This window comes from Fundulus heteroclitus, chromosome 4 (assembly GCF_011125445.2).
Source record: "Fundulus heteroclitus isolate FHET01 chromosome 4, MU-UCD_Fhet_4.1, whole genome shotgun sequence".
Taxonomy (NCBI): Eukaryota; Metazoa; Chordata; class Actinopteri; order Cyprinodontiformes; family Fundulidae; genus Fundulus; species Fundulus heteroclitus.
In genome coordinates, this window is record NC_046364.1 from 24262392 (window position 1) to 24394753 (window position 132362).

The 132362-nt window shown below is 40.2% G+C and overlaps 3 protein-coding genes and 5 long non-coding RNA genes across 8 annotated transcripts in view; all 8 read right to left on the reverse strand.

The window, feature by feature from the left end:
* The window catches only part of LOC105917648 (adhesion G-protein coupled receptor G5), a 10186-nt gene extending 5042 nt beyond the window's left edge, over nt 1–5144 (reverse strand). Inside the window, exons 1-4 of the mRNA XM_021310616.2 lie at nt 5037–5144; nt 4876–4921; nt 4635–4726; nt 3300–3415 (exon numbers count right to left, since the gene is read on the reverse strand). Coding sequence (XP_021166291.2) covers nt 3300–3415; nt 4635–4726; nt 4876–4921; nt 5037–5099 — 317 coding nt within the window. The 5' untranslated portion in view covers nt 5100–5144. The remainder of the gene's footprint in view (nt 1–3299; nt 3416–4634; nt 4727–4875; nt 4922–5036) is intronic.
* Nucleotides 5145–13073: 7929 nt separating this feature from the next.
* LOC118562946 (adhesion G-protein coupled receptor G6-like) lies at nt 13074–32465 on the reverse strand. Its single transcript, XM_036136285.1, has 11 exons — nt 32400–32465; nt 30017–30127; nt 29133–29258; nt 28971–29016; nt 28788–28879; nt 24289–24404; nt 16150–16418; nt 15985–16081; nt 15610–15739; nt 14776–14932; nt 13074–14239 (listed from the first exon to the last, which is right to left on the reverse strand). Exons 1-11 carry the CDS (start codon nt 32460–32462, stop codon nt 14145–14147), a joined length of 1302 nt encoding a protein of 433 aa, XP_035992178.1. The 5' UTR covers nt 32463–32465; the 3' UTR covers nt 13074–14144.
* Nucleotides 32466–32498: 33 nt separating this feature from the next.
* Nucleotides 32499–32938, reverse strand: LOC118562952. Its single transcript, XR_004930912.1, has 3 exons — nt 32808–32938; nt 32640–32724; nt 32499–32538 (listed from the first exon to the last, which is right to left on the reverse strand). It is a non-coding gene; the product is annotated as an uncharacterized LOC118562952 (long non-coding RNA).
* A 22500-nt stretch (nt 32939–55438) lies between these two features.
* Nucleotides 55439–56022, reverse strand: LOC118562951. Its single transcript, XR_004930911.1, has 3 exons — nt 55980–56022; nt 55752–55857; nt 55439–55547 (listed from the first exon to the last, which is right to left on the reverse strand). It is a non-coding gene; the product is annotated as an uncharacterized LOC118562951 (long non-coding RNA).
* A 965-nt stretch (nt 56023–56987) lies between these two features.
* On the reverse strand, nt 56988–58080 carry LOC118562949. The gene is made up of 4 exons (XR_004930909.1): nt 58028–58080; nt 57518–57739; nt 57282–57388; nt 56988–57140 (listed from the first exon to the last, which is right to left on the reverse strand). It is a non-coding gene; the product is annotated as an uncharacterized LOC118562949 (long non-coding RNA).
* Nucleotides 58081–65157: 7077 nt separating this feature from the next.
* LOC118562947 lies at nt 65158–66605 on the reverse strand. Its single transcript, XR_004930907.1, has 4 exons — nt 66522–66605; nt 66257–66412; nt 65493–65582; nt 65158–65339 (listed from the first exon to the last, which is right to left on the reverse strand). It is a non-coding gene; the product is annotated as an uncharacterized LOC118562947 (long non-coding RNA).
* A 1920-nt stretch (nt 66606–68525) lies between these two features.
* Nucleotides 68526–80151, reverse strand: LOC118562838 (adhesion G-protein coupled receptor G2-like). The gene is made up of 8 exons (XM_036135717.1): nt 80032–80151; nt 73957–74072; nt 73454–73722; nt 73283–73379; nt 71159–71288; nt 69024–69180; nt 68727–68865; nt 68526–68594 (listed from the first exon to the last, which is right to left on the reverse strand). Exons 1-7 carry the CDS (start codon nt 80149–80151, stop codon nt 68744–68746), a joined length of 1011 nt encoding a protein of 336 aa, XP_035991610.1. The 3' UTR covers nt 68526–68594; nt 68727–68743.
* Nucleotides 80152–83402: 3251 nt separating this feature from the next.
* LOC118562948 lies at nt 83403–88934 on the reverse strand. Its single transcript, XR_004930908.1, has 4 exons — nt 88844–88934; nt 88059–88172; nt 83580–83705; nt 83403–83417 (listed from the first exon to the last, which is right to left on the reverse strand). It is a non-coding gene; the product is annotated as an uncharacterized LOC118562948 (long non-coding RNA).
* Nucleotides 88935–132362: the final 43428 nt, after the last annotated feature.

A 132362-nucleotide genomic window follows, 5' to 3' on the forward strand; every position in this document is an offset into this window, starting at 1 on the left:
ATAAATAAATCAAGATTTTTTTGATTTCAACATTTTAAAATGAGATATTTGAATATTGCTCACTGCTCATATGCCTTCATGTAGTTGTGTAAGTTAGTAAATAGTAAATTACATTACAGAAATCCCCTTGATTATGTCTGATGTTTTTGACTGGAGGACAGCACGGGTAAGGGGGGGTGGGGGGGGGTGCTTTGAGGTATATTGCCCAGGGGCACTACATTGTCTTAATACAGGCCTGAAAGAATGCTCACCGTTGCGAAGCCCACTTGCGACTTTGGTCTTATTTTTTCTAAAGTCACTTGTAAATTTCATGAGTTGTGGGGTTGCAGTTTTTTGAGCTTGTTTCTGAAAGTGTAGTCACTTGTTTGGGCTCTAAACTAAGTAAATATCCCTCCGCCTCATGATGCACTGGGGCTCATCCTAACAGGAGCAGAGAGTAAACTCAGAAGGAGCCAATGGGCTCGTATTTTCTGCAGTTTACATCAGTTGCAATAACTGATGATAACTGCTGAAAGTAGATTAGGTGGTGCAGATCATCATTTTGAGCAGAGATTGGTTCTAAAGATGAGGTTTATTGCAGAACCCAACCTATAAACCGTACTTTAATGCTTATTTGTTGTCTTTTTATGTCTTAAATGCTTAATACCATGCCTCTTTGTTTAAGATGTAAAAAAAACAAATGTCGGCATGAAAACGGGTATTTATTTAGAAGGGGACAGATAGGGCATTGGGACTCGCTTGACAGCCGATCCCGCACCCTGATGTCACAAAGTGGGAGGTAGCAGTACTGTTCTTCACCAAGATGGATGCCTTCATAAAAACATATTCAAATGAAAATTACTCTTATTTAAAAAAACATATTATTTATTGAACAGTATGTAATCATTTTATATTTTTTAATTTTATATTTAAAGTACTTCTTGATTCTGAGATCATACAAGTTGATATATGTTGGAAAGTTCACATATTGTCATGACCCAAGGAAAAAATAAATAAATAAAAAATTCGATGAAAAAGTGGCTTTTTAGCTTAAGGCTCATAAAAAAATGTTGCATGAACGATGACATAATTCGTAGGCAAGCGTTGATCTGTTGACATGGTAACAAGATACTTCCTGGTTGCAAACTCACTTTCTCAAACACAAATAGACGGATTAAACATGGCTAAAAAGTGTGTGGCTTATGGTTGGTCAAATACCAACATGGATAATGTCTCTTTACACACATTTCCGAACCCAAAAAGTCCCGGTGTTGTGCGAAATACAGCTCCCCTGTGAAAATCTGTTCCCCTCTGTGTCGGGGAACAGGCGGGGTTTCACGGTGCTTCTGATCAGTTTCTCGGTAAAACAACTCATATAATCATGTCAAGATTGTAACATTCAGTTTAATCGGCAGCTGTTGTTTACAAAATTGTAAAATAAAAATAAATAAACGCTGTCTTTAGGCAGCTGAAATATCCATTCTCTCCTCTCCTCCTCCCATAACTTTGGGAAATAAAGAGCAACTGTTTCCAAATTCTCAAAAAAATGTATGTGTGATAGCATATAGAATATTAGAAATTTCCGTAATCCAGTAATCTGTCATATTTTACATTACAACGGGATTTACCAGGAAGTCTACACTCTCGTCTTTTCAGGAAGTCTTAATTTTTGTGCCCTGCTATCAGCCAGTTTCCATCCTCTTATTTCAGCAATGGAAAATCATAAATACATGCTGCGTGTTGGAATACTGTGTTTGGTGTCTTACTTTTATTTGTCAGGCTTAAGTGACAAAAGTTGGAAAAAGACAGATTATCTTGGCGTTTAAAATAACACAAAACACAAACTGAATTACGCACAACACTGGAGGTGAGAAAATCCTCGCTGAATGGAATCGCCAAGTAGCCGGTAGCCCCTAAACCTTTATTTCAGACGTACCGTTGCCTCACGAGTCCTGAGCGGAGTGTTTTACCCAATCCAGCCTGAGTCCAGGGATCTTGATGCACTCAATCAGAGCTTCTCTGGGCTCAATCAGAGCCCACCGAGATCTCTGGATGTTCTCACTCATCACGCAGTGGAGCGGAGAAATCTCGCTGTCGTCACAACAGCCTGCTGTGCAGTGACGCGTTATCCACACTACCTCTCAGCATGGCGCTGCTACCCCGCAGAACCCTGAGGCGTGGTGGGGATAGACCTACAGCCCTTTCTGTTCGGAAATACCCCCCCCCACCCCACCCCCCAACAATATGAGCGCCACGGCGCAACAGATAACTGCGCGTCCGCTCTCAGAGCGCTCACGTCTGGATTATTAAGTAAAATTCCGGGAACACATAATGCTGAGACACTGTGGTTTGTGCTGAATGTACATCTTTTTCTTTTATGTGCTGTTTTGGCGGATTACAGCCGTCATAAACGATGCCAGGCAATCGGGCTTCCACGAGTTGTTTCCGTGTTTACATCCGAACTGTCAGCCATGACCGCGATTATGAGCACCGATTCCAGTTATACACCAGCAACCCATGTCGTTTATTCTCCTAAAATGTTTTTGTCAGACTTATCCGAGTCGTAACAGACGCTTGCGCTGTCATTCGTGTTAAAATCATCACTTTGTGAATCGCCTCCTGAACTTGTTGTGTACTCCATTGTATTCTATGTAGCGTAGCCTGAGCTACGCCTACGAACTACGTCATCGTACCGTGTGACCCAATTGTGGATTTTCAGCCTAGCGGTCGCCGAGGGACAATTTTATGTCTTTAAAAAAAGTTTTAACGGCGCAATCACGATCTTAATGCCACATTTTTTGAAAATATGGTCCCTAATGCATGTATTTCTGAGTTGGTGGATCTCAGAATCAAGAAGTACTTTAGAGTACTTTCAGCAGTTTGAATTCTGATTTTGACCGAACTTCTCCTTTAGAGTTGCTTTTGGCCCATAATAACAGGACCATTGACCAACATATTTGATGTGTATTGATGTTTTCACCTGATACAATTTAGTATTTGTTACTGTATTATATAATAATACTTATTTGAATGTTCTATACAAATAAACTTGACTTGAGTTGACTTTAAGTGAGAAATTTAAAACCAGTTTCATTGTCGTACAGTGATAAAAAAAATGAGGTCATATAAAGTGGAGGATAGAAGGAAGAACTGATGAATAAATTAGAAATGGAGATAGCATTTGCATTGTGATTTTAAGAAAATAAGCAGCAGGTTTTAGGAAAGGGCAGCTACCAGAAGACAAACAGACAGATACACAGAAAGAATAAAGGGATGCGAGTGCTGATCGGAATGCCTTCTATCATGGAAGAACACAGTACCTTTTTGTAATGAAAAGCAAAACAGTGAGGACCAGAGCCAAAAGTGAGATACCACACCCAATAAAGGTAATGTAGAACAGGATCTCCTGGTCTTTAGGTGAGAGGTCTGCAGACACCTGTGAAGAAAGTATACTAACATTCTGTGGTCGATCTAAATCATTATTACTTTATGACATATTACCAATTCTTAAATTTCAGAACTCAAATTATTTTTACTTAGCAAGTACAACTATTGACATCAACTTGGCTTGTATGCTTATTTTGGGATCATTTGAAACTTGCCTGTGCAGTATGAGAAGCTTTATACAGCCAAAGTAAGTAGAGCACAAATTCCAACCTTTAGAAGTGCAACACAGTTGCTTCTTTTTATCTTGTTGATTTGAAATCTTTAACTTATGCAATGCATTTGTCAATAATTTCTTCCCAAAAATCCTTTTGACTTGAGGATTTTTGACTTGTTTCTGGATTCAAACATGAAGGCTGAGTGAGCCTACAGAGGACCTCGGTGTAGAACACTTTTGCTCAAATGCAGGAATGAATAAACGTTGAATGTCATGTGTTCTTTCGCATAAGGTGCATATCTCCAAAGTACACTAATGCATCATGTGCATGATATATTAGCTCACCATTTAATTCAGGTCCCAATCAGTAATGCTCAATGAGAGTGATACATCTATAACCTATATATAAAATGGAATTTTTTTCAGATATGTGACTTGCCACGGGAAAAGGAGGAACAAGTTGGCAGAGCAGAAATGGAAAAGACAGAGAAAAATCTCTATCTGAGAAAATAATGTTTTTCATTGTATTGCAAAATGTGCTTGGTGAAGTTACAAAAAATACTAAAAAACACTCAATGCGTTCAATGACAGTTTCTGAGTTTTTTCAGCTTAAATTCTAGTGCGGAGGGGTGCAGGGCTGTCTGGATACATGAAGTGATCCAGTTTAGATTGCTGCGCAGCACATTTTGCAACAAAACGATGGAGCGCTCAAGGAAGACGGCTTCAGTTTCCTCCTCCCTGTCTGCACCTGTTCGTTCTTGTCCCTCTGCCAGAGCCACCGGTTAATTAACTGATCTTGTTCTTTTTATTTTGCTCATAATTTGCACCTGTTTTCTTCATTATTTAAGCCCTCAGTTTGCCTTTGTCTATGGGTTTTTGTTAGACTCCTTTCTCCACTCCAATTTTGTATCTTGCAGAAGAAAAATGAAAAGACTTCGAGTAACTCACGGTGCTTCTGAGCCTGTTTCTGCACGTTGGTCCATAATTACAAAGCATTACAAATAATTTTTTATTCTGCTGAAGAAATCCATCTTAAACAAAAGGCCATTCTTACCAGAAGCACACCAAAGTACGTGAGATGATTAGAGAAACAGGTGATGTGAGTCTTATTATATTCCGTGTTGTCACATTCCTTTACTCTGGTATCTGGTAAATCAAAGACACAGGAAGGCCTGTTATGTTTGTGATGTGTCATATTTAGGCTACAGCAAATCATCATAACACCACAGTAAACTATTGAGAAAGGAAATTGTAAAATTTAATTTTGCTGATTGTGACATATGTCTTATACTCACTATTTCCTGTGGTATTTAGGTAGACACACACAGGTTTCTGGCTTTCCTGTGATACAACAACATTCCTGTTTCAGACTGTCACTTATTTTCATCTATACATTTTGTGGATTATACAGAGGTTTACAGTAGTTGCAATTTAGAGAAAGAGAAAGCGTGCTTACATTAATGCCTGTAGTAATATTCAATGTAATCTTGATTGATTCATTAAGTCCTGATACTTCCATTCCATGGACACTGATGCTGATGAGCCTATGCTCATACAGACTGAAATTAACAAGACCCATTGAATCTTCATAAGTGACCTGCAACATAAAAACACTCAGTTCATAGATTTGAAAGATTTTCCAACACAGGTATTAGCTTATGTTCAAATAATATTTCTAAGCTGTAACAGACCAAACAGGAGTCCTTTACTGTACTCAGTACATTTGTAATCTGAGTATTCTCATTACTATCAGAAAATAGTACTAGTAATATTTAAGTATACATATTTAAATGTAATTAATTTAGCACATCACAATGAGATGTTCAGTGTATGGGAAGATGTGGTTTTGTCCTCTCTGCCATGAATGCCTTTGTTTCATTGGCTCTACCCAAAGTGAACTGCATAAGTTTTGCATGTGTTTGCTGAGAACAAAGCAGCCTATTGAGACCAGCCAGTTCTGTAAAATTATGTTGGACAAATCTGCTCTTTAACAGAAACAAGCAAATATTTTCACCTGCCCATGGTAACCAGTCTTTGCTTATTTAAAGAGTGGTTTAATAAGGGCCTCACAGAGCTTTATGCGCTTCATTAACCATGCAGCTAATAGGTATACACTTCCTCAATATTACTTGCAAGACTAAACCATTACCTTCTTTGGCAAGGACCTTTGTGGCTTCACTTCCTTGTGGTTGGTGCTAGTGACTGTGTTCTGGTTTGTTTAATTGGTTAGTCAGTATGTAAAACCATGAGTTTTTAATATTTAATTTTTATACAATATAATTTTCTGATGCTCTGAATTTTGGGTTTCCATGATCTGTAAGCCATAATTATCAAAATGGCAAGAAATAAAGACTTCAGTTTATTTGTAACAAATGTATATACTATACAGATTTTACTTTTTGAAATTAGTGACTAAACAAACCTTTTTTCAATATTAATATTTTTTATGTACCTGTGTTTGCAAGCTTTTTTTAAAAAAAAAAAAAAAAATCACCAGTTCATATCATATCCAATAGTGTATTTGGTTGAAATTTTATCACAACCTAAAGTTGTTATTCTCAAACAAAAAAAATTAGCTGTTCATTACCCAATCCCTAAATTATTTTAGGAAACTTGTGATACTTTATAAAGTATTATACATACTACTACTTCCCACAACAACTTCCCACTGCTGATGAAACATTACTTTATTCAATTTCAAAATATATTTTCATACTCTTGTGTATGGCAAGTGGTAAATGCTGAATGTAAAACTAATATTTATGAAGTTTTTAATAACTATACCACATACAGTGACTATATCCATAGGACCTGAGGTAGGTGTATCCGGAATCGTAGTCATCCAGAACACAACTGTATTATTCGGTCCAAGCTTCACCTCTTTTGGCAGCTGAATTCTCACTTATTCTCCCCGGCACATCCTTATCCACAGCTCCCTGCATTTATGCAGAACATGGAAATTGTGAGAATGACTTAAAGTACCTCTAACAACTGAAATTAGGCACACAAGCTTACAATTTATGTAAAAAAAAAATTTTTAAATCGACAATGATCAAATGGTTATGAACTAACTACTTAGAGGACCCCTGAGAGGTTGTAATAAATCAGAATGAAATGTCAAAAAAGAAAAAAAAACAGGGATTCATGTTATTTATTTGAATGGAAATAAAACTATTTTATGTACATGAGGAACATTTTGAGTTCAAAGCCTGAATGTTAATGTGCACTGTATGTATACTGTGACATTTGTGTTATTAATAAATTGTGTAAACAACATTTAGCTAAGATAATAGCTATTGGAAAATGAAAATAAATTAGCTATATACAATCATTTTCTTTTTTTTCTTTTATTGTTTTAGCAAGAGCGTGATTGAAGGACAGCATTCTTTCAACATTGTGAAACCTATAATGCATTAACCACTCAACTACAACTCGAACCGCAACACTAATTGACTAAAAGAACTCAAAGACAGTCTACTTGACTAGGACTGTTAACTACTGGGGTACTGTAATAAATGTAAACCATAGAAATGACGGCTTGTTAAGTTTTAAATTTCTATTTTTTAACATTGTTTTTACATAACAATATTGTTCTTTGGAATCCCTTGTCTTCGGCTATTTCCTAACACTAAACATTCTTGTTTATAATACCTCCTTTTGATCCTAGACACTGATCCATAATGTTCTGACCTAAGGCCCTAAGTCTTAATTAAAGGGTTACACATGTCTGTTTGTTGCCATGCTGGTTCTGTGTACCTCTAGTCAAGCAGTATATTTTTGCTATTCATTTAATTAAAGCAACACTGTGTAACTTCTAGCTACTGCGGCACTAGACTTCTAACTTCCAGGTTCAGCGCCCCTGAGGCCACTGCCAACACTGTGGCAAAATAAAACAGTCTCCCTCTGTGTTTTGTAATCTAATAGTAGAGCACGTTGGACCAACAGATTGAGAAGTTATAGTGTTACTTGTAAAGACAATGACACATCCACCCCTCCAGAGTGTCCTCAGAGTCTCCTATTGAAACATGGAGGAGGGCAGGGCGAGGCAGAACCAGGTGCCGCTTTAAACTCTTTTCAACTCACTGTACTGCTTCTACATGCCTGTCTCCACTTAGCTCCCTCTCCAAGAAACACATCTTGCCACATTCCTTGTTTATTTGAACCATGAATTCTTTCTCTATGAACTATTTGTCCTGTCCATATGAGTAGCTACATTTTTAACTAAGTGTGAGGGTGCAGAATTAGGATCAGGAGCTCCTCCCTGGACAAGCGAGTTGGCGACATAAGACTGATTTCAATGTGAACAGTGACACTGGTGCTCCAACAGTTTCCAGTTCATAACATGCTTGAGCCTCAAGCTAGCTTCACACTGGCAGTTACTGTTCATGCCCGTCATACTGCAGTGCCACAAAACTGGTGGGAATTACTGCATTGACTAGAATAGCTTCTATTTGTGATGGTGAGAAAAATGCTCGGATCATGGCGTCTGTGTGAATAAGGGGTCAGTGATTTCTGGGTTGTTCCTGAAAATGTCTACCAATTTCCTTTAATGTAAGGATGAGAGTCTGGTTTGTCTTCCAGATTCAGACAATACTTGCGTACAATGTTTTGACTAATGAAATCTACAGAATCTCCAACTATATTTCCCATATCTCCCCTAAGTTCTTTGAAGTAGCATATTTTTGACTCGTACTTTCTACCGGGTCAGCATGGTGACACAAGTCAAAAAAGCCTACCAGCTGTAGCCAATCACGATCCCCAGAGAGAATTTAGGAGGTGTTGATCTTGACCAGTTAACAGGCATTCTAGAACTTTCAGCATTACCTTGTTAAAATGCCAGTATGTATAGTTCTGATCCTTTAAGATAAAGTGTGAAAGAAATGTACACCTGTGCATCAAACTTGTATGTTGCACAGCACCCTGGAGAACTAGGATCCCAATGACAATAATTTACAAGAACAGTTTAGTTTATACAAACATCTGATCAGTATTGTACATAGTACAGCAAAGCTCTGTTTATCTGCTCATCAAAACCAATTTAAAAGTGTACATCAAGAGGTGTGAAAGTTGGTCAAATCCCTAATGTACGTTATCTTTGATGACTATAAGTGAAAATGCTGCAGATGGCAAAATTTAAGAGACACAATGTGGGAGTACACTTGTCGAAAAGAGCACCATAAAAAATAAAACATTTTACTTGTGAATGTTAAACAATTTTATAAAGTTTGTGTTTTAAAATAAACATCTACGTATCCAATTGAGACAAGGGAGCAAAAATCGCCACAGATCCTCACAGAGCAAGCAGAACTGGTAAAGTTTGGCATGTGTTAAACATTTAACTATAGGACATTAATTTATTATTTGAAAGATAAATAGGCTTTGACACTTGCTCAATATATGACCCAACCCCTGCCCCAAAGATAGATTCACAGAATATTCCTTACCTCAGTGTCACTGACACACATGTCAAGACCGTTGCAGCCAGATGTTGGAGGCTTATGTCGGACAGCAATAGATCTAGTGTTGTTGTTCTTGTAGGTGGTCGTTTCGCTTCCATCATCTCTTTTTTCCGTACGTCTTCGTGAAAAAGGTATATTTACTTACAGCAGAACTGATACAGTAGACCAGAGCATTTTTATTGTGTGATAGAGAATAAAATGCTTACTGTTGCGTTTCATTAGGGACAATAAACAAGGACGTGTCATTATTGCCTGGAGTTAAAACATATACAGTTTTGAAGGCAACATGGAAAAAAAAGTTATAAGAAAGAGAAATAGTGAGAGAGAGAGAGAGAGAGAGAGAGAGAGAGAGAGAGAGAGAGAGAGAGAGAGATACCTGATGAAGTATTATTGTCATCATTCGGATGATCTCCTGGAAGTCCATTAACATGATGGGAATCATTGTGGCTACAATTTTGCTGGTTTTCTATGTTTGCAGTGCAGAGTATTACGCAAAAAGATATCCACCACTTCAACCTTTGAGATGAAGATACCTGGTATTAATAAAAAAGAAACTATACCGGTTTCACAAACACTAACATCCCAGTTACAACATTGACATCAAAATTGTCCAAAACGTTTTTTTACACTTAAAGGTGCATAGCCATGTTTTTTTACTTTTATTTATTTATACATCAGTAGCTCACTCTGGTTGCATACAAAGTTTTTATGAAAGATTATCACGCCTGCAGGCATTTCAGTTGACATTTTAGTGTTTAATGCTTTGTTTCTGCTGTGTTAGTAAATAAAGAGTAGATAAAGGGCTGCAGAAGTCCAAGCCATTTACCATTTTACCATATAAAACAGTAATGCGCATTTGCGCACGCACACACACACACACACGCACACACACAGGCACGTGTGTCATTTATTTATAAAGCACTTTAAAAACAAAAGTGTCATGTACATAAGAACTAAAAGGAAGATAAAAATAAAAAAAAGCTATTTGCAGTAAAATAAAAGGTTGACGGTATAAGCAATAATATCAGCAACAAAAGGCAAACAAGAAACAAATGCTGATCTAATGGTCATGCACTTTGAAATTAAAATCCTGTTTAAAAAGGTGTGTTTTTAAAAGAGAGTTTAAATTACATAAAGTTCCAGTAGACCTCACAGAAAGAGGGATGCTGTTCCAGAGCCTTGGACCAGTTATAAACTGAAAAATAACCCAAAAAAATAGAGTTATAAAAAAAATCTCCTGTAACATGTTTTGATTGTCTTATGGAACAAAGATTAAACTATTGGGTCAGAAGGGGTATGATTAACTGCGATGGACTGGCGACCTGTCCAGGGTGTACCCAGCCTCTTGCCCATTGACAGCTGGAGATAGACACCAGAACCCCTCGCGACCCCACAAGGGACAAGCGTCTAAGAAGATGGATGGATGGATGGAGGGGTATGATTAAAATAATCAAGGTAAAGCATCAAAAGCCAAAAGAATCAAGGTAAAGCATCAAAAGCCAATAACACCGAACCGACTGTCAAGGATAATGGGGTGTACTCATGTTTTGAAGCTGTGCTCCTGTGAGTGATATGTGCAATGAAGTGGATTGATTATTAGAGAAGGACTTCGCTAGATTCATCAGAACCACCTTACATCAAAAGCCAGAAGGATGAAATACATTGCGCATGTTCTAATATAAAGATGATGGCAACCCACACCAAATCTGGCAATTAACTAAATAAATAAATACGCCACTAACATATTTATTCAGGATATTAGTTGTAAAAGAGCTTCACAATAGTTTAGGTATTAGTTTAGATCTGTTAGTAGCGCCCATCTAACCAGCTACACTCTGGGATCTGGATATAAAGATTATAGCAACCTACCTCCTCATGTTGTAGAATTCTTAATGATTTTCATCAAAAAATATGGAGCTAATCTGAGGTGACAGCACAAACAAAAAGTGGTACAGAGTGCAGGTAAAACTAAGCAGCTCTGTAGGAAGGAAAACGTGTACTGTATGTCATTTTCATTTTATGAGAAAAGAGGAAGCAGACAGAGACATTCTGCTGTGGATTCTCTGTTGTTCCTCATTACTGTTCTACAGTTCTCCTGTCCTGTTGCTTTCTTCCTGGCTCATGTGTTTTTCCATTTACTGTAAGTTTTCCAATTCATTATCAGATTTTTGCATTGGTAGAAGTCAATATACATAGTATCTGAAATTTGCTTCTAGCTGAACACAGACCAGCTTTAACTGAGCATTTCCCATGAGGCATTTCTCAAAATGCTTATTCTGATGGTTTTACCTAACAAAGATTAAGTCTACATTTACAGTTAGCACAGAAATCAGCAAACTTAAAATTTTATCATATATTTTTTTCTCCTTCACACTATTACAACAAACGTTTTTTAATTTTTTTTAATAGCTTACATATGTTTTGAATTATGTTTTTTTGGGGGGAAAAATAGTCTTGTACAGAGATTTGCTTTTATTTTATGATCTTGTCTCATCTAAGAGTCACAAAACTATTTTCTTAGTTAAAAGCATTAATGAGTCATTACTGAGGACAGTAAGAAGGGTAGCCCTGATAAGCAAAGACAGGTTTAATGACATTAGACAGATAATGTGTTTTATATAGATAAGGTAGAAAACAAAGGGCAAGGGTCTTTTCCTTGATAATGCAAACTGAACTGTAAAATACACCCTTGTATTATATGTAATCTTGGGTAAATTTACAGCGGCGAACCACCCGTCAGAGAAACCAAAACTATTCCTCATCCTTTATCTATAGAACATTTGACATACAGAACCGTTTTTTCTTCAATACCAGACATTTATGGATCTAATTTTCTGCTACTTGTTTTTCAAAGGTTATTACCTCTAATAGACTAGCACCATCTATATTTGTTTTTTTTTTACTCTGTATGTTAGTAATGAAACTTTATAAAAGTATTTCAATATGTTAATAAGACATACAACTTTAATTCCACAAGCCTTAACGTTTCAGAATTCAACCCCAGCTGTTTCTGATCCTCTTAAGCATTGTAGTTTAGTTAATGGTATTTATTTTGCATAGATAATTGCTTTAAAATAGAAGTTATTCTTAGTAAATGAGTGTGTTTTTTTTTTTACTAATAAATAGCAATTTATTTACTCTCTGATCACAACCCTAAACCTACAAACGGCTGACTTATTTGTTAAAAACAGACCAAAAGTGACAGCTCTCAAGTCAGTAATACTGTCAGGATTAAAAACCATTAATGATAAAATATTACAGGTACAAACAACAAACACCTTGATACCATCACTGAAGGATATACAGTGTTATTTAATACAAAATGTATAATGTGACAGCTTTTCTGTATAGTAGTGAATCTGTAAGTACCTGAATCCAAGCACCAGTGGGACGATTCACAACGGGAGTTTTCCAACACCTTACCAGACACTGTCTCTGTGCTGCTCTTGTGTCTTTCCCTTCCAACAACTGATCTTGGCCTGATGTATTATAAGAACCGTAAAGTTCTAATAGATTTTTCCAAAGGAGTGACTTACCTCTGGTACCTTTGCAGTTATAACTGTTTTGCTGAGCCTTCTCTTTGTCCTTGTACCTGTCCTGGCTCCAGTCTCTCCTATTGAGTCCCCCCTAGGGGGTCAGGGGGTATTTCTTACTTGTAGCTTCTGTAGTTTGATTGGTGCCCTCTTGCAATTAATTGATTAGTTAAATTGTATAAAACATGTAACAAGTATGTCTTGACAATTTGCAAAGAGTCTTTAATGATTGCAAGTAGGCCAAATGAAAAGAGCAGAATGTCTCTCTTGTCATTTTCTTGGCAGAGGACTTGGACAACATGGGCCCTCTGTCTTCCAGAGATCACTTTCTTTTTAAATAGATTTGGAAATAAACACAGAATAGTTATTTTTCCTCAAAATTCTGCACAGCAACCATAACCATAACCTTCAGACAGTTAAAGAGACATAAATGAACTGAGAGAACCAGTAGCAATGGTACATTTATTTCAGCAGTGCGTGAATACAAGAAAGTTGGTTTATGTTTACCACAATTTCACCATGTGCTGGGCAAATGTGTTGTTTATTAATGTTCTCCCATTCAATGATAAATCCAAAATCTGCAGACATAAGATAAACTTCACAGAATTTATTTTACAGGTAAACCTAATATTTTCTCAACAATAAACAACACAAAACAGCCTTAAAAGTCTGCCAGTCTCTTTATTTATTTATTTTTTTTGTAAGTTGTGTATCTAGTCCATAGAATACAATGTTGTTATTTATTTATTCTTTACTAAAGCTGAAATATGCAGCTTATTTGCTTATGTCTTCTTTGTTATTTCAATCTTCATATTTGTCATGATTTATGTCTCACTTTCAAACAAAGCCAAAAAGTAAGAATCTTAAATTTGCACAATGGTAAAGCAGGAGGGAGACGAAAAAGGAATGGAGATATAAATCAACACTAGATTTGTTGCTCTTAAGTTGTTAGACATGTTATATATTTCCTTGCAGTTCTAACTGATCTTATTTACTCATTATTAATGACCAGTGCATCGAGTCCGTCTTTCCCCATGCAAACAGTGGTATGCAGTTTGGAGGGGACCCTGCAGCTGAACGTTAACAAATACTTTCACTGCTCCTTTTACTTTAAATTTCATTGTAAAATGTGGAATACGCTTATTGTCTGTGGAGACCCGCATGTATTTAAACTACAAAATAATGTGCATAGCTTGAAGTTGTTTTGGTCCCTAAACCTATCCAATCAGTTCTCATTGGAATCCCTCAGTTCAGGGCAAGTTTGGCTTCAATCAGCCCCAAATAAGAAAAATTGTATTGTGAATTTTTTTTAAGCATGTTGACAAAAATAACTCCTGATTAGGATTTTTTTTATATTATGGCTACACAGATTTCTATTTGTGCCAAATAATGATGTTTTTTATTCATTCATTTTGATGGTTTTGGATATTTTTGTGTCTTTATACATTGGTCACATTAGGGTATTGTCTAGAATGCTTGCTTCAATTGCACATTGTTTTCATCCACTACAAGATCTAAAATATCCTTATTTTACAAATACCAAACATATTTTGGGTATGATGCTGGTTGTGTTCAAAGTCTAGTGCTGTGGGTTGCAGAGCTTGGCTTGAAAGATGCCACTTTGGTCTTTTTTATAGACAGGACAAAGTAAATGAAGATGAAGAAACCTGCAAAAAGAAAAAGAACATTTAGGTGACAGTTTAGGTTATGTACAGGAGGTAAGAATTGTACAACTGAAACAAAGGCCCCATCTATTTTGATTCCAGCTATGTTTTAGACATAATGTTTTATCTCTGTTTATGAACAAACCTGCATCAAAACTGTCTGCCAGATTACGGTCAAAAATACAATATGTGGTAACTGTACATTTATCTTGTAGTTATTATTATGGCATTGTTTTGTATAGTTTTTTTTTTTTATCAAAGTCTTTTCTCCCACTAAAATCGTTGAGGACAGAATCACAAATGAAGGACAGTAAAATCTTAATTCTGAAAAATATTCATGTTACAGTGGAAAGGTCATAACAAAACCAACACCTGTTGCATTTAAAAACACACAACACTGTTTTACATGAATGTGTTTGAAAAGAAAGTAAGGTCAAGATATCATTGTATACTCCTTGTTTTTTCCCCAAGCAGTATGTTTAGATATTGGAATACCACAAGACAGTAAAGACGATTATGTTGCAGTAAACTGATCAGACCTTGCAGAGAGTTGAGCACGCAGAAAAGGTAAATGCCCGGAGTGGTCAGGTGGCCAAATGAGAAGAAGATCAGGCCCCAGGTGAGGCCCAACAGAACCATCAGTGCCAGTAGGGTGAAAATTTCTCTCTTAGCTTTGTTTTTCTTACTTGCCGCCATCTGGTTTGACAAAAATGAAAGAAAGAATACACTGCAGGTTAATGTTTATCCCAAAAGAATAGAGACCCAAGCAGAGCATAGATATTACGAAGCCTTTGTGATGTAACTTTGAATTCAAACCCAATTACAATGCACGCTAAAAGCTGGCAAGCAGGGTTAATACGATGTTACATGCTGTTCAGGGCCGTAGACAAATAATGCAATTCTATGCACATTACGGAATATCTGGGAAGATAGCAACAATGCAAACAATTAATTAATCATGCAAGGTAAATGTGACCTACGTCAGAACTTATTCGGCAAATGTGTTTCTATGTTCCATTTTTTGCTTTAGCTCTTTTTCAGAAAAGCTATAAACCACCTCAAACAAAACTGAGGAAGTTATTTCAAATTCTGCGTTTCAGTCAACTTTTCTAAACAACAGTTCAAAATGCTAAAAAAAACGTTGATGGAAACATGGCTAATGTTACTGTAGATACTGTAGCTGCTGTCTAATCTCGACTAGGGCAACAAAACAACTCGAGCTGGCTCCATCTATTAGAACTGTGAAGATGTGTTAAGTTATACTATCTCTTACATACAAAATCTTAATGTTAACATATTTAAGAAAAATGTAAAAAAAAAAACACGAGTTTTTAAAAATACAAGAATTATACCCAATTAGAACGTAATCATACCTGTTTGCTAAAGTTGCCACCCATTAGCCATTTAGCTATCCCTCCAAACACAAAAACATTAAAGATGAACACCATGCTGAACAGTCCCAGTGTGGTCCCCATCTTCACTTTGTCATTGGTTATATAGCATCTGCACCGAAAGGAAGCACATCCAGCAAATTATCACTACATGCAAGTGAAATAAAATCCAAAACAAAGAGACAAAGGGACAGAGAAGAATCTAAGGCAAAATTCTGTTATATTTTAGCAAAGAAAAAAACAGTATATTTTATCTATTTGCACACATCTATTTAAATGTTGCAAAATATACAGGCTCAGGGTTACATGTAATTTAGGAAGTAGTCAAGATTGTGTGTCTTTCTGTGTTTTTCTTACACTGCTGTCGAATCAGGTCTAGATGAATCCAGAGGGGTACGACCATACATGTTTTTGTTGCTGATCACCACCACTGATACGATGACTGCTGGAAGACCTGAAAACCAAAAACGGCTTCTGTAACTTCATGCTGTACACATGATTCTGATGAATCCTCTCACTCACCCCATCCCACAACACTGAGTTTGAGCAGGTATCTCCTGACATAGATGTTGAAGACTTTGACCAGGAGAAGATAGAGATGTAAGCCCTCCAAGGCCATCCAGGTGAAAGAGGCCAACAGAGAGTAGTGAAGTAGAACAGCCACATAAAGACAAAGCTCAGTGGAGGACATTGCTGCCACTGCCTGGCTGGGGAGGAAGTGTATGTTGAGAAGGATGAGAGAAAGTGCGAGGCTGATGTGGATCTTCTTGGAATCATCCCCTCTGAGTTTTCTGTGACACACAAAAGATGTGGTCTGTTATAAAAATGTCTTTTAATCATATTCTGTGGCGTAGATAATTGCAGGCCTTACTTTTTGTTCATCTTGTTAGCATTCAAGCTAAATTTAGAAATTGTTTGCGGACTGGTCATTGTTCATTATCTTGGCTCTGATAACTGTAAGTAGCTACATAGATGACAGATAGATCAGGGTTCTCCTCAGATGAAATAATAAGGGCACAGTTCCGCTATACTGATTTTCAAATCTATGGTGTTTTTTTCCTACATTCCCCGAGCATTTTCCACAAATTTATCAACATTCCCGTGCGTCCCTTTTCACAGGCGGCATTGTTTTCCCGCAAAATCTCAAAGTACTGTCATCTTGCGATATTTTAGCATGAGACTTTCTTCTCATTGGTCAGTTGTTCTGTGACGCGTTCAGATTAAGCACTGTTATTGCTGGAAATCTGACCACAGGCAAACCTTTAAAGAGCCATTTTCGCGGGTGATTTTCATTAACAACTTCTTTATTCCTATTCCTGTTCATCGAGGTGAGATGAATCATGACAAAACGCAAGCGCTGCATGGAGCCCGATGATCAGAGGGAGATCTCTGCATTTTTTTGTTGCGTCACTGGCGGTGACCCCCACCCGTGCAGCTGAGGAGGAGCGGCCCGAAAAAAAGTGCCAACGTAGGGGCGCTGCAGTGGAGGTTCGTCTGGAGAGGGGGGTAACTAAGATTTCTCTTTGTAGTTATGATTACTTTGAAGTAGCAAACACCCTGTGATGTTAGATTACATGATATAGAAAGTGGTTTAGGACAGAGCTGGTGGGACTGGTCACCCCATATGGGTATGTTTGAGTAAGAAGAAACAGAGCAGCAATAATAGTAATACTAGTAGTAGTAGTTTATTAGGCTACGCCATATGATGGTAAACATTATCTATTTGCTTGCAAATGTTACCTTTCTACTAGTAAATGTACATATTTTTAGCAATAAACAACATTTCATTTGAACTTGGTGTTGGATATTTTGTTGTGTGTCTTAGGTTGTATATTTAAGAGTGGACTCAAAGCTTAAGTTGCTGGAAATACATAATTTGTACTTTAAACAATGAAAATGCGAGAGTTGTTTGGGGCCAGTGACACACAGATGGACAGTTCTCTCTTCCTCCGCATGTTAGATGTGCTTCCCATACACTCAGTTTGATGTAATGATGTCGACAACTGGCTGTCATCCAATAGTGACTCAAAGCTTGTGAACCAGAGTGCAACGGGGATCTGTGCTGCTCTTTAGACTAAGGCAAACCATTCTACTGTGGCCTCTGAGATGGTGGATGAAACATGTGGGGAAAAAACTGATTGTGCCTTCATCAACAAGGTGGAATTCCTACCACAATGTACAGTCCCATATCTCTGACATCCAAGTGAACGATCTGAATATGCTTTGCACTAGTCTGGACATCAGAGCCCCGACAGCACACGGACAGCTTTTCCTAAAGGAGTATTGCAGTGTTTTGAAAATACTGACAGTGGCATTGGACACGTTGCAAGGGGAAAACAACTGTTATTATGGTCTTTTACCAACCCTTGAGACCCTCATGTCCAGGATGCTGGCACTTCAAAATGGACCATTGAGTATGACAGCAGACCTTCCCAGTGCGACTGTGCAGGTAATTTTTAATACCTGATATGATATTTTAATTTAATAAATGCAGTATTCCTCCCATGATAGTAGTGCGTCTGAAAACTGGGCTTGTGTCTTCTATAATTTTCTCCTAGGCCATCAAGACATGATTTGAACCAATATTAGAGAACAGGGATGCTCTATTGGCTGTCCTGACTTTGCCGAAGTTTAAAGTCCAATGGATTGGTGAGGAGGAGAGGAGGGAAGCGGCATGAGCACTTCTCTTCGCAGAGTGTTGCACTCTACTCCATGATGCAGAGCCAGAAGAGAATACCAGAGAGGAGCAGGAGCAGCAACAGTGAGAAGGACTTTTTCTCCTTTGCTGAGGAGGACACAATGTCCTTTAGCGCAGACTCAGGGGTACTAATAGTTAAACAGTTTCTCCCAACTGAAAGCTGTATTCATGAAATACAACACTGCCACACCATCTAGTGTTCTGGTGGGAAGTCTGCTAAGCCTGGGAAGTCTAGTGCTTACCCCCAGAAGAAAAAGTCACTTAGATGACCGTTTTGAAAGACTACTGCTGGTGAGATATAATCACACATTCTGTGCTAATGTGGTATTGGTTGCGTTACAGATGTTTCACCAGTCCCAACTATTCCTAAAAGCCTGTTGTCCCTCTGCCATTATGCACTTTTAGGAAGACCAGTATATTCAGTTAAAGTCATACTATGCAACATTTTTCAGTTAATTAATGTGTTCCATACCGTTTTGGATGATTAAATGAGTATTTTCAGGTCGAACAAAGGTTTTCTCGGCCGCCCTGGTGGTCTGTAGGGGAAATACCGTACTTGGAGCCCTCAGCCCGCACCCACAGGCTCAGAAGTCTCGTGCATCGCGAGAGTCGGTCTTGCTTTACGGCGAGAACTGCTACACGCCCCCAGTTAAAGGCATGCTCGTTGCTAGCGCAGTGACGATATTTGTGCAGTTATCATGGCAGAACCAGCGAGAAAACAGCAAAAGCCCATGTCGGAGAAGACAAGAAAGAGGAAAAGGGCTCTGGACAGAGAGAGGAGTCGTACACGGGTGAACATCGGGCAAGCTTTTTCCGAATGGCGAGAGCTAAAAGAAAAAGAAGGCTGCAAGGCTGGCGCAGACCTCGCATTTCTGCTGATGCGATTGTAAGTAACATTGGAATGGTTTCTCTCTCTCTCTGTGCATGTTCATACTTTCACTGTTAGTCATTGTTTGTACTGCCGATTTTCAACTTTTCGTTGCGTTTGCCTGTCTGCTAAGCTCAAAACAACCGCGCCTGGCTTGACGGAGAAACCAGGAGAACAGCTGAGCATCTTTACGACAGTGCACTTTTACTTTCGCCCTCTGGGTGGAGCCTCGCTGGAAAATCAACCCCGGTTGCATAGTATACCTTTAACACAGTATTTTAAGTTAAACGCAGAATATTTTTGTTATTGTGTTTTCTGCTGGTTGAGGCATGCTTAATTTGGAGATGTATGCCATTTTGACATTTTTATTAAGTTGTGCAAGGACAAATGTTTTCTTGCCATGAGCTCTGTTTCAAGTTTGTTTATAATAAAGAACACAAAATAGATACTTTACTCCATAGTAGAACTTTATATAGGCCTTCGCATTTAGAAACGTAAAGAGGTGTATCTGCGCAGTCAAGCAACATAAAAGTAACAAGTTACTTTTCTTAAATGATAACAAAGTAAAGTAACTAATTACTTTTATGAGAAGTAAAGGGTAATGGACAAAAGTTACTTTTGAAAAGCAACTTCCCCAATACTGAGTAAGAGTCACGGCTTTGCAAAAGACATTGTAAAAAGCAGTGCTGTTTTCGCTTTACATTTCTTCTTGTTCTTGTCGTTTTCTCATTGTCAGCTCCCATTGCTCAGAAACAGACACTGGTATCCTATTTTTTCTGTAAACCGTGCGCCACCGTGTGACTATTCCTTTTAATCAATATTGTAACTGGGCCTTCTGGGTTTGTCAGTGGCACTGCATAAGGTGGAAGGAGACTGGACTCAGAGCGGACTTCTGGGTTGCTGCATGTCTCAGTAGGACACTTCTGTACAAAACACCAGGCAGCTTACTGTGCTACAGCAGTCCTTATGGGACATTTAACCACCATGTGTAAAATAGGAAAACAGATTTCTTCTACACAGCAATGATGAAGCCGATCTTTATTTATGCTGTTCTAGTAATAAATAGAGCACATTAAATATATCATATCACTGATGTTCCAACAATAACCAACCCTAAATGTCATGACTTATTTTTACATTTGTTAAAGAATGATAACAGTGGGGAAAAGGGACCTCCAGAAACCTTCAGCACTGTGTTCAGGGCTACCAGCAGTGCTGCAACGTCTGCTTATTATCAGCGACTTTGGGCTTGTTCATTTATACTGTTTACAAGGTGGAGGTACAATAATAGAGCTGGATGCTTGCTTCTCCCTCAATAACACCGGAGTGGCTTCTTGACTCACCCTTAATGTTTCTTCTAATGGCTGTGGTCTGAGCACAGAGGGATATAATATTCTTCTCATAAGCTTTCACTGCAGTTTAAAAGTTAAAAATTAAAAGTAATGTATCCTGAACTAAAACAGAAATCTCCTCAAATGTGCAGCGTTGCGCACGTAAGCCATGCATCATATGTGTATGTGTGTAGCACAGATGTGTGACACAGACTGACGCCACATCTACATGCACTGCAAAAACTGAGCTAAAAATAAGTAAAATGTTCTTAAAATTAGTGTATTTTTCCTTGATTTGAGCAGGTAAACAAGATGATCTGCCAATAGAATAAGATTTTTGCACTTGAAATAGGGACCATTCATCTCCATCATCTTATTTCAAGTGCAGTATATCTAATTATCTTATTTTAGGGATCAAAATACTCATTCCATTGGCAGATAATCTTATTCATCTGCTCAAATTTATGACAAACACACTATTTTTGAGAACATTTTACTTATGTTTAGATCCGTTTTTGCAGTGTGAAGACAAGCTAAGCACAGAAAAGTTTGAGTGTAATGATGAAACCGCCTGAAGCTGAACAAGCCGTAATGGGCGTTGTAATGTGGGTGTCAGTAACTGCAGCAAAGGAAGTAAAGATAATCAGATTGCATGTGCGGGGTAATTTTGGAAGAACAACAAGAGGGAGAATTGCAACTGCTATCACTGTATGAAAATAAGCCTACTGACAATGAGGTGGAACTTCTCCTCAGGGCTACACTGGACTACAAAACCAGGAAAGCACAAAACAATGTAGACTTGGAGTCCTGCAAGTCAAAATACAGCCACATGTTGCTTCCATTTTTGGAGCAGTACCCAAAGGATGGTACTAACAAGAATTTCCGTTACAGGTTTCTGTAATAATAAAAGCCCTGGTCACAGCAAAAAATATATAAAAAAAAAAAAACGCAGGATTGGCCAAGAATGAGTGGTGCTGTTGTTTTTCAAACTTTGTGAGGAGATCTTGGGTGGGTCCCAAGCCAGGTGCTGCATTATTGGTGGGATCGAGACCTAAGGCCACCCTCGAACAGTTTATCATTGTCCATGCTGAAGTCTCCAGAATCCAACGCTTTGTTGTGATATAGCTTAGAAAATTTGCCTTGAGAATTGTGAGACTCAATGCGCACTCAAGTTACTTTGGTTTGTGATTGTACAGTGTTTCCTGCTGTAAGAAATAAAGACCTGATGTTTTGCAAAAACGTTATTTTTTTTTCCTTTAGCACAGCCAGTGTTACAAAAAGCACTCGAATAATATAAAAATACAGAATGCAATTTGAACAGTTATGGAGGAGCCAACAACCCCACATATAAAAGAACGTAAAAATAACACTGTTAAAAATAGTATATATATATTTTTAAACTTGGGGCAATCCATTTTAAGAGTCAAGATATAAGATGTTTCTCTTTGCACTCTTTTACCCTCTGCCTCATTGCAGCCATTGACAACATTATTACACTGTGTGGGTGGTTGTAAGTCCTTTTCAAACTGTATGGTTCCCATAAGAATATTCCTCCACAGTAGAGGTGTGCGATACCAGGAATTTTTAATCGATCCGATACCAAGTAAATACAGGGGCAGTATCGCCAATATCGATCCGATACCGATACTTTTAGCATTTAAGCTTGATGTATCATGAAACTGTTGACCTTTCGGGTTTTGTGATTTTTATTTTATTATTACAATTAAATAATAATAATAATAATGTTATGTTCAGTGTTTTTTTTCCCTAATTCACCTCTTATATCTTTCAATCCTTATGTAATTTTGTCTGTGTTTTGTGCACCTGCCTGTTGCTTTAATCCTATAATTTTCCCCGTCGTGGGACAAATAAAGGATTAGCTAAAGTTATCTTAAATAACACTTTTTAATAGGCTATATGTACTGGGTTCTTTCAAGGTCTTAATTACATTTTCTTTGTGGGCTCCAGTAACATATGATAGATAATATCTACTTTGAAAATTAACATAAACTGCTGCTGAAGATGACCACTCTTATCTACCTGGATGTTCTCTGGAGGACTGAAACGCCTCAGTCAGTGACGTCAGTCTGTGGTTCTGGGTATGTCGAGGCAGTGAGAGAAGTTTGCTCTGTCGTTCGACATTTTCTTGCTCATGGTTTTTTACATGCTTAGATACATTTGTTGTGTTTCCACTGAATTTAACCGGCTTTTTACAAAACATACAGCTTGATTTAATTTAAGGTATTAAAATATAGCCAAACGGGGCTTATTTCTCTCTTCAAGTTTTTCCGCTCTGGCGGTCTCTCTGTGTCTTAACAGGAGCCGCGTGCTGCGGTTGTTTGTGTGTGTTGAGTGGAGAGAGCAGAGTGGGCAGGCCAGGCTGAGCCTGCGTGCTGATCGGCTGGCGCCGCTGAGCCATGTACGAGAGGGGAGGGGGAGCAGCAGCCAGCAGAGTGCCGTGACACAGAAAGGAAGACTTTGGTGAATCTGCTGCAGTCAGCGCGCGTGGGAGAGAATAAAACGGATTGACCCTGTTAAAAGAATATCAATACCCGCGTTGGTATCGATAGTATCGATCCTAGAATCGATCCGCCCACCTCTACTCCACAGCCTCCTTTCTGGCTTCACAGTACTTGTGAAGGACAAATACAGAATAAATGACATAGGGCAGGTTGTCCAGGTTTAAGTCCAATGGCTTTCTGAGCGTAGCAAATCTGACCTTGAGCCAACAAAAGTGCTTTCTATAACCATGCAGGCTTTGCACAGATAAAGTCCAAAGTACTGCTCCTGAGGTGTGGAGCCACCATTAGAGAACTCCTTCTTTAGATAGGGTAAAAGCAGGTATACCAGTATTTCTTCTTGGATCACCAAGAATAAATATTGGTATAGCCTCTTCATCCTCCACAATCACTTTTCTTAGAGATAGAATCTTACCACTTTTCAAGGACACATTCGCCTGGGAGTTTGCAAATACAAGTGCATCATGCACACTTCCTGCCCATTTGATAAGCACATCCATAAACCTGTATTGGTAATCACAGACAGCCTGTATATTTAATGATTTTTTTACCCTTCCAATTTATGTAGTCCATAGAGTTATGAGATGGCTGTTTTATGTAAATGTGTGTCACATCTACTGCTCCTAAACACTGTGGCATGCTGTAGGCATGGTGGAAGCCCCCGACTAAATGCTCAACCTCGGGCTTCATGTAGGGCAAGTTGATGTACTTTGGTCCAAGATGTACAGTGATGGCATGGCTTGTTTACCTAATAACAGCATTTACTGTTTGTCGCGACACTCCGAGAGCATTGTGTAGCCGGTTATGTGTATAGGGATGTTTTTACGGAGGCACTGCGGGGTAGGGGTGGGGGGGTTGGGGAGAGACTTAAACTTAAACTTATCCAGTCAGAGCTGATTTCAGTTGTACTCGGTTTCACAGCTGCTTTGTTGTGAAGGGACTCCCGAACCGACAAAGAAGCTTGTAGTATACACCCAAATCCAGCTTCGTATGGACGGGGTCTGAGTGACAGCCGTTAGTCAGCAGCTAGCCTTAGGTTCCTCAAATCTTCTTATTTATCTTTAGTTTAACGACTGCGGAGCTAAGATTTTTGTGTGCGAAATGTTAGGTTGCAAAGATAATGTTTTGGTTAGCTGTGCACACCGCTGCTGAATTTGAAGGGGAAAACAATAAATAATATATGAGCTAGAAATAAAATGCAAATATGGTAGAAAGTTAATGTGGACAGGGAGAAGAATACAGAACCTGTCTGTGATGAAGAGCAAAACGGCGATGATCAGGGCAGTAAGTGAAATACCACAGCCAATGTAGGTGATGTAGGACAGGACCTCCTGGTCTTTAGCTGACAGGTCTGCAGACACCTGTGGAGAATTTACAACATTACATACCAATGTAAGTTTAGTGAGGCCTTATTAGCACCAGTAAGCTAGATTCAAATATTTGTATAAATATCTTTAAAAAGTGGGTTTCTGAGAAGAAAAATAAAACCTTTACAGGAATTCCTGAGTTACTCTCAATATACATTTCAGGTACATAAAAAAAGTTATATATTTTTGATCCTCATTCAAGAAAGTGGAAGTCATACAGATTCATCACAGATGGAGTGAAATAATTCAAGCCTTGACTTCTTGTAATTTGAATAATAATGGTTTACAGATAATGGAAACCTAAAATTCAATCTCTCAGAAGAATAGAATATTACATACAATATTTTAAACAATTATTTCAGGGTTCTTTAAAGTATGTTAAATTTTTGTGCAATCAATGCATGATTGAGATTTTATTTGGAATTAATTGCCACATCATTGCAGCGTGGCATGGAAGCAATTAGCCTGAGGTTCTGCTGAGATGTAATTAAGGGCCCGGGTTGCTCTATCACCAGCCTTCAGGTTATCTGCCAAGCCATCAAGCGAAATCCAATAACAAAAAATAAAAAAAATTGTGTTCACTTCACGAAGAGTGGACTGAGGCAAAAGTAAGGGCATCAAGAGCCAAGTGACTATACACAGAACAATACTACACATGGGCTACAAATGTAGCATTCCTTATGTCAAACCTCACCTGAACCAAAGACAACATCAGTATCTTACCTGGGCTAAAAAGACCATGACCATTTCTCAGTGGTCTAAGTTCTCTTTTCAAATGAAAATAAAGTTTGCATTTCATCTGGGAGTCAAGGTCCCAGAATTTGAAGGGAGAGTGGAAAGAAATCCATGTTGTTTGAAATCCAAAGTGAAGTTTCCACAGTTTTGATGATTTGGGGTGCCAGGTAATCTGCTGGCTCTAGTCCATTTGATTTTCTGAAGTCTCCAGTCAACGCAGACATCTATCAGGAAACTCTAGAGCACGTCATGTTTCCTTCTGTATGAAGATGCTGATTTAATTTTCAAGTAGGACTTGGTTTCGGCCCACACTGCCAAATGTACCACAAGCTGACTCAATGACCATGGTGGCACTGTGCATGACTGGCCAGCAAACTGGTCTGACCAGAACCCCATAAAGAATCTGTGGCGTAATGTCAACAGGAACATGGGAGACACCAGATCCAACAATGTAGATGTGCTGAAGGCTCAAAGCAACTTGGGTTTCTATTCCACCTCAGCAGAACCACAGGCTGAGTAGCTCATTGCAACACCACATCGATGCAGTAATTCATGCAAAAAGTTCAAACATTTTTTAAAATCTCCTTGATTTTAATGATTTATAATAATATTTTCGTTTTCTGGGACTCTGAATGTTAGGTTTTCCTTCTCATATTATCAAAATTACAAGAAGTAATTCCTCAAAAAACAAACTTATTAATCAATCACATAATATGAATGCCATTAAATTGGCCTCTGGTAATAAAATAAAAAATCTTGGTGTTATTTTTGACCCATATTAAACAGGTTTCCAGGGTAATATTGCCAAAATTATAAATATTCTGTCCAGGAATGATGCTGAAAAACTAGTTCATGCATCTGTTACTTCAAGGCTAGACTATTGTAATTATTTACAATCAGGAAGTCCACAAAATGCAGTTTGAAGCGTTCAGCGGATCCAAAATGCTGCTGCAAGAGTTCTGATGATCAACAAGAGGGATTACCACATATGTTCCAATAAGAGCACTTCACTCTCAGACTGCAGGTCTGCTGGTGGTTCCTAGAGTCTCTAAAAGTAGAATGGGAGGCAGATCCTTTAGCCATCAGGCTCCTCTCCTGTGGAACCAACTCCCAGTTTTGGTCTGTGAGGCAGACACCCTGTCTACTTTTAAGACTAAGCTTAAAACTTTCCTTATTGACAAAGCTTATAGTTAGAGTGGCTTAGATTACCCTGAGCTATCTCTGTAGTTATGCTGCAATAGGCTTAGGCTACTGGAGGACATCAGGGTCTATTTTCTCACGCTGCTGAGTTCTTTAAATGTTCTCCAATCAGCAGTACTTGTTGTTATTTAAAATTTTAACTTTATGTTCGCTGTCATTTTCTCTTCATAGTAGGTACACCTGGTCTGGCGTTCTGTTTGCTGTGACATCATCCAGGGAAGCCAGATTATCCGCTATTACCATATAACGTAGAAGTGATTTGTGGATCAGTGTGTGCTTCTGTGCTTTTTGTGCCTCTGCTCTGTTTTCTTTAACCCCCAGTCGGTCGAGGCAGATGACCGTTCTCACTGAGCCTGGTTCTGGTTCTTCTGGAGGTTTTTCCTTCCCGTTAAAGGAGAGTTTTCCTCTCTACTGTCGCTTCATGCATGCTCAGTATGAGGGATTGCTGCAAAGCCATGGACAATGCAGACGAGTATCCCTGTGGCTCTACACTCTTTCATGAAGAGTGTATGGTGCTTGTTAAGACTTGATGCTGGGTTTCCTTAGATAGGAAACATTTTGACCAATCTGTATCATTTGATTGCATTTGACTAAGGAAAGTGCCTTGAGATGACATTTATCATGAGTTGGCGCCATATAAATAAAATTTAAATTAATTAAAGGCTCAAAATATTTTGCTCTGTGTGAAATGAATCTTTTGTGAGTTTCACTTTCTGAGATGAGTTCAAACAAACAGTAAACCTTTTGAAAATGTTTGAGCTGTATCTATTGTGTGCAACATAAAGAATGTACAGTTAAATAGCTATTTATTTAGACATGTTTAAAATTATATTGTATTGTGAAGGTAAAATCATTTAGAATTCTTAAAATCAAAACATTTTTAAGAAGCCAATATAGCTTAATTTTACATATTTCATTGTCTAGTATTTCTCCCAGCTTCCTGCTAAATAGGTCTTAACAGCTGCAGGAAGGCACCACAATTAGGGTTTACTGCGCATGTGTAAACTTTATTCTGGGTAAACTCTACCTGCTCTAAACTTCTCAATTCCTTGGCTCCAAGCTAAGCCACTTGATCTGTTTAGGCTTCATTTATTACTGAATTTTAGTTTGAATTTTTCCTGTGAATTTTAAATGCATCTAAATTTTTTAATCAAATAAATAATACATTTCAAAGATCATAATGTGGCCATGGTGTTAAGTTTGCAACTTGTTTTTATAACGTTTGAAATGTCTGTTTTTAATGCCCATTATAAAAGCCATAGCAATGTCTTGTCGTCTTCCTCTGCATTTTAAAATGTGAACATTATAATGTATTTGTTTGATTCATTCAAAATCAGACTAATTGGAACATTTAACATGGGAGAAAAGGTTTCTTTTAATGCTCCACGATATGCTAGGAAATGGCTGGAGGGTGTTAGTGAAAGAAATCAAACAATGACTGTCAGTTAACAAGTGGATAAAATGTGTTTTGAATCCTGGTTGCTTGAGTCCTTTGGCTGCTCCCTTGCCACAGCAAGTTATTACAACTGGATGCCCCTTCTGACAGAACCAGGATTTGATCCTGACCCCCCCCCCCCCCCCACCCCCCAGCAAAGATGTGAACTGAAGCATCTATACAACCACTGAAGGACATAGTGGTCTGATACAAGTTTTCTGATCCTATTTAGATAAAGGGAAAAAATCCACAATGAAGTCAAAGTTCTGCACCTAAGGCTATTAAAAAAATGTATTGCTGAACTTGTTGTCCATGGAGCATGTATGTTAACCTCTGACCTCAATGGTTCAAGTTATTCTGTTGTAACAGATAAAACCCAGAAAAAAATAAAATGCTGGTCCTGGAATTCTCTAACAGGCAGTCTACCTAATATACGAGCCAGACACGGTATTGCACTTAAAAGATTAATAAAAACATAAAACAAACACATGTTGAAGGCAGCCATATATCCTGGAAAGAGCAGAAGACAGACTGAGGGGTGAGCTGGAGACAAGATCCACGAGTAGAACTTGGGTCATACATAGGGATGACAGGCAGATCCAAAGGGCTAGTAGATATGGTGTCAAAAAAACAGTCCAGGTCATGTCGGGAAATCAGACAGGTGGAGAGGTGTCCAAGTAAGGACAAGGTGAGACAGGAAAATCCAGAGACAAAAAAAAAAAAAACTTGGTCAGAAAAAACAGGCAATGCAGGCAAATGCTGGACAAACTACTCACAAAAACACTTTCACAAATGTGCCAGGGAATGACTTGGGAAGACCAGTACATAAAGTTGGCAGCACAGGTGGGAGAGATGAAGGTAATTGTGCTGTCACAGGTGCAGCTACTCCCGCTAATGAGTGGAGTAAAGCGTTGCAGAGCAGAGGGTTGCAACCAGCCAATAGGCCCAAAAACAACAGATCATGTGGTGAAATAAGAAAGAAAGGGCAGAATCATAACAGGTCCTACCATCAGAACACCAAAGTATGTGAGATGATTACAGGAACAGGTAACGTGGCTCTGACTCTGACGCTGTGTCTCACAGCCATCGGTACTGAATCCTGGTAACACAGAGAGACAGGGATGCCTGAATTTTACTTTAGATCTTTTTATGTTACTGAGCATGATCATCAAGATATTTTGGATTCTCACTTTTCTCTTTGATGTTTAGGAATACACATAAAGGTGTAAGGACTTCCTAAGGACACAGCAACATTTAAGGTTTTGAAATCTAATCTGTCATTCTGTTCATCTGTGAATGTAAACCCACAGAGCTTACTGATTTATGCAAAAGAAAACTAAAATCAGAGTTACATTTCTGCCCGTAGTAATATTAATGGTTAAGCTGACTGGTTCCTGAAGTCCTGAAAATCTCTTGCCACGCACGCTCAGGCCGATGATTCTGCGGTCAGACAATTCATCTGAGCGTTCCAGAGCAATCTGTAAAACAAAATACTTGCAGCTGAATTTCAAAAAATGACGTGGTTTAGCACCTTTATTTATGGTTTAGCTACCACTTAATTATAACTGACAATTCTGCGTGAAAAAGGCTGTCTTACTACCTCAATTTCAGCAGTTATTAATACAAACCATACTACAATATAATGTATACTGTTAAAGCACCACGTTATTAACATTATTTACAAGAAAATTATTTGTTGCAATTATGCAACTTAAGACTGAAAAGTTGTAGTTACCGATGTCTTTTTTCACTGGAAACTGATTTGTTTACATCTTAAATAATATAGGAAACAAAGGTGAAAACTTTGAGCAATTAGTTTTGCAACATCATATTAAAGCACTGTTTTCTTTGACAAAATCTATTAAGTATCATTATTTTTATTGACATTTTTTACAATGACCAACCAGTGTGCAACATATGATATGATAGAACTTGTCTGTTTTTTTTTTTATTTAAAACATTTACAACGTCACACACAATGCCCTGTTTTAAAAGTGTGAATAAGTTTGAATAATGATCCCATAATAGAACTTGAAATATGTATAGCTATGATATTTTTACACCTAGGATAAGTCTTTTTTAAAAACACTTCAGTTTAAATTATGTAGCAAGACTGTGGTTAACCACAACTTTCCCAGATCTGAATAGTACAGGTAAACTACAGTACAGCTGTTCAAAGATGACTTAAGAATAAGTGCAGAGTGATGGTAATATCATGGAAGGTGTAGTCTCTGACCTTTTTAGGTAGCTGCATCATGCTGAACACAATTGTGTTATTCGGTCCAGCATCCAGCTCACTTGGTAGGTGAACGCTCACTGCACTATTTGGCACATTACCAGTCATTACCTACAAAGGTCATACAAAAATGAAATTGTGTGCTATTTCTGTACATGCAGCACCTACATCTTCCATAAAGATCCTTTAAAATAATATGTAGTAGAATATGTAATATCCTGTTACATATTGCTTGTAATAGAATATATGCAAACAAGTAAAGCCTGATTCTAAATGCTTAGGATCAAACCTGCACAGTGATTTGAAAAATTATTTGAACCCTGAACTGATCCCCAGTTTTTGCCATAATTAAATATTTAATATCATCAAACAAATCTTAATATCAGATAAACATAACCTGAGTAAATAAAAGAAGCAGTTTTTTTAAAGTTCATTTATTTAGATAAAAAAATATCTATACCTTACATTTGATAAAGAAAAACATTAAATTACCCCCTCCTTAACCTACTAATAGTTATGGCAACCTTGTTGGTGATATTTGGCATTAGGCATTTTAAATATGCGGCAAAAAAGAGAGAAATATGCTGCTAAATACTCCATGGTGAGGATTTGGATCTCTGCTAACCAAACCCCATTGGACAGTTATTGAGCATTAACAGCCTGTTTAGGGTCCTACCACAGGTTCTAAATTGGGTTCAAGTCAAGACCTTGACTATGCCGCTCCAAAAAGTTCTGCATTGTTGGACCTGTTGATGTGCTTTAGGTCATTGTTCTTTTTTTAACCTAAGTGCATTGGAGCTTCAGGTCATGAACTGATGACCAGACATTCTGTTTTAGAGAATCAGTTGAACAAAGTCATTTTGAAAAATGGAAGCCTTCCTAGAACATCACACAACAGTGCAATGTTTTTTGTTTTTTTTTGTACAAAAAAAAATGCTACAGTAGTTTAATTCCAGGTAACAAAATTCTTTGCAACCTTCCAAGTATTTCAATTTCCTTCCCACGGGTCCACATAATATTCGACCATAAGTCTTGTGGATCATCAAAATGTTCTGGGTAAATATGAGAAGGGTCTTTGCATTATTTTTGGCGAGCAGTGGTTTTGCCACAGTTATTAAAACAAACCATAGTAAAATATAATGGATACTGTTACAGCACCAAGTTATAAACATTATTTACAACAAAAGAATTTGTTGCAATTATACAAGTTAAGATTGAAAAGTTGTAGTTACCAATGTCTTTTTTCACTGGCAAATACTTGATTTGAACTGATTTAAATATGAGAAGGGCCTTTTTATTATTTTTGGCGAGCAGTGGTTTTGCCATAGACTCTCCTATGGATGGCATTGTTATCCAGTTTCTAATTTATAGCTGAATTATTAAACACTGGTCTTCAGTGAAGCAAATGAGGTCATCAGTGCTTTTTGTGCTATTCCAGATTTTTTTGTGTTCTCTGGGATGACTGACAGATGTACTGTTGAAGAAAAGTTATGGCCGGCTGGATGAAACTACAAAACATTTCACTGATCATTTAGTGATGCAGATTTTACTTCTTGAAAGCAATTATCTAAGACACACACATATACACACACATATATATATACATATACATATATACATATATATACATATACATATATATACATATATATATATACACATATATATATACATATATACATATATATATACATATATACATATATATATATACACATATATATATACATATATACATATATATATATACACATATATATATACATATATATATATATATATATATATATATATATATATATATATATATATACACATACATACATATATATATACATACATATATATACACACAACATACGGTGTGGGGATAATGATGTGTCCCTTGTATCCTCTCACCGTCTTTCATCTTCAAGATAGTTATAAAGCAAATTTCTCTTACCATACACATTTAGATACAGATGTGATGGACCCTGCTCAGATAAGTGGGTATAGAAAATGCATGGATGTATAGATAAAGCTGGTTACAATAGGTTTTGGTCAGTTGGAGTTTCAAAACGTCCACATAACATAGCCTCTTTAATTTCACTAACTGGTACAGTAACTTTCCAATGGGTAAATGTTCTCTGCTCTCATCCATGTATTTCTCACTTCAATATTAAACCTTCTGTCAGAATTTCCCAGCTTTTGTTTTCAGTTTTTTGCTGACATGTCATTTTTTGAGTTTAAGTTTTATTTTGCAAAATATGTATATTTGTTTCATTTATCCAAACTCCATCATTTCCATTAGTCTTGTGGTTTATTTGGAGGCAGCTAAGGAACAGTTAATACATTCTAAAACTATAATTTTACTACTATTCAATAACATAAAAAATGTCGTTACCTCATTGTCAGTGGCAGAAATTTTAACACCTTTGTAGTCAGTGGGTTTGTAGAGAAAAGTCATAATGTTGTCCTTACGAATGGTTTTCGTATAATTCACCTCTGTTTCCTCCAGTATTTCTTGCAGGATTTCAAATACCCTTGTGGAAAAGCAAAAGAGAACAAATTCACAAGGTGGACTAACAGCCTGGTATCAACACTAAAATTAGCTGTATGATTTAAAATAGGTTAAAATATTTACCTTGCAGTGTCCTTTTGGTCAACATTTTTCAAAACATTGATGAAGGTTTCCAGGCAACAACTTGCATGGTCATAATCGTTCTGTTCTACAGATTTCATTATAAAATATTATGCATGTGAAAATAGAACCCAGATATGCCTTACAGTATCAGTCAATGTTTGGACATACCTAAACTAGCAGGCATCTTTACGCAATTGAAAGATTCAATTTTTGTGCAACAACCAGGAGAATAAGAGTTAGTTTCTTCTGAATCTTCACTTGTTTTCACAGTGTCATGAGAAATGAGAGACAAGATGAGCCACCACAGAGCCCAGCACTTCATTCTGTAAAACAAAGAGAGTGCATTCAAGTAAAAATAGCAGCTTGTACTTTTAGAGTGACTGACTGGTAGAAAAAGTACAACAATAGAGCAACATGGAGCCGAATTAAATCCATCAAATGCAAGTGTTGATGCATATTAGCTGTTTTGGAAATGGATCCTTGGTTAAAGCATTTTAATTTAATTTAATCCAATATTCTAAAAAGTGGCTGCAATCTAAAAAGTTCTGATTTTCTCGAAAATTAGAGACCTAAAAGTATTGTATGCTTAATAAGTTCATTTGGAACATGATTGGAAAATAAAAAAATAAAATACACACAAATTTTCTGTTTGACAAAAGGTAGGAAGAGGTAGAACTGTCCTCACAGGTATCATGCATCAGTTTTAACATTCAGCATTTTTTATAACTTGACAAAATAGTTTTATTAGGAAGTTAGAAGTGGCATTAAATATTTTTTTTCACACACTCTCAAATACACACAGCAAAAACAGTGTAAACATATATACAGTATATCAGATTCAGACACATTATCTTTGAATACGTCAGGGCCTCATTTTCCAAATACCGTAATAGTGAAATATTTTTAAAGGGAAAGAATCTCTCTGTGTTGTTCTCCAGTCTCTTGTTTACGAAGCCGGGCCAGCAGGATGGAAATGAGGCAGAGTTGACTGGATTAATTCTTCCAGCTGAATGCGCTCCCAACGCAGGGGATACAAATTCTGCGGGGATAAGTCATTTGGCACGACACCTGTGGTATCCTAGCACACCAGGTCTTGGTGATATCACAGTAAATTGGGCAAAAGTCTGGGCTATTTCTGCCCTGGTATGGACTGGCGACCTGTCCAGTTTATACCCCGCCTCTCACCCATTGACAGCTGGCAACCCTCATGAACCCAGCAGGGATAAAGTGTGTTAGAAAATTAATGATGGATCGTCTGGGCTATTTCTTTTTCCTTGCTATAAAGATCTTTGCCAACTGGTGCCAGAAAATGCTATTATTGGGCTATCTTCGCCTGAAAATAAATGCTTACAATCCTTTACGGCGCAGTCATGATGAAGTGGTTGAATGCGCTCAGCTAACAATACAGCGATCTGATTGGCTGAGCAGCAAAAATCGAATCACGTGACCTCTTGGACCGGAGCGCAACAGTTTAGATTTTTTATCGGCTTTAACTTATTAATGTGCAAGTGAAAACGTGGGAACATTGGTGTTTGGAGATCACTGCTATGTGTAGCAACTTATCCAAGTGGAAGAAAGTTTCCCCCTGACAGTTCATACGAAAAGTCATCCTACAGATTCTGGCCCACGGCCTATCTTGCTAACAGCATTAGAAAGTTATGAGTAACCTTATTCTTCACTAGACATGTTCCTCTGAAACTTTATACTCTTCTGCTGTGTATTCATCCTTTGCAGTTATGCAGATACAAGGTGAAGAGTGAGATGGGGAGGGATTAAATGTTTAGCTATTCTCTGAAACACAATGTAATGTGTATTCCATTTTAGGGAAGAAAGAAGACATCTGTTGGGATACATGACACACACACATACAGACCCATAAGAGAGAAAGACCTCAAAACATGGAGTCAGATTTATGAGGGTTAGGACTTGTACTATAGCTGTTAAACGTGTCGAACATGTGAATAAAGTCCTCCTGGCATCATATGGAGACCGCTTCTTCTCACCTTGTCTTTGCATCCTGAGTCTTCTTTTTAAAGAGTTAAATTCTCTCCTACACCAGACGTTCTCAGCACAACACATTTGGGCCTACCAGGTCTTACCGGCTTCCTCCCCCGCCATCGGAGCCAGCTCATCACCAGGTAGTGGTCGGTGGAGGGTTCCGCCCCTCTCTTCACCCGAGAGTCCAAGACATGCGGCCGCAGGTCAGATGAAACAACAACAAAGTTCATCATTGAACTACGGCCTAGGGTGTCCTGGTGCCAAGAGCACATGGTGTTCGTTATGAACAATCCATGATGAGCACAGAAGTCCAACAACAGAACACCACTCGTGTTCAGATCAGTTGGACCATTTCTCCCAACCACGCCCCTCCAGTTCTCACTGTCATTGCCTACATGAGCGTTGAAGTCCCTCGGAAGAACGAGGGGGTCCCCAGGAGGGGCACTCTCCAGTAACCCCTCTAAGGACTCCAAAAAGGGTGGGTAATCTGAACCGGTGTTTGCCGCATAAGCACAAACAACAGTCAGAACTCTTCCCCATACATGTATGCGGAGGGAGGCTACCCTCTCGTTCACCGGGGTAAACCCCAACGTACAGGCACAAAGATGAGGGGCAACAAGTATACCCACTCCTGCTCGGTGCCTCTTACCAGGGAAAACTCCAGAGTGGAAGAATGCCCACCCCTCTCAAGTAGACTGGTTCCTGAGCCAGAGCCATGCATCAAGGTAAGTCTGACTATCTCTAGTAGGAAACCTCTCAACCTTGCACACTAGCTCAGGCTCCTTCCCCACCAGATAGGTGACATTCCACATCCCAAGAGCCAGCTTCTGCAGCCGAGGATCGGAACGCCAAGTTCCCCGCCCTTATACAAATCAGATGTATCCCTGTTTATTATTATTCTACCGGTTCATATGTCTGATGGTGGTCATGTCAAATGTGACAGCTGAGCAGAGCTTCTCCAGCCCTTTTTGTCATGATCTCAGCACTGATGCTCGTCTGATTACTCACTCTACACACCTACTCAACTCCGCCCCATTTCTCATTACCTCTCACCCAATCCACCTGCACCTGCCAGTATATAACCAGCCTTCGGACCAGACATCAGTGTCAGATTAGTTCAAGCCATCCGGTGAACCTTATTGCAGCGTTCTGTATCTTAACTTATGATTACTTGTTTCCTGACCTGTTCTGCCTCTTGACCTTAGCCTGCCTGATCCCTGCCTGATCTGACTGTCTGTTTGATCTACCTGACCTCTGCCTGATCCGACCGCCTGCCTGACCCCTGCCTGCTCGGACTGCCTGTGTACTGGACTGGACCTGCTACCTGACATCTGAGCCTGGCTGACCCCGTTTTGATCGTAAGCATGCCTGTGTACGGAACCCAGAACTGTGCTCCTACTCTCATCCTGGATTTTCCTCTGGCGCTTCATCAAGGCACGAAAAGGCAAATTTATTTGTATAGCACATTTCAGCACAGAAACAACGCAAAGTGCTTTAAATTATTAAAATACAGGGGAAAAAACTGAAAAAAGCAAGTAGGAATAAAATGTAGAAACAAAATACAACATGGAAAAATAGAGACTAAAAGCAAACATTAAAAATAGTTGGACAACAAAGTTGAACTAATGATGTTTCAGTAAAATAGTTTAACTAGAACAATCGAAGGCAATCCTAAACAAATGTTTTTCATTTAAATTTAAAAGAACTCACGCTTTCAGAATCAGAATCAGAATCAGAATCAGTGCTTTCCGCACTTTTAAATTTTTCTGGAAGTTTTTTCCAGATAAACGGAGCATAGTAACTAAATGCTGCTTCTCCGTGTTTGGTTCTGGTTCTAGGTATGCAGAGTAGGCTGGAGCCAGACAACCTGAGTGGTCTAAAGGGTTGATACACTGATAACAAGTCTGTGATGTATTTAGGTGCTAAGCCATTCAGGGATTTATAGACTAACAGAAGTATTTTAAAGTATATTCTCTGAGATACAGGGAGCCAGTGTAAGGACTTTAGAACTGGGGTGATGTGCTCTACTTTCTTAGTCTTAGTGAGGACACGGGCAGCAGCGTTCTGGATCAGCTGCAGCTGTCTGATCCACTTTTTAGGCAGACCTGTGAAAACACCGTTGCAGTAATCAATTCTACCAAAGATAAACGCATGGATTTGTTTTTCCAGATCCTCCTGAGACATTAGTCCTTTAATCCTGGAAATGTTCTTCATGTGATAGAAGACATCTGATCACCTGGCCCTGACCTCGGACCTCGTCCCCGACATCCGCTTCTGGTTTGCCCTCCTGGTCATCCTGCATGTGATAGTCTCCACGGTTCTGACCTTCTGCCTGTTCCCCAATACCGTTCACCTGCAAGAGCTCCATACTGGGACTTCCTGAGTAGCGATAGCAACGTTAACACGACAGCCAGCTCGAACCTACACTCGTGGTTTCCTCCGGACTGAGCACAGAGAAAAGTTTAGTGACCATTACGTTTGTGACTAGTCCTCACTGCAAGATAAACGTGGTCACTAACCAGCTGTCTCTGCTTCCAGAGGTTCCTGCCATAGATGCTGACGCAGCCTGCCGCAGCTTAGTTTGTAATAAACTGTTTCAAATTATACACACTTTGTCTGGTTTAAATTCTGGGTCCGTATATTGTGTTCTTGACACTTTGACGGAAACCTTCGTCCAGTTGTTTAAGGACGATAATAATGACAAAAATTATTCGAAAGAATAATAATATAAATAGGTCTGTCCGTGGTTTACCCTGCCTCTTCCCCATTGACGGCTGGAGATAGGCCCCAGCTTCACCGTGACCCTGCATGGATCAGTGGGTAGAGAAAATGGATGGATTACAGAGCTTGTATTGGAACAATAAGGGAGGGCGTTATGGATACCTGTCGGACCCACTACTCTAAAATGACCACACATCCCAGATTACCACATACACCAGCGCACGGTCAGACCTGCGCAGCACCCTCCCCTCCTACTTTACAGCCTCCAGGCTGTTGTTAGGAGTGGTTGATATTCGGCTTTATTTATTTACAAGCATGCTAAAATATTTAAGATCAGATTTGGTATTTTTCGCCTTGGTTTAAGTGCATGAAGATTAATATCCACTCCCACGGTCCCGCAGACACTGCATCTAGCAGCTGTCCTTCATCCCACTAAAGTTATTCTACTGTTATTCTGACAGGTCAAATCGGTTCACATGCAGAAATACTGTGTCATTATTTATTTTTTATTATACAAATGCCTCCTTTCTGGCTACAAGGCTCTCAGGCATTGTCGGGGTGCAATACCCAATTTCAGTTTTAGAAAATTGCTTTGCGGGTATTACATCTTTACATTTGCATATCCCCTCCCATGAGTTTGCACAGTTTTGTCATGGGCATGTGATCTGCATATTAATGTAGGCACTTATGCAAAAAAAAAAATTGTTCTCATTGTTCTGCTCATTTTAGAGATGCCAGTTGCTTTGCTCCTGGTTTGATCAGAATCAGAATCAGAATCAAGTTTAATCGCCAAGTAGGTTTGCACTTACAAGGAATTTGACTTGGTGTTGATGGTGCAGACAAAAAATAAGAATACAGTAAAATAAGAAGTAAAAGGATATATACACGGAAGCTGTATACACTTGGGGGGGTTGTGGCCGAGTGTTTAGAGCAGTGTGCTTGCACTCAGAGAAGGTTGCAAGTACCCGGTTCGATCCCCAGTGCTGGCATTCTGGGTCCCTGAGCAAGACCCTTAACCCCAAATTGCTCCCCGGGCGCCGCACAGTGGCAGCCCACTGCTCCCCAAGGGGATGGGTTAAATGCAGAGAACACATTTCGTTGCTTTGTACTTGTGCAATGACAATAGAGTTGAATTCTATTCTATTCTAATATTTTACAGCTGTTGCCACTAACTTGTACAAAGCACTCTAGACATAGTATAATAAGAAAGGAATACAATAGCTGGAGTTATCTGTGATTTAAAAGTGACCTTTCCTTACCTACAATTGGAATTATTTTCTATAATTCAGACTATAACTGAATTATAGAATTATTTCTATAACTCAACACCTATTAGCAGCAATTAATTTTTTCCATCATGCATACAACCTGAATTTGATGTATTTTAAATTAAACAGATACATTAGCATAAACCAACAAACTACAACATCCATTTTATATAAGCTAAATATAATTAAATTTGTATACATACATTTATATGTAAAGGCTCACTCATATTGTTTCTTTATTGAAAATAAAAGATTCACATCAATCCTTCAATGTGCTTGCAAGGAAAACCAACACTAGTTTAATATGTACTTTTGGTTTATGTATTTTGTTTAAATTTTCCTACATTTTATTACAACAATTTTTTACTTGCTCTTATTCTCTTTTGATTTTCCAATGTTTTAATCATGTAAAGCACTTTTTAATTCTCCTTGTAGTGAATTGTGCTATACAAATAAATTTGTCTTGCCCAGATGGTCGCACACTATCCAGCAGAAGGAAAACGCAAGGTGTGCATTTCCAGTATTTTGATTGGACAATCTGATCTTGGGGCCACAGGATTTGTTATTCAAACAACGTTGGTGGGCTGGCCCTAATATCAAGACGCCTCTAGAGGATTTAGCCAACTGAGCTTGATAGTATTCTGGCAAACTTAGACATATAGACACAAATGTTACTAACAGAATTTAATTGGTAAGGGAATCTGTCTTTTTTACAATACTGCAAGTCCCACGTTTAAATTATCTCACGTAAAGATAACCTGAAAAGCTCACAATGCTCGTAAATCCAACTCCTGACACACGTCGTGGGCATGTCTGGGTGAAATGGATTTATACCTGAATGTGGGGGCAGTGACGTACAAGTGTACCAAACTGTACAATTTTAACCATTAAACCGCACTACCTATGTCCCAACCTATAGAGGTCAGCACAAAGACAGTTTTAAGCCAGATATTGAAGAATTAAATAATTTTTGTGTCATGGTGTATTGGTGTGGAGAGCCTCACTCTCCAGCCTGTTAACTAACAAACTTCCTTCTGCTACAGCCGAATATTTCAAACTTTGACTCATCAGTCCAGACCACCTGCTGCCATTTTTCTGCACCCCAGTGTGAATGGAAACATTAAAGCTTGGGGTCCTAAAATCCCCCCAAAACATGTGAGCAGCCGCACTCAGGGAGAAGATGGTTTCACTCTCCAGGAAAGGCGGACTTGTGTCAGAAAAGGTTAAAAGATTCTTAAAGGTATATAGCCATGTTATATGCCTATACCACAGAGACCAAAATCCATTTGATTATGATAAAATGAATGTCTGTCTTAATAGCGTTTTGATAGTCCTTTTTGAGCCAAAATAAAAAACCCAGCAAGCGTTCAGACTGTGGACACTGAAAAAAATATCAGATTCGTATCCAAATTAGTGCCACGTATGAAAGTTGCACAAATCAAATTTTTGGGGGGGGGTGAAAATATTGGAATTGGGCCGTTCACACTGCTGTGAAAAAGACAAATATATGTTGCATATGAGTAAAAAGATCGGATTTGGGTCGCATTTCCCTGCAGTGTGGACGTTGCCTAAATGCTCGACAATATAAATTCTATTGACAACAGCGAGGGTTTATAAAACAAAAGATAAGCTCAAATTAAAATATACTCATAACAACTTGGCAGCATTAATCACTGATATGGGGATCATTTATTTAAAAATTTTGCTGAGGTAGCAACAAATATAAAATGTATTATTTTTTTTTATTATGGGATCTAATTTGACCAACGCTGAAATAAATCAAGTTAGAAGTCAATTACCTTAAAAACGTGTCTCTTTTATGATTTAGGAACATGGAAGATCAGGAATGGAAAATATGTTGGGACTATAAATTCTAAAATAGACAATTTTGTTAGATGACAAAATAACCAAATAAAGGACTGTATGCAGTTGTTGTTTAGTTCACATACAGTACATTGAAAAACAAACAAACAAACAAAAAACGGCCTATTTACTGCTACAAATTATCTATATTATTTAAATTTTAAATTACTTCAAACACTGCTGTTCCATGAAAGTTGCAATCTTTCAGGGATGGGTGAAGTCCCCAATGTTTCAGGATCCTAACAACACCCTCGGACAGGTGATATATTTTGTAAACATAACATGCATACAGTTGTTAAATGTTTAATATATGGTCTATGCTGCTTGTTAAATAAATTACAATTTTTGCTTTGGTCAGACCCATCAGTACAATCCACTAGAAGAGGTTTGAATATTAAGAAAGTCATATCCTACCTTTGTTTGAGCATCAGATCAATGGTTTTATATGATGTGAAGCTACAGCTGATAAACACAGCTGATGTGACAGCAGGACAAAAAAGCCTGTTAAAAACAATATGTAAATCAGATTACACAGAAGAAAAGAGGAAGTATCGAGAGAGATAGACATCAGACAGATAACTACATTTATCTCATCAGCTTTTTTTTTTCCAATAAAATGAGATGCAAGTAGTTTGCATTATCATTGGCCTTATGCCACGATCCTGACAGTAAAGAAGATATTGTTTGTCCCTATGTTTTGCACAATTATTTCCCCTCTAATTTATGAGAAACTTTGTATTGGTCTATTGTACAAAAAGTTAAAGTGTATGTGCTTGTAATGTGCAAAAGGTCTTAGGTTTGTGAATGTTTTTCAACTGTAACTTTGTGTCAACATTTGGCCCAGCGTTTTGTGACTCAGTCTCTTTGTATTGGTCTCTCTACACTGAATAATGTTATCATAAGACTTTCTGCAGTACCTGCACAGAAAGTCATGCCTTTGTTTTGAAGAAACCTGTCTGCTGTTAGAAGGCTTTCATTCTGGATACTCCCAGAACAGGACATTGCTTCATTACACTTCATTACACTTTAAGATATCCACAACTCAGAGATGTTCATGTGCTTTATGGATTTCAGGGGTTATATTTAAAACAAAATAGAAATATATTATTTCCAACAAATGTATGAACTGATTCTCCTTAGTTACAGTAAATGGCTTGTACCTGTATAGTGCTTTATTATGTCCAACAGCCTCAAAGTGCTTTACACTACATTCAGTCATTCACAGCCTGATGATGGTGAGCTATGTTTGTAGCCACTGCTGCTCTGGGGCAGACTGAAAGAAGCAAGGCTGCCAGTTCTAGGACAAACTCCCTAATAGTGCGCTACTCACACATGTGTATTTGGCACAGACTTACATCAAGCTCCAGCAGTTTAGATACACTTTTCTTTGGAGCTTATGTGATCAAACACACTGAAAATGAGTTACAGTTGACTGAACACTTGATTTGGTTTTTAGTTAGAACAAAGCCTGCCTGTCCCTGTCCTTCCTTCACAAAATATTTTATTTATTTTATTCAAATATTTATCCTGACAGCAATATTACCTCTGTGGCTGTTTTGTTTAAGGCTCCTCTGGGTGTCACCCCAGCAAACGTAGATAATGGTTTTGTGTGGCTCTAAAGCAATTCAACTTGACATGAAGCAATTCAACTGTACAAACCATTACTGCTGGTTTAGCAACGACAGAAAGAGTTAACAGTAGAAGTTTCTGAATGGAAGTGTTGGAATCATTTGCAGTACAACATCAAACAAATCTACCTGGTCTGTCATACATTTTATCCTGACAGAATTCATGAGTTAATAATCCAGTCCTAATAATCAAATCCACACCCACACATATTATAAGGAACAAACAAAATTAATTATACTAAATGCACTTAAATACTAAAATTTAAGTGTTTTAGACTATGGTGATGTTGTCTACATGCATGTTGCCTCTAGTACTCTCCACTTGTTAGATTCTGTGTACCATATAGCTCTGCGCTTCTTAACTAATTCTTATTCCCGTACTCATCATTGTACGCTGTATGAACTGGTAGGTTGGCCATCACTAAGTCTACGTAGACAACTTCATTAGTATATTTTGTTATACAAGGCCATGTTGGGTAAACTGCCGGCATATTTATGTAATCTCCTCAAGCTAAATTCCAGTCACTTTCATCTCCGTTCCACCAGGTGGCGCTCTTACCAGGTTCCAATGGTTTTTACTGAGCTGGGGAAGAAATCCTTCTCTTACTTTGCTCCATGGTCTTGGAATAATTTACAAAACTTGCTCCATTTAAATGATCTAATCCCATTGAATGAATTTAAAGCCATGTTAAAATGTCATGTAATTGAAAAATGTAACTGCCCTATGTGACCTGTCTTTTCCTCTATGTGAGATTTTATCTATGTTGTACTTCTGTTTGTATTTTAACTGGTGTCTCCCTCGAAAAAGAGATCTTAATCTCAAGGGACTTCCTGGTTAAATAAAGGTTAAATAAATAAAGAAAAAGAAAAATGTACTAAATGAATTCTATTTAGTCCCTAAGTTTGTGATAAATATCTTTAGATTAGTTTCTGGTGAGTAATTCTCCATTTTGTGTTAAAACACCCCCATCTAGTGGCTACAGGAGGTGTCATTGTTGACGTCAAGTCATTGTAGCCTCGGTTTGTGCACATAGAGGAGGGAGGGGAAATGTGTGAGCATTCTGTGTTTTATTATTTAGCTCATTATTCAGTTTAATATTAACAAACTGACCCAGGCCTTATTTTAGTAACACTGATCCAGTGTTTCGAGATTTGTTTATTAACAGCTTTTACAAGATGCTCATGGTGTATAGCAAGCATTTACAGTTATATTGAAAGTTGTATGTTATAAAACAAACTTATTGATATATAGTCTTACAGACACACCATAAAAGGAAGATGATTTTTGACTTTTTAACAGCAAAAGAAAAAAAAAATAAAAGAAAAAAAATAAGGAAAAAAAAAACAGCAAAACAAATGTAACACAAACGTTTCCCCTCCCACCCCCACCCTCCTTTCTGGTATGTGTCATGATTTGTCTTTGGATGAACCCGGACATAGCACGCACACAGAGCTGGTCTTAAGAAAATTTATTGTAAAAGTGAATGATGATGACATGATGAACCAGAGTCTGTAACCAGGTGGAGATGAAGGATGCAGGAGTTGACAGAACGGAGTAACATTCCATGAACCGGAGGTGCTGCGCTGCAGATGAGAACCAAAACGGAAACCAAGACGGGAGGACTGGAGCAGACAGGCATAGTGGAGGAGTTGCAGAGCAACGTAGCGGACCCACAGCACGGCAGAGACCCCCACCACGGCATAGACGAATATAGGCTGGTAAGAGTCCTTACAGGAGCTTCGCTTGGCCGGATGAATACTGGTAGCAGATCGGAGTCACCACAGGATTTAGCTTAGCAGGGAGAATACTGGTTGCAGGTCTGAGGCACAACAGGATTAGCTTGGCAGGGTGAATACTAGCAGGTCTGAGTCACAACAGGAAAGTTGCACCAACGAAACTGGAATAATCCAAGGAAAACTGAGGTAACAGAGAAGCAGAGGTGGCAGGATGCCAACAGCAAGCAGAGAACACACAGGTAGACAGGCAAGGAGTTGGAGTTGTACGATAACGGACGGCAGGGGAGTGAGAACAGAGAGAGGCTTAAATAGAGAGGCTGGCAGGTGAAATGACTCTGACTGATTAACTACCAACAGGTGTGACAGACTGGAAAGGGAGTGAAGTGAAGGCTTAGTGAGAAGGGGAGGAAGACACTGAAAATCAACAATAAACTAAAGCCAGAACCTAAAAATAGCAACATTTTAATAATCTGGGTTTTGTTTTGTTTTATTTATCTTTTGATCAGCTGTTCCTCTCTTCCACCTCAGGTTTTGTTTCTGTTCTGTCTTGTTTTGGATTCTTCAGCTTATGTACTGTTTTAGTTTATCCGGTCTTTGTATTAGTTCTGATCTCCCTTCTATGTGCTGTTTAGTCTTAGTTTTATTTTCTGTCTTAGGTTTGTTCTTGGTTATTTATGTTCTAGGGTTGGTTTAGTGTCTGTTCCTTTCCACGTGTTTTCTGTCAGCTTGTTTCCTCCTGCAGCCTCTTCCCTCCCTCTGATTACCTCCACCTGTTTCTGGTTAGTTGGCTCACTCTCTCTCCTTTGTTCTCCTGCCTTTTTAAGTCTGTCTCCTCTGCCACTCATCGTCCGCTCTGGTTGGGTCCGCTCCTCTTTCAGCCTCTGGCGAACCATCCAGCACTCCTTCCACCGGTTCCTCTGACCTCACGTTTGAGAAGATGGAGGAGGGGTTTAGGTCATTGGTGCCCCTGATCAAGAAGCTCAAAAGGGACCTGATACACCATTATTCTCCTGTTTTAGACGAAGGAATACAGAAGCTGGAGGAGGAGTATAGAACTGCATTAAAGGAGTTTTGCCATCAGTCAGCAGTTCTAAAAATCAGCCACCAGAGTGTCCTGTGAGGTGGCGGTCCAGGAGGACCCGCCTCCTCAAGTCTCTGAGTCCCGCGAGGGGGTCCAGCAGGACCCGCCTCTTCAAGTTTCTGAGTCCTGCGAGGGGGTCCAGGAGGACCTGCCTCCTGACAGCTGCAGCCGAACGTCTCCAGTGCCGGCTCAGTCTCCAGTGCCTGCTCCCCACAGCTTTAAAGCTCAGTTTCCAGTGCCTGCTCCCCACGGCTTTAAAGCTCAGTCTCCAGTGCCATCTCCCCGCAGCTTTAAAGCTCAGTCTCCAGTGCCAGCTCCTCGTAGCTTTAAAGCTCAGTCTCCAGTGCCTGCTCCACGCAGCTTTAAAGCAGTGTCTCCAGTGCCAGCTCCTCGCAGCTTTAAAGCACTGTCTCCAGTGTCCTGTAGCCAGGCACTCCCCGTAGCCCGTAACCCGACGCCGCCCGTAGCCAGTAGCCAGGCCCCATCCACAGCCTGTAGCCAGGCCCCCTCTCTAGTTGCCTGTAGACAGGCCCCTCCCTAGCCCGTGGTCCGATGCCTCCCCCGGCCTTTAGTCCGGCGCCTCCCTTAGTCAGTCCTCTGGTCCTTAGCTCGGCGCCATCCTCAGCTTTTAGTCCGGCGCCGTTCTTTGCTTTCTCCCCCTCCAGGTGTCGGATTCTAAGTGTGCTGGCCAACGCCATCCACCAAAAAGCCCTGCTCCGCCGCCGGCCGCCGAAAACCCTGCTCCGCTGCCGTGCACATCGGACTCTGCTCCGTCGGGGTCGTCCTCCAGGATGTCCGCCAGAGAACCTGATTCGTCGGGGTCGTCCTTCGTGTCGCCCGCCAGACTCTTGTTTTTTCTAAGATCAGTTCTTGGAACGTTGCGGTTTCTTGTTCGCCCTGTCTGGGTTGTTTTTGCTTTAAGTTTTCTTTTGATTGGATATTTTGGACTGTTTTTCACCCGTGCGCCCTGTTGGGTTTGTTTTTTGTTCTTGGTTTGTGTTTGGAGATTTGTTTGATTTTGACCCTCCGTCCTGAAACCCCCTCCACCCGGCCGGTCCAGTTTGTTTTCTTTCTTTTCATTGGGTCGTCTGGAATCCGCCCTTGAGGGAGGGGCTCTGTCATAATTTGGGTTTTGTTTTGGTTTATTTATTATTTGATCAGCTGTTCCTCTCTTTCACCTCAGGTTTAGTTTCTGTTCTGTCTTGTTTTGGATTCTTCAGCTTATGTACTGTTTTAGTTTATCCGGTCTTTGTATTAGTTCTGATCTCCCTTCTATGCACTGTTTAGTCTTAGTTTTATTTTCTGTCTTAGGTTTGTTCTTTGTTATTTATGTTCTAGGGTTGGTTTAGTGTCTGTTCCTTTCCACGTGTTTTCTGTCAGCTTGTTTCCTCCTGCAGCCTCTTCCCTCCCTCTGATTACCTCCACCTGTTTCTGGTTAGTTGGCTCACTCTCTCTCCTTTGTTCTCCTGCCTTTTTAAGTCTGTCTCCTCTGCCACTTCCCTGCCAGTTCATCGTCAATTCTTGTCTTGTTATAGAGTGTCTTTCCTTGTCAAGCATGTTTTCCTCTAACATTATATATATTTTCAAGTGTGCAGTAAGATACAAGCTCATTGATCCAGTGCCTTACTGATGGTGAATTTTTAACCAGGATACATTTCTTCACTGCAGTGCTCCAAAGTAAAATTAGGTATTTCTTGTAATAATTCACGTTACTAGAGCCCGTGTCCCCAAGAATCTATAGCTTTGGGTCTTGTTCAATTTGCATTCCTATTACCCTTGAAGTTATCGCAAAGACACATTTCCAAAATTATTTTATCATTGGGCAACTCCATGTGTATAAGATCCCCATCAGTCACTTTATATCTCTGACATCTAGAGGAAATTTTACTGTCTATTTTATGTAGCCTGAAACGAGTATAATATGCCCTATGAAATATGTTAAACTGAATTTGTCTGTGTTTTGTGGAGGTTAGCACAGTCTGTGCCTGTTCCAATAGATGATGCCACTCTGCCTCATCATAAACACACCCTAAGTCTGTTTCCCATTTCCCTTTTGTAACTGTTTTATCATAAATGGGTAACTTTCCATTGATGATACCATATATATAAGATCATATTCCTTTTGTTGATCTGCACAATGTATTACAGAGGTGGATTTCAAGAGAAGTTTCTTTTGGGATGTCTGGGAATGTTTCTTTTGATTTCTCTTTAACCCAGTCTCTGATTTGTAAAAATGTGAAGAAACTATCTTTGTTTCGGTTCATTTTTTCATTTAATTGACGAAAATTAGAAAATATATTGTTAATGTATAAATCAGCAACTGTTTGGATTCCTCTATCCCTCCACCCCCGCAACGCTGAGTCAGCAATGTGATGTGAGAGGCTGGGATTACCCCACAAAGGTGCTCTTAGGTAGGTTAAGTCCTCCCTTTGAATATGGAGCCTGTAGGGAGATGAGTTTGATCCTAGCGTTTTTCCTTTGCCATATAAGATAAGATAAGATAGGCTTTATTGATCTCCGTTGGAGAAATTCACACGTCACATCGGCTCAGTAATCAGTAATCATAGGAAGAAGGTGTCAAGTAGGACGAGGTGCATCCTATGTTTACAGTGTGTCCTCGTTATATCGTGGATTAAAAGAAGTAGGTAAGAAAAAGAAAAAAAAAATACACAAAAAGAAATAAGGCAGAGGATGTCTTATGGCCATTCACGGTGACTTATACGCGTGTGTATTGACATATATTCGGGTGTAGTAGCAGCAGAAGTCACTTCTTTCAAGATTATTGCACAGCGTATTAAATAGAATTGCACCTTAGTTATTGCATGTTGGTTTTTACAGTTACAGTTATAGTTACAGTTGTGGTTACAGTTATATTGCAGCATTGTATAATCTGATGGCAGCAGGAATGAATGACCTGCTGTAGTGCTCCTTTTTACAGGCAGGGTGTCTAAGCCTGTCACTCAAGGAGCTGCTCAGCTCCACTACAGTCTGGTGCAGGGGGTGGGAGGTGTGTTCCATGACAGATGTGAGTTTGGACAACACCCTCCTCTCAGCCACTTCCTCCACAGAGTCCAGGGTGCAGCCCAGGACAGAAGTGGCCTTCCTCACCAGCTTATTCAGCCTCTTTCTGTCCTGCTCTGCGCTGCCAGGAGCCCAGCACACGACAGGTTGATCACCATCTCATTGGTCTTACTGGTGTTTAAGCACAGATGGTTTTTCTCACACCAGTCCACAAAGTCCATGATGACCGACCGGTATTCCAGGCCGTTCCCCTCAGACACACAGGCCACAATGGCCGAGTCATCGGAGAACTTCTGAAAGTGGCAGCTGTCCGTGTTGTAAGTAAAGTCCGAGGTTATAGAAACGGAGACAGAACGGTGCCCTGGGGGGCCCCGGTGCTGCAGAGTGCCACCTCTGACTGACAGCTGTTCAGCCGCACGTACTGAGGGCGGGCAGTGAGGTAGTCCATGGTCCAGTCAGCCAGATGTTTGTCCACCCCAGCGTCCACCAGCTTCTCCCTCAGCAGCACCGGTCTGATGGTGTTGAAAGCGCTAGAGAAGTCAAAGAACATGACTCTCACAGCGCTCCTGGTGGTCTCCAGGTGGGTGAGCGCCCGCTGCAGCAGGTAGATGATGGCATCCCCTACTCCGATGTTGGGCCGGTAGGCAAACTGCAGCGGGTCCAGGGTGGGGCTCACCACGGTGCGCAGGTGAGCCAGGACAAGGCGCTCCATGGTCTTCATCAGGTGGGAGGTCAGTGTGACTGGTCTGAAGTGAGCCGGTTCCCTGGCGTGCAGCATTTTGTGAGCCGGTACCACACAGGAGGTCTTCCACAGAGTGGGCACCGCCCCCAGGCTGAGTGGACGCTCTGATCCACTCGGACGCGGAGGTGTAGGTGTCCGAGTGGATCAGAGCGGAGGTGTAGGCGTCCTTAACATTGGCATAAAAAAGGTCCAGTGTTTTATTTTCCCTTATAGCACACGTGACTTACTGGGTGAGCGTGGGGAGGGTGGAATGAAAGGGGGCGTGGTTGAAGTCCCCTGTCATCAGTAGGAGGGCACGGGGGTGCTGTGTTTACGTTTTCTTACTGCGCCGTGAATCCTCTCACACGCAGCCACGGCATCTGCTGATGGAGGTATGTGGGCACAGAGCAAGATCACGTGGCCAAACTCACGGCAAGTAATAGGGTCTCAAACTCACTACCAGGATTTAAACATCTGGGCAGCATATCCGTTGCTTCACGTGCGCATGCGCTGCGTTGCACCATCATTCATTCACAAACACCGCCAGCCCCCCTCCCTTCTTTTTTCCGCTCTCTGCCAAAGTTCTATCTGCGTGGATGAGTTTAAAGCCGTCTTGTGAGATCGCAGAGTACGTTATAGTTTCATTTAGCCACGTTTCCGTGAAACACATAATATAGGGTGACCATATTTTCATTTGGGAAAACCAGGACACCTTGGAGCGGGGGGGAATCTCTGTTCCCATGCATAGAGATGTCTGTGGCATGCACTCACTTAACATAGGCCTACGTAATCCTACAATAACATTATATTTACAGTTGGTTTATTAAAAATGCTTCTCAGTAAAAGTCAACAGCAATAACTCCAATAACAAATGATAATTTTATTCAAAATTTATTTATTAAAAAATGCTTAACAATTCCTGTAATGAATGAATAGCACAATAAAGGCCTCCCATTTGTCTCGACCCGGTCTGAAAGCGGGGAAACTCTTTGGTAAATCGTCGGTAAACATACATTTGCGCTTCGGCATGTTGTAAGCGTACTGACAGCCACGCTATCTATCTTCTGATTAAGAACAGGGCTGCCCGCACTGACGCGGCTCAGGGATTACATCACACGCAGCGCCGTGCGCAGGGCCCTTGTGCCTGTCAATTTAATGGTCCAATGAAGGTAATTTAAAAAACAGGACATTTCCTCACTTTCTAAAAAAAACCCGGGACGCCTGGGTCAGGACGTGAAATACGGACATGTCCCGGGAAATACGGACGTTTGGTCACCCTAACATAATACTAACGTCTCTGTACCTTTCTTGGAAACGGGTTAGCGCTGCTAGCTCCTCGGTCATGGGGGGAGGGATCGCACGTTACCCGTGATAACCGAAGGTAGAAAACTCTTCCTCCGCTTTGTCCTGCCGCCTCTGCGTTTCTTCCGTATTTCAGCGGGTATCACAGGTTTCTCCGCATTTTGGTGAGCAGGGCCGCAGCGCATAGAGTCCCATACGCCGAGTAGCTGGGCCCTCATGTAAACAATAGGCTGGGAGTCGCGGACAAAGGGGTCTCCCTTTACCGCTTCAAGGAGTGTCAAAAGTAGCAAAACACACAGCACTAGAGTCCCAGAAGTATGCCTCTTCGGTTCACGTAATCCCGAAGTGCCCGATACGGCATTCACTGATATTAAAACACTCTAAAACCACTCTAAAATAAATTAAAGAATAGAAAATAGAGAAATAAAAGACGCAGCCGAGATGACTGGCAGACCTGACTGGCAGCTGTCCGTGCAGCGCCGTCTTGAAGAAAAAGTAGTTATACTTTTGTTAAGTTCTTTAAAGAAGCTCTTAGGAACATTTATTGAGAGACACTGAAACAGATAAATAAATTTAGGCAAGATATTAATTTTAATAGTGTTAATTCTGCCTATAAGAGACAATGGAAGATCCATCCATCTTTGAAAGTTATGTTTGGTTTGCTCCAATAATTTTATATAATTTTGTTTGAATATATGCTCATCTGATTTGCCAGTTCGTATACCCAAATATTTGAAACCTGTTTTGCACCATTTCAATGGGTCAGTAAGAGCTCTAATATTGCTGTCCTGTATATTTAGTGGTAGAATCTCGCTTTAAGTGTAATTCAATTTATAGCCTGTGTCAGGGTTCTGCGGGCTGCCCCAATCTGGGTGCACCCCTTTTCCTCCCTCTCTCCTCACAGCTGTCCTTTGACGAGCAGGGAGGTGCGCAGCGGCGGGTGTTCAGCGTTAAGCGGCGCTCGGTGAAGGTATATAAACGGATGGCTGCCTGCACAACACTTTGGCATACCACTTAACCCTGAGTGGTATGCCAAAGGTGGCCTCTGTTCTCACGACAGCCTCTTTCCAAACGCTAATAGTTGTCTCCTGTGTCTCAGGTTACCTTAAGTTTTGGATACCTCCACGCAGCTCTTCTGCGCTCAAGCTCCCGACGATTAGTCTACCTGGTTCTCTCCTGCTGATCCCCAGCTGGCTGCCGCCTCAAGATCCCTCCGTGCGTTCGTCCGCCTGGCCCTGCCCACCCTCCATCCTTCACTCTTTCTGCTTCAAGGCCGTCCTGTGTTCCTAAGAGTCTCTCCTAAGAGTTCCTAAGAGAACTCTCCTTGTTCCCCCAGTAAGAGCGCACAGGTGGGTTCGCCCCTCAAACCCACCCCATTTAAAGGTCTAACCGTGTGTTCTTGTTGCAGGACGCCTGATGTTCCCTTGTCTCAAGAACGAACCTGACGCGCAGACGAACCCCGTCGCTTCCTCGGTTCTCCAGCTTTCTGCCGTCCTCGGCGGGTTCCTAATTCTTTCAATAAATCGTAGAAGACTCTGACTAATTCTCCTGAGTGTTTTCTGCATGTGGGTCAAAAGCCTGAAAACAATGACACCCTGAAACAGCCCTATATTCTTTTAATTCCATAAAGGGGGAGTGATATGTGTGGATCAGCTATATATAATAGGAGCTCATCTGCATAAAGAGAAAGCTTATGTTCACTTGTACCAACTTTAATTCCTGGTATGGAAGTGTTAGAGCGAATGGCAATGGCTAATGGCTCAATTGCAAGTGCAAAGAGCAGGGGAGAGCTTGGACAGCCTTGTCTGCAGCCTCTGGTTAATGAGAAAGTGTTAGACAGAATATCATTTGTTAAAATATTAGCTTTGGGGGCATTAAAAAGTGTTTTAACATATTGGGTAAATTTCTCTCCAAAGCCCATAGTCTCTAGAGTCTGAAACAGAAAGCTTGGTTCAATCCTGTCAAATGCTTTGTTTGCATCCATAGACATTATTAGCATAGGATTTAGATCTTTTTTTAGCAGAGTTCAGTATGTGGAGCAGTCGGCGCACATTATCTGCTTTGTGCCTGTTTTTAACAAAACCTGTTTGGTCAGCGTGTATTATTTTTGGTATAACATCTTCCAGTCTAAGAGCAATTAGTTTGGATAGTATCTTATAATTTGCATTTAATAGGCTGAGGGGTCTGTATGAGTCACACTTCTGTTTGTCTTTACCCGGTTTTGGAAGCAGTGTGATTGTTGCGATTTTCAATGAGTCTGGTAATTTCTCATTTTATAATACTCAACAGGGAAGCCATCTGGTCCGGGAGTCTTGTTATTTTGTAAAGACTTAATGGCTTGGAGTACCTCTGTTGATGATATTTCTGCATCACGCAGCTCTCTATCTTCATCTTGCAGTTTGGGAAGGGTTATTCTATCCATAAACTTTTTCGCTCCAATATTATCAGTGTTCTGTCCAGTTTCATATAAGTCCTCGTAAAATTCTTACTTTTGCCGAATTCTGCATTGATGGATTGTGAGTCATCAAGGAGTCTGCCATCCTCCGTTAATATTGAGTGTATACATTTATCAGATGTTTACTTTTTAATTTGCCAGGCTAAGAGTTTACTTGTTTTGTTCCCAAACTCATAATAGTGATATCTAGTTCTGGCCATAGCTGCTTCTTCTTTGTTGGTACATATGTTATTATATTGCATCCTAGTTTTGGTTAGTATATTAAGGTGTTCTTTCTTCTTGGTGTCAATGTATTCCTGTTTGTGCTTTCTAATATTTCTTTCCAGTTTAGTTAGTTTCTCTCTAATTTGTTTTACCTTGTGGGCACTGTATGATAAAATATGACCTCTCATATAGGCTTTAGGAGCCTCCCAAATGTTAGCAGGAGAGGAAGAATTTGAGTTGGCATCAATAAATATTTCAATATTAGTGTTCATATATGAAATAAATTCAGGGTCTTTCAGAATGTGCCAATATCTTTCATACCTTGCTTTAGTACTTTTGCCGCCTTTGGTAATAAAAAATGTTTTGGGAGATGATCGATCCAGAACAGGGTTTAAGACTGATAGAATTATTCTTACTATTTATCTTATTTACTATGCTCATTGCATTTATCATATATATTTACTCTTTACTACTAAGAAGTTTTAAGGATTTAGATATTAAAGTGTATTTCATGTGGCTGATCTTTCTCTGATCTTTGCAGAAGGTCTGCAGAAATCAGAGAACTATGTTGTGACTATAAGTGTATTAAGCATCTCAGCTCCTCTCCTTGCTAGATAATTTGAAAACCAAAACTCATTGTTGTCTCTCCTTCTTGTGTTGTTAATGAGTGTTTTAGGTGTTTGAAACTGACAAAGACCAAATTGAAGTCTCCGCCCACAATGTACTGACCCCCTATTGCAGCTAGTTTCATAATCAAATTGTTAAAGAATAACGGGTCATCATAATTAGGTCCATATATGTTCACCAATGCTATCTTGTTCCTATTTATTTCCCAGTTTACAAGCAAAAATCTGCCATTTTTATCCTTTTCAACTGAATTTGATTTAAAGATCAGGCGTTTGTTAATGAGCAAGGTGATACCTCTTGCTTTCGTAGTGAAAGAAGAGTAGAAAACATTACCCACCCAATTTCTACACAGTTTTAATGGTTCAGTGTCAGTGAGATGGCTCTCCTGGATGAAGGCAATATCTGCCTTCTGCCTCTTTAAATATGTCAACATTTTCTTCCTCTTAATTGCCTAATTTATCCCTCTTATATTCCAAGATAAACAAGTTAGCCTAGCCATAATCTAAATTCTTTGGATATATGTCCCAGTAGGATATCTATAATTGCTTTCAACTTTAAGGATGTCTGGTTGCACTCCTGCATTTAGAGGTGGTAAAACAATAAACATGAGTGTGATGAAAGGACCAAATTTGACCATGAGAATAGTCTGGACGTGTGTGTGAGTAGAAATTCAAGTTTTAGTGAGAAGCCATACGTAACACCAAAACATTAAAGTAAAAACCTGCCTAATTAAACCCGTGAAACAAAACCACATTAGGTAGGTAACTCTCTTAAACAACAGAGGTGGCTCCAACATCTGCAGGAAATTAAAATCTGGCCACTCATAATATTTAAAAAGTTTCTTTCTTTTTTAAAGCAAAAATATGCAAAGGATAAGAAAGGTGTGATCCCATTCTAGAATTGGGATGTATACCATAACATCATACGTAAGTTTGCATGCTACTATATTGTATATCTGGGTGCATAGTCATAGTTAAGCAATGAACGGATGAACATGTTTCAGCAAACAGGTTTATCGTCAGAATGTCCCGGTTATCCTGAACGTCACATTTTGAGTCACAACCGCTCTCATCCCCTCTCATCAGTGTCTGCAACAGTGGACTGGACATTACAGTCATTTTGATCAGCTTTAGGTTACACACTTGGGAGATCTTTCAGAAAACGCTGTGCTTCGGCTGGTGAGGAGAAAAACTTAGCTGATCCCTGGTGCTTGATGCGCAGCTGGGCGGGGTAGATAAGCGCGTATTCCACCTCCATCTCTCGCAGCGTCCGCTTCACGTCACAAAAGGCATCTCTTCAGCGCTGCAGATCTGCGCTGTAATCTGGGTAGAACGATATCCTTTTTTTCTCATATGTCATCTCTTCCTTACTTCTGGCCAGTCGAAGGACTTTATCTTTATCTCTGAAGTTCAGGAACTTGGCGATGAGAGGCTGTGGTCTGTCCGATTGCTTCCCAATGCGGTGCGCTCTTTCCAGGATGACAGGAGAAGTGAAGTTGTCACTACCCAGAATTTTTCCAAAAATCCTGCAGCATCACGACCTTCTGCTTGTCCCGGTGTTGTGCGAAATTTAGTTCCCCCGTGAAAATCTGTTCCACATGTGTCGGGAACGCTCATTGCAGCCAGGGAGGCTGGTCTGACCCCTTTCACTTAACTTCTGATAGATTTCTCGGTGAAAAAAAAAGAAGAGAAAAAACTCATATTATGTCAAGGTTGAAACATTCACTTTAATCAGGAGCTGTTTACAAAATTGTAAAATAAATTTAAGAAAGCAAGGTCTTCTTACACTGTTTTTAACTCTTTAACTGTGCTTAATCCTCTCTACATTAACAACAAAGCAGTCATGTAAGTTATTAACCATAATACAACATAGATAAACAAGCACAGCACAGCAAACTTCAGGAACTTAAGGCAAACGCGCAAAGCTCTCATTAAGTTTTTTTAATTGGTGGGCTTCCCACACACGCCTGATGGAACCACCTCAGGCACATGTCATACTGGATCTAGGAAAGAAACCAAAAAATATAAGGCTTTTTTTTTTTTTTAGAAAATTATGTCTTTACAATTACAATATACTATCAACCGTTTTAGATTGCCTTATATTTCAACTGATGGAGGATCCTACCAAAGCTTGTTAATGCAAGACAAAATTAGATTAAAGTTGTCCTCTTCATTTAACTTACTAACACTAACTCTTTGAATAATTCAAAAAATGTCTTACCCAGTTCACGTTCGTGTCACTTTCCATCTCTCCACAGAAGTGGCACAAGTCTATTAGGTCATCTGTTAACAACAAAAGTATAAAAACATACACACACATGATTATAAATATCCAAATAATTTCCTCAAATAAGTCTTGTCAGATTCCATGTTAATGTATTAAGTTTGAGCTAAGTACAGATGTTTAGCGAAACAATCAAATAATAGTAATCATGATAACAATTGTCAAAAACACTCAAAATAAGAATATATTAATGTTATCCTCACCACTATTAAGGATAAGTCTTACAGCAATTTCCAACCTCATGCTGTAGACCGCCTCAGTTGAAACAGGAAAATCCAGAACCTCTTTTGCTAAGATTGTTTCTGCAAACTGAAATGTACAGCTTAATTTAATCTCTTTAAATTGAAGTAACAAAGAAAGTAATTCACTGTACATGTCTCAAAATGTATATCAAAATCCAAAAGTCATACTCTGTGACAATATATATGCACCTTCAGTGAAAATACACCTCATGATGTATTATCCTGTTGATGCTGGAGTAGAGGGAAGTGCTGGAGCAGAAGGAGATGGTGAAGCAGAGGGAGGTGATGGAGTAGAGGGAGATGCTGGAGCAGACAGAGATGCTGGAGCAGAGGGAGGTGGTGCTGGATCATTAGGGGTTATTGCTGGATCAACCAGGGGTTGAGCAAAATCTATGTTGCTTCCTTGATTTCTTAAACGATGTGGCAGTCTGGGACTCTCTTTAATGCAGATTTTAAGATGGTCTATGTTTATGTTCTGGAATATCTAACTATTATCATCTTGAATATCTGCATTTTTGCCTTGGAGATTGATGGTGGTAAAGGGTCAGAGAAAAGTAGCATCCAACTTCCCACCTTTTCTCTGCTGACTGCGTATGTTCTGCCTCCACACTCGGTCACCAGGTTTAAACAGTGGCAGTGTGTTGTGCTCTGCCCTTTGCTTTCTCTTGTGTTTTGGAAACACTGTCGCTGTCAATGCTTCTCAGGCTTTCTTGTATTTTCAGGTCCTCCGACAACTCCTCCACTCCAATGTTGTCCCCCACAGAACTGTCAATCTTTCAACACAAAAGTAATATTTCAATTGTCAGTTCAAGTCTGTAACTTTCAAAGTGTACACTCACCATATTTATGGCATGCTACAGTGAGATATCTCAACATATTATAAGGAAGAGTATACTGACAATGTCTTTTGAAAGGGTTTATGTAATTTTCACATTTATAGAAAAAAAATCTAAAACACTTTTCATAATAAAGTCCTTTGTGAATGATACACTTGAAGTAGATGCTTTACATAAATTCATGACCTCCCTGAAATTGAGTTCAAATCCAAAGTCTTCCTGATTATGTAATAAAACATAAAACATTTTTGAACAAACTCTAGTGGTAATTTTAAAAAGTGGTAGATGAAAACTAGCGATTTGCACTTAAATACAGCATCATGAAATGGAAAGATTGAACCCTACCATGTAATGTTCAGGGACTTCTGAGGGATAGCGTGCCTCTCTTCCGAACATGAGGAAGTATGGGGAATACTGTGTGGTTACTTGCCTTTTGGTGCTTATCCCAAATATCACATAATCCAAATACTCATCCCAGGTGTGTGGATGGCCACCCACAACCTTACTCAGAGCTCTGAGATACATGAAAGGTGTAGTATGTCACACATAACACCTGATTTCTTTCAATTTGCCTTATTATGTAGGTATTTTAGCAAATAAATGTCTTGTTTTGTGATTTTTCTTTGAAAATGTAAGTATTAGAGATAGTACTCACCTTTGAATAGTCCCATTCATTTTTTCAACCAACCCATTTGTTTGGGGGTGATATGGGGAACACAAGCTTCGTTTGATGTTGAGAATCTTGCAAACTTCATGGTTTATCTGAAAATATATACACAAATAGCTCTGACTAAATAGCCTGCATATATAAACAACATATCACACCAAATAGTGTAAAGGAGGACATTCATAATGTTAAATTTCTATAACAGATTGTAAACAAATACTTACGGCATTTGCAAATTCTTATCCTTGGTCTGTCAAAATCCTTTTTGGGGCTACAAACTTAATTATGCATTTTGTAACTTCAGGCGCTGATTTGGTCTTTAGTGGATATGCCTGTGGTCACTTCGTTAAGTAGTCAATCATGACACAAATATACTTGTGTCCAGATTTTGTTTCGGTCAGTTTTCCAATTAAATCCATCCCAACTAATTCAAAGGGATGGTAGACCTTAAAAGAAAGACTTAATAGATTACTAAATAAAAAAATAATACAAAACATGAAAAGTTTTAGAAGCAGGAGTTTGTTAAGCTAAAGTAATAGCTTTTCAATATATTATAAAATGTTTAGTATAATATTATAGGAATGTATTATAAATATATATTCCTTAATTTTATACATCAACTTGAAAATGTAGGCCTTTTGTGAGAACACAGACAAAACAGAAAAACCAACCACTGCTGCACACTACCATGTAGTCTCACTAAACCTATTTCTTTTTGCTATGATTTACTTTACCTTTATGGGAGTATACACTGATGGCTCTTTCAGTGCTTGGGCACTGGCCTGACAGGATCAGCACTCAGAGACCTGGGAAGATAGTTAAAAAGTAAAAAACAAAACAAGAATTTAACTCATGCAAAGTTGACATTATTGGAAAATTATAATTTCATATTGGTTATACAAATAAGGCTTACACATTTACTTTCCTAAATTTTTTATCTTGTAGTTGGTATTACTTCTTTCTTTATTCCAGTGCTTATGTAACATACCCATTTCTTGATGTCCACAGATATTCCAGGCCAATAAAATCTCCTTGACATGGCATCTGTTGTTTTTATTTAGCCACAATGTGCACCTGTAGGGCTGGCATGGAAGTCAAGCAATATTCTTTCGGCTTCCTCAGCACTTTTAACAACTTTGACCTTTGTTGAGGAACGACTGTCTTTGTGTCTAACATCGAAGAGTTCATTTCCTTGGAAAACATAAAGGACATCAATAAAAATATGAGTGAAGCATACAATTCTATTATTAAAATACATTTATAATTCCATAAGTATGCAAATGTATACTAGTACCTGAGTTATACATGCAAGTTGAAACAAGAAGCATGTAATAAACAGAACATGAAGAAAGACATTATCAAATGCATATTTATTTAAATAATTTACTTTTGCAGAAAAAAAATAAACAGTGCTTATTTGAAAGAGTAATGTCTGTGAATTTTTTTAAGTAATGTTTTTTGTTCACAATTGTCCACTTTGCTAGATTTTCTTTCTTTTATTGATTAATGTAGCAGTTCGGGAATCTTTCTACAAAACAACTTAGAAGTAGAAATGGAGTACAAGTGTAATTTACATGAATAACAACTGCAGTCAAGAACATTGTGTGTTATTCCTGCATTATGGCTTGGAGTAACGTTCGTGTGGGCACACATATTAATCAAAATTAAATGCAGCAGTAAATCAATAACAAAAAAGCACTGAGTGTAAGCTAACTTTCAAGGCATCACTCGGCAAGAATTACCTTCAATGTTGTAACACGAGGCTTTCCTTCAAACTACATATTTGTGTTGCTTGGTTGACTGCGGTGGATATTTGCCTCTAAGTATGTAGTTGAAGACCGTTTCGTATTCCGCACTGTTCATTTTTATGAAAAGTGGCAAGTTAACCCAGCGGACTTGCTATTCCTTCAATCAATTATGCAAATGTGCATCACGTGATTTTTGACTTTCCAGAAAACACAGTATTTTACCTTATTTTATTAATCTTATTTTACAATTTTGTAAACAGCTGCCAATTAAAGTGAATGTTACAACCTTGACATGATTTTTTTAAATTATTTTTTTTCACCGAGAAATCTATCAGGTGTGACGTGAAAATGGTCTGACCAGTCTCCCTGTCTGCAATGTGCACTCCCGACACATTGTTACCTTATTTTTTTTATTAATTTTAACTTATTTATCTAAGTCAGAATAAATTACACATTGAAATTCTAGTGTTATGAACAGTTTATTCAAACATGGCTGCATATTAACATTTTAATAGCACACAAAACTGTAGCCTCCATAAAAGAAATGCTATAAAACAGGCCAGTAAAACTGTCTGAGAGATACCTAACATTTTTACAGTCATGCTGATCAGACTGATATAAATTCTTTGCGTTACAGAAAGTGCATTATTTTGAACTATAGGTGCAATATACTATAGCTGAACTCTAAATTACACATGTCATGGTTGAGTTTTGGTTTGGCTTTGTTTTTCTGTTACTTTCATTTTTTTATCTCTTTTGGGTTAGGTTTGACTTTATTTATTGTTAGTTTTCAGTCATCAGTTATTTTCTGTCAATTTTCACTTCACCTCCTCAGCAGTCAGTCACACCTGATAATCATTTACCAGCCAATTAGCCAGACCCTTGTTCCACCTGTGAAGTGCTCTATTTAAACCTCCCTCTGCCTTCAGTTCAGCACTGGGCTGTCATCATTCCACACCTCTCCATGCCAGTCCCCGTTTTGCCTTGGAAGCTTTGTTTTGCTCCTGTTGTTAAGGTTAGTCCTGCCAGTCACTCTAAAGACTGTTCCTTCACTGTTTGTTCCTGGAGAGGTTCTGCTCTGTGTCCTGGTGTCTCCAGAGAACTGCTAACTGGACTAGCCATCCTGGAAAGGCTCTGCTCTGTGCCCTGGTGTCTCTCAAGTTCTGCTAACCTGACTAGCCGCCTTGGAGAAGCTCAGCTCTGTGCCCTGGTGTCTCTCAGGTTCTGCTAACCTGACTAGCCGCCCTGGTGAAGCTCAGCTCTGTGCCCTGGTGTCTCCAATGAACTGCTAACCTGAGTGCTATGAGGCTTGCTAGCAGAGCAGCACCTAGCAAGTGTGGACTCTCTGTCTCCGGGCCGTCAGCTCCTGTCATCACATTCATCCCTGACCTTCTGCAGTCCTGAACCTCCGGTCTTCATCACTCACCACCCAGCATACTTCCTTCAATAAAAACTCAAACTTTTAGTCCCGTGTGTGCGTCCTGAGTTCATCGGTAAACAAAACCTTGACAGTACGGCCCAGTCAAAAGGTGAACTCAGGCGCCATGCGGGGCTTACCTGCAGGAGTTGACGACCCGGACATCCTCGCATATGTAGAGATGTGCGAACGCCAGATGAGGGAGAGGTACACCAAGATGGCTTCTGCCCGGGACCCTGCGCCACCGATCCGGGTCGACTCCACTTCCCCCGTGGTTCACGTGGGCGTTGATGCAGCCACCCCGGAGGCCAGGGAGAGAAGCCGCTCAGCCTCTCGTCGTCTCGGTCATCACCTCCATGACTCGCAGCTGGCCCCTCGAGTGAGGCTCATCGTTCCACCTAGCAGAGCCCCACGCATCAAGGAGAGCCAGCTGTGGGAGTTCTACTACGGTGACCGAGACGTCCTTCTGCCCTGCTGGCCAGCTGCCACCCCTGAGATTGCCCCAGATTCCTCAACTGTCCCCTCCCGGCGAAGACAGCAGAACCACCGGCGCGGAGGGTCCGTCAAGGCTCAAGAGGAGGATCCGCCTCCAACCCCGGCGCCGCTCTCTGAAGCCTGTAGCCCGGCGCCGCTCTCTGAAGCCTGTAGCCCGGCGCCGCTCTCTGAAGCCTGTAGCCCGGTGCCACTCTCTGAAGCCTGTAGCCCGGCGCCGCTGCCCTCCGAAGCCTGTTGCCCGTCACTGCCTGAAGTAGCCGAGGAGATGGTTCCGCCTCCACCAGTAAACTCCGCTCTGCCGGCCACCGTAAGCTCCGCTCTGCCGACCACTGAAGGCTCCGCTCTGCTGGCCACCAAGAAAATAGCTCCGCCGGCCGACGAGGATGAGCCCAAGGTCTCCGAGGGAGCCGCTTTGCCTCCGCCCAAGTCCCGTGAGGAGGTCCAGGAGGACCTGCCTCCGCCCAAGCCCCGTGAGGAGGTCCAGGAGGACCTGCCTCCGCCCAAGCCCCGTGAGGAGGTCCAGGAGGACCTGCCTCCGCCCAAGCCCCGTGAGGAGGTCCAGGAGGACCTGCCTCCGCCCAAGCCCCGTGAGGAGGTCCAGGAGGACCCGCCTCTGGCCTCGGTTTCCGCCGAGACCTGTAGCTTGGCACCGCCTCCGACTGATCTGTTCGGCCAAAGCCGCAGATTGCGGACTCCGAGCCGCTCGACTCTGCCTCGTCGGGGCCGTCCACCACGGCGCCTGCCTCTGACTTCTCTGTTCGGCCAGAGCCGCAGACTGCGGACTTCGAGCCATTTGACTTTGCCTCGTCGGGGCCGTCCACCACGGCGCCCGCCTCTGAGTTTCCTGTTCGGCCGGAGCCGCAGACTGCGGACTTCGAGCCGCTCGACTCTGCCTCGTCGGGGCCGCCCACCACGGCGGCCGCCTCTGACTTTTTTGTTCGGCCAGAGCCGCCGACCGCGGTCTCCGGGCCGCTTGACTTTGCCTCGTCGGGGCCGCCCTCCTCGAGGGTTTAGTATGGCGATGCTGCTCCGCCGCCTGCCTCGTCCAGGACGACCTCCAAGAAGACTTTTCTTTTTTGCTTAGCAGCCGTTTTTGCCTGAGCCCTTAAGGCCAGTGCCTTGTTATTTTTTGGGCTCGATTTCAGTTTTGATTTACTTAGGATTTTTGGGGTTTTAGAGTTATTTAGGGGGTTCTTTGTTTTTCTTAGAGTACTTGAGTTTCTATTTTCTTTTGTTTTTCCACCTCTGTTCTGGTGTTCCAGGTTTGCCTTTAGTCTTCCGGTTTTTGCTTTGGTTATTTGTTTGCTTTAGATCCTAGTTTTTTGCCTTGTTCTCTCAGTTTTTGTTTTTGTTCTAGCTTTAGTTGTCTAGTGTTACATTAGTTTACCCGTTCCTGTCCTAGTTTCTTTGTTTTGGTTTTTGCATTAGTTTTATAGTTTTTTTTTTCTCTTGTACGTCTTGCTCTTTTTCCTAGTTTTTTTTAGTTTTATTTTGATTTTCTAGTTTTTTGCTTCGGTTTTTCTTTTATTATCCCTACCCTAGTTCTTCTGGTTTTGTTCTATAGGTTAGTTCATGCCTGGTTTTCTAGTTTTTGGTTTAGATATTTAGTTTCCCAGCGCTCTTTAGGTCCCAGCGCTTCTTAGTTTTGTTCTGGCCCCCTAGCTCTTAGTCCCCTGGCGTGTTTGACGCCCTCCGTTCTCCAGAATTTAGATGCCCTTAGTTCCTGGTATTTTTGTTTCCTGGCGTGTTAGGACGCCCTCTGACCCCTGTAGATTTCGTGTTTTTCCGGCGTGTTAGAACGCCCTTTGTCTCCTGGCGTTTTAGGACGCCCTCCGCTCTTGTTTCCTGGCGTATTAGGATGCCCTTTGTTCCTGTTTCCCTGGTGTTTAGATTCCTGGCGTTTAGATTTAGTGTTCCCGGCGTGTTTAGACGCGCTCTGTTCTCGGTTCCCCGGCGTATTAGGACGCCCTTTGTTCTCGGTTCCCCGGCGTGTTAGGACGCCCTTTGTTCTCAGTTCCCCGGCGTGTTAGGACGCCCTTTGTTCTCGGTTCCCCGGCGTATTAGGACGCCCTTTGTTCTCGGTTCCCCGGCGTGTTAGGACGCCCTTTGTTCTCGGTTCCCCGGCGTGTTAGGACGCCCTTTGTTCTCAGTTCCCCGGCGTGTTAGGACGCCCTTTGTTCTCGGTTCCCCGGCGTGTTAGGACGCTCTCTGACTCTTGGTTCCCCGGCGTGTTAGGACGCTCTCTGACTCTTGGTTCCCCGGCGTGTTAGGACGCCCTCTGTTCTCGGTTCCCCGGCGTGTAAGTACGCCCTCCGTTCTTGTTCCTAGGCGTTTAGATGTTCCTGCTTTCCTCGCATCCCGACGTTCTCTTCCCCAAGCCCCGGCGCTTCCCTCACGCCCCGGCAGGTTTCCCTTTGGCGCTGTCGTGCGCCCATTCCTTTCCTTTGGCGCTGTCGTGCGCCCGTTCCTTCCCTTTGGCGCTGTCGTGCGCCCGTTCCTTCCCTTTGGCGCTGTCGTGCGCCCGTTCCTTCCCTTTGGCGTTGTCGTACGCCCGTTCTTCCCTCTGGCGTTGTCGTACGCCCGTTCTTCCCTCTGGCGTTGTCGTACGCCCGTTCTTCCCTCTGGCGTTGTCGTACGCCCGTTCTTCCCTCTGGCGTTGTCGTACGCCCGTTCTTCCCTCTGGCGTTGTCGTACGCCCGTTCTTCCCTCTGGCGTTGTCGTACGCCCGTTCTTCCCTCTGGCGTTGTCGTACGCCTGTTCTTCCCTCTTGCGTTGTCGTACGCCTGTTCTTCCCTCTGGCGTTGATGTTCGCCTGTCATGCCCGTTTTTGCCTGGTGGCGATGTTCGCCTGTCAACGTCGGTTAGACGCCTTTTGTTTTGCCTACCAGCATCTGTTAGACATCCTTTTTAGTTCGCCCTAGTGGGTAGTTTTGGTTTGATTTTAGCCCTCCATCCTACCTTCCCTCCACCCACCCAGGTTAGATCAGCTTGGTTATGACTCTTGCCCGCCATCCTGCCTTCCCTCCACCCACCCTGGTTCGGTCACTTTGTAGTTTGTTTTGTTTGATTTTAGGCCGTCCGGAGTCCGTCCTTGAGGGGGGGGTAATGTCATGGTTGAGTTTTGGTTTGGCTTTGTTTTTCTGTTACTTTCATTTTTTCATCTCTTTTGGGTTAGGTTTGACTTTATTTATTGTTAGTTTTCAGTCATCAGTTATTTTCTGTCAATTTTCACTTCACCTCCTCAGCAGTCAGTCACACCTGATAATCATTTACCAGCCAATTAGCCAGACCCTTGTTCCACCTGTGAAGTGCTCTATTTAAACCTCCCTCTGCCTTCAGTTCAGCACTGGGCCGTCATCATTCCACACCTCTCCATGCCAGTCCCCGTTTTGCCTTGGAAGCTTTGTTTTGCTCCTGTTGTTAAGGTTAGTCCTGCCAGTCACTCTAAAGACTGTTCGTTCACTGTTTGTTCCTGGAGAGGTTCTGCTCTGTGTCCTGGTATCTCCAGAGAACTGCTAACTGGACTAGCCATCCTGGAAAGGCTCTGCTCTGTGCCCTGGTGTCTCTCAAGTTCTGCTAACCTGACTAGCCGCCCTGGAGAAGCTCAGCTCTGTGCCCTGGTGTCTCTCAAGTTCTGCTAACCTGACTAGCCGCCCTGGAGAAGCTCAGCTCTGTGCCCTGGTGTCTCTCAAGTTCTGCTAACCTGACTAGCCGCCCTGGTGAAGCTCAGCTCTGTGCCCTGGTGTCTCCAATGAACTGCTAACCTGAGTGCTATGAGGCTTGCTAGCAGAGCAGCACCTAGCAAGTGTGGACTCTCTGTCTCCGGGCCGTCAGCTCCTGTCATCACATTCATCCCTGACCTTCTGCAGTCCTGAACCTCCGGTCTTCATCACTCACCACCCAGCATACTTCCTTCAATAAAAACTCAAACTTTTAGTCCCGTGTGTGCGTCCTGAGTTCATCGGTAAACAAAACCTTGACAACACACTGTACTTTGAACATTACACCTTCTGTATAGTTATATGTTACTTAACAAAACATTGTAAACAACAGTGCAACATTTTCCTCTTTAATTTGAGGATGGTCTAACTCAGATTCGCTTTATTACAATAGTTTATTTTTTAGTGACATTACCTTGGGACAAGCTTTCAGATCATCCAGCTCAAGGAGGGTCTTTTGAAGTACTTCAAAAGTACTTTTCAGTCCTTTTGGGTAGCTGAGGTTGAGTGCGTATATTAGCCCCATTAGCAAGGTACAGACTCTGGGAATATCCACATCTGTTAGTACCTCTGTTCCCTCTATGACAATCTTTGCATGGGCTGGATCAGAGCCACCTCGTGTTGTGACAATCTTCATCAGTTGGTCCGTACTATCCCCATCTCCATCCTGGTAGGTCAGAATTAATATAAATGTTTAAAAGGTTTGTAGTGGGTTGGAAAATGCAACATATATTTACTATGTTATTTATAAAAGTTATGTATAAAACAACCACAGGAAAACAATATATCTCTATGTGAAGTATAGTGGTGTCTGATTTACCTCCTCTTTGAAGAGTTGCTCCTCCTTTTCCTTAAGATACACCATTAACCCACGGATGGCAGCCTCCCTCCGTGTCTCCACATAATTGTCCTGTGAATAGGAAAAAGAATGTTGAACTTTTGGTTTGTTGCTTATCCCTCATGGGGTCGCCAGGGGTGCTGGTGCCTATCTCCAGGGTTCAATGGGCGAGAGGCAGGGTACACCCTGGACAGGTCGCCAGTCTATCACGGGGCAACACAGAGACAGACAGGACAAACAACCATTCACACACATACACCTCATCACACCTAAGGGCAGTTTTAGAGAGACCAATTAACCTAACAGCCATGTTTTTGGACTGTGGGAGGAAGCCGGAGTACCCGGAGAGAACCCACGCATGCACAGGAGTACATGCAAACTCCATGCGGAAAGACACAGGGCTGACTCGAACCCAGGACCTTCTTGCTGCACATCAAAATTACATCACATCATTACATCATTTATTATTTAGTTTTAATTTATAGTTTTGCCTATTTTATTATTATGTGACATATAATTTCCTTATAACAACTTTAAGTTGTAAACAGCTTCCTTACAGTACATCTAGGAGACAATAAACAATCTAACAATTATTTCTGAATTGCTTTTCTGGTCACCTGTAAAATGTAGGTCCATTATTCTCCAGTTACACTGAACAGCACAGCACTAATCAATCGTGATCAAAAACCCTACATCACCAAAGTAAATATCTAATTTCAAAGTAACTAGATTTAATTTATTCATACCTCTAGCAGCATGTTCTGTATGCGCTGAATATTCATTTTTGCAGTCCCCCCTCTTGAGGACAACAGGTACATTATTTTCAGGGAGTATTGGTCCAGTTTTGCCAGGAATGTTGTCTCCAGGCTAACATTTGTGATCCTCCTGAATTCTTGGTTAATCTGTATACAAAACAAAAGGCACAAATAGGCACAACATATACAATATATATATATACAATTTACTCCAAAATAACACATACTGTAAGCTGTCTTATGGAAACATATTTACTTGAGCTGCGTCAAAAAGAGCCCGCCATCTTTCTTTCAGGTCACTGACTGGTGGTTCTTGATTAACAACTTATTGCCTGCGAATAGAAATGTCTTTGCCATTTTTTCACTGATGATCTGACAGTTGTCCCTCTTCCTTACTTCATTGAGGAGCTCCACTCTTTCATGTTCCAAACTGTCTTCTGTTTCTCCTTGTGGGTGAGAGGGCAAATAGTTAACTTCTCACTTTTTTGGTCTTTTGACATTCTTTGCAGGTGCTTTTTCATGTGGTCTCTTCTTTCTGAGAGAGTTTGCATCAAGTTCAGGGCATCCAAGCCCTCTCAACCTGGTTCTATAGTTTCCCATCTTACATTTTAGTCTCTGTTGCCATCCATAGCATCCATTATATGAACCTGGTTCTTTAAGGCAAGGATGCTTCTGAATCAGCGTCTCAACAACATCCGAGAACTGTGCGCTTGTTGGGTAGGCAACATACTGAAAGATGCTTTCAGCCAGTCTCTCAAAGATGTCTGAAAGGACTGATGTAAAGTCTCAGGGACGCCATGGGGTAAGTCAAGTTTGCGAATGTCATGGTCCTGAAGAATGATCCTAAGTGTGGCTTGATAAGACATTGCAGTATCTAAAAGGGAAAATATGTCAGTTCAATCTGAATTGCAGAATAAATCCAATTTCATCTTCTAAACATTATGTATCAGAGGAGAATACTGACACTGTGAGACAGTATGGACTTTTCATCAACATTGTGATACTAACTTGCATGGAGAGAGGAACTGTGCTGGTGATTGCTGATTAAGTTAACTAATTATGTCGAATTTCTAACTTCTAACTATTCTAACTTAAAAAAAAAAAAAAAAAAAAAAAAAAGAAATAGATTTTTTTAAACTCCTAATACATTGTTCTATTTTTAAAAGCGACATATCTCCTTTTCTTAATATGGTTAATATCTCTATATGGTTCTTGGTTGAATTAAAATCTTATTAAATCTGACAACTTTGGCTGTACCTTTATTCAGTGTTCATTTGATCACACGTGAAATCCGCTTTATATGATCTATTTATGCGGGTCAAAAAAAGAAAAAGAAAAAAGATGAACCAGCGGACAGCATTGATGAACTCAGGAAGGGGGATTTTTGTTTTCAGCAGACAGACAATGCGACAATCTAATAACATAAAGCTAATATTTTCGTGACACATCTGGAAATGACCACCGAGCCGTTTACTTTCTCATAACGTGTTATATTGAGTGATCGATTAAGTTTTAACCAACATAGCAATCCTTTATGATCGCACTAACAAGTGTTACATATTCAGTTTTTTCACACTAACTGAACGATAATGTAACAACATCATTGCTGTATTTCGTTAAGAAAAGTAAAACATCTTCATTTCCACGCCTAATAGGTTGGAAATGATTCGGAGTTGACTGGATTCATTCTTCCAGCTGAATGCGCTCCCGATGCAGGGGATACAAATTCTGCCGTGGATAAGTCGTTTGGCATGACGACACCAGTCCCCTGTGCTATCCTAGCGCAGCAGGTCTTGGTGATACCACAGTAAATTGGGCAAAGTCTGGGCTATTTCTGGACTGCCGACCTGTCCAGGTTGTACCCCGCCTCTCGCCCATTGACAGCTAGAGATGAGCACTTTAATTTATGTGACACTGAACATGTAAAAAAGTTGAGGATCAAACTAGGTTTTTTTTTCAGAAATAGATCTTTTTCTTTTAGTGCAGGGACATATTTGTCCTACTGATCTTTCTGTCTCTGTTAGATTACTGTGATGTTGCGTATATGAATGCAGCTGATCTCGATAATTCAATTAAACATGGAGTTACACGTTAAAAGATTTATTAAAAAGTGTCTAAATGACAGGCAGTACAAGAGATGTGAGCAGATCAGCCCGTTGACAGGCAGAACATGCAGGTGATGACTGGAGCAGCTGGATGTGGTTAAAGAATCCAAAGGGCAATGCAATACTCCAACAACAAGAGACAGTCTGGGTTGTGACCAGAGTAAACCAGGCAGCAGATGAGTCCAACGAGTAAGCACTTGTTTAGCAACCAATAGATGGCTAAGCTTAAAGAGAAAAAATATATTGAAGATTGCCTTATAACTGAAGGTTACTTTCGTTAAAATGAGATAGCACTATTGGGAATGCTTGTTTCTTTGGATATTTATTTTTAAACAAAAACAGTGAGGCACGTTTACATTTTTCAATCACATCTTTATGGGTGGGACTTTGCTTGTGTTCCAGTGTCAGAGCTTTGTACTTTAGAAGAGCTTAGCTTGCTAGCAGCATCTTTTGAATTCTTCCACATCAACACAAAGTAAATGAAGATGAAGCAACCTGTAAAATACAATGATGAAATTAGATAAAGATTTATATGTTTTATAGGAGACAATTATCAAGGAAGTCCAAATGACACTAAGAGACTAATAAATAACTCTACTCAGTCAGGTTACATTCACAGCTCCTGCATTATACTTTGAAAAAGCTCTTCAAACCTTGCAAAGAGTTCAGTATACAGAAGCTGTAGAGTCCAGGGGTGGTCAGGTGGCCAAATGAGAAGAAGATCAGGCCCCAGGTGAGGCCCAGCAGAACCATGAGCACCAGCAGGGTGCAAATCTCTTGCTTGGCTTTGTGATGTTTACTCCGTCCATGCTAACATGGTTAAACACACACACACACACACACACACACACACACACACACACACACACACACACACACACACACACACACACACACACACACACACTGTAGGTTACACTCAAGGTATAGTGACATACAAATGTGGTGAGAACTTTGAGTCAGTCTAGTTCGATTCATTCATCAAGTCTCAAGATGTAATCTCAGGGCATTACTAAGAAAACAAAGTGGCCTGATGCAAACCTGTCTACTATTAATTTCTTTGAGTCATTACATTCCCATTCTATATAGTAACATAGATTTCAGTGCAATCCGACACAAAATCAGTTCCAAACAATCAGATTCAGGCCAATTAGTAAAAGTAGAAGCCTGATTCTGGTGTCAAAAATATACAAAAAAATGAGGACACAAAAAGGGAACTTTTAAGATATAGGACATGTACACATGTAGCCAAAGGGAACAACAGTCAGCAATTCCACTAGAAAAACTATACAACATAATAAGATAATAAATACTAAAGGGACTTTTGGCTGCACCAGCAGCTTCAGCAGAACAGCTCATTCCTTACCTGCTGTCCAGCTTTTATATACTCCTGTTTGTCTGTCAGTATCAGATTTTTGAAAGGGAAGTTGAGAGTAGATGTTGAGTGTTTTTTTTCCAGCCAAGTGTTTTTTATCAGACCAAGTTCTTGTACCCTGGATTTAACTGTCTCAGCTTGCCCCCGTCAGATAACTAGGGTATAAATGTATAAGAAGGCAGGAGAACAGGTGAATGGAGTGAGCCTAATTATGCTGAAGCCTCAGGTGCAGCTGGTGATCTTCATTACAGGTAGCAATGGGAATGTGAGAAAATATCACAGTCAGCCTGGCCAGAAATACAAAAATAAAACTTTAAATATCATAAAAATGTTAGGTGAAATAAGGGTTTTATTCCACGCTGGGCTAAAAGATGAAAATTTAGCCCAGCTGAAAGTGCATCTTAGCTGGGCTAATCCACTGGTTAGTGGATGCTGACCTCGCTCAGAGATCTTGAGCTGTCTGCAGAGTCAACAAAGCAATATGTGGCTGTTAAATTATTTTAAGATCAGCTCATAGAGAGATTATTGGAATGGGTTTTCATGGCCCAGCAGCTGAATCTAAGCTTTCCATCACCAAGTGCAATGCAGAGTATTTGATTCGGTTTGTTTACCACATCAAGTGTAGACTATAGTTTAGTGGAGACATGCTATTAAGGAGTGATGAATCCTACCTACCGGTCTGGCAACCCAATAGTTGATTCCAGAATTGACAGTTTCCAGAAAAGCAGCACCTGCCTGATTGCTTTGTGTCAGTTGTAAAGTTTAGTAGAGAGCTGAGTCTGGTGTGGGGCTATTTTTCAGGAGTTGTGCTCAGACACTTAAATTCATTTGAGAGGAAACATTCTGGACATTTTCATGATCCAACTGTGTGTGCACAGTCCAACCTCCTCCTTATAGACATGAGTGAGCAAGTTTGATGGGGAAGGACTCGACTGGGCTGTACAGAGTCCTGACCTCAACCTGATGGATCACCTTTGGGTGAATTAGAGTGGAGACCTCTTGTTTGGCCAACTTATCCAACTTCAATGTCTGATCTTACAAATGCATTGCTCATAAGATTACCAAAAACTCCTAAACATACACTCCTGAAACATGTAGGTAGCCACCTTTGAAGAGTGAACCTATTGTAAAAATAATTGGCTTTCTTATAATCTAAGTATCCCTATGAATTAAAGACGATAAGTCACTCAGGTTAATGTCAGAAAAGGCAGAGAAAAATAATCCTTTTAACATTTGTGTATATAACTAATATTAGTTTGTTATTGTCAATAAATTAAACATTGATAAAACATATGACTAGTGTTCCTTATGTTTATTTGTACTGTACATAAAGTTTTTACAGAAATATTTGCTAAATTAAGTAATGTGTAATACAAAGGGGAAATCAGTACAAAGACATATTCAAACTATTACCTCCTTGTGTAAGTCAGCACTCATGTACCATTTGATTGCCAGTCCAAACATGATCACGTTAAAGAGGAACACCAGGCTGAACAGTCCCACTGTGGTCACCAGCTTCGCCGTGTCATCAGTTATATAACATCTATACAGCATGGAAACACAGGCAGCAATTTATCATCGTATAATTATAGAATGGGCAAAGTAATCTATATTTAGGTTCGGTAAGATGACTGAACAATATGCAATAATTTATTATAGAAAATTGTTTTTTTGCACAGCTTCTGTGTTTACTCAGTGATCCTTCTGAATTGTTCAAATATACAGATACCAAAAAGCCCTTTCAACAACAACTGTGTATTCGAATCTATGTTTTCTGCTGACACATTTCCTACCCAATTAGATGTAAGATGGTTGCTTTCTTCAGTGCCAATTTTAATTAATTACCAAAATCATGTATATTATGTTCAGCAGCCTCAACACTAGTTTGGACTACATAAGTTATTCACATCTTGTACTGGTCTAGTCCACCAATAAAATGTCTAACTTTGTTTCAAAAACCACCCAGTCTTTCATAAACTGTCTTGAATATTTCCTTTCTCCAATATTCTGTGTATGTCGCCATAGTTATGCTTGTTAATTGTTCTGCAGAGCACAAAAACGTTATCCACTGGGTCCTTTTAGTTGTTTCGTTAAATGCTCTCTATAAGGGAATGCAAAAATTGTATTATCAGTATTAAGTAGTATTATATAATTTTGGTTTAATTCTAGAAATTGGAAATCTTGTGCATGTATGGGTCACGATTATTTTTAGGCTCATGGGGATCATGCACTCTGTTAGTTTCTTCACCTCTTTAGTATGTGTTATTAGTCTGTAGATTTGGTTCCTTCTCCCCGGCTCAGTATGGATAGTTACTTTATTCTTTTTTTTCTGTTAGGTGTTTGTTTTCCTTCCTGTCTTCAGTACAGTCAGTGTGTTTTCCTCCCTGTTTCCTGCCACTACATTGCTCTGCCTGTCCTTCAGCTCAGTCACTGTTATACCTGTCACCTGTGCTTATTACTCTCCCCTAACATTCCTTCATGTTTTCTCCCTTTGGAACTGTAGGTCAGTGATTTTGCATTATATTTGAAACACTGTGGAAAAATAAATGGTTGTTCAAAACCAAGTGTTAATTCAGTTTTAAAGTCCTGTTTGGACAGCAGCGGTATCAACAAAATACACACATTTATTTTGTGTGTAAAAATTCCACTGTCAACGATAGTTGACAGTGGCATTTTTAAATACCATTTCTTTTGTGCCTAATGTAGGAAAATCCATTTACAAATTTCATTAAATTGTCAGCTTTCTGAAGTCAACTTTTTCTATTTTGACTGTATCTATTAAACCGAAAAGTGTGTAATTTCGGCGTGAATGAAAAAAAAACTTTCAACAAATCAATAGCCCAAGGTTTCCAAATTCACTGTCTGTTATTCAACTTTCAGAAATATAACAGCTGTGATTCAGCTGATCATTGAGTGCTTTTTGCAAAGTATCTAAAAATATTCTTCTTAAAGAAAAATACTTTAGAGTTTACCTCAACAAAAAATGCCTCACATAAATTGAAAACTTGAAAACAGTAAAACGTTGTGCAAAAATGAATAATAAAAATTAACCTAATTTATTTTATTTGTGTGTGTTTAACTATCAGCTTTGGCTCTTGCCTCGATCCCTGCCTAACCAATGGGAGAGCTGGTACAGGAGTGGCCAAAATTTTTCTATTACTAGTACATAGATTTTCCTATTGGTCGATCTGAGCATATCCTATGAGATTCTAAGTTTTTAAGTATATTTAAGTTTGTAAAATTGTTATATTCTTTCCAAGTTTTCCACATCACGAAAATTGCAGGCCCCACTAAAGTAATAGTCAAATGAACATCTCTAACTTAGAGGTTTTTAGATCACCTGCAATGGTAAGATATTTATTATTTTTTTCATTAGCTAGAAATATTGTGAAGCATTTTCTGCTCATCTTTTGTCTGTGATGGAAGGATGACCAGAGCAGAACAAACCATTTTGTTGCTCAGTCTCGTTGGAGATATGAACCAGCCTCTCAAATGATCACCCAAAGATTAGGGGATGAGAATTGCTCTTTTCCTTACATTGCAGTTCCATTGGGTTTAGATGAGTCCAGGGGCACACGACCATAGTTGTCTTTGTCAATGATCACCATAACTGCCACAACCACTGCAGGAAGACCTGGAAGACATAAACTGCTTCCTTAATTTAAGGCTGTAGACTCTTACCTTCAAGACTCTGATGAATCCACTCACCCCATCCCACCACACTGAGTTTGAGCAGGTATCTCCTCACATAGATGTTGAAGACTTTGACCAGGAGAAGATAGAGATGGAAGCCCTCCAGGGCCATCCAGGTGAAAGAGGCCAACAGGGAGTAGTGAAGAAGAAGAGCAACATAAAGACAAAGCTCATTGGAGGACGTCTTAGCCACTGCCTGGCTGGGGAGGAAGTGGACATTTAGGAGGATGAGGGAAACTGCAAGGCTGATGTGGATCTTCTTGGAATCATCCGCTCTGAGTTTTCTGTCAGAAGTAGACAACATGCTCTACTGTAGATGACAACTTCTCAGCCGATTTCATTCCCATATTGTGTTATAAAATGAGGTCATAAAAGCTAAGTAATGAAAAGAGGAACAGATGACTAAACTTACAGGAAGATAATATATTTTCAATGTTTTAGAAAAATGGATGGATGAAGGAAAAAAGTATACAGAAATGTGAGTGTTGTATGAACGTCTTGATGGAAGAACATGGTACCTGTTGGTGATGAAGAGCAAAACAGTGACAACCAGAGCAAGAAGAGAAATACCACAGCCAATGTAGGTAATGTAGAACAGGATCTCAGCGTCTTTGGCTGAAAGCTTTGCAGTTACCTGTGGAGAAAATATAGTATCACACTTTGTCTTCGATCAGTTTTGCAATTTTATAACAGCACATTTTAAAGTCTCAAATTTTAAAGCTGGAATTATCTCGTACTGTAGGCACCCAATTCAGTTTAAACCACTCTTAGACAAGACTCATGCACTGCTTAGTCAGTAAGAAGAAGCACATCCTTTGTCAGCTCTTGTTTTTATTTGTCTTATAAGGACAAATCTGTAAATAAATTAATATTACCATTTATAGTACCACAGGGGAGAAATTTGTGCATATCAGCATAATGCACTGGATAAAACTTTGCTGGTTGAAGTTGCTAATTTACCCCATTCGTCCTCCCAGGTATGTTTCATGTTATTTAACTGGTTGTGGATGCAGCTGTGTCATTTAATACGTTACCAGAGTAAATGTCAGTTTTTAGTCTTGGATTGTGTGAAATAAATGTTTGAATAAATGTGTATAGTCCGATGCGACGTATAGTCCAGTGCAACGTATATGTATTTTTTCCTCTTGATGACTTATGGTTGCTCCGCAATACATAAGATGACTGGTGGCTGGGAGGAGTGGAGCATGGATTGGAGATGATCAATTAAACGGTCCAAAAACAAAACCCCAAATCATGACAAAAGATACTAAATCAGAGAAGAAATTGTTGCTGCCCATTTATCTGGTTAGGTCTAAATAATACTAAGGAAAGTTGTTTATGAATCAATAATATGCAGCAACTGTGCAGCAAAAATGAAAATGTTTGCTGCACAAACCAGCACAAACGTAGCACAAATGTTTGACACCAATTTTGTCTGATTTGAAGAAGGCTGGGGGGGGCAACTTCACTCAGGTGTTTAGGGCATGTCCAAAGTATATGAGTAAGGTTACCAATGTGTGATCCACAACTTTTCCAGCATTTATCAGGGTGTATGATTCCCATTTTCGATATGACCGCTGGTGTCCTAAAGAATCGTATTATTACCTTCCATCTAAATTCCCACCATGTATTAGATTTTTCCTCCCAACTGTTTTGCTGTATGTCTATATTCATTTCACTTTCCCATTTTTATTTGATCTGTAGAGTTTTGTTGGGATCAATATCTATAAATAGCTTGTAAAAATGGCTGATAATTTTCTTATTCCCACTGTTTATAATTTTATTAAGAATTCTTCAATTGGGGTGGGCTCTAGGATTTTAGTCCACTCTGTGCTTTGTTACAAAGTCCCTTAGCTGTAAATACCTGAAAAAAATCTGTATTGGGAGTGTGAATTCTGTTCCTAATTGTTCAAATGATTTAATGCACCCATCTTTGTGAAGTTGGTGTAGGTTTGTAATGCCGCGCTTAGACCAATTTCTGAATCCTGAGTCCATCTATTAGGGGATAAAACTGTTTATAAGACCAGTGTTGGTCAGTGCTGAAATTGCTTTAGGCAGCCCATAGGATCTCTTTATTTTCCTCCAAATCTTCAATGTGGTCCTAGTCCACTTGCTCATCTGAATCTCCTTAAGCGGGACATCCAAAAAAAGCAGAGTCTGTAAGGGCCGTTTGCATGTGCCTTTCTCAATATTTAGCCATCTTGTACATATGGAATCTTGCAACATGCTATTAGGGGTTTCACCTGCGCAGCCCAGAAAAACAACCTAAAGTTTGGAAGATTAAGAGACCCATGTGATTTTTAGTCTGACCCTCAGACGTTTTGATTGCCATATAAACTTTGTAATCAACTTTTCAAGTTTATCAAATGTAGATTTAGGAATGTCTACAGGCAGCATCTGAAATGGGTAGAGCAATTTAGGTAGTACATTAATTTGTATACATTTGACGCTGTAATGAACCCAATATTCAGCCAGACACAATGGCGATGTTAAGGCAGTTTATTAAATGAATGAACAAACAAAACAGTCCTTGAGAGAGTCCAAAAGGGAAACAGGCAGGGCGAGCTGCAGGGAGCAGACACTGAGCTGGGGAAATAATCCAGAAGGGGAACAGAGCTCGAGAAACAGTCCAGACCGGGAACACAAGAGACTTCGGTCCACACCAGATCCGAGTAACTGGCAACTCAGAATACAGACAAGGGTTATTAGGCTCGGCAACTTACAGGCAGGCAAGGGTCGTGTACACAGGCAGACAATCCAGGACAGAACCGAGCAGAAGTCCAGCAACAGATCAGGTCTTATTCCCAGGCAGGCGAACAGGATCCAGACAGGGGTCGGGCAGGCTCAGTACCGGGAAGCAGAACACAGGTCAGAAGCACAGGCGGGCAGGCAGGCAGGCAGGCAGGCAGGCAGGCAAAGAAAATAGCAGGAAGTTCGCACCGTGAGGATAGAGATGTTTCTGGCAGGGAAGTGGCAGAGGAGGTAGGCTTAATATGCAGGAGAACAAAGGTGAGAGAGTGAGCTAATTAGCCAGAACAGGTGGAGGTAATCAGGGGAACGGACGTGGCTCAAGGAGTAAACAAGCTGACAGGATAAGTGGAGGGGAAACCGAAACTAAACTAAACAGTGGCACAGTTGGTAGCCCTGTTGCCTTGAAGCAAGAATGTCCTGTTTCTGTTTGCATGTATCTATGTGAATGTGTGGATGCCCTCCAGGTATTCCTGCTTTCTCCCACAATCTAAAAACATGACTATTATGTTAAAGGAGAAGTCAGAATTCAAACTGCTAAAACTTTAAATATGAAAGTATTACATACTGTTCAATAAATTATACGTTTTTTTAATTAAGAGTCATTTTTATTTGAATATACTTTTATTGGGGAATCCATGTTGGTGAAGAACAGTACTGCCACCTCCCTCCCAGTTTGTGACGTCAGGGTGCGGGATCGGCTGTTGAGCAAGTCCCAATGCCCTTTCTGTCCCCTTGTAAATAAATACCTATTTTCATGCCGAACTACTTTTTTTTACCTCTTAAACAAAGATAGACATGGTATTAAGCATTTCAATTTAAGTAAAAGTAAAGTAAAGTAAAAGATAACAAATAAGCATTAAAGTACGGTTTATGGGTTGGGTTCTGCAATGTTATCAGGGAGTAAAAACTCATCTTTAGAACCAATCTCTGCTCAAAATGGTGATCTGCACCACCTAATCTACTTTCAGCAGTTATCATCAGCTATTGCAACCGTAAACTGCATAAAATATGGGCAGAGCGGCTCCTTCTGAGTTTACTAACTCTGCTCCTGTCAGGTTGAGCTGCAGTGCATTATGAGGATATTTCAGCATCACTTAGTTTAGGGCCAAAACAAGCCACTTCACTTTCAGAAACAAGCCCAAAAAAACTGCAACCCCACAACTCATGAAATTTACAAGCGACTTTAGAAAAAATAAGACAAAGTTGAATATAATAAGTGGACTTTGCAACAGTGAGCATTCTTTCCAAGTGTGTCGTATCACTCCGCCCCTCTGGTCGGGTAAACAAATGTCCCGGAAAATTCTACATTATAAAAAAAAAGAAAAACCTACCGAAAAGTCTCACTCTTATGTCATCTTGAAGACATTCTTCTTAGAAATGTTGGCTACAGATGACGTTTTTTTCTCTGGCCAGAAGTTCGATGGCAAATCCTCCCTCTTCAAGTAGGCAATCCAACAAAAGAGCCCGTGGTGGACCATGAATCGTAAAGGAGAAATAACTAATGTTTTTATCACTTTATCCGATGTATTGCAATATTCAACTGCCATGCATGTGGGCATTGTTGCTTTAACAATAGCTCTCACGAATTTCAATGGTGAAGTCCTCTGGAAATCCAAAATAATTGTTGTTGATCGCAGCTGTGTACAGTTCTTATTGAATTAGCTTGTAGAGTGCAGTGCCTTACCGCAACATAACGTCACAGGATGTGATGTCAGGCGGGCATTATTACCCAAATATGGGCAATAATGGCCGCCCCCATACACAGTAATCAAGACAACAATTTATGCTTTTATTTTCTTATTGATTAACGCTAATTTTATTAAATCACCACGGACGTATTAGTTTAGGTATAGCTAATTATCCACTGAATTTTCCTTGTTGACTTATCCTTTAAATGTTCTCTCTGAAATTCCCTCAGTGTGTGTGTGTGTGTGTGTATGTGTGTGTGTGTGTATTCTGAGTTCATGGCCGTGTGTTTATTTTCTATTTGCTAAAACACCCTATGGGGAATTTACATGATCAACAAAAGTTAGTCAAGTTAACTAAGGATAACTTGACTAACTTTTTCATGATTATGCATATGTCTCTTCCCATGTTAGCTCTTCAATCTGATCATTTATTCAAAATTGTATAATTGTGGACTTTATTTTCAGTTTACTTTCAGTATAATTTCCTAAGTAGAGGGTTTTCAATTTCTGGAAATATTTTTGCTTTAGCAAACACATTACAGGAGATCAGAGGAGGATACAAATATAGCAAAGACAAAAAAACAAAACAAAAACATCTCCGGATTAATACAACAACAAAAGGCAAGTCCTACCATAAGCACAGCAAAGTACGTCAGATGGTCACAGGAACAAGTGACATAATGCTGATTATAGTTCCATAAAGTATCACAGCCATCAGTGCTCAAGTCTGTTAAATAGGAGAGACAGAGAGGCCTGTTATTATAATAATGCTATAAAATGTAGAAAACATCATCATAATATAATAATACTAGGGCTGGGCAACGATTAAAATATTTAATCGCGATTAATCGCATAATTTGCCTGATTAATCATGATTAATCGCATTGTATTTACAAACTCCAAGAATGAATTCAAAAGTAGTGTAAAGAGCACTTTTATTTTAATGTTCTGCTGCCATATGAACAAAAGTGTTGTAACATTTGTAGCACTTATCAGTAACACATATTTAGTGTAAAGCTCAACTTAAACATGTAAAACAAAAAATAGCAATAATAATAAATTAAAGCTTATTGCCACTGACAGGGAATTCTCTTTATGGGGAAAAAATCTACCAAAAACAGGCAATTTCTGAGGTAACCGCAGGGAGCAGCATTACCATTTTATGTTCATTACCAAATTTTAACTTGGCAGTGGTTACAACTAACTTGTTTCTGTCATATTCCTTGCTGTAAGAACTTTAAACTGAAATGCTTGCTAACTCGATATGCTTGCATGGTTATTTGACGTTAACACACGGTTTTTGGTTGTTGCTTTCTCGCGTGCATATAGTGAATGGCAGGGGAAAAACAGGCAAAAACACATGGATACTTTAAAACGAGAAGCGACTTCACCGACGGCGTCGATGCAGACCCTGCTCCGCTCCGCACAAAACTTGTTCCGTTCGCCAACTCACCGCCTCACCTAAGCAAATTCCTGCGGGAAACACCGGCTTCCGCATGTCGGCTTTGTTTTTTTCGGGCCAGCACCTTTCTTCCTCTTTTAATCAGAGGCTGGGCTGACAGCGAGGTTATTGGCACATTATCACCACCTACTGTTTTATTTCAAACCCCTACACCGCAGCAACAGACCTTCACAAAATAAAAGCATGTGAGCAACATGCGTTAACCCGCGTTAAAGTAAATATCGCCGTTAATAGTCTAATGAATTATTGCGAAATGAACGCGTTAACTTGCCCAGCCGTAAATAATACATATCTTTACTTGCAATTTTGTACATTCCAATTGTCAGGTTCTCTGTTTTCCGTGCTCTACTCTGCTTCACAGGTGGCTGCAGTTGACGGGTAGGCGTGGCCCACACTGGTGACTCATCAAAGAACCTTCGTCTCAAGCTTTAAAAGGAGTACACAGACAGCTGGAAGACACCAGAGTGTTACCCCGTCGTGGTATGCCTAGGCCACTGATCTGTCTCCTGTGCTTCTTAACTGTGAGTTTTGGAAACCCTGTTTTTGGACTAATCCTGTCTCCTGTTATTCTCCAGTTTGTCGTGTTTGGATTTACTTGCCTGTGTTGGCGTCGTGCTCAGTGAACCAGTCCTCTGAATCCCTGCCGCTCAGATTTTGCTCTGGCATCTCCACTCATACTCCCTTGGAGGTACCAAGCCGGGTGTTAGAACCCCCTTCCTGGATTCACCTGGTTCATCAGCTACAATCCGGTTCTTCCAGCTGCTCCTCCTGCCTGCCATCACAGTGGTGCTGTCCGGGCCCCTCACCTGCATTCCATCTGCCAGCCCTCCTGTCACTCAGCCACCAGTTACCATCAGCGTTTTATGGTCACAAAAGGAGTCCCTTTTCACTCCTCGCACCTTTTACACCGACCATGCCAAGATTTCTTTTGTTTTGCTGTTATATTAATGGGCTGTACAAGGGGTTAATTCCCCACGGCCAGCTATAACACCGCCGCCACCTCCCGAATCTATGCAGATTGGCCGCGTACACTTCACCCGAGAAGAATGTCAACAGCGTTTCTCAGAAAATCAGTGTCTTTACTGTGAGACTGCAGGACACTTTGTTAACTCCTGTAACAAAGTTCGAGCAAAAGACCGGGTCCATCGCCTGTAGTGGGGAAGACGGCGGACCGCTGCAGAATTTCGTTTCCCAAGTCTCCTGATAATCCTGCTCCATCTCGTTTTTGTCTCCCGGTCACCTTAGTCTTAGACCAGGACAATCTTTACGTTTCCGCTTTAGTTGATTCCGGCTACGATTTTAACTTGATTGACCAAGGATTGGTCACCCGGTCTCGGATAGAGATGGTTCCTTTGTCCGCGTCTCTCCAGGTCTCCGCCTTAGATGGGGAATGTCACCCATCAGATTAAACCCCTGGAGGTCATTGTCTCTGGTAACAACAGAGAGTTGCTCTCTTTTTTGTGTTCCCTGTTAAACATTCCCCCTGGCTGCCATTATCGCTGTCTGCTATCTGCTCAGCCAGTCTCCCGTCCTTCTAATTCCTCTCCTGAATAAGAGGACTCCATCAACCTCAGCCGAGTACCTGAACTTTACCATGATTTGCACTTGGTTTTTAGTAAAAGTAAAGCCTCTTCGCTTCCTCCGCATCGCCCTTACGATGGCGCTATTGACTTGCTACCGGGAGCCCCTTTACCCAACAGTCGCCTATAACATCTCGAGGTCTGAATGTCAGGCGCTTGAGAAATATATCGGAGAGTCTCTGTCGGCAGGGTTAATTCGCCCTTCCTCTTCTCCATTGGGCGCAGGCTTTTTCTTCGTGGGAAAGAAGGATGAATCCCTCCGTCCATGTATCGACTACCGAGGGCTTAACCAAATCACTGTTAAGAATAAATACCCGCTTCCCCTGTTGTCCTCTGCTCAAGAACCAGTCCAGAATGCGGTCATATTTACCAAGCTTGGCTTGTGCAATGCTTACCATCTGGTACGAGTCCACAAGGGGGATGAGTGGAAGACGGCCTTCAAAACCCCACTTGGTCACTTTGAGTATCTGGTCATGCCTTTTGGTCTGTGTAAAGCTCCGTCCGTATTTCAGGCTTTAGTAAATGATGTCCTGCGGGACTTTTTGAACATCTTCGTTTTTGTCTATCTAGATGATATCTTGACTTATTCTAGTGATCCTGTCCAGCATTAGCAACATGTCCGCCTAGTCCTCCAATGCCTGCTAGAAAACCGTCTGTTTGTCAAGGCTGAAAAATGTGAATTTCACAAGGACTCAGTCTATTTCCTCGGTCTAATTCTTGGAGGACAGGTCAGATCAGATCCAGATAAGATCAAAGCCGCAGTGGAGTGACCGACTCCTGACTCCAGAAAATAGCTTCAGAGGTTCTTAGGGTTCGCCAACTTTTACAGGCGATTCATAAAAAAACTATAGTCAGATCGCATCCCCTCTGCATGCCCTGACCTCTCCTAAAGTTCCCTTTATTTGAAGCTCTGAGGCTTAAGCCTTATTTTATGAGTTTAAGACTACAAGTCCCAGAGATACGAGAATTTTCGTCAGCCCCCAGTCCCCCCTATAGTACTTCACAACTCATGAATCCTTTTTCAGATGTAAATGCCCCATTGTCGCTGTCATCGGAGAACCATTCCACCCTCTTCAGTTTCGGTTTTAGCTCAAACCTCTCTGTTGACGAGTGTTTTACCTGAGAGCAGGGGGGGGGAGACCATATTTGTAATTAAATATAAGTAGGTCTACGTCATCAGTGTCGCCAACACCGGAATGATTTCAGACAGCAGAGCCACCAGCGCAGCGATCAGCTGATAACTGATCTGTACAATGATAACAGCTGCATGAGCTGAAACGCTGTAGAGAGGGAAAGCAAGAATATTTATACAATAATGACCATCTGCCCTATTTACTAGGGTAGATGGTCATGGCAAATATAACTCCAGTCACTTTAGAGCGATCTCTCCTCCGCTGCAGCGCGCTCGCGATTTCCAGTGCAAAGATGCAGCGCAGAGACTGCAGGGTCGCAGAACAGGGCTGGAAAACGAGTGTGTATGAGCTAATGGCTTTCATTGCAGTTCTGTTTATAAAGGCAGCACAGGGGAGTGTTGGCGGCATGCGGGATTTGTGGTCCAAAGACTTTGGGAATTCACACATCAAAGCCACAATGCCTCGAAACCAGTTTCAAGATATAATGACCAGGGGCAGATTTAGGAAAGGCCAAGAAAGGCATGGAGCCCTCTGAATTGTGAAGACAAGACATAAAACAGATCCATTATACAGATACAGAAATTTTAATAGAATAGACATACATTCTTTTTTTCTACCTTTTGTCCCTCTCTTATCCCTTTTCTTGTTGTTTTCCTCTATGTTTTCTTTTGTCCCTTTTTCTAGTAGACAAGCCATGATCTGCTTATCTGTTCTCCATTTTTCATATGAATGAAATAATAGCTGGAAGTAAATCTGCGCCCTTCTCCATTTCTTGGCAAGATCCTGTTCTTCACCTGGAGCGGTCCTCTCAGTACTATTGAGCAGCGAGAAGATCAGACAGCTGATTGGCCAGAGCTGGGTCATCTTTAGGAAGTAAACTGTGCTGACTGCTTACTAGCAGATTGGATGATGCTGGACTCTCACAGACTGGTGGAAAAACATCATTATCAAAGCCTGGCTGGATACTTAGGGCCCCCAGGAACTTGGGGGCCCTAGGCAACTGCCTAGTTTCGCCTAATGATAAATCCGCCACTGATAATGAAGTATCTGCGCTTTGACAACAAAGACACTAGTTTGGAATGTGTGAAAACGGACAAATTTGTTGCAAACACCTAAAAACAAAGACACCAATAAAATGTGTCTTTTACATTTAAGTCATCCCTTAGGGAGCAGTGGGCTGCCTTTTTGTGGTTAGAGTAGTGGCACCTGTGTCCTCCACTTGGCTACCACTGCCAAGTGAGCTGTATTCCCAATGCATATAACAAATATAATTCCCATTTATGTTGCTGCTCAACACAAAGTTTATGTTTGAAACTCACTTTTTGTTGTAGTGTTCAGGAACACACACTTGGGTTCTTGGGTTTTCTGTGAGACAAGATTACAAGTTAAAAATATGTTAGATATGATGGTGGTTTAATGTTATGAAACAAAATATTAAATCTATCCACTCAATTAAGTAATCACAGACAGTGTAGGGCTACAGAACTTATCATTTTATCAAGGAATTAGGGAAGTTAAAGGAATTACACTCGGGTTTGTAGATGAATATATGCTGATGTTGACTCGGTCTCGAAGGTTTGAAATGTTCTTGCCACTCACACTCAGGCCAACAAATCTGTGATCATATAATGTATCCCATTCCTTTGAAGCAACCTACAATACAAAACAGCAAATTAGTTGGTTTGACAGTTTGTCCAAGGCAACTAACTCATACTTATTCACCACTCTATAGGGAAAGTCAAGTCAAAGAGAACTCTATTGTTAGATTATCAATATAGTCAGAGATGACATTCCAAGAGTTATGATCCACAAGGTAAGGAAATAATTATTAAACTCAGTGTTTTTGTCAGTAACTTTTTTCCAGTAGAGTTATTGGCTCTATTTTGACTTTAGCTGTCAGCAATGCAACCCAAGCATTCCACACATAAAGAAATCAACACAAATTAGTCCATAAATTATGTTATCAGTGGGTTCCATCACATGAGGAGCTTCAAAGTTTCTCTTGAGAAAAACGTCCTTTGGGGAGTTGGCCTTCTTCACTCCTTGTCTCCTGAACTGAAACAGATCAGGAGACAAGGATTTGGTTTTTAAAAATTAACTGAATTTAAAAAAAAAAATAGAAATAAACATTGCAGACAGGTCTGTGCAAATTCTTAGTTATCTGGGTCATCGCAACAGCAACCAGGATTAAATCGGAAGCAGCCGGACTTTCGTATAGTTCTTTCTGAAAACCTTTTGACACCTATCCAGGAGTCAATTCTGGTGGCTAGCAGAGGTGGTGCACTGCTGTTTTTAAGGACATGGAGGTCCATCCTCCTAGGTGCATTCTCAGTCAGATGCAAGTCAGTGACCCACCCGTCACTGTACTGGGTCGTTAGAAGCTATTTCTTTGTGTGAGTGGAGTACTTGGTCACCTGTACAATCTTTTTGAAATGCGTTGGAGGAGCTGGAACTGAAATTGTGTTTGTCTTGTTTCTCCTCTATGGCAGAGGCAATGTTGTCAGCCTGGTAACTCAGAGTTTTGATAACAGAGAGTTTGTGCGCCAGTGCATGATGTGAATCAAAATGCATATATTGATCTGTGTGTGGGCTTCCCATAAACCTCAGTTTTGAGACTTCCCTCTTCCTCAATGTGTACGGCACAGTCCAGAAAAGGCAACATGTTGTTCTTGGCATCCTCTCTGGTAAACCTTATTTTGCTGTCCACTGAGTTGAGGTGGTTGGTAAATGCCTCAACTTATATGACCCAAGTGTCTTCCAAGTATCTAAACCAGTGAGTTGGTGGTGTTCCCTTATAAGAAGTAAGTCCACCTCCTTCATGGACAAATATTCCACAATGGGTGACACTGGGGAGACCATGGAACACCCATTTTTCTTTTTGTAAAATCTGTCTCTTTGCTTGAATTATGTGGCTGAGAGACAGGGGTCCAATAAGTCACAAATCAGGTTTGATGTGAAGTTGGTTGTCTTTTAGGGATTAATCATGTCCCAACTGAGTCCTGACAGTGTTCACTGCCTCTGATGTTGGAATGCAAGTGAAACAGAGGTGAAATCAAAAGAAACAATTGTCTCTCAGGTGTCGGACTTTGGAAATGAAGTCCATGGAGTTTGTATGTGTTGTGGAGTGTCTCCAACAAGCGGAGCAAAAATTTTTCCAAGATGTTTTGCAATGTTGTATGTGACTGAGTTGTGCTCCATAAACAGGTTACTGTGTGTCCTCAGTTGCAACCTTAGGAGGCCGTTTTTAAAGGCCGATAATGTTTTTTTTTTCTCTTTCTTTTTCTGCCTTTTTTCCTTCTCCTTTTTCTGAACTAAAGTTGCAACTAAATCTACAGCTTACGAGGCCTGTACCATATCAGAGATAAGTTTTGTTTCTCCAAACATTTTATGGAGTCTAACAAGATTCACTATAAATTCAAGATCTATCTGTGCTAGTAGACCTCGAGCCTCAGCACACAGTCTTGGGCTCTCTTTTAGGGGTCACATGAGGGAAGGCAGATGTTACTCCTCCACATCTGGGACAGCTTTGACTCTATCTACTAAAACTGGATTTAGACAGTGGCCACTACAATGTATGTAAAATACATATTTTGCTTCTTATATTCTTCAGTTTGATTCTTATTTTTTAATGAATTGTACATATGTGTCTCAATTGATTTTTAAATAATCTGCTCATCTTAATCTAATTTACAATATTTTTTTATTGTTACAAAAAATATATATATATATTTACTTCTGTCTATAATTCAATATACCGTATATTTCCATGTAGATTTTCTTATAATCATATAAGAATAATTTGTAAATAATTCTTCTTAATGTCTATTTTGTGTTCAGTTTTGACATTTGCAGACCAGTTATTACGACAAAACAATTTTATTACTTTGTAAAACTTACTGCTAAATACTATTGGTACCAAACCTCTGTTATAAACATATATGGATATATTTCTCTTACAGAAATAAATTAGCGTTGCATGGTTTAATAACTGAAAATTGTGCAAACTGACAACTACCTCATCAAGAGTACTTGTTTTTTTCTTTAAAGGATGCTGATATTGCTGCATAAAAAAAAAGCAAATAACAATGGCCGTGAATAAGGTCTGACATGAAGGGGCTGATGCTGCCGGCCACCTGTTGGAGTCATCATCAAAGGTTGTATTGACAGATGTTGCCAAAGGGTGTGCAGTTCTGTTGGTTGGTGCGGCTTAGAAGAACAGCGGCGTATGGAGCATAAGATTTCACCAGGATCCATGTGATAAAGACTTCTTCGAATGATATTTCTGGGAAATATATACAAAAATAACTTTTTTTAGTTGATAAGTTTTTTAGACAAGTTTTTTTAATGAAATTAAATTAATTTAGAAAGAAATTTATTTTATTTTGTCACAAAGTGCCATGTTTGCCTTTTGGTTCTTAAATTTGACTATTTTAATAGGGTTGGGTGTTAAACTTGTCAGATTTGTTTAATTGAGCTAAAGAAACATAAAAATGTTAAATGTTGGATTTACTTAATCCAGTTATCGCAACCATTCCAACTAAACAAGTTTTTTTTTCCCCCAGTGTCCTGTCTAGCAATGTGGCAATACGAATTGATGTTTTAAAGCCAAATAGAGCACGACAGATTTTTCTTTCACAAGTGGAGCAATCAGCTTTCGCCATAGTGCTCCGCTTGATTTATGCATGTAAATAGTTTTATTGTGATTCCTGCGGGGAGAATTTCAAATTATGTGGACACAATGGGAAAGTAGGAGAATAAAGGAAGAACAAGAAGAGAAAAAAAGAAAGAGAAGAGGTGAAAGAAAGAAGAGATAAAAGGGAAATAATGATAAAACGTCTTCCATCTGCTTCATCACCTGGAAAGAGAGATGTAAAAAGAACAACACAACCAACAGACATAGTGTAACAGATACAATAGAGTAACACCTTGATACCATTGCTAAATCATATGTATTATTATTTAAGCTGATATGTGTAATGTGATACCTGAGAAAAGAAAGTGAAAGAAATAAAATAAATAAATTAGGCCGATAATATATATAAAAGCCGATTATATAAATATAAAGGCCGATAATGTTAAAGCGGGCGACGAAGGCTGTAAATGCAGTTGATGAATGTGTCATTGTGGCTTGAAGATAATTTTTAAACCGCAAACAGCAATGGTGGAAAAGAATGAAAAGCTTTGAATAAAGTTGGATATATAATGATTTATGTCATAAAAGTACCCTTAAAAAGGTTTTAGGCAAGAAGTTATGTTAACCCAAAACATCTGCTCTGTGTTTTGACATTTCGTTTGATTTTAAAAATGCTTGGACATGCTGGGACCACAGCCCCAGGCTCGCCTCGTCGGCGTGCAGCTGACCTGTCTCTGTGGCCCGGACCGACCCGGTCCACTCAGCGATCACAAAGGTTTAGATCATTCTTCATAACTCAAACAAACTGTGCCGTTCATACACTGGCTCACTCAGGTATCTGCCAGACTGAAACGCCCTCGGATTGCAGTTTTGAGAGGGCAAAGCCAAAAAAACCCTCTCACTCATTTTCTAATGAGGCATATGCTGACTCTGTCACATCAATGCTGTTGCCAGCAACCTTTCAGACCCCTGCACAGGTCTGCCTGCAGTGTTGATTTCTTTTTTTTTTCTAAAAAATGAAAGTTTTTTCTAATATAATGTAATTCTACGAGGTGGCACTATCAATGTTAGAAAGAGAAAATTATTGTCTTCCTTGACCTCTCTGCTACAATTGAAAGAAATGTCTAAATGCAGTGAATTTGGCTGAAGTTACCAATACGGGGTATAATGACCAATTACTTATTTAGCCTGATTAAATAAAAGAAGAGAAACATTTATTAGGTTTCTGATTTATAGAATATTATAAAGAATTTTGTTGCTGCATCCAAAACTCCAACAAAGTTCTGTGACACATTAACTGTGAAAATAAAATCTTTTTATAACTTCATAAAACTATGTTAGTGTTGGACAGCATGGAGAGTGTAGTCAGTGACCTCTTTTGGTATCTGAATCGTGGAGAAGACAACTGTGTCATTCTTTTGAAGGTTCAGCTCTCTCGGCAGACGGACCTTCACCTTGAGGTTTGCCACACTGCTGTTTGTCCTTGCCTACATTGATGACAAAAACAGAAGGAGAAACACTGCATGACATTATATGTGATAATGTAATGCAGCCATGTTTGCCAACAAGGATATTTCATTTAAAATAAAAAAAGTTTATTTTAGTTTTAGTTTCAAATTTTTTCCTCATGTTAAAATAATCTACTTTGATACAAAGACTCCATGGAGACTATGGATGTGTGGACCGAACCCAAAAGGGATTTCCTCTAGTCATTTATGTTTTAAAGGCATACTATGCAAAATTTTTCAGTTAATTAATGTGTTCCATACCAGTTTGGATGATTAAATGAGTCATTTCAGGTCGAACAAAGGTTTTCTCGGCCGCCCTGGTGGTCTGTGGGGGAAATACCGTACTTGCAATTACAAGAGCCCTCGGCCCGCATCCACAGGCTCAGAAGTCTCGTGCAAGACCACGAGAGTCGATCTTGCTTTATGGCGAGAACAACCGCGCCTGGCTTGACGGAGAAACCAGAACAGCTGAGCATCTTTACGACAGTGCACTTTTACTTTCGCCCTCTGGGGGCAGCCTCGCTGGAAAATCAACCTTGGTTGCATAGTATACCTTTAATAGTAAACTGGAATACCTTTTTTGTGCTACTTTGCTACACTAACACATATGTCCATGTCATTTGTTTTTGACTGGACTGCAGAATCTTTACCTCAGTGTCATTGGCATTCATTTCCAGACCTTCAAAGTCATCAGTGACTTTATGTAGAAGGACGACAATGCTGTCATTTGACATCAAAGTTGTCTCATTCATCTCTGTTTCTTCTAGGATGTCCTCTAGAGTGTTGATGTTTCTTGAGGAAAAATAGGAGAAAATAAGGTAAGTTTTGCTTGTTAACACAGTGTTACAGAATATCTACATTTTCTGATAAGAATAAAAATATTTACTGAAAAATGTCATCAGCATCAGAGCTTCCCTCCTTCAAAAGTGAGGCAAGATGGTCAATGTGGCTTTGGGCATGTTCTCTTCCTGCGGGGTTGATTGCAGGATTTTTCATAGGTTTAATTACATTAGGATTAACAGGAGACAGATTAAAGGAAATAGATGGAGGACTAAGAAGCAGTAGTAGAAAGGGGTGTAACTTTCATACAAACCAGTTTCAATTAAGTTTGGACGTTCTTGTCATGGTTTAAGTTTTGCCTGGCCTCGTTTTCTGTTTTTCGGTTCATCGTCCTCTGCAACTAGTTTCATCTGTTGGACACTAATTAGTCAGGATTCTCATCACCTGTCAGGCTCCCTTCATAAGCTCACCTCAGTTTGTTCTTTGTGGCCGGTTCAAAAGTTCAAGTTCAATGGTTCAAGTTCAATGGTTCAATGGTGGGGTGTCGCAATCTGCGACACCCCACCATTTGTTTCCTCATTGTTGGGTCACTCTGGTCCTCCTGCGTTCCTGTTACTCCAGCGTTCCCCTGTGATCTGTGTTTTGCTCCTGCATCCTGTAAGTCTCTTTTGCCTCATTAAAGTCACAGTTTTCTCACGCTCTGCCTCTGCCTTGTTGTATGGGAGTTAGGGTAATTTTGACCTTTTTTCCCTGGCTCTCGCCGATGGGAGCAACAGGAAACCATCTGGAGTCGTTATTTACTAGGACTGTTCCAAGATATGTCAAGTAGTGGAACTAATCGCTCTGTTGTTGTACTTTTCGTGATAAACACTTCCCAGAATTTAAGCCCTGTTGCCAATTGACGTCAATAGCGTGTAGCGCACACACACCAATGGAGACACACAGACACTTGTGTTTAACGCACACACATTATGTTCCTTTAAAATGACGACCATTGTATTTGAATGTCAGAATTCGCTCCGGAAACCCGTTTGTACGTTTCTAGGCATAATAAAGACGAATTCTCGTTGTTAAGACAAAGGAACGCCATTTTCTCTGAGTCTTTCTTTCTTTTTAAAAGGTTAATAGTTAAGTAATTCTCCCACAAAATTGGTGACCCCGACGTGATAGGAAAAAAGGGAGTTTTTGCCTTCCCGGACAGACGGCTTGGGTTCCCCCGCACGGACCTGGCCCCTCCGCGCTGGGGTGGAGGAGAGAGGACAGAGGTGAGTGAAAATACATTTTTTACTGCTCTGTCTTCTGCTCTCTCTGCTTGTTAGCGATGAATCTGCCGCCTGTGTAATTTGAATTGGGAAGAGCGTTGTTTGTGATTGATTGACAGACGGGAGTGGTCGTTCCTTTGGCTTGACATCTATTTGGTATTTTTCTACGTAGAAAAATAAGTTGTCTTAAAAACATCAAAAGATTTGGAATGATATTGGCTTCCTCCACAGTTGGGCACACATGACAACTTAAAGAAGTGATTGGTTACTCCCAGCCGCTTTTATCGGATGTCCCGTCAAATATGACGTTAGAAGCGACGGCGTATAAGAAATGAATCGGACCAGTACGGGTCTTTGCTGAAGTTTTTCTAATATACATAACTTTTTAGAATCAAAGAGATCATTTCTGAAAGAATTGATCTTATAAATGTTCGGTTGGTCGGAGTCTTTAGGGCGCGGCCCTGTTAATGTAAGCGCTTGAAAAAAGAATAAGGCAGTTCTCGGATCATTCCATGCGTGGAACTCCGATGAAAATGTGGCCTTAACAGAGTTGACTGCAGTCTGTTTTTGGTTGAGTACTCCAGGTTTAGGCAAACGAGGTTAAAGCCTCCTATCAAATTTGAAGCAAAGAGGCCTTGCTGGTGCACGTGAAGTATAAATGTTTATTTTTAACTTTTTTTTTTTTTTTTTGCTCTGGGTCCCATAAAAAACCTGATTTAAATTCTCTGTGCGCACAGTTAAAATCCAGGAACATTGAACATTTGGACCATTAAGAAAACAAACAATAAGTTTCCCGGGAGAGTGAGAGAGTGAGAGTGAAAGGAAAACGTGAGAATGTGGGAATGATGAGAAGTTATGATTGAGAATGACTGATTGTGTTGTGGTGTGTCAGACGTCTATGTGTGAATATAAAAGAAGAGAGCTCTATTGTGTGACTAAAATGCATGGGTGGTTGCTTTGCTCTGTTTTTTTGTTTTTAATTCAAAGTTCCACTGTCCGAGGTAAAGTTGCCTAGGTTGGTAAGGTAAAGTGCTTGGAAACTTCTATTTTTTGTAAGAAATCTTGGTGGACCAAAGTGTATATTTATCTAAGCTGTTGTGTTGACAAGATGTGGGTGCAGATACTTTGTGCTTGAAGGTTGGATAATTGTGCAAGAGATTTTTCGGGTGCGAAAACTATTGGCAATAAGATCTGCAAACTTCTTTGGTTTCTCCTTTTGCCTGTCAGTGGAGAGAGAAAAACAGCAGGCTGAGTTATTTTTAGCCATCAGTGACCAGTGACCGGTGCCAAATTCCTCAGCCCCCACCGAAGGAAAATCTTACACACACTAAGTTCGCACACACAGCTCAGCAGGCAGAGCAGAGCAGGAAACACACATACAGCTCTACGCAGGCAGGAGAACCGCACACACATAGCTGCACTGCTCACCCCTCCCTCACGGAAAGCACACACACATTTGAGAAAAGGCAGTTCAGACTGCAGAGTTTTTCTTTTTTCTGCGAAGAGAAGTTAACCCCGTAGAACCTGTTAGTACTAGTTTTTCTTAACTTAGCCTAACGAAACTAATACAGAATAAAAGGGCAAACATTCCAATTGTTGTCATAGGATTAAAGAACCCCGAAATTGCGTCAAAAATTCAAAAGATTTCAAAGAAATGGAGCAAACGGACGGAACGTTTAACTTCCCCGTGGCCAGAACAGGGAAGCTTTGATACAGCTCTTTGTGAGCAAATGGAGGTCAGAATTCTGGACTACAAAGCGAACAGCAATACAAAGAAAAGAAAAGATAAACGTGACCTCGAGCTGAAGATTTTAAACCTTTTTAAAATGGAAGGAGAGGCTTATAGACGAGCTTTAAAGCAAAAATATATGGAAATGAAACAGCAATCAGTAAATGATAAGGCGGGAAAAACTGCTGGAATTTACCCGACACTTTCCGGGACTGTCAATTTAATGGGAGATTTCCATTACAAGAACAAAGATTCTCTGATTTTAGATGAGATGAGAGAAGGAGATAAAACTGGAGAGGAGTCTACATCACATAAAGAGATTATGACTAAAGCCTCACACATCAGTGTTACAGATGCAGGAGGGTCACCTCACCAAAAAGATCCCGCCCTAGCAAACATGTATTCGTCTGTGCATAAGTCAGGATCTCCAGCTGTCTCAGTTGCAACCCATAAGAATAATGAGGGCCCAATAAACTCAGATTCCCCTGTATATGCAGACAATTTAGCACCAACGCACTGCAGCACAACAAAAAAGTTAATATCTGATGAGGTCAGAAGGTCGTTGACCTTGAAACCGATGGGTGGGATAGACTGTTATGCTGACTATGCTGGCAAGCAAAAGGGTGATTCATTTTGGATAAACCTAGATCACGAAGGGATAGATCTGAAAAGAGAAATTGACCGCACGATAATTGAACAATTGGAACACGAAATTGAGGAAGAATCCATAAGACAAAATATTGTGCCAGGAAATCCTAGTGAGCTCTCAGTGGAAAACCAACTAATAGCAGAATAACAGGCATTACAAAATCCTGGAGCAGGAGCACAAGCCACTACTAGAAGGAGAAGTGATTTTAATTTAAGGTACTAAAGTACACGCCAGAGACACTGTGAAGCCAGACAGTGCAAAGATAGACACTGTGAAGCCAGACATTGGGAAAAAGTGTGAACAGACGATTTGCAGCAATGAGACTAGTATTAATGACATTTCACCTGTGGATGTTGGCAGAAGTGGTGAACCTAACGACAGCGAGGCCGGAGATGAACTCTCACAGCCTGCAGCCAGAGCCACAGCATCAGCTAACGACAGCTTAACCACGAGAGAAAGCAACGAGTAATGTGGGTCGAGACAGTCGACGTCCAACCATGAACTGTGGGACTTCGGTCTATAAAGGGAAATCCACCTTTGTAGAACAAGATAAGTACAACACAACGTTAATGGGTTTGAACAAGTACACACCAGTGTTTTTGCCAGCTGAACTAAAGTTAACGACTCATCTAGGTCTTAGAGAACAATTAAGAGTAAAAACAAAAAGAATGCGTAAGAAAAGAAAGACCCATGCTGAATTCAAATGGAAAGCAACGGTAACCGATACAGAATTTCATACAGAATTAGATACAGAATTTGAGGTAAATGTCTATTACAATACCAGGAAATTATGCGGAAAAAGTGTTAAACAGGAATATAAAGTGTATGGGGCAGACCAGTGTTCAATCCTTTTATACATTAAGGACGATGGTTTTGGCGTAGAAGTAAGAATAGAGTCCCATTGGGATCCTGAGGACAATTACAAATATGACTTAACAGTAAAGAATCCAGGTAATGGTAAAGGAGGTACACGAAATGGTGATTTAGAGCGAATAGGAGACAAGGAGATGATTGCTACAGTTCAAATTGTTAATGATCAAATTAGGATTCATGTTGAACCAGACAGTGATAAATATGATTTGGTTGAAAGAAACGTGATTATCTCTAGATTGTTGCAAAAGGGTGACAGACGAAGGATGTGTAATTCGCATGCTAATGTGAGCCATCAATTATCTAGTATAAATCAAGAAAACATTAATTGTAAAATGACTGTTAAGATTACAAATTGTGGATGGATTATTGAAGCAGATGTTATAGCCTTCCGTATTGACAAAACATACGAGTTGAAATTTGAAGACATCACTTCAAGTGGAAAAGTTGATTCATCTATATTATGGAACTTACCGAAAAAAGAGGCTTTACCAAAAGAAATCATTTGTTTCCCCCCAACAACTATGGCTACTAGAACTACTGTAGGAGTGAAGAAAATTACTGTCCCTAGTGGACATGTGACTTTACCTACTTCAGTCACCACATCAGGACCAAATAGACCGACAACCTTAACAGTTAAGACATTAACAGTTACATCAGCATCTACAATCTTAACTAGCACAATACAAAGTTCAAACAATAACGATAAAACTACAAAGGTATATACAAATAAAAAGGAAGTGCTTGGAAGAGGTTGATAACAATTTAGAAAATGCAAAACCTACGGTGCCTCGACCTGAAAATAGCATAACCGAACCTCCAACAACCGCCACGACTAAAGCAAATCCACGGACAATAGTTTCAACTGCAGTAGAACCCAAAACAGCAGTAGTTTCAAGTACAGTTAAATCCACAAAGGAAGTTTTAAAAAGTACTAAACCTTCATTAACAAGATTAATTACAACAGTACCTTCTCCGGTTGAGGTAACGTCAAACCAGGACAACAACCTAATATTAGAATTCACAGAACCGGATCCAAAACAGTATGGATGCTCTGAAAAAGAAGGATGTGAGGATTTCGCTGAAGGTTTAGATCAATTTTATGAAAAACGCAATCCAAAAGTAGCTATACCAAGAGCAATAAATAAACTACAGGATATTAAATGGTACGGAATCAGACCAAGGGGAGATCCTTTATGGCAAAGAGCCTTACATAATACATGGTATACAACATCATGGTATACTGTCAGGGAGTTAACTAAAAATGATTGCTTAGTCTGTACTGTTGCTCCGGGAGCAGTACCTATGGTTATTCCAGAAAAATACACGTCAAAAGAATGTGCAGTAGTGCAGCGTAAAAAATGTAGCAATGGTGAGTTCACTTCAAGAGAAGACGCAGTGTCATTCTTTAAATTACCTATGTGTGGTTTGAGTTGTAGACTCTTATATGGTTCAAGAAACTCTCATCAATACTTAGAAAAATGGAAAGGGTATAAATTAGAATCATTGTGTGCAGAATTTAACATTAGTACTACAGATAATGTTCCACCTACTGATTATGACATAGATTATGATGCAGACTACGAATGTTTCGTTAGTGGAGGTTTTGAGGACAATGAAGGAATTAATGTAGGAAACACCACTGTGAAATGTAATGTAACCTGGGTGTTATCTTGGTTTAAGCATGCAAATGTAACACCAGTGTTTGCTACAAAGCCCGTTTGGTTTGAAAACCCAGAATTTGTAGAAGAGGACTGTAAAAATATAACTATGACTTTTCCCAAACTTTTCTTTTTAGGAGATCAAACGTATCCAGTGGCAGACAGTTACTGGATGTGTGGCGATGACATGCTAATGAACACTTTACTACTGAAGTGGATAGGACTTTGTGCATTAGTACGAATGAAAGTACCGATAACCTTAGTGTATGAAGGGGTAAAAGAATTAGTTCAAATTGAAACAGGTAAAACTAGGTCCCGTCGGAGTCTAGGAGATTACGGATTAAATGAAAAAGTTTATTTAAATCTTATTGGTCAACCAAGAGGAATTCCAGATGAATTTAAAGCACAACATCAAGTTAAAGCAGGTTTTGAGTCTATTTTGCCTCAGATTACTATTAATAAAAATGTTGAATGGATAAATTACATTTATTATAATCAGCAGAGGATGATAAATTTCACGGTGGAAGGATTTATGGCACTAGGAGACCAATTACATGAAACAAGTAGAATGGCAATACAAAACAGGCAAGCTTTAGATTGGCTTCTAGCAAGCAAGGGAGGTGTATGTCACATGTTTGGCAATGAGTGCTGTACATATATTCCCATGAACACAGCTCCTAAAGGTTCGTTTAGGGTAGTAATGGCTAAACTTATGAAACTTAGAGAAGAAGTAAAAGAGAATGCTGGAAGAAACAACTGGTCGTGGAAAAGTCTGGAAGAAATTTTAGGAGAATGGGGAGCAATGGCTGCAAAAACAGGAATAATTTTGGTGATAACGCTGATTGTATTCTTTCTAATTGTGTGTTGTGTTGTGCCTGTTTTGAAAAGGTGGATTGTGGGGACAATGTATAGATGGATGACATCAGGCAGCAGCCATCCGAAGGGCTGATCCCCGGCCGCCTGGACACGTCCATGGACTCATGCGTGTGCTACAGACTCATGCCACATGGAAAGGAGCCCCGTGATCGGGATGAACTCTTTTTGTTTTGCTACGTGTCCAGGAACTCATTCAAGCCAAGCACACAAACTGAAGATGACTAACCCTATTAACCTTGTTTAAGTTACTCAATAAATAAATAAACAAAATACAATACAATGAAGCTTTGATAGATAAGGTAGCACAGGCGGCCGGTTAGTTTAGTTTATACTATCATAACATTAGATTCTAACATCCATTTCGTTTTTAATCCTGCGTATCAATATTATTAGCAAGATAATTTACATATGTTGTTTGATTGTTTGTATTATGATGTTTTGTTATTGTATCATGCTTATGTACTCTTCTTATATGACAAGTGCTGGATGTCATTGCGAGTAGCATGGCTGACTTCCAATTGATGCCGTCGGTCAGGTGACCGATGATAACGGCGGATGCTCAGAGGTATAAGAGGTCCATGAAAGACTTTTTCCCCGAGAATGACACATAAATAAGTGATAATTATCGGGGTTTTTTCACTTTCATATCTAATTGGAAAGATGTTATTGCAAAAGCAATGACTGTTTTGCATACGTGCACACTCTCTCTGACTCTCTCTCTGTCTCTCTGTCTCTCTCTGACTCTCTCTCTGTCTCTCTGTCTCTCTGTCTCTCTCTGACTCTCTCTCTGTCTCTCTGTCTCTCTCTCTATTATTGGAAATATGTTATTGATTGTAATCTGCACTTATTACATGACATTTTATATCAGCACTTGTGTAGACACCATGATTACATTAGTATGTTATCCATTGGTTGTGTAAGAAATTAGACTTTTTTTACATGTTTGTTATTATCACAGCTAGACTTTATCAGTGTGGAGTCAGATTTTCAATGAAGAGGTCTTCTAGATATGTCACGCTGTAACGTGCCAAGGGAGGATTTATGGGAGTTAGGGTAATTTTGACCTTTTTTCCCTGGCTCTCGCCGATGGGAGCAACAGGAAACCATCTGGAGTCGTTATTTACTAGGACTGTTCCAAGATATGTCAAGTAGTGGAACTAATCGCTCTGTTGTTGTACTTTTCGTGATAAACACTTCCCAGAATTTAAGCCCTGTTGCCAATTGACGTCAATAGCGTGTAGCGCACACACACCAATGGAGACACACAGACACTTGTGTTTAACGCACACACATTATGTTCCTTTAAAATGACGACCATTGTATTTGAATGTCAGAATTCGCTCCGGAAACCCGTTTGTACGTTTCTAGGCATAATAAAGACGAATTCTCGTTGTTAAGACAAAGGAACGCCATTTTCTCTGAGTCTTTCTTTCTTTTTAAAAGGTTAATAGTTAAGTAATTCTCCCACAGTTGCCACCTAAGTCCTCGCACTACCAAGCATATCATGACAGAAATGACACTACCTAGAGAGGACCAGGCAGCTTGGTGGGAGATTTTGGCCATGTTGGAAAGCCTCAGGAGGAGTTTTGAGGAGGCAATTAGGGCGATCGGGGCAGTCGCCCCGCACCCTTCCTGCTTCACCCAGGCTGTTTGCCGCTCTCTGACAGCAGTTACTCCGGCTCCAGCCGACGCGGAAGCACCGCACGCCATGGCCCAAGGCTGCGTGGGTGCAGAGAGACCGCCGTCGCCGGCCGATGAAGAGCCTGCCTCACCCGCCTCCAGTGCACTCAAGCTGCTGGCTGTGGCGCCTCCCGGCACGCTGAAGCCTTCGGCCGCGGCGCCTCCCTACGCACTCAATCCGTCTCCCTCGCCTCCCCGCGCCGCCTCCCCGCGCCGCCTCCCTGCGCACCCCAGTCATTGGCTGAGCACCTTCTTGGTCTCAGGCTGCCTGTTCGAGCGCTCCAAAGCACCTCCCGTCTCTCTACTCCGCCTGACAGCACCCAGCTGGCTCTCTCCCATGCCGGATGCCTAGAGCTCCGCTGCTGCTTCCCCGGACGCCGAGAGCTCCTGGGGTTCTCAAGTGTTCCCAAGTCACAAGAGTTCTCGAGTGTTCTCAAGTCATAAGAGTTCTCCAGTGCTCTCCAGTGTGCCTCAGACGGTGCCCTTAGGTCCAGCCGTCGGCCTTCAAGTTCCGCCGGATGGCTGAGCTGCTGCTTTGGAGCCGGGGTCGCCCACTGTGACGCCCGCCTCTGGCTCTCAACCCAACTGAACTCTTTGTGTGGACTTTTGCCCTTCTTCTGCCCCCCTCTGCCCACCCTGGCTAGGTTGTTTTTTTCTTTTTTGGACGTTGGTGGGCGCCTGAAATCCGCCCTTAAGGGGGGGGGGTAGTAATGTCAGGGTCCTCTGAGCTGTGGACTTGTTCCTGTTAATTGGTCTCACCTGTGTTCCCTTGATTAGCACCTGTATTTAAGTTCCTCTGTTGGTTTCCCCGTTATTGGGTCATTCTGGTCCTCCTGCGTTTCTGTTACTCCAGCGTTCCCCTGCGATCTGTGTTTTGCTCCTGTGTTCACTCCTGCATCCTGTAAGTCTCTTTTGCCTCATCAAAATCACGATTTTCTCACGCTCTGCCTCCGCCTTGTTGCTGCCTAGGTCCTCGCACCACCAAGCATATCATGACATTTTTAATGTTTGCTTTTAGTTTCTATTTTTACGTGTTCTATTTTGTTTCTACATTTTATTCCTACTTGCTTTTATTCTGTTTCCCCCCTGTATTTTAATCATGTGAAGCACTTTGCATTGTCTCTGTACTCAAATGTGCTATACAAATAAATTTGCCTTGCCTTGCCTTTGTATCTCTCTTCATCTCTCCTTACCTCTCTCCTTTCATCTCTCTCCATCTACTCCTCTTCCGTATGTCTGACTTTGTAAACTGCACAGTCACACATCCCAGGACAAGGTTTGTCACCCACCTATCAGCATTTCAAACTAATTTTCTCCACCCAGAGATGCACTTGCTACGAAGCTGACTACTAATTTACGGCTTCACATTCTCTTAATACTGTGATGACAAAAGCAAAGCTTTAGTCTGTTTGCAGAAACCTGACTGCAGCTAAAAGATAATGTTTGTATAAATGAGTCAACTCCAATCTTAGCTTTTAAGATTCTTTGAAACACTGAGCATAGAGTGAGACATTTCAAAAAATGTCCAATGAGATTTAACAACTAGTCCTTGGCCAATTAATGCTTACAATTCTCTTTAATATGCTTGTATTTGTTGATTTGTTTCTCCTTAGTAAATGGAATAAAGCACAAGCTTTAAAGCTTACCCAATAAATTTACTCCCAGTTGAGAACAATTAGAAATAAAATTGTATGATACTTTACGTGGTAATTACCTGTTTGAAGAGGGTGGGCTTGCAGGCAGGCACATAGTTTGGCAGGCAGGTCGATATGTAGAAAGTCACACAGTTTGATACGCAGCCAGGCACACTGGCAGTCAGGCAGGTCTTTACGCACGCAGTCAAGCAGTTTGGCACACTGGCTGTCAGGCATACTTCCTCTTGGCTCTGTAATGCACTTTTTAGTATCATAGGAATGCAATGCCCTCCTTTCACAAATGTTTCTATGGAAAACCGGGAAGGTCAGCCACCAAAGGACCAAACACCTCATCCTATAAAACAGACAAATAGTAACATAGTTACAAAGGTGTGTACTTTCATAATGTAACTAAACTGACTTTTAAAAAAGCCTTTAAAAGACCAAAATGTTCTCCAAATCACCCAGATAGTGACATCATGTCCTCTATAGAGGCCTTGTTTTGGTGATTCCTCAGATGTCTTGTCAGATTCAGGTCTGGAATCTGGGTTGGGCATTGCCCACCTTATCTCTTTTGGAAACCATTAATTTCTTGAGTGTAATATATGCATGGTGCTACGGTGAAGCTAAGAAATTAAAACCCTCCAGATACCCGAATGTCTGGTGTCAAAGCTGATTGGTATTTGGAACAAAAAGCGTGGGACTCTGTTCGGCATTTTTTGCTGCTTTTTCCATTTTTGTTCTGTTAAAACGGGTCCGTCCTTTCCACTGATGCCACATTTGCTTAAAATGGGAAGTTCTTGGCAAAGTTAACAACTTGAGGCAATCAGCCACTCACTACTGTCACACACTTGCTCAGGAGGAGGGACTGTTGAATAGTTGGAGAAATAAAACTGGCTGAGCTTCTTCAGCTAAATAGATAAGAGCCGATCATCTGACATCATCCTATAACATAGAAATTACTCTTGGATCAATGTGTGCGTCTGTGCTTTTTGTTTCTCTGCTCTGTCTTCTCTAAACCCCAGACGATCGAGGCAGATGATGGTTCACACTGAGCATGGTTCTGCTGGAGGTTTTTCCTTCCTGTTTATCAAACCTAAAACTGCCAGAAGTAGAAATAATTCTGGGAGCAACCGTACACCTTACTAAAACAGATATAGTTGATCCTACTGTCGTGAAAAAACTCAGAACAACCAAATAAGTATTTAATTTCAAAAGAAATTTGTTCACGTGGTGATGACTAACCTCATCTGTAGTTATCTCTGTAAAAGACAGTGGTTTAACTGCTCTTGAACAGCAAAAAGGACCTTGTTTTACTCATTAATCAAAAGATTTTTCTACCAAAAATGTTAGAACACACAACCCTCTAGTCACTACTGTAACTCTTTTTGGTTCAAATAACCAGTAAGACACTTCTTGTAGCCATGTTTGCCTGTACAGCCTGGTTCAGGTCACCTCACAGCTTCTCAAAGGGTTTAATATGTGGCGTGTCGGTTGAAGTTCCCCTGCAGCTCACCGTACATCGACAAAAGGAAACCAGTTAAAACCCCTGATTACTCACCAGAAAAGTAATATTCATTTTAAGTTGTTAATGTCATTGTTTGCAAAACTGAAATAATCGTAATGAGTATCAGAGCATCATCTTAGAAGATTAAATTGTGTCCCACAAAAAACAGAACTCTGGTTTGACACTCACTCAAATGTAATTATCATTATTGCATAGATACAATGAAATAAGATAACTACAGCTAGTACTGCTCTCATTCAGACAGATTACACCATATAGCTACATATAATTTATGCACACTTTATGAAAAAAGTACAGTTTGAATCTTATAGTATTAGTACAGTTCCCTAAATTAAACGGGTTTAACATAAAGAGAAGCGGAACTTACCTCTGAATGTTGGTAAATGTGTATTTACTTGATCCAATGACAGAGCAATTTGTACGCAGGTGCTGTTCAATGGCTGAGCAGGAAATTATTTCAAAAGAAAGGGATGTAAATAAGTCTGCATGATGTAAATAAACATTCAGTGAAACAAAGTCATCAGTGTCTATTCGGCTTTGTTTTTCATCAGATAAAACTTTAGATAGTGTATTCAGCCTTGGGGTACCTGTCTGACAGCAGTGGGTTTTAAGCTGTTGCATTAAAACAATCGTTGGTTTTATTTTTAACTAAAACAATCCAAAACACTGGGATGATTTGAGATCCTGAGTTCACCTACTTTGGCTGATCACGAAAGAAATGGAATACCGAGTACTGAACTGCTACCAGGGAACAACACATAGCCACTCCTAGTTTAAATATATAAATAATGACCATGTTAAAAAGCCAAAGAAGTGGAACAAATCTTTTACTTAAAGCAGCAAGTCAGTGGATAACATCAGGTTTGCATTGGAGGACACCAGAGACAACAATATACCCTTCTCTAGTGTCTGGAGCACAACGAGAGATACCGAAGACTCATACAGTTTGATCACTGAAGACACGTGGTTCAAGAGATGAGTGATGCTTAACAGCCATCACTGTTAAGCATGAAAACCCAACATGAAACAGCAGAGCTGGCCTCAGGTCCTACGGCGTTTCACAGAAGACAACACCCCAAGCAGAATATCAGATGGAGCCCTCAGTCAGTGACACATCTGACCTTAATGGCTTCAATTCTGAGATCAACACTCTTCTAAAAATAGAATTTTACCTTTACTTTTGATGCAACTTGTAGCAGACATATGATCAAATTACACAACTGTCAGTATTAGCACATTTCACTAAATTACACAGGTTTACCACGAAGACAACCATAACCTACCTCTCAATATTGGAGAGTCTTTATTTACTTGAAAGTAAATGGAACACACCCGCTCTGACAGGAGGAAATACAATTTGTGTCAAACAAAGGTGGGATTTAGTGGTTGTTAGGGAAATGAATTTAAAATGCTTGTAAAACAGCTTTAATGAGAAAAAGGAGAAGTATTCAGAGAGTCAATCCATCAGTGTCTATTCTGCTCTGTTTTCTGTGGCTAAATCTTCAGCTAGTGTATTCAACACTGGAGACTATAGTTTGTGGACACAAATGGGGAAACAAATGTTTTATATATTTTTGTTTATTGTTGATTAAGAACAATAACTAAGATTTCAAGACCCTGTAGTGAAATTCCAGCATTTCCAGCAGTCAACAGCAGAGGGCAGTGCTACATAAGAAACATGACTGTCCGGCAGGAACCCTGAACCTCCATCTTTGGGTTTTCCTGAGAAAATCAAGTCTAGTGATGACCAGTGTTGGGCACGTTATTTGAAAAAGTAATTAGTTATAGTTACTAGTTAATTCTCCCAAAAAGTAACTGAGTTACTAACTGAGTTACTCCACTATAAAAGTAACTAGTTACCAGTAAAAGTAACTATTGCGTTACTTTTTCATTTCTGGCTTTTTTATTTAGTTCTTTACATTTTTTTTGCTGCCGTGTCCATTCAATGCACCCCCCCACACACACACACACACACACACATACTCCCCCTTTTGTGTTGAACAGTGAAGTGTGGTGAAAGCAGCTTTAATTCTCCATCACATAACTTTCATATCGTGCATGCATTGACTTTTTCAACAATTTTCTCTTGCGGTTTTCAGCAGCAACAGCATTGTTTCTTATGGTTTAATATTGTCCATATGCCTTCTTTAAATATTTCTAATTCTACTCGCAGGACATGCGGAATTCCAAACTTATTTCCTGTCATTGCCATGGTGAATCACGTTATTAGCATTCCAGTGATCTGGACTTTTTTCATGCTCACGTTCAAAGGTCGGTTGGGCGCCGTGTTTAGTTACCTGACTAATATCATCTGTTCTGAAAACGGACATGCTGAGAATGACAAAGGGAGGAAGAGCTGCTCAGAGTTGCAGCTTTCCACTCAGTGTAGATCAGCCGTTTTTTCTGAAACGACGCTCAGAACAAAGACGCACAGCGCAACCATAAAGGCGTCTGTCCAACCCATCAATCAGCGGTGCGCTCCGATCAGCACCTGGCGCTCACTGAGCCGGGCCGTGGTACACCATTACACCAGAGTTGCAAAATGGTTTAAAAAACTTGGATTATTATTATTTGTTTACAGTTCAGCTTGGATTTTAATTATTGCGCAGCATATCTTTGCTGTGCGCGCTGAATCCAGATGCTGTGCGCGAATGCACACGCGCGCCGTTTAGAAGGAACATAAACAGTTTGCCGTGTCAGTCAGTTCGAAACAGTTCCTGTATCGGTCACGTAGCGCATAGGCGCATCGACACAGGTTTTGCTCTACGAGCTCGACTCATGCGCCGACGCATCGGTGTTGCCGGACCCATGTTCTTGTCCTTTTCGCTGTTTAACTTAAAATAATGTGCGTACCTCCAAGAATCAAACGCTGTCTTCTCGGCCATCTTGCCGGGGTACAAACACAAGTAGCTTACACACACAGGTGCGCGCGCGCACACACACACACACACACACACACACACACACACACACACATGGAGCTCATATCTTCATCAGGGACCATCAGCAACCCGTTCAAATGGTGCATTTACAGAACAGCAGTAGCATCAGCCAGAGTGAGTGTATGGCAGCGACCGTCCGTTCCGTGCGTTATCTGCAGATTTAGTGGATGATCACGCACGGGTCCTTAAGCACAGCAAAACAACACTTCTGACTTTGTCAGAACACTTTGTCAGAAGAACAGATAGATTAAAAGCAATACAAATGACAGTGAGGTAAACTAATTTGGTTTTAAATTTGAAATACTACTTGTGTTCTTGTTTTAACTCATGGTTGTCACAACATGTGTTTAAGTACTCAAGAGTTTGAGTTCCTGCGAAGAGTATTCCGTCATGATGATGGGACTTCATGTGGTCTGTGCAGAATTTATACTCAAATATAAGAAAAATATAATCTACTACCAGTGGTGTAGTGGTCCATAGAGAAGTGGGTATATCTCAATGTTTGCCCTTTTAGACGCAGCTCAGAAAAATGCCGTTTTAGAAATAATGACATGTAACACTGCTCTATTTGGTTTACCAAAAAATCCATCAGTAGCGTTTACTCATTTAGCCTAAAATATTTAGACTAAAACATTTAGATTAAAATATTTGTTTGAGCTACTACGTGAGGTGTGAAAATACTGTTGTTTCTTTTTTAAATATTTTTGCAGCTTTTGGCAGGTAATGTACATTTTTCTTTGGTTTATATTGAAGGAATTCCTACACTACATCCAGAATCAACATTTCATTACTTTACTGTATGTTTTTCAATATAAATCTAGATGATAAGGCATAAGGAAAGTCCTAAATTGAATGAGAAAGATAATCTATAGAAAGAAATAAAGTTAATGAGAACATCAAAGCTCAAATCTCTTTGTCTTTGCAAATCATGAATTATCAAATATACCAGTTGAAACACCCAAAGAACTGTTGATCCTGTTGATTTAGACACCCTGACAATTGATGTTTAGCCCCAATTTATGAACCTCGATTTTAAAATGGACTGTGATTTTAAACTTGACAGTCAAAAAGGACCTCAGTTAAGTCATTTTTATCGTGTAAGGAACAAAGCAAAAGGTAAAACCTATTCTTTCAAGGCAAAAATATAAAAACACTACTCCAAGCCTTCATTTCATCATTGCTGGGTTAGTGTAATTCTCTTTATCTCTGAATTGGTCAGCCCTCACTCAAATGTCTGGTTCAAATGCTGCTGCACACATTTTAATGGAAAAACATAAAATAAAGCACATTACCCCATCCTGGCCTCCCTTCACTGGTTGCGTGTTTATCTTAGAGTTCAGTTTAAAGAACTTCTGTTTGTCTTTAAGGTTTTAAACAGCTTTGCCCACCTTACTTAAATGAGCTTGTCCTTCACCTCACAGTCACTGAGAATAATGATGTCCCTGCAGCCTACATGAAGGATGAACAGAGTTACAGATTAATGTAAGTCAAAGCTGACTGAAATTATCATCTGCTGGGTTCAACAATTTACTCAAATGTTTGTAGATCAGGAAAAAAATATCACACTTCTCATTCTCTTTTATTTTCTGTCAAGCTGAAATCATGACCCTCCATGTATTTTATTGACTACTGTACATTATAGTCAGATCCAGAGAAATATTGTGAAATGGAATAAAATGCTGTAATTTACAGCATTCGGGTCGGAGAAAGAGTATTTGGGAAGGCCAGTTTTTCCAGCTCTAACTTTTCTCCCATTCTTGCACTTTGAATCGTCTTGTTACTGAAAAGTGCTTTATAAATAAACTTGCCTTGCCTCCGGCTTTGAAGGGTTTAGCTTCACCTTCAAAATAATTCCAAAATATTACAGAGACAGGGAGAAAACCTGGTGTTTATAAGAAATTATATTGCAGTTAAATTTTTTTGTTTTGTTTCTAGTTAGGTGATTGTTTGGAGTTTTTTTTCTCTCAAAAACTCAAATCACAGCCAAGAATTTGATCGCTGTATAGAAATAACTAAATGAAGCAGAAGTGTCTTTGGAAGTGAAGACGTAAATTCAGTCTTCTTCACCCTGGATTCAGTCCGGTCGATTTATTTTGAAACTCAAGAGTACGTCATCAATATGTCACTTGACGCTCGCGTGCACGGCGCTCCAGTCTCCCACCGGCTCCGGCAGGGTGACGGCGCCGACCCAACAGGACTGAGCGGCTGTCCAGCAGGGTTCCAGCCGGGAAAAGGGAAAGTTGGACACAAAAGTCAGCTGGGGAGCCATACTTAAGTTTAAACAATTTTGTATTTCTTTTTGCAAACTGCAACTAATTTTATTTTTTAAAACATTGCAAAAGCTGTTTGCTTGTGTTAAGTTTATCTAGGCAACTTTATTTTCTCTGCTCTTATATTGATTGATGTCGGCGTGGGTGCAGCGCTTAATTTGCTGAAGTAATAAGATAAAGAAAACTACGAGACGCAACAATTTCTGCTCTGAGTGGAGCACGCGTCACAAGCGGTGACTTTGTTTTGGATTAAATGGGAGGTGAACTCTCGAGACAGAGAGGCCTGTTATTATGATAATGCTATAAAATGTAGAAAATATCATAATATAGTTATAAATATCTTTACTTGTCCATGCAGTTTTGTACATTCCAATGAAATTTATCTTCTTCATTAAGGCCATCCCTTAGGGAGCAGTGGGCTGCAATGGTGGGAAAAAAAATGAAAAGCTTTGAATGAAGTTGGATATATAATGATTTCTGTCATAAAAGTAACCTTAAAAAGGTTTTAAGCAAGAAGTTAGCTCTGTTAACTGTAAAATCTTCGGATGTGCTCGGACAACAGCCCCTGGCTGTAGCCCGGCCCGGTCCGCTCAGCGATCACAGAGGTTCAGATCACTCTTCATAACACAAACAAACTGTGCCGTTCATACACTGGCTCACTCAGGTATCTGCCAGACTGAAACGCCCTCAGACTGCAGTTTTGAGAGGGCAAAGAAACACACCTCTCACTCATTTTCTAATGATGCATATGCTGACTCTGTCACATAACTATTGTTGCCAGCAACCTTTCAGACCCCTGCACAGGCCTGCCTGCAGTGTTGATTTCTTTCTTTTTTTTCAACAATCAAAAGTTTTTATCCTGAAATAATGTAATTCTACGATGTGGCAATGTCACTGGTGGAAAGAGAAAATGATTGTCTTCCTTGACTTCTTTGCTACAATTGAAAGAAATGTCTAAATGCAGTGAATTTGGCTGCAGTTACCAATACGGGGTATAATGACCAATCACTTATTTAGCCTGATTAAATAAAATAAGAGAAACATTTATTAGGTTTCTGCTTTACAGAATATTATAAAGAACTTTGTTGGGGCATCCAAAGCTCCAACAAAGTTCTGTGACACATTAACTGTGAAAAAAAATCTTCTTTTTATAACTTCATAAAACTGTGTTAGTGTTGGCCAGCATGGAGAGTGTAGTCGGTGACCTCTTTTGGTATCTGAATCATGGAGAAGACAACTGTGTCTTTCTTTTGAAGGTTCAGCTCTCTCGGCAGAAGATAAGATAAGATAGGGCTTTACTGATCTCACAGTAAAGAAGGATCTTCATCTTGAGGTTTGCCACGCTGCCGTTTGTCCTTGCCTACATTGATGGCAAAAATAGAAGGAGAAACACTGCATGACATTATATCCTGCCATCCATTTTCTAACATGGTTATCCATTGTCGAGTAGCGAGGGGTGCTGGTGCCTATCTCCAGCTGCCAATGGGAAAGAGCCGGGATACACCTTGGACAGGTCGCCAGTCTTTCACAGGGCAACACAGAGACAAACAACCATTCTTGCACACACTCACACCAAAGGAGAATTTAGAGAGGCCAATTAACCTAACAGTCATGTTTTTGGACTGTGGGAGGAAGCCGGAGTACCTGGAGAGAACCCACACATGCACAGGGAGAACAGGCAAACTCCATGCAGAAAGACCCAGGTAAGACTCCAACCCAGGACCTTCTTGCTGCAAGGTAACAGTGCTACCCACTGTGCAGCCCATGATATCATATGTGTGTTGTCCTCATTGCAGTATATTAACTGAAGCTATCCAACAAGTTAAACTCTGATGAAATTACCAGGAGTCTGTTCTGTAGTTAACATTTCACTGTTGTTTCCTTGAAGATCCAGCATTACATGACAGAGTGAAAACTGCAACAAAATAAAGTTTGACTGTTTTTAACATAAAGTTCAGCTTCACATGAAGTCTCATGGAATCTCATTGTAAATACATGTAAATAAAAACCGTCTTTTTAACCTATTTATTATCTTCTCTTTCTACTATAAACTTAACTTAAACTATCAATAATTTAACTTAACAATGCACTTTACTTACGACTTTGCTTCTAGCATCGTTCACAGAGAGGAATTCTTTAGTAGAAACCGTATTTAGCTGATAGGAACTGAATGTGAAGTAACTGACGACAAGGCAAAACGTGATAAGGAAAATACAGGAAACGGTATCAAAATAAAAGGTCCTATTCTTTCTGAATGTGTCAATATAAAAGTTTCTATACTATGGAGTGAATTTTGTCTTAAAAAGATTTGAATAAATATAAAAAAGATTTGAATAAATATAAAAGGATATATATACATATACATACATTTATAAATATCCAAGTACAAAATACAAATGTAAAAATGTGACAAATAAACAAATTTATATAAATAAACGTATCTTTGTAAATATATTTTCGAGATTTAAAAATAAATATGCTTGACTTTGTGTGTGGAATCTGCATTTGTGAATCTCCTTTTTGCATTTGTGAATCTCCGTTTTGCATTTGTGAATCTCCTTTTTGCATTTGTGAATCTCCGTTTTGCATTTGTGAATCTCCTTTTTGCATTTGTGAATCTCCTTTTTGCATTTGTGAATCCCCATTTCGCTTTCATGTCGATGACGTAATTTTGAGACATTCCTACTGCATACCTAGCTCCAAATATAAATGCCACTAGATTTGAATGCGAAGACACCCTCCACTGAACAACCAGCAGATGGCAGTGTTGTGCAGCCACAGCTAGTCTGGCAGAGCAGACTAGCTGCTCTGCCAAATTAAGTTTGGACGTTCTGTAAAACTTAAGTGTAACTGCACTAAAAAGTGTAGCCAACTGAATGTAGGATTCACTACAAATCACTATGCAGACATGATAATTAACATTCAGATTTATAAACTGTATTGTTTTTGTCTTAAGTCATTCTAAATACTTCCTTGAAGTATGTTCAGAAAAAGCTAAGAATGCTAAAAAAAACACCTGTTTGGATCATTCTATGGGTGAACAAGTTAAGTGGAAATAGGTCAGGATTGTATATAAAAGGAGCATGCTCAAAAGGCTCAGTCGTTCACAGCAAGAATAGGGCAAGGTTCACTACTTTGTGAACAAGTGCGTGAGCAAGTAGTCCAACTGTATAAAAACCAAATTTCTTCACATACTGTTGAGCAAATGAAGTTAACCATCAAGCAAGAATGGGAAGGAATTCCATCTAAGAAGCTTCAACAATTGTGTCCTCATTTCCCAAACACGTATTGATTGTCATTAAAAGAAAAGGTGACGTAACACAGTTGTAAACATGGTTCTGTCCCAGCTTTTATTGGAACGTGTTGAAGGCATCAATTCAAAATGAGTGCATGTTTGAAAGAAAAAAAAACAATAAATGTTATCATTTTGAACATTAACAAATGTGTCTTAGTGTATTCAATTGAATATAGGTGGAAAATGATTTTAAAATGTTTGTTTCTCCTCAGTTAATGGACAATAGCACAGGCTTAACTCTTTATATCAGCAACATGCTCCCAGTTGGACACTCAATGACGCTTTCCAAAAAAAAAAAATATATATATATATAATAAATAAAAAAAAACTAAAATATACAAAAAATAATACTAGGGAAAAGCTTTGAGATGTGATTTAAAGTTCTGTAATGAGTCTGACTTCATGATGTGTATGAGGAGGGGTGGTGGGTTTCGGGAGGTCAGTGAGATATGGAATGGCGATATTATGAAGAGACTTGTAGGTCAGGTGAAGAAGCTTGTACTGGATACGGTATTAAACAGGGAACCAGTGAAGCTGTTGGAGGACAGGGTGATGTGATCTCTGGACCGGGTATGGGTGAGTAGGCGGGCAGCAGAATTCTGTATGTATTGTGATTTTTGGAGATGGCTGAAGGGAAGACCATAGAAGAGGCTGTTGCAGTAGTTGCGGCTGGAGGTGATGAAGGCATTAATTAAGTTTTCAGCTGCAGACTGGGAGAGGGATGAACAGAGACGGCCGAGACGGCCGAGGTGGAAGAAAGATGTTTTGGTGATATGGCTGATATGTGTTTGAGATGACAGGGAAGAGTCCAGGATGACACAGGGGTTTCGAACAGAGAAGGATGGGGAAACATTGTGACTGTCTTGTGATAGAACACTGATTTCAAGACACTGTGGTAATAACATAATTTTTAGCAGTCAACAGCAGAGGACAGTGGTACATAAGAAACATAACTGTTGCTGTACAGCAAGAACCTTGAATCTCCATCTTTTGTGTTTCCTGTGAAAATCAATTATATTCATCACCTTTCACAGCTGTCTGTGGTCTCATTGGTACACCTTCAGTGAAAATTATCAGTTTGAATTTGTATTTAGTTGCAGGGTGTTTCTTTTAATTTTCTTAAAAGCTGCATTTTTGGAGATAAAAGGTATCTCCAAAAGGAGCAGAATTTATACCCAAACAGAAGAAAAGTATAACCTACTATTATTTGTTAGTGTAAAGGTCCCTATATATGTGGAGTGTCTATTATTATCTACTTTTTCAACATACATTTTAGAATGATTTTATCATAGAGTTAAAAATCTGCAAGGATGAGTTCTATTTGGTGGGAAATTGCTCTTTTTCGATTGGTTGATCAAGATTATTTAAACCAATTAACTGTGCAGACAATAGTTGACTGGTGTTTGGCTTCTGAACACAGAACTTTCAAAGATCACTGGAGAATCTGAAGTGTATAAAGAACAATGAGCCATGCAATGTCAGAATACTCATCGGGAAAAGGAACACATGTTGCATGGCTGAGATGACAGTGGACTTCCAGAGAACACACTCCCTCCCCTCATCATGACACAACACTTCTGGTTCCTAGGACCCAGCCTTTCTTGGGACCTCAGTTGGTCCTTACACACAGGGAATGTTCAGAAGAAGGTCCAGCAGCAGCATAAGTTGATACTGATAATGTCAAAGTGTTCGATGTTACTTAACTTTGTTTGTACTGTGTTCCTTTTACTAAAATTAAATGGGTTCTTGAACATTAGCGAAATTTTTCTGTATGTAGCATAGTCATATTTAATTGGTCCACAATCAATCAGTCAATCAATCAATCAATCAATCAATCAATCAATCAATCAATCAATCAATCAATCAATCAATCAATCAATCAATCAATCTTTTATACGTATAGATGTATAGATGAAACAAAATTGATAAAACAAGGTAGACATGACCAGTGCCACCACAGTTTTAAGCATTAATAGTCTGTCTGAATGAAAAATGTTTGTGTGCTTTGATTTAAAAAGGCGGAAAGCCAATGTAGTGGAATTAAAACAAGAGCTATTAAAGTCTGGTCAGTCCAGTCTACATTTCTTCATCTGCTCTTTTCCTCCTGCAAAAGTTTAAAATTACTATTTGTTAATAAATGACCAAATTGTCTTTCACTTCCAGCTTTCTCTCCTGCTCTGTCGTGTCATTATTGTCTGACTCATATGTTCCATTTGTTTGTTAGAGTGGCATGCATGCCTGCACATTTATGCTGCCCAGGGTGTGACCATTGACACGTATGGTGAATTAATATGATTGTACAAAGAAAGACATAAAAAAGCTAACTGGCCTTAGGCTGAGGCCAATTGGCCCCAGTCAAATCCTGGCCTACAGCCTTCCTAAAGTGAACTACAATGTTTTCACTATCTTCTCTTTGGGCATTTTCGTTAATTTCCGTGAGGTGGGTTGTGCATATATTTCATGTTATACAAAGGATTGTGGGATTCCTTATAGCTCCCTAATGCTGTTAAGTGACATTGCAAGGCTCTTATGCTAAATTAGCAGTGAAAGGGAGCATACAGTCTCCTTTTCCTAACCCTTTCCTTACTGACTGCACTATTTAGACAGTACTTATCATGGCGATGGCTGACACACTTCTGCTTTGGATTAAGAGTCCTTGCCCAATAGAGGTATTTGGGTGGAATCTTTGTGATTTTGACCATTGTCAAGGCGCCATTGCTCACACCATCACACCACAACTACTGGCCTAAAGCTCTGAGACGAGGCAGGATTGAAACATGCTTTGATGTTGATCATCAAAGCATGAGCAGAGAGCTGAAAATTGAGGAGCAGACAATAGCTCATGGTGTGGTCCGGTGCTATCTGGAAAGACTATGAACACCAGGGACGTGCGCTGCAACTGGGGCGGGAATGCCCCCCTAGGATAATTTATAGAGGAGACACTGGAAGTGAGCAGAATTAGCATGTTTGACTGCTTAAACTGTGGGACTACACGACTGGAGTTCCACAGATGTGTGAGACTTATCCGTTTCTCCAACCTAAACATGCCAATCTAATTCCTGTCCAATCACAGTACAGTAGTCGGACACCCCTTAAGAAAAAGGTTCTGGCCCGACTTTGTGTCGAGAACAAGCAGGGAGACCCCAAAAGGGTGGGAGAACAAAATGTCATAATTGTTTCAGTTCTTTTGCCGTATGTAGTGACCTTGAGGGTAAGTCGAGGAGCTTCAGAACGGTGTTATCCACCCTGGTGATGTTTAGTCTCAAAGCAATACCAGGTTCCCATGGTTGTGTCTCAGGCAGCTTTATTTTTTCAAGACACTGTTGGGGCCTGGCTATGAGAGGAACAAAAAGTATCAAAATTACACACAGAACAGGAGACTGGTAAACACTATTTCCTCAAAGCTGTGCGCATGCGCAGTTGCACATTGCATCTGAATTCAGCACACACACCAATTCTTTGCAGCACAGAAAATAAAATTCAAGCTGAACTGTAACTGGGCGTTATGAGCTGATGTTGGAATACTTTACTGTGCACGGCTTCAGCTGGTTTCTGACCATCCTTCTTGTTCTACCTCAGTTTTTGGAATACAACTCTGTTTATACATTTCTTATTTTATGAGGGCGTGCCTGAGGACTACAACAATATATAAATGGCGTGTGCTTGTATAGTGCTTTATCAAGTCTGACCACACAAAAGCGCTTTACACTGGCCGGTCATTCACCCATTCATGAACACATACACAGCCTAACGGTGGTGAACTACACTGTAGCCACAGCTTCCGTGGAGCAGACTGAGAGAAGCGAGGCTTCACAGTACCACATGCTTGTGCCAAATCTCACTGCACAAAATGTAAATAATTTAATTGCAATAAAATTTTTATTTTGAGAGATGTACATCTCCAGTTCTTCCTTAGCAAGACCCCTACTCTGACATAAAACATACTATAATGCTCATTTAAAAAATCAAAGATTTTTGTTGTTTTCATTTACCATATTGGGCGGACTATAAAGCGCATATAAAATACTTAGAATTTCTCGAAAATTGATGGTGCGCCTTATAATCCGGTGCACCTTAAATATGATTACTATTGTTCTTACTGGCCAATAGGCATGTGGTATAATATGCCCAAAAATCTGTTGATGTGTAAGTACAACTTTGGTAAGCAATGAAGCCACTCCACTCAGTGGATATTCGGAGCATTATGGTACACTGTGTCACTACCTGATCGGACTCCTGAGCTGTCTACAACACTGCCTGACTGTAATATCCACTGCATGAAAAGTGAGATTTTCGTCCCCGTAAACTACCGCAGATCTCCCTCATTTTCGGCAGTTAACGACAATTTGCAACCCGCGCTTGTCGCCGTTTTCAGTGCCACAAATTGTCGGAACCGGACTCTGACGTATGTGGAGAGCGATCAGCTGTACTAATGGCCCTAATTAGCATATGAATGCAGCGAACCCGCGCGGCTTGAATAACCTACTCAGTATTGGCTGAAACCACTATTTTTAAATAAGTAAAATCGCTCCTGATTGGCAGCAAAACCACACGTGGCCAGGCCAGGCTTGAACGTTCTTACTGAGTATTGGATGGAACCACTTCTTTCAAACAAGTAAAATCCCTCCTGATTGGTTGGCAGATCCCCAATAACTTATTTACATATATATATATTTATTTATTTATATATATATATATATATATATATATATATATATTTATTTATTTATTTATTTATTATATATATATATATTTATTTATTTATTCATTCATTCATATTATGCTGTATATTCATGCTATCCTATGTAGGCTACTACACTATTATTAGGCTACCATCAAGGACATGAATGAATTTATACAGGAAATGAACATTTGCCAGGAAGATGTTTATGCAAAGAAAGAGCTTTATTAAAACAAACACCTATATACAACGCGAGGATCCAAAAATTACAACCCCGTGAACTGTCCGTTTGCCTCCTCGGGGTTGTAGGTAACTTACCTGACTCCGCCAGATAGATTTGCTCCGCATATCCATCTGGAAACCTTCCGTTGAAGTAATTTTGGGAAGGGGCGAAAATACTAGTTAGCTGATTGGCCTATGTTGGTGATAGACGGGCCAAATGAACCAATCAGATTCGTCGTCGCTCTGAAAACACAACCACAAGCCAAGCTACTCTTGCTGCTGCAGGTAAAGGCTCGTTAGCTCAGCAAATAAATACTCTGTAATTCCGATAAAACTTGCTCGATAGCCGCGCTAACGCTAGTTTCATCGGCTGAAGCCACCATGTTGTTTAGACTGAACTGACGCGCTTCCCGTTGCGTCACACCTCAACCCGCCTCAAAGCCAACGCTGATTGGACGTTCGTTTGGTGAACGGCTCCAAATTTTCTTTAACGGAGAGTAGCCAGACTGATCTGCGAGTGAAACCTTGAAAGCTTGCGAGATCAGGATGGTCTCACGAGGCTAGTAGGTAACTGCTGGCGGCGTTCTTTCTGAGGCAGGTCCGATGTGCAGACGCCTACTGTGCGTGGCTCTGTACTTCGGCGTCGCCTCTAACCGGGACTGCAGCTTCACACAGAGTTCAGAGAGATCCGGTGTTGTGCGCAATTCTGTTCCCCCGTGAAAATCTGTTTCCCCCGTGTCGGGAGCGCGCTTTGCAGCCGTTTTCCTGGCGCTTCTAATTGATTTCTCGGTAAAACAACTCATATAATCATGTCAAGGTTGTAACAGTCAGTTTAATCGGCAGTTGTTTACAAAATTGTAGAATAAAAATAAATAAACTAGGTCTTCTTACGCTGTATTGTGTTATTATAAATGGCAAGATAAACGGTCTTTTTCCAACTTTTGTCACTTTAACCTGACAAATAAAAGTAAGCCACAAAACACTATTCCAGCACCTACTGTGTATTTATGATTTTACATTGCTGAAAGAGGAGGATGGGATGGCTGATAGCAGGACACAAACATTATGGCTGTTTCTCAATTCACGAGAATGCGAGCGCGTTCTCGTGAATTGAGAAACAGCCCAAGACTTCCTGAAAACACAAGAGTGTAGACTTCCCAGTACATCCCTTTGTAATATAAAATATGACAGTTTACTGGATTAAGGAAATTTCTAGTATACTACATGCTATCACACATAATTTTTGAGAATTTAGAAACATTTGCTCTTTATTTCCCAAAGTTTTCGGGAGATGTCTGAAAGACCGTTTATTTATTTTTATTTTACAATTTTGTAAACAGCTGCCGATTAAACTGAATGTTACAACCTAGACATGATTATAGGATTTGTTTTACCGAGAAATCAACTAGAAGCGCCGGGAAAACGGCTGCAAAGTGCACTCCCGACACGGGGGAAACAGAATTGCGCACAACACCGGCCTACGAAATGGCGGCGGCCGTCCAATCCATCCAGAGACCACGCCAACAACGCCATCTTCTTCCCCTGGAAAACAATTAAATGAGAGTGGTATGAATAAAAATCAAACGCAAGTCACAATAACATTAAACAAGGAAGGAGAAGCAGTAAAAACAAGTCACTTACAGATAATGTCGTCTTTATCAACATCGTGTCAATCTGGAATTGCAGACATGGCTCCGAGCAAATAGGAGGTCACCGCCTCGCTCCGGTTCATAGCGCCTGCAATTTGTCTCCGAGTTGTGAAGACGGCATACTGCTTCCTGTAAATGAAAATACACTTTAATAAAGCTTGTTCTTTTGCAAGGCTACTAGGCTAATCTTAGATTTGGTTGTAGGCTAGGCTACTTTTAGCTTAGCTAGCAGTCACCGAACATATTCTTACCTAAGCTTGGGATTCTGCACCCGTCTTCTCTTCTTGGAGTTAGTCTCTCCCGCACAGTTGTTCGACTGCAGAGCCGCCAACTTGTCCTCTATGGACAGCAACCTGGAGTTTACCGAATTCTGCAGTGAAGTGAACCGCTCATTCATATCGGCACTATTAGCTGACGAGACGGTCCACTTCTTCTTCTTCTTCTTCTTCTTCTTCTTCTTCTTCTTCTTTCGGTTTTTATGGCGGTTGGCAACTAACTTTAATGGTGCCGCCACCAACTGGACTGGAGTGTGGTACTGGAGTCTAACCTTCCCTAATAGGTTGCAAACAAATAAAACAAACACACAAACAAACATAACGAAACAAACCAATCAAAACAAAACAAACAAAAAGATCATACTAAATTATTTTAATTTGTCCTGTATTCCTCAGGAAGCCAATTACATAGTTTACACTCATTTCCCCTGTGTTTTTTTGCAGAATTTCTTCTAAGTTTAGCCTCATCTGTTCTCCTTGTAATTGTAAGACTAGTCTTTGTCTTTCTTCCTGATATTTATTACAGTGTACAATAACATGCTCTATAGTCTCTGGACTACCACAGAATTCAGTTGCCTTCAGCATGCTTCTTCATTATTAACAAAGTTTTATTTAGACGTGTGTGTCCATACCTCATTCTAGAAAATACATCCTCCTCCTCCTTGCTTCTGTTTGTATTACTGCTCTTTCCCACTTTATTCTGAATATTATAGAACTGTCTTCCAGCCTGCCCACCGTCCCATAATGTTTGCCATTTACCCTTAACTATGTTTTTGACCATACTTTTAATTTCTTCTTTGCTGTAGTGCACTTCAACATCTATATTAGAATGTCTAGCTGCTTGCTTAGCACTTTTATCTGCTAACTCGTTTCCTATTACTCCTATATGAGCTGGTACAATACCAGAGTTATATTAATTCCTGACTTTATTAGATTATTTGCAGCTTGCAGTATATCATACACAATGTCTTGCCTTGATTTTGACTGAAATGTTTTAATACTGATTAAAGCTGAGCTGGAATCTGAAGCAATTACTGCCTTCCTTGGCCTATTGACCTCCACCCAAAGCAAAGCTAGCCACACAGCAATCAATTCCGCTGTGTAAACTGCTAAATCATCACTCATTCTTTTTCCAACTTTAATATTTAATTTTGGAATGACATAAGCAACACCCATTCTTTTATCAGTTAGTTTAGATGCATCTGTATATATAGTTAAATCCTCACTATACCTCTCCATTAAAGTGGGACTTATTTGTAGTTCATTAAACCCCATTTCATTTACTTTAACCTGAATGACCCAACCAAAACTTCTGACTTGAACATTTCCACGCTCTTGGCATTGCTTCAGTACCGACTGACTCATATGAGACAGTCCACTGATAGCAATCAGCAGTTTCTTCTCGTCAGTCTGCGGACTGGCTGAAAGTTGTAGATCGCGTCCAAGAGGAGTTGAAGGGGAGCTGAATGCGAGACATGGGTAAACTCCCCCTGCATCCCTGATTTGCATTTGTATAGCTCACAGCATTTTCATTTACATGTTAAAGCCTCCCCTAGAATTAGGAGGAGGGGGGGTCATGGGGGGACCACGCCAAGCAAGGCCCACGTCAATTTCTGACAATTCACGGCAGTTTTCGGTGTTGCCTGCAAATTACCGTGAACAGCCGTTAACCTGAACTTCCACGACAATCTACAGTGCCGCATAGTGACGAAAATCACACTTTTCATGCAGTGATCAAAAGTGCATTCATGTAAAGGCCGTCACATACTCGAGCGTACTTAACTCCACTGAGGATACACTGGTGTATCCTCAGTGTACACGTGTGATCTTGCTCACAGAGGTCCAGTGAATGCTCAGAAGCATGAAACATTTGCAGAACATAATGTACAGCATCAAACAATTTTCAAGAAAGCTCACAGAAAGGTGGAGTTTTATTCTCTTTTCCAGCAGATTCATGGAGTACATGGGGGAGAGGATGTCTTGATTTCACTGGCCGGGTTCTGTTTTTTTTTCCTTGCAATGTGGCAATATGAATTGTTTTTTTAATGCCAGAAAGAGCCCAACAGATTTCACTTTCACAAGTGGAGCCTTACTGCTTTCTCCATAGTGCTCCAATTGATTTATATATGCAAGAAGCTTTATTAGATTTTATGCTGGGACTATTTCATGTTCAGTGGACACAGAAACAGGAAGGTAAAAGAGGAAAAAAAGGAGAGAGACAGATGAGACAAAATGTTAAAAGGGAGAATTGGTGAAAGGGAAAAAGGAGAGGAAAGGGAGAGAGCAATATCAATGTCAACTTTAGCTCGTTTAATACAGATGCCTCTGTCCAAAGTGCTGCACACAGCAAAAGTTAAAATACTGAAAATACTAAAAACACTGTTCATCATGAGTTAAAAGCCAATACAAACAGGTGGGTTTTTAACAAAGACTTAAAAGTGAAAAGCAACTGGGCTGTTCTAATACTCAAAGGAAGGCAGTTCCAGAGCATCGGTGCTTGGTCCCCTCTAGTTTTCAGCCGTGATCTTGGCACAAACAAAGTCAGTTGATTTCCTGACCTTGTTGAACGAGCTGGAACATGGACCAACAAAAGCTCAGAAAGATAGAGGGGAGCTAACCCATTCAAACATTTAAAAACCATCAACAAAAAGTGGACGTTTTGCACCTGATCATCAAATACTGTGTCCCTTGTGGGTAAGAAGTTCAAAGATTTGGTCCACTCCATTTAAATGAGTGAACTGTGTCTACTGCTGGCAGTTTGGGAGCTGCTGTCAAAGAAAGAGAAAGCTCATATCCTTCACATATTCACTCCAGACACCCAGGACACACAAAAGCATTTTTAATGAATGGAGAATTTCTGCTGTTAAATGTTGTCTTAGAGGCAATAATAATTATTCTTTAAAATAAAGAAAAAAAGTTGTTTTATCAAGACGTTCTGCATACAGAAGAAAAGTTTTGTTTTATGTCTCACTTTAATAAGAAATAATTACAGCTTATAAATCAGATGTATCCCTGTTTATCATTATTCTACCGTCGTCATGTCAAATGTGACAGGTGAGCAGAGCTTATCCTGCCCTTTTGACTGAAACCTCCCTTCAGTTGTTGAAGGAAGGTAATAATGATAAGAACTATCCATCCATCCATCCATCCATCCATCCATCCATCCATCCATCCATCCATCCATCCATCCATCCATCCATCCATTTTCCGTCAATATTCCTCTATGAAGAAAAATCAAGTCCCACATTTAAATTATCTCAAGTAAAAATAACCTGAAAGCTCAAATACTCGTAAATCCAACTCCTGACACGTGGGGTAGGTGACGTACAAGTGTACCAAGCTGTACTATTTTAACCAACAGGAAAATTAAACCGCACTACCCACGTACCAACCCATAGAGGTCAGCAAAGACAGTTTTAAGGCAGATATTGAAGAATTAAATACATTTTGTGTCATGGTGTATTGGTGTAGAGCTTCACGCTTCAGCCTGTTGACTAACAAACTTACTTCTGCTACAGCCAAATATTTCAAATTTTGACTCATCAGTCCAGACCACCTGCTGGCATTTTTCTGCACCCCACTGTGAATGGAAACATTAAAGCTTTTTTTTCACATTTCCTGTCTAGCAATGTGGCAATAGGAATTGATGTCTCAATGCCAGATAGAGCTCGACAGCTTTTGCTTTCACAAGTGGATCGAACAGTTTTCGCCATAGTGCTCCACTTGATTTATGCATGTTAATAGCTTTACTGTGATTCCTGCAGGGAGAATTTCAAATTATATGGACATGACAATGGGAGAGTAAAGGAAGAACAAAAAGTGAAAGAGAAAGAAAAGAAAAAAAAGAGTAGAGGTGAAAGAAAGAGGAGATAAAAGGGAGAGAGTGATAAAATCTTATCCGTCTGCTGCGTCACCTGGAAAGAGAGATGCAAAAAGAACAGCACAACCAACAGACATAAAGCAACAGATACAATCGAGTAACACCTAGATGCCTTTGCTAAATCATATGTACTGTTATTTAAGCTGACATGTGTAAAGTGAAACCTGAAAAAAGGAAGTGAAAGAACATAAATAAATAAATAAATTACAGGCTTTCTGTATATAAGTGAACGCTTGATACCTGGAACCCTGCACATGTGGGAGTTTGTGAGAGTGCACTAGTTTAGGTGAAAATTATCCAGAAGGAAATAGCTTGATAGTGGTTGTGGAGAACCAAAGGCCTGCCTTCCCCGAGCACAGAGGCAGGGGTCAGAGGACCCATAACCCCGGACTCCCAGAGGGGCCCCCAAAGCAGGGCGTCCAGGAGGGGCCGACACAAGATATCTGCACCCCCCCCCCCCCCCCCCCTCCCATCTAGCGGAGACTTGAGATGTTCTTGGGAGAGGGAGCGAACCGGACCCATACCTGGAAGAAAAAAAAAACTCTTTCACACTATCCCTACCCAGTGCCCTACTCACCATACACAGATTTACAAAAAAAAATAAATAAATAAAAATGGACGCTGTACACACATTCCCACATAACACTTGCATCCAACACTCACAAGAGGGGGGGTCACCACAATTCAACTATACGACTGCCTGTGCCCGACCCCCGGCCCCGCCCCCGGACCAGACGCCCCCCGGACCAGGACCCCCAAAGAGGGGGGGCCAACACGACCCGTACGGGCCACCCAGCCAGAACCCCCTCACCCCCTAAATACCTAATAAACCCCCTCCCTCCCCCACCTTACCATAGCCACCTCTGCCCCCCACCCCTCCTGGGGGGAGCAGAGGCGTCAGCCCCTCCCCCCAGGAGCCCCAAAAAAGAAAAAAAAGAAAAAAGGAATCATTAAAGCTTAGGATCCTAAAATCACCCCAAAACATGTAAGCTGTCGCACTCAGGGAGAAGATGGTTTCACTGTCCTCCGGTCAATCAAGGTCAACACTTGCTTGTTTTCTGGTGAGACAGTAGATGTTTGGGTTTGATCATGTTTGTGTTACATCTACTCTGGTCAACCGATATAGCAGAGCGTGAGGATACGGTAGACAGAGATTTGGAGCAGACCAGGGCTGTGAGCAGACAAGGGGGCAGGCTGAGGCCTAGCAAGGGGTGTTATTACTTTGTTTCTGCATTATGCATATTTTATGTGTTATTAGGACATTTATTGTGAAAATTCTCATGTAGGAACTATTGTACGGCATGTTGGTTCCACTGGTGCATCGGAGCGAGATGCACGCCCATGGTGAAGAGCGAACATAGACATAATATAAGAGTAGACCCCACGTTGACTGTCGCTGTGCAGGATTTACGGCCGCCATCTTGGGGCAGTCGACCTGCTGCCCTATCCTGCTGATTCAAGCTGAACACACTAATGATGCCTCAGCACTGTTCGGCTTATTTTTGTTTAAATTAAGAGACTATTTACGCCAGGGCTCGCGGGATAACTTTTCACAACTAAGATGAAAAGATATTGTTTATACTTTTGAATAGAGTGTGATTTTTCTAATATTAGGTAGAGAGATACAGGTCTACATGTCCATGTCTTTGTGACTTAGTGTCTCCAAAATTGCATCTGCTCTGTGAAGGAATCAGAGCATTTTTTCAGACATTAGTCAGTTACTGGCATATATATATATATATATATACATATATTAGGGCTGGGCAACGATTAAAATATTTAATCGCGATTAATCGCACTGATTAATCGCGATTAATCGCATTGTATTTACAAACTCCAAGAATGAATTCAAAAGTAGTGTAAAGAGCACTTTTATTTTAATGTTCTGCTGCCATATGAACAAAAGTGTTGTAACATTTGTAGCACTTATCAGTAACACATATTTAGTGTAAAGCTCAACTTAAACATGTAAAACAAAAAATAGCAATAATAATAAATTAAAGCTTATTGCCACTGACAGGGAATTCTCTTTATGGGGAAAAAATCTACCAAAAACAGGCAATTTCTGAGGTAACCGCAGGGAGCAGCATTACCATTTTATGTTCAATACCAAAGTTTAACTTGGCAGTGGTTACAACTAACTTGTTTCTGTCATATTCCATGCTGGAAGAACTTTAAACTGAAATGCTTGCTAACTCGATATGCTTGCGTTTATTTGACGTTGACACGCGGTTTTTTGTTGTTGCTTTCTCGTGCGCATATAGTGAATGGCAGGGAAAAACAGGCAAAAATACATGGATACTTTGAAACGAGAAGCGACTTCACCGACGGCGTCGATGCAGACCCCCCCCCCCGCTCCGCTCCGCACAAAACTTGTTCCGGCCGCCAACTCACCGCCTCGCCTCGCCTAAGCTCGCTCGCGGTACCTGCGGGAAACACCGCCTTCCGCATGTCAGCTGTGTTTTTTTCCGGCCAGCACCTTTCTTCCTCTTTGAATCTGAGGCTTGGATGACAGCGAGGTTATTGGCGCATTATCGCCACTTACTGTTCTGATTCAAACCCCTACACCGCAGCAACAGACCTTCACAAAATAAAAGCATGTGACCAACATGCGTTAACGCGCGTTAAAGAAAATATCGCCTTTAATAGTCTAATGAGTTAACGCGAAATTAACGCGTTAACTTGCCCAGCCCTAACATATATATATGAGAATGGTTGTTTGTCTCTCTGTGTTGCCCTGCGACAGCCTGACGACCTGTTCAGAGTATACCCCGCTTCTCGCCCAGTGAACGCTGGAGATAGGCACCAGCAACCCCGTGACCCCATGAGGGATTAAGCGGTTCAGAAAATGGATGGATGGATATATATATATATATATATATATATATATATATATATATATATATATATATATATATATATATATATATATATATATTAGGGCTGGGCAACGATTAAAATCTTTAATCGCGATTAATCGCATAATTTGCCCGATTAATCATGATTAATCGCATTGTATGCGCAAACTCTAAGAATGAATTCAAAAGTAGTGTAAAGAGCACCTTTATTTTAATGTTCTGCTGCCATATGAACAAAAGTGTTGTACCATTTGTAGCACTTATCTTATTTTATACTGGATATTTTCAACCCATCTATTGAATTTAGTGCACTAGTTGATCTTTTCTTCATAAGAGAACTGCAAACACTGCAGCCAAAATATGGCCTTTTTTTACCTGCTGTATATTAGCCAGTCCCTAAGCTTGATGTATCATGAAACTGTTGACCTTTTGGGTTTTGTGGTTTTTATTTTATTATTACAATTAAATAATAATAATAATAATAACTATAATGTTATGTTCAGTGTTTTTTCGCTAATCCACCTCTTATATATTTCAATCCTTATGTAATTTTATCTGTGTTGTGTGCACCTGCCTGTTGCTTTAATCCTATAAATGTCCCCGTCATGGGATAAAAAAGGATTAGCTAATGTTACCTTATCTTAAATAACACTTTTTAATATATGTACTGGGTTCTTTCAAGGTCTTAATTACATTTTCTGTGTGGGCTCCAGTAACATATGATAGATAATATCTTGAAAGTTAACATGAACGGTATTAAAATAAAGCCAAACGGTGCTACTTCCCCTGTTTTTCCGCTGCTGCGGTCTCTCTCAGCTGTTTGTGTGTTGAGTTTGTGTGAGAGCTGAGTGGGCGGGCCAGGCTGAGCCTGCGTGCTGATTGGCTGGCGCCGCTGAGCCATGTAGAAGAGGGGAGGGGGAGCACCAGAGTGCTGCCGTGACACAGCGCGCTGCAGTCAGCGCGCGTGCTGACTGACACTGACTGAAAGCATGTGAGCAACATGCGTTAATGCGCGATAAAATAAATATCGCCGTTAATAGTCTAATGAATTAACGCGAAATTAGCGTGTTAACTTGCCCAGCCCTAATATATATATATATATATATATATATATATATATATATATATATATATATATATATATATATATATACACACCACCGTTCAAAAGTTTGGGGTCACATTGAAATGTCCTTATTTTTTAAGGAAAAACACTGTACTTTTCAATGAAGATAACTTTAAACTAGTCTTAACTTTAAAGAAATACACTCTATACATTGCTAATGTGGTAAACGACTATTCTAGCAGCAAATGTCTGGTTTTTGGTGCAATATCTACATAGGTGTATAGAGGCCCATTTCCAGCAACTATCACTCCAGTGTTCTAATGGTATAATGTGTTTGCTCATTGACTCAGAAGGCTAATTGATGATTAGAAAACCCTTCTGCAATCATGTTCACACATCTGAAAACAGTTAGCTCGTTAGAGAAGCTACAGAACGGACCTTCCTTTCAGCAGATAGAGTTTCTGGAGCATCACATTTGTGGGGTCAATTAAACGCTTAAAATGGCCAGAAAAAGAGAACTTTCATCTGAAACTCGACAGTCTGTTCTTAGAAATGAAGGCTATTCCATGCGAGAAATTGCCAAGAAATTGAAGATTTCCTACAACGGTGTTTACTACTCCCTTCAGAGGACAGCACAAACAGGCTCTAGCCAGAGTAGAAAAAGAAGTGGGAGGCTGCGTTGCACAACTGAGCAAGAAGATAAGTACATTAGAGTCTCTAGTTTGAGAAACAGACGCCACACAGGTCCCCAACTGGCATCTTCATTAAATAGTACCCGCAAAACACCAGTGTCAACATCTACAGTGAAGAGGCGGCTTCCGGGCAGAGTGGCAAAGCAAAAGCCATATCTGAGACTGGCCAATAAAAGAAAAAGATTAAGATGGGCAAAAGAACACAGACATTGGACAGAGGAAGACTGGAAAAAAGTGTTGTGGACGGATGAATCCAAGTTTGAGGTGTTTGGATCACAAAGAACGCTTGTGAGATGCAAAACAAATGAAAAGATGCTGGAAGAATGCCTGACGCCATCTGTTAAGCATGGTGGAGGTAATGTGATGGTCTGGGTTGCTTTAGTGCTGGTAAGGTGGGAGATTTGTACAGGGTAAAAAGGATTCTGAATAAGGAAGGCTATCACTCCATATTGCAACGCCATGCCGTACCCAGTGGACAGCGCTTGATTGGAGCCAATTTCATCCTACAACAGGACAATGACCCTAAACACACCTCCAAATTGTGCAAGAACTATTTAGAGCAGAAGCAGGCAGCTGGTATTCTATCGGTAATGGAGTGGTCAGCGCAGTCACCAGATCTGAACCCCATTGAGCTGTTGTGGGAGCAGCTTGACCGTATGGTACGCAAGAAGTTTCCATCCAGCCAATCCAACTTGTGGGAGCTGCTTCTGAAAGCATGGGGTGCAATTTCTCCAGATTACCTCAACAAATTAACAGCTAGAATGCCAACGGTCTGCAATGCTGTAATTGTTGCAAATGGAGGATTCTTTGACGAACACAAAGTTTGATGTAAAAAAAAAATCTTATTTCAAATACAAATCATTATATCTAACCTTGTCAATGTCTTGACTCTATTTTCTATTCATTTCACAACGTATGGTGGTGAATAAGTGTGACTTTTCATGGAAAACACAAAATTGTTTGGATGACCCCAAAGTTTTGAACGGTAGTGCAATTATGTGTGTGTGTGTGTGTGTGTGTGTGTGTGTGTGTGTTTGTGTGTACATGTACAAATGTTTTTGTTTTTACAGTAATAAAAAACTTATAAAAATGTATGAGTGGCTGTGTTTTGCAACATACATACATCCTGTCAGAATATTCGATTACTTTTAACCCCACTAAGATTATTTAAACGCACTAGACCATTTGTTATAATCGCTATAGTTTTAAAGTTTTAAGCAAAAAAAGTGAAAATACGTTCAATATTCAACGAGTTATAGTTTATTAAAATTTATTCCGCGTCTTGTCAACACATTACACTGAGCTGAGCCGTCGACCGCCCCAAGATGGCGGCCCCAAATCTCGCGGCCCCAAATCTCGCCAGCGCCCATAGGCGAAAGCGGTCGATGCAGGGTCTACTCTTGTGTCTATGAGAGTGAACATGGTAATTGTAACAGGAGGTGTTAACTTGTGTCAGAAAAAGTTAAAAGATTGTTATAGGTGTTAGGATTATTTGTACCGTGCTCCACTAACTCTCCCACAAGTGGCTGTTGTTGACAGGTGGGCGTGGCCCACACCTGCGGCCCGTTATGGCAACTCTACTCGAGCTTAAAAGGAGTGTTCAGTCAGCTGGAGGACGCCAGAGTGTTAGCTCGTTGTGGTATGCCTAGGCCATTGTCATGTCGACAGATCTTCGTTCCTGTGAGTTTTTGATGTTCCTGATTCCTAGCTCTAACTCTGTCTCTTGTCTTCTTCAGTTCATCATGCTCAGGATATACTCACCCGTGTTGTCTCCGTGCGCTGAAGACAGGTACCAGAATCCCTGCTGCTCAGATTCTGCTCTGGCGTTCCCCTCAAACCCACTTGGTGGCACCAAGCCGGACGAGAGATCCCCCCTTCCTGGATTCACTCTGGTTCCTTCAGCTGCTCCTCCAGTGTACCTCTGCTGTGGTGCTGCTCGGGCTCCCCGTCTGCGTTCCATCCGCCAGCTCACCTGTCGCTCAGCCATCTATCTCTATCTGAAAGCATGAGGTCACAGAACTCCTTCTTCCACTCACCCTCCCTGGATAGGTCTTCCATACCTAGTGGTAAGCAGAGTGGCATCATTGCAGATATCCCTGGTTCGACTTGTGTTTAATTATTATTCCCTTTCTTCCCGCAGTACTCCTCGCTCTGACGTTCCGAACCTCGCCCGCTGGTCTCGTTGTGTGCATTAGATCTGTGTCTAGCCTCAATAAACATCTTTACCTGCTTCTTGTTCTCCGACTGTTTCTGCATGTGGGCCAAACACCTTAAAACCATGACAGAAGAACACTGGCCAATCTGTCCCAGCAGACACTTTCGGAAGGCAGCTTGCTGCTCAACAAGAGCAGTTACAGGCTCTCGACGTAGTGGTTAATACGGCGCAGGAACAGCAACAGTTTTTAACAGCTCAGCTTAGCCAACTTACCGCTGCGTTAAAACACCTTAAAACAATGACAAAAGGTATATAGTCATGTTATATGCCTATACCACAAATACCAAAATCCAGTTGATCATGATAAAATAAGGATATATACTTCTGTCCTGATAGTGTTTTGATAGTCCTTTTTGATCCTAAATAAAACCCCAGCAATGGGCGCGGTGAGCTGACACAAATGACGTGGAGCCATCTACATGCAGTACCGCAAAACTATTGGAAAGCCATATGGTCACCATTGACGCAGCTACTAAATAAGTCCTGACAGACACGATGCCTCACGGAAAACAGCTTGAAGACCAATCCGACCTACTCCTATTTCAAATTCCATTTAGAATTCCCCGAGCCTCCTTCCACAAAATCGAGGAAAATGACATCTTCGGCTTACTGACCAAGTGTACACTTGGTGTAACCCCAGTCACATGATGTTGTAATGGTAAATATACAAAGAAAGGGCTATATTTCTAACAAATTGAGCAAAACCATAGTTTAAAAGACAAAAATAACAAATACCACACCAGAGACATGACGTGACTGACATGGTAATTGTTCAGAACAATGTATGCCACCACAGTGAGTTACTAGCATACCTTTAAGATTATTTGTAAGGTCATCATTACTACTTCTAACCATGGGTCAGCCAGTGAAGTATGTTTTAAATATAAATTCATGTCTTAATTTTTCCATCTTATTATGTCAGTTGTATTTTAGTTTTATGGTGGCATAGTATTTTGATCAAGGTGGTGCTCAAAAAAATAAACACATACCAGCCGGCCTTTCTGCTTGTAATTATTAGAAAGCTGTTCTAATAACAATATTAAGACAACATTATAGCAAGACGAAGTAATGTAAAAAGAAATCAACACAGCTATTAACAATGGTCTTTTATGGAGCTCTAACTTCTTCTACTATGTGTGTGTGGATGTGTAGTGAGAGACAGGAGAGTGACATGAAAGATGGATAAAATTCGACATGGCCGTTCAGACTGAGGACACTTTGAAAAAAATCTGATTTGTATCCAAATTGGTGCCACATATGGAAGTGGCACAAATTCGATTTTTTTGGGGGGGTGAAAATATTGGAATTGGGCTATTCACACTGCTGTGTGGACGTAGCCTAAATGCTCGACAAACTAAATTCTATTGACAACAGCGATGGTTTATAAAATAAAAGATACGCTAAAATAAAAATAAACTCATAACAACTAGACAGCATTAATCACTGACATTATGAGGCTCATCTTTTTAAACATTTGCTGAGATCGCAACAAAAATAAAATGTAAAGATTTGTTTATTATGGGATCTAATTTGACCAACGCTAAAATCACTTAAGTTAGAAGTTGATTACCTTAAAATAGTGTTTTTTTATTATTTATGAATGCAGAAGATGACGAATGGAAGATATGTTGGGAATATAACTTCTAAAACAGAAAATGTTGTTAGATGACAAAATAACCAAATAAAGGACTGTATACAGTTGTTTAGTTAAAATACATTAAAAAAACAAACAAACAAACAAACAAATCAAACAAAAAACTGCCTATTTACTCATACAAAATGGTCAATATTATTTTAATTTGAAATTACTTCAAACACTGCTGTTCTATGAAAGTTGTAATCTTTCAGAGATGGGTGAAGTCCTCAATGTTTCAGGATTATTAAAGTATTACTGATTCTGATTCTGATCCTAACAACACCCTTGGTCAGGTGATTTACATATTTAATTTCATAAACATGCATAAAATTGTTAAATGTTTAATATATTTTCTGTGCTGCTTGTTAAATAAATTACAGCTTCTGCTTTGGTCAGACCCATCAGTACAATCCACTAGAAGAGGTTTGAATATTAAGAAAGTCATATCCTGCCTCTGTTTGAGCATGAGATCAGATGGTTTTATATGATGTGAAGCTACAGCTGATAAACACAGCTGATGTGACAGCAGGACAAAAAAGCCTGTTAAAAACAATATGTAAATCAAATCACACAGAAGAAAACAGGAAGCATTGAGAGAGATAGACATCAGACAGATCGCGGGGGTCGCGGGGGTTGCTGGTGTCTATGTCCCGATATAAAATAATTCTTAGCCGTCCAGTGGGTTCATGGTTCCATGCTCTCTCATGTGTATTGCCTGCCGTGTTTATAAGGCAGCTAAGCTACTAGCTATGTCGCCGTACAAGCCTTGGCCAGCATTTCACAGACTCCCTCCGTCCCTTCAGGCTTTTGCTGTATAAATCTGGCAATATGATACCATCAACCATCAACTTACTCTTAAAACGATCTTGTGATACGTTATCTAAAGAAGAAAAATATGCTGAGAACTCGTCAGCTTCCTTCCAGTCCGGCGCGCATGCGCGAAAAACCCGGATGAAAACCGCTTATCACCTGCATTTGCGCTCACTATCGACAAAACAATCAAATTTGTTCAAAACTTCTTTTTTTTAAATCAGTCCAAACACATTTTAATTTTTATTCAGGAGTTATGTATATACAAAACTTTAACTTTTTATGAAAGTAGTTTAGTGATAAAAAAAAAAAAGTGCAAATTTTTTTTTCCAGTTTTTTTCCACTCCCATCCTGTAGCCTACTCGCGCCCCCCCGGGAGAGTGTCGGCGCCCCCCCGGGGGGGCGCGCCCCACCGGTTGAGAACTACTGGTCTATTGTACAAAAAGTTAAAGTGTGTGTGCTTGTAATGTGCAAAACGTTTCAGGTTTGTGAATGTTTTTCTGGTCAACATCTGGCCCAATGTTTTATGACCCAGTCTCTTTGTATTGGTGCCTCTACACTGAATAATGTTATCATAAGACTTTCTGCAGTAAGTGCACAAAAAGCCATGCCTTTGTTTTGAAGAAACCTCTCTGCTGTTAGAAGGCTTTCATTCTGGATACTCCCAGAACAGGACATTGGTTAATTACACTTCATAACACTTTCACATATCCACAACTCAGAGATGTTCATGTGCTTTATTGATTTCAGGGGTTATGTTTAAAACAAAATAGAAATATATGATTTCCAACAAATGTATGAACTATTTCTACTTAGATACAGTAAATGGCTTGTACCTGTATAGTGCTTTATTAAGTCCAACAGCCTCAAAGAGCTTTACACTACATTCAGTCATTCACAGCCTGATGATGTTGAGCTATAGCCCCATTTACACTACCCTTGTTAACATAAATTAAAACAACAAAAATGTAAAATGTCAATAGTCTTTTCTAATCATCTTGTTTTATGTTCATCTCCTACCCACCAGCTATTTAGCAGTTTGAATGGAAGAGGTAGAAATTAACGTTTAATAGGCCTTTGTTTACAAGAGCAAGACAGCAGAAGTTGTAAGACATTACACTGTAACATTTAATTTTGTTAGTGCTGTGTTCTTTCTACTAAAATTTATTATAACTGATTTATTGAATACAGTTATTTAAGAGAGAATGTTTGAGATGATTTGTGACATGAAGCATTACCTTGCTGGAATAAATCTGCTCAACAACAACACTTAGCTAAGTTGTGTTTAAACAATGCTAAATATGCACTGAGGGGCCAAAAGTGTGCTAAGTATTAGCAGCCGGTGATGAAAATGTATAGGTCGGGGTTTACAGGATAAACTCTACATAAAAATAAATATGTTCACAACCAATCAATTATTTATTTGTAAAGGCCTTTCCACATTCACAACAATGTTGACCACAGTGCTTAACAAAATCCACATTAAAACAAAAACACAGAGACATAAAAGAAAACATAAAGAAAATCTGGTTAAAAGCAAGGTGGATGAAACAAAATGGATAAAACAAGGTAGATACAACCATTGCCACCACAGTTTGGATAATTAAAAGTCTATCTAAATGAAATAAAAGTCTTGACTTTTCATTTGAAAAGGGGAAGGGTGCGAATAGAAAAGCTCAGTAACTCAGCTAAATAAGGTAGGCAAGGCCATTAAGGGCTTTAAGAACAAATAAATGTTTAATAAGTGTCCTAAAATGGATGGAAAGCCAATGTAGTGGAATTAATATTAAAACAAGAGTCAACAGTCACTTGCCTGTTGCTGGACATTAAAGTCTGTTCAGTCCAGTCTAAATTTCTCTATATGCTTTTTCTTCCTCCTGAAATCTGAAATTATAAGTTGGTACTAGATGCATTTGTTACTTCCACTTCCAGCTTGCTCTCCTGATCTGTCTTGTCGTGGTAGTCTGGCTCTTCTGTTGTCATCCCTATGCTTGTATTGCATTCACGTCTGCACATCTACACTGCCCAGGGTGTGACCTTTGACAGTCTCGCCCTATTTCTAAATATCCAGGCAAGTCAGACTTTCATCACCAATATGCCTCATAAATACTCAAAAACAGGGAACACGGCAAAGACCAGAACTGAGTAGATAGACCTGATCACAGAACACAGAATAAATAGGCGGGGAGATGGAAAGAACTGCAGGTGGAGGAAAAAATACACAGGTAAGATGAATAAGGCAATTAAGCAGAAGGTGAGGAAGGGCAATAAACTGGCAGGGGTAGAGCAAGAACAAATTAAACAGGGAACAGGAAGTATGGTCAGACATGACGGAATAACTGAACTAAACTAAGGACGGCAGGCAGAAAATAAAGATCTAACAGAAGTACTACAATAATAATCAACAGAAGCCGACTAACACAGGAACGAATTTAAGAGATACAAGAACTACTAACATGAATACAGAACAGGAAGTTAAACTCATGACAAGACTTTACCGATAATAATCCTAAAGTCAACAAACCTAAAATCTCTAACCCTAAATGATAGAGAACATAAACTGACTGTGATAGAATACTGAAAATAACAGACTTAAGATGAGGTTGGAAACACAACCAAGACTGCCGGATCCCTAGGAACCTAACACAGAATAATCAAAGTCTCGGGGATCCTTATAGTTTGATCACTTTCATTTTACCTGGGACTACTTTTTTGATTGTTTAAATCATTTTTATCGACAAACATGCTTGGCTTCATCAGCTGAGATTGATAACATGTAGCACTCTAAGTTCTGGACATTATCAATCTGGGACTGCTCCCATTTGGGAAAAGGAAGGACATTAAGCAGACCTCTCTGAGCTGATTGGGCAAAGCAACATGTTTGTAGTGTCCGCCTACAAAAGGTTGGTTTTAGCCAATCACAGTATCAAAATAAAATGTAAATAGAAGTAGTCATGGGTAACCACATGAAGGTAAGCTAGTCAAGGTACTTCTTACTGTTCATTCAAA

Coding starts and splice junctions, on each gene's coding strand:
- LOC118562946 (XM_036136285.1), bottom strand. CDS start 32,462: ATGACTTTTCTCTACAAACCCACTGACTACAAAGGTGTTAAAATTTCT. Junction 29,017..29,132: donor ATATTACTACGGGCAGAAAT/GTAACTCTGATT, acceptor CTGTGTCCTTAG/GAAGTCCTTACACCTTTATG. Junction 14,240..14,775: donor CGTGCTCAACTCTCTGCAAG/GTCTGATCAGTT, acceptor TTCTTTTTGCAG/GTTTCTTCATCTTCATTTAC.
- LOC118562838 (XM_036135717.1), bottom strand. CDS start 80,151: ATGCAGGTGAGGGGCCCGGACAGCACCACTGTGATGGCAGGCAGGAGG. Junction 69,181..71,158: donor GTGCTGACTTACACAAGGAG/GTAATAGTTTGA, acceptor TAACCATGTTAG/CATGGACGGAGTAAACATCA. Junction 68,866..69,023: donor TATACTGAACTCTTTGCAAG/GTTTGAAGAGCT, acceptor TGTATTTTACAG/GTTGCTTCATCTTCATTTAC.